This window comes from Rissa tridactyla, chromosome 1 (genome assembly GCF_028500815.1).
Source record: "Rissa tridactyla isolate bRisTri1 chromosome 1, bRisTri1.patW.cur.20221130, whole genome shotgun sequence".
NCBI classification, from domain to species: domain Eukaryota; kingdom Metazoa; phylum Chordata; class Aves; order Charadriiformes; family Laridae; genus Rissa; species Rissa tridactyla.
The window spans coordinates 52879449-53023627 of NC_071466.1; positions in this window are offsets into that span (position 1 = coordinate 52879449).

A 144179-nucleotide genomic window follows, 5' to 3' on the forward strand; every position below is an offset into this window, starting at 1 on the left:
CCTTGTGTAGCAGCACATCTAGAAGAAAGAAGAGCCAACATATGAATAATGCTGTTTAATACCTGAAAGGAGAGGTTAGAATTCTTTTTTTCTTCATCCTTTAATTTGCCTTAAGACTGGGGCAAAAAATATGAGGGATGACTTGTGGTTTTCTTTTTTCTCTCTCCTGGTCTGCCTTCAGTGACTTTGTGAAGAAGAACAAACTTTTACTAATTCTTTCCCCAAGCTGAGCTGTGGTTTCCACAGTCTGATATGTAAAAACATACCAGAATAACCAGAATGACTCTTTATTTTCCCTTTTTTTGCTTCCCTCCCCCTCTCCCCTTTTCAACGCCCTCCCCCAGTGTAGCTTGCCAGCAGTATTGCAATAAGGGAGAACTCTCATTACAACATGGGTACTCCTGGAAATCCGACAGTGCTATTGAAAAGCATTTGGAGAAGTCCAAGTCATCCCTGCCCCCCTCCCCCATTTCCAAACAGCTGAGTAGCATAAAACATTTTGATATTTTGCTTAAAGATTGCAAAGGAAACTTTATAATTCTCAATGAATATGCCCAAATTAGGCACATTTACTTTTCCTCATAGAACAGGATTGACTTCAAGGGGTGCAAGTGGAAGATGGACTACAGGTTGGGAACTTCACTGCCATATATATTTAAAAAGAAGCACAAATGCATCCTGCTTTTTCTGTTTGTTTGTTTCACCTTGTCTACTTCTTTTCACTTACCCATCACAGTATTTGCATATCCGCCTCTGGAGAATGTTCTTCTAGCAATAGCATCTAGGCCTCATGGTGAGTTCCACAGGCATTTGTACAGATTTTCTTCACTTGCCTCTAGCTCTGCTATCCACTGTCTAAGATTCTTTTTGTTTCCTGTCTTTAGTTCTTTTATTCCAAGTTTTAGGTTGAATACAGTGACAAGTGTACTTTCTAGCCAAATATATCATATAAATTGCTTTAGAACTGCTTTTCTGGTTTTGCTATTTTAGCTTGGGTTTGATAGCTTTTTGTTTGTTTTTTTTTCTTTTGTTTGTTTGCCAACCCCCCCCCCCCCCCGCCCCGCATTCCTTAATATCTGCAGCATTATGTCACTATATCACTTCCAAAAGGTACCAGAGTGCTGTATACTCATATCTTCTACCGGCCTGTCTGAATTAACATAACAATTAGCAGCATGGACTTCCTCCTACTGTTTCTTTTCTTCAGCATACAGAAGCCACTTTAAAAGGTGACTAGAAATACAGTAATACTAATTCAAACACGTATATGGTCCATGACTTTCTTGCTGGCAGTGAAACAAGAGTGACAGTTGGTGCTAATGTCTAGTAAACTTGAAAGCTGAGCAGCAAAAATTGACACCTGACATTTCCGATTAGGTAGAAAGACATCAGATGATACAATAATCATCACAAGAAAAATGTGCTCATTACTACTGACCTGGACTTTTCTCTTATTGATCATGTAGAAATGAAAAAGTGTGGGTTTTTTTTTTTGGTTACCTTTGATAAACAGCCCTGAAATGTTTCTTATGGTTCTCGATTAAACTATTGAGCTCTCATGATCCTGTTAAGCAACATAATAAAGGAATTTCTGAGCACATAACAGCATAACAAGTGAATTTGACTATTAAAGATAAATACACAGCCCAGGACAATTTTCCCCTGTATAATTATCATAAGATTATGTAGGAGTAGCAATTTGGTACTTTCGCCATAACATGTTTGTGTTTCTTTTTCCCTTGTTATTTTTTACTTTAAAAATGTAAAAAACATTAAAAGGAATACATCTTACCATAATCTGCTAGCTGAGCTTAAAAAACATCTTGCCTATCAATAAGTTATATTAACTGTACCATGCAGATTTTTACTGCACTAGTATTACAGTTGGATATGTGAAAGCGCATCTGGAAATTCTACCAAGCGTTCTAAAGTCAAGTTATGCTTCTGAACAGGGTCCATTTCTTATCCATTGGAAAGAAAGAGCCAAATAATGTTTAGGTATCAAAATTTAGCTGCTGCAATGTCTAATGGTTAGATACCCAGTCAAAATTCTGTAGAGTTCTGTAGACTGAAGGAGGCTGAAAGCCACTGTTGCAGAGGAACATATATGTTATAATTGTTAACATCATTTAGGAGAAATGGACCCAAAAGTAAAGGAAGAAACTGAAATATTTTTAGTCAATATGGAAATTATAAAACGTTTTTGGATTCAAACACAATTGCCATCAGTTAGGCTTCTTTATTATACCTTTTGTATATTAGAGGAACTAAGGACCAATTTCTGACTTTTCGTGCACCTGAAGTGATGATACTGCTTTTGCGTCAAAATTAACAACAGTTATTAATAACTTAATCAAGCAGTATAATCCAAGCATAACATATTACAGTTAATTTGCCCCTTTAAAACTTCTTAAAGCATCTTGATGACTAACATTAAATCTTTTTTACCAAATCTAATGATTTCCATTAACCTGCACTTAAAGTATTGAAATCACAAATAATATTGATACATATTTTTCTCCGTTAAAAGAAAAGCTCAGTCTTTCAAAAGCAAGACATCAGTGATTTTTACCACATACTTTAGCAAAACATAGTAACCAGATTGAGAATCCTGCATCCTATTAAAAATAATGAGAACTAGATACCTTAAATCCAGTGTGAATCTGGACTGTAAATCTTGAAACTTCACAGAAATGTATTATTTTAATGAGGTAAAAATCAACACAGAAATCACTTAATGGAAGTTAACCTAGAACAACAGAATATTTAGTGCTGCCTCCAAAGATCAATTCTTATCAAAGCTCAACCTGAATGGAAGCCTGTAGTAATATGTTCTCTAACAACTTCTTCTAAAGATCACTGAAGACAATTTTTCCAATCTGTTTCAGAACTGAGGTTTTCTTACGGAGTACACTCTAGTGTCAGCTTACTCACTTTTAAATTAAGGCTCTACTGAGCCACATGTGAGAAAATTTGCTGTGACTCAGAATGCATAGGAGGATATATTCTGAGTACCTTTGCCAGCCAAAGCTGTGAGACTCTCCCAGAAGAAAAAATGTAACTACTCTGGTAGCATCTGATGATCATGTTGAGGATTTAAAATATTCTCTGGAAAAGTAACCAAAAATGCACAGCCAATGAATAAATAAGAACTAAAATAGAAAGTTTCTCCACAAAATGAACAAAAATTACAAAGTATACATTTAAACTACATTCTGAAACCAACACAGATCTTGGAGTAATATTGACAAAGGCTATCATTGAGATGTAGCAGTTAATACACTATTCATTCTAAGCTGCAGTAAATTGTCTCAGAAATGGCTTCATGATGTCGGGAAGCAAAATGGCATACATTGGTATAACAAAGAAACGTATCAGAAGGAAACATTTAGAAATCTTTAGGAAGGCATGGTGTCATTTAAATGCATAAAAAGAATTGATTCTTCAGTCAGTAGACAGTAATCCTGTGAATTCCTTGACAAGAATTCCTTGCGGATGCAAAAATTACGTAGGCTTGAAAAGACCATCTTGAACCAATAAGTGGGGGGGACAAAATGTGCAAAACAAAATCCCGCTCAAGAAATGACAGGAAAATGGAAGAACATTGAGGTGGGAATATAAAATAAGTTTTTGCTGTTCTTACTTTTCCCCAAGGTTTTGTCTTTGGCTACTGCTGTGTGACCTGTAAACTGGTGACCTTTGGTTTGATTCTCTACCCTGTTCTTACAGCTCGTGTGACAATGTAATCAACCAGTAATAACAGAAAATCAAACACAGCCCCCTTGAAAAGATGCAATTTACAACTACTGCATTTATAACCTCCCTTAAAGAAGTCGCATTCATCATTTTTGCAAACATATCTGCATTGAATTGTAGACAGTAACACCTTGGCTGTACCCTACTGTCACAAAGCAGAATATCTTTGTAGCCTTAATATGTAGAGATTTCTTTTTGTAAATGGAAACATCTTTTACAGCAAAGATGACAAAGAGAAAGTATTTGCTCAAGTGCTGCATGTGTCTGTTATTCCAAAGTCATTTCTCACTTGTTCTGTGTGCTAGAAGTATGTAGTACTCTTAGTGCTTTTGGTGTAGCATTAAACAATCTGAGTAGCTACCAAAAATGAAAATAAATAATGTTAAAAGTCCTACTTATAAAAATCTGCTTTGTTACAGGTGAGAGGAAATAACTGAGAGAGGAAAAAAGCCTCTGCAGCTTTGATGTGGTTAGCATTGATACACTAGCTTGAATAAGGATTCCAGAGTCTCTTAAATAAACTTTATCAGAAATAAACTGTTAACACAGTGGAAAGATATTACTACTAATGATATTTTACTGTTAATGGTATTTCTCTATTAAGTGTGTTTTTCAAAACTATCTCCTTCATCATTGTGCCAGTATGGAAAGGGAGTTAAGTATTTGCATTTTATTTTTAACATGAATAAGAAGCAAAACATTTAATTAAAGATCTTGCAGAACTTGTGCATGTACTTTTAGGTTAAAACCAAAGTGATTTTGTCAAGCAGCAATCTAATCTCTGTAAGTATCTATGGCATAGGAAGAGGTCTAAACTAAGCATTTAATAGTGCTACCAGGACCACACAGTGCAAATATAAATAACGTACTACCAACAAGCAATGGATTTGACAAAAATGGTCATACTAGGGACAGATTCCTTACAAATGTTGAGATAAAAAGATAATAAAATAGCTAGAGCAAGGTTGTTCTAGTAAGAATATGCTAGTAAGAATCTAATATCTTCAGAAGAAGCCATGGAGACTGTAAAGCAATATTGTGGGTTGGTTTGTTGTGCAAAAAATAATTATAAAAGCACTAAAGATTATTGTTTAAGCCAAAAGAAACTTAGCAAATTTGAAGTGTCAAATGAATATATTTTGTTCTTAACTTTGCAAGAAATTAATGTCAGAGTGATTAAAGCTAGATATGGCTCCATTGTGTGTAGATTCCTACAAAAGCAAAGCTCAGCAGATACCATGATCTGCATTTTAATGTATAGTGTCTTTAAAGACACTTGTGATGCCATCACAGTAGTTAGAAGTTACAGATATTGTTGCCATTTTTATTGATAAATTTCCAGAGGGAATTTTTAATAAAGCCACTGGAAGGAGACAGAATGGAGATCAACCTCTCATTTATATTTTGTTTGGATAAATGCTCTGTTAAAGGACAACTTAATTATAGTGACTGTATGGAGAACCTAGAGGACCATTCTTACAGCTTAGGCAGATCAGTTGCGCAGAAACCAGGGAGAGCTGTTGTAATCACAAAGGTCTGGGGTAAAGCCAAGAGCTGTGCTGAGTCTCAGTTAAGACAGATGTGTTTGCCAGAACCTGAGAGTGGAACGCATAGCACAAAGCATGAGCGAAGTTAATTTGATGTTGCCAATATTGCCAAAATGCATTTCAAAAGTGAAAATATGTAGTTACAGATGGAGGCATGCATACACATGAACACACACACAGAGTTCACAGACTGGTGGAAGCAAAGATTTGTGTTTCATTCCCACTTCAGTACTGCTGGCCTGTTCCTGATGAGTTAATGTTTGTTGTCAATACGTCTTACAAGAAAAAATAAATAGCAAGCCCATGCACCATGAAGAAATAGTCTGTGACTTCAAAGTAAAAGAGGTCAGTCAATACATTTTACCAAGGTCTTTGTGTTATTTGCAAAGAATGTAATAGTTGTTTAGGATGTTTTGATTGATGTGTTTGACACACTGAGCATTTCAAAATCATATCATCAGTTTACAAGTCTCCAAAAGGATTTCTGCGCCTTTTCTTTTCATAAGCTTAGGCCTTAATGTCCTTCCTGAACGTAACAAAGGATTTCAGTATATCTATAGTGATAGCTGTCTTCTATCCACATTCCTTTGAGAATTTCATACTCAGCAGTATGACTGCCTTCTGCTCAAGTCCATGAGGGTTGTTATTTATTAGTTTCGTATTACCCATGGGTATGATTAGTACTTTGCAGAAACATGGACACTCTATTAAAGAAATGATGTATTAAATGAGTTCAAATGTAGTGCAAAAAAAAGGGGGAAAAATAAGTGTAAGAATAATCCCTCATGTAAATCTCAGCTACAGTGTTGTTTTTTTTTTCTCTTTTTTCTTCATATATACTTCATTTTTTTTTACCTATTTCTGCATACGTGCAGGAACCTGTACTCGCGTGGACATTCTTTTAAACTATTTCTTCCTGTCTTTTTTAAGTCTAAAATGTTCCTGCTTATCTAAACAATATTATTAGGATATTCTGAGTTTATCCATGTATGTGAATGTATATAAAAACATATACATATGCATATGTACATATACATTAATAGCTTAATCAAATGATGTACTATTTCAGGTATTTTACATTATCTTACCTCTCCAGAGGGTATGGCTTTCTCTTAAAGCCCGTGGCAGCAAAATGGCACACAACTCAACAGGCATCTTTCATATAATGGAACATCTAAAAAGGTACTGAGTGCTTATGGGTGATTTCTTCCTTTAATCTTTATTGAGCATAATGGGATCTCAAACAACTAGTTCACTTAAAGGTGTCCTCATTGTAGACACATAAAGTTAGGGCAAACTGAATCTCACTCACCCAGATGCCTAATCATAAATGTCTAATGTCATTTCACATGCTCAAAGTTTTTCCATCTTTGTCCAGTTGTCATTTCGGAAAGGGATGCATCTCCTTTGGGTCCTGTGTCATATCTGCCAATTCTAAAGAGATACCTTGGATGCTCAAAAATATCTCAAGCAGTATAGGATGGAGATAATTTTAAAAATTAATCCCATCCCTAAAGTCTTTCTTCATTTAGTAAAGATAATGTAAATCAAAAGTAAAAGGGCTGAGATGTACAGATAGTCTTGCTTTTTCTAAAGGTTCCTTGTTTCTTCTATGCTTTTAAAATTCCATGAACCTTCGGGCAGCAGAACAGCTGTGATTACATTTTAAAAAAATAAAAAATCCTATTCTTGATTTAATTTTACCAACTTAAACACCTAAGAATTAGATGTCTGAATCTTAGCTAGGCACTTCATGATTCCTTATAGGCAATGAAGAAAGCAGGCACCTCCTGGGAGTGTCACTCTTAATCTATCATAGGTAGATAAAATGAGATGAGCTGTGTTCTGAAGGTGTCTATATCTACTGACCACACAGAGAGCTTAAGATAACTAGCTCAGGCCTAAATAGCTAATTTTATACTTCTAAATTATGACAGAGCAATTTTTTTCTTTGCTTACTTTCTTCTTTTCCCAGAGAAAAGTTTCCACTGAAGGGATGCAGAACTATCAAGGCTACCTAAGCTGTCTTCACTGGTCAATAGGAGCTGTCAGCTCCAAAGGAGTAAAAGGTACTGAGTTATGGTTTAGAATATCCAGAATTTGCAAGATTTCTTTCTCATATTGTTTCTGCAGAGGAAAAATCAGGCTGAAATAAAATTTATAAAAAATTAAAAAGTTGTGATTTTAATAAATATACCAAGGTTGGAATGTTTTTCAGTTTTTCAATCACACTTATTCACTCCATAATATTGAAACATCAGGCTTGCTTGTGAAGCAACACTACAAATTTTCCTTTTGCTTATTTTACGTCCAGTCTTACTCTGTTTTTCACACAGTGGAAATTACATGCTTCTTGTACCCAGAAATTTGTAGAACTACAAAGTTAATTAAAAAAACCCCACCCTATTATAACTTTCATTGGTTTTCTTCATGAGTAACCACAGTGGTGATGTGTTCTTCTCTTCTGCTTGTTTGATATGTCGGATATATTACTGCGATAATAATAAAAAAGAGAGAAACTCTTCTGCTACAGGCAGAAGAAAATTATTGCCACAGAAGTCTTCCTTAAAATCCCATGAATGAAAATTTAGTAAAAGACAGGTGCTTGCTCATGTGCAAAGAAAATAAGGTAATGCTGGAGCAAATTTAGAATAATTTATGTAAATTAAGAAGTACTTCCAGTAGGACATGAAGGAATAAAAAATCCACAAAAAGATTGGAAAGAGGACAGTGATGGACACAAAAAGAATCATATGAGATAATTCTGAGGGTTTACCTGACTTCATACACAGACCAGCCATGAAGAGCAAAGAGAATGATTATTTTAGAACTCAATGAAAAATCATCCAAGGTCACTGTTACAAATGCATTTTTTTGGGCCCTCCCTCACCACAACTAGAAAATCAAATAAGTATCTAGTAGTTTTCTAAATATTTGTTTTTTCCTTTCTCTTTCCACCATCTGCAATGGACAGAAACTTTTCAAATATGAGCAATAGAAACAGATCACATACCAGTAAAACAGCATTCCCCCATTGTGGTTTACTTGCAAAGCTGTAGTTGGCTCAGAAAACTCCTTTATAGGATTTTTTTTTTTTAATGAAAATGTTGCCAGATAGGGTTCAGAATAAAACAAAAATCTTAGTCTTCAGGAGAGATAGAAAGAATGAACAGAACCATCTAACAACAAAAGGAATATTCTGTCTGTTAAATGGAATAGACCAAAAGAATTGCAATCTATTATTCCCTGTACCATTGAGGGCTCGACATCATAGCACAACAAATTATGTCTTTCAAATTAATAATGGTAGGAAAATGAAGATGGCAGGACATTTGTTGTGGGGAAACTACTACTTCATGTGCCTGAAGATATTACAATGACTTCATAAAAAGATTACAGGAATATCTATAAGTGCATTGGTTTGAAACAAAAGTATTAAAAAAAAATCCAAAGGCTAAACCAAAATATACTTTATATATATATACACACGTAAATACATATAAAATAAGCACAAAAACCAATCTCTTTTTTTTTCCTTATTACCAAGTTAATCTGCACATTTATTATTTTTTTTAACAAAAAAACCCCAAAAAACAATATTCTGCCATCTAATGTAAACAACCTGAAGGTAAAACTGATGCAATATAACACAAGATTAGTCTTTTATTTTCTGTACCTATGTGCTTTATTTGTGACTGAGTAGTGACAAATATCATATATTAGCTTAAAAATGAGTCAAGACTGTAAGAAAAGAGATATTTTCTTTTTGGTCAAAGGTAAGTATGAACAATGTTAATAGCTGAAATGAAAGCTGCATTCCACGTCATGTGTATAAATCTGCAAAGAAAGAGTTCTTCAGACTTATAAGTCTAAGAAAAAATCTATTTAATTCATAAGCAAATGTATTTGTAAGAAAATTACAATCTCTTTGTGTTGGGATAAAGCCAAAGTAAAATCATTTTCTCTGTCGAGACTCCATTTTGCTTAAATAAGAAAATCACATACAGAATTCTTTTTCTTTCTTAGCCTTCTCTTTTAATGAACAACTACCATAATTTTGAAACAAAGAGACGCAGATTTGATCAGGCCCTTGATTACTGTTGATGAATACTGTAAACAGTTGTGAGACAATGAGGACATGACTGGTACAGTAAATAAACAAGAGACAAGACACCACAGATTCAGAATTTAGCCAGGAAAGTAGCAGCTAAGCAAACAGAAGCCACTTTTACCTGAATTCATTCATAAGAAGGTATTTAAATATAGTCAATAGAACACAAATAACATTGCAATTTAGAAGCCCAAACTAACAACAAGAAAAATCTCAGCACAGACAAATGGGTACTGAACACTCTCCAAACTGCAGGAATTCTAAAGACTGGAGGCTTGTGGTTTAGGACTCTCACCAAATTGGCCTGAGGTTATGAACAAGCAGCTGCTTAAATCATATCTCTCCCATACCTCATATAACTGAAACAATACTGGATCTTGATTATCATTATTGCCTTATTATTTTTGATTTAATGCTTGAGATTGGTTATGGGTTTTATACTTTTACTAAAAATTTGGATCATGTAAGTTAGACATTGTCTTTCCTAAAAAAACCCCAACAAACGACCAAACCCAAACGATTCAAGTCAGTTAAATTTAGACAGCTAAAAAGGAAAAGCGTTTTTACAAGGACTGATTTCTCTGAGTTATTTTGGATACTGATTTTAGGATGGAAATATTTTTTCTTTGGAAATACTGATTTTATCTTTTGCTTAAAAGGATAACTAGCCTTGACTTAGCGTTTGAGCACGTGAGATGCATGACACTTTTTAAACTGCATACACCTGGGTTCCCTTGATAGTCCATTAAGTTAAACTAATCCAAAGTATAAGCCAAAAAGTCTGTGTGCTTAATGAAACACTGCCTAGAGCTAGACAAAAGAAATGTTCAATATTGACGAGTGTCCTTCAGTAGGCGCTGATCCGAACATGTGCATTTATCGAAGGTAGCCAGCGTTGGTATCCATCAGTTAAATAACAGAAAGCTGCTAGGGTCCTGTCCTCAGAAGTGTGAAACCTGGGTTCTGTTTTTCTCCAAAACCTGAGGAAAATTCAATTTCCTTCAACTCTGGGAAATGTCTTAACCGTTAGACTATAAGGCATTCTGGGAGAAGATGCTACCATATCCTCTATTTGAAGCTGGGTCACTATACAGTCAGGACTGTAGGAGTCACATAAAATGAATAGATTGCACCACTGACAAATGATTAGGTGACTTGCTTGGGAGCAGAGAGCTGTAACGTCAAGGTAACATCTCTCTCCATATATTTTGAATTAGTCATTCACTACCTAAAAAAAAAAACAAAACCAAAAACAAAACAAAACAAAACACCAAAACACCAGAAAAAGGGAGATTTGTTGTGTTATTTTTAATTGGTCCGCCCAACTAGAATATTTTACAAAATAAATTTTAGATGTTTTTTTAAGGGTGGAGGCCAAGTAGAAGGCATTAAAAAAGTAACAAGGGTTGGGAAGAGAGTATAAACAACCTTACATAATAAGCAGTGTATGAATCATAAAGTGAGTCATAACACTGGATAGTTCACATTAAGAACAAGTTGATGATTTTCATGTCTGTATTCTTAAAAGATACTATGGTGCATTTGCTCCCATTTGTATTTCTACATGCTTTAATTAGAATAATTATCCAGCAAGGGGAAATTATTCTTCTCCACATATATAGAAACCTTTAGAAGCCAAATAATATAAATGTAGATTCTTCTTTCTTGTAGGAATATTTCCTTTCTGCAATGTGCTGCTTCTTCTGGTGCAAGTTTATTTAGTAGTATCATTCATAAGGTGGAGGATTTCATGGCCTTTATTCATTCAGAAATTAACTCAGTTTTTTCAGTTCTTTGGTTGCATTTTAGCTGTGGATCATGTATACTTTACTGCAGTCCTGGTCCCTGATCCTCTGGATGGGGAGAGCTTTTGTACGCATCACAGTTCCCACCTGTGTGCACTTTTGACTTCTCTTCTAGTTTAATCTAAGGAGGTGTAAGATGATGCACACCTAGGAGGTCAGAAGCTAAAAATCAGTCTCACATCCCCCGGTTTAGCCTCTATGACTCATTTATTTTCCTTCTGCATCTCTAGAAGCAGAAGAAGGCTTGTCTGTGGGCTTGTTTGTGGGCATCCAGAATGCATTATGGAATACCTCCTTCACTGAGGAAATATGTCTATGGCAAGATACAGGGACACATTATGGGGAAGATATTTCTTTCCTTATCACATTTTTCCATTTCCTGAAGCAATTTGGGAGTTTCTGCAAAGGGAGTAAATGAAAAATATGTTGATATACTGCCCCATTCTATTTTCATTGTTGTCTTTCTGGGTCACAATAGACACATGCGTAGGACAAATATATAGTTATTTAGAATGGATTTTGGGGAGTGAAAGACGTTATACCATAGTAAGTAGCTGTCCATAGTCCAGTAGGCAGAGATAATACATGGCTAGTAAAAGTGAAAATACTTTAGCAGTCTCAAATATTTCATTTTTTCCCCCTTTATCATAGCAGTAATTTATTATGCTTTGCAGCTTGTTGTGTTTTGTCCCTTTTACTCAACATTACTATTCATTTTTTTTCCTGTGTCTTTCTGTCTGGGAGTACTTCTGACATACATCGCTGTCACAGACTGCATGATAATTAGCCCTACTAACCTTAATGATCTTCTCCATTTTATATTTTATTAAACCAAGAATCCAAAGATGGAAACTGCTTAAAATGTTAGAAAGTACTTAACTCTATTGATTGCTTGACCAGCTTTCCTGTTGTTTTGTTGGCTTTTTTTGTTTGTTTGTTTTTATTTTCTTGTTTTGTTTTGTTTTTAAATAAATCCTGCTCCAGTAATTCTGAATTCTAGCCATCAGTACCTTTTCTTCACATTATGCATCTTAAAGAGAAGTGAAATTCCACTGCATGGGAGCAACACTTTTTCTATAGGTTTTCAACAGAACCAGAATATGTATCTTCTGGAATAGCTGGACAGGATGATGACTAGTGCTGTATGAAGTGCTAATGAACAGTAAACATAAAAAGGAAATTGACAGTCAGTGGAAATGGCAAAAAGCCAATTTATGAAATGTAGCAGTGATGTTCTAAGTTTTTTTGGAATCTGACTAAATTCTACAGCTCTATCTACATTATTATTCTCATTTCTTTCGCTCCGTTCACATTTTGCCTCTAAACTGGGATGCAATGTGCCTACGCAGTCCTCACTTTCCACCTGTCACAGAAAAGAAATGGTGCCTGAATGAGATATATATAGAGAGATCACAGACAAATAGACTAGGCCATTGGGTTTTGTGTCCCAAAATATCCCAGCACGTTAGGACACCAGACAGACCCATCAAACCTGTCCCATGAGTTTCAGAATACATATTTGATAATAATTCTAGACAAACCTAAACTTCATTCTAAATAAATAGATAGGTAGATAGATAGATAGACTAGATAGATGGCTGATAAGGATATTTTACAGAGTAACTTAAGGGACAGACTGTGCGTGATACATAGCCACGCAAGAGAAAATCTAACAGAATATAGGATAAAACAAAGAACATATGGAAATGTGAATCTACCAGCAGTATAAGAAGTCAGTTGCAGCAGCAAGTATAAAATAGTCATGCATTCCACAAGATGTGGTGTAGAGCTCTGACTCGACACGTGAGCCAAGACAATTGAGTCAGAAAATAAAGCTAGTGAGATAAAACCAGGATTGATACAGCACTTCTACATTATTTTATTTTTATTTTATATTATTTGACATAATTTTATTATTTTTATTTTATTATTTGTTTTATTTTGTATTGTTCTTACCTTTTTTTTAGGAAAAATCAGGTCAATTTAAAGTAACTCCTCTATCTAAATCCAGTAACCTTACAGAAATTATTGGATTGGTCATAGAAGTACATGATTATGGAAATTGACCTTAATGAATGTATCTCCATCCAAGCAGAGTTATGCTGAAATGATAAAAAGCTAATGGTGAAAGTATAATGATAAGCAAAAAACATGGTCATTCGTTTAAAGCACAGCCTGGGAAAATAAAGAACCGATGGATTCCTAAGTTCTTACATAGCCCAGTATAACAGGATTTGCATTCAGTAATGAATCATAGAGTCTATAGGGATCCTCCCGTACACTGACAAACACAGTTGTCTGTCATCTTTTTAGGATGCACAGTAAAGCTAATAGTAAAAACAAACATGCAAACAAACCCTCTGTTAAAGGTATTCAAGGGATACACTGTGTATTCATTCATTGTCAGAGAACCAAAATCACAGTTATGCAGGAGGAAAAAAGATAACTTCTTGAAAAAATAAAACCACATTCAGTCACTAGAAAAGAACAGTGATTTTCCAATAATAATGAAACAAACTGAAAAGAGGCATCAATATAAGAATGTATTAGAGTAATATTGTAATTCACTATATGCAGCATACAATAAAATTACACGTATGGTCTTAAATTATTTTGTATAAAAAAAAATCAATGTTGTAGAAAGTTACTAGATCCTGCTACAGAAAACAAATCAAGGTAATTTTACAGTATCATCAATGTTTTCTGTATACCAATGAATTCACACATACCTATTTCTGTATACGAACAATCACAAAGTTCATGGTTTTGTAAGAGTGTTCAGTAGTCAAAATGAAGGCGTTCAATGTGGATAGCGGCTTAAATTGTTATTCTGAAAAAAATAACATTTTAAAAAGTATCAGGATTATTTTTGTTACTGAAATATTTCAACTTTATAAAAACTTTTTCAATAGCAGATAGAGGATCAAAATCAAGGTCTATTTCCTTCAGTTTTATTTATAACATAGAGGGAGAGAAGAACTAGAGGAAACTCTTTCTTTCTCTTAGCAGATTTCATGATTAAAAATACTTACATGGCCTTGCAAGGCAAATTGGCTTGTATCTTACAACAAGTCAAAGCTGTCTTTTAGCTCAAATGTAATGCTTTAAAAAATGGTACAGGTTCCATCTGTGGTTTTCATTTGCTCTCTTCTGAAAAAATCTGTTATCACTTCAATTTAGAATGTTGCCTTGTAATTTTATCATGAAATATTCACACAAAGCAGTCCTCTTTGTCAGTTAATTTATGCACATACATGCATGTGTGTGCACACATATAGAGGCACATATTTTATACACATTATCACATATACAAGATAGAAGCAAAAATTAATTTTGGCAATTATTTATCCTAAAATGTAGGATAAATAGGAAGCGTAGGACCAGAAGTTGGCACATATATGATTTTGCATGAGTTCTTGACTTGTGTCTTTTACAACCAATGCACTAACTTTCTATTCAATATTCAGCAATCACCAGGTTAGGGGAAGATTACAGATAATATTGTGAAAGGTGATTTTTTCTCTTGAGTCTTGAAGTTGAACTATTTTTATTGAAACTTCCGGTGCTGAGAAAATGAAAATCTCTCACACACATAACATGTATAAGTTTTCTCAGAACACATTTTCTAGAAAAGAACAAATACTGAATCTTTGATGTTAGAATGGTGTTTCAAATTAGAAATGTGAATGACTTTTCATTGACAATATGAGTCCTATGAATTTTTATATCAGATTTTATTTATTTTTCATTTTTTTCCCAGTAAAATATCTGTTTTCCATAACACCAGAATGAAGTCCTCCTGGACTTTGAAGTGTAAAATTAGTTCTTCTTATCCAATGCATTACAATAAGAAAACCAAAATGTTTTTTTGACTAAGTTATGTATACTGCTATATCTTTGCACATGTAATTTTGTTCATAATTCAGAGACAAATCAGTTGCAAAAGTGTATAGCAGGATTTACTTTGGTTTGAGAAACTTCTAACACTGGCTTTGATTTAAAAAATGTAAACCAAACATACACATAAAGATGTTTAACTTGAGTGTCGGATCCCTGGTTGAATTTGCAAGAATATCTGTTAGAAAAAGAGGTAAAAAACTAATTCTGCTTCAGTCAATGCACAGTTTGTCAAGCACATTACTATAACAAGGAATTTAATCCATTATCTGCTTTATGTTTGGGTATGGGAACAGAAGGAACCGGAACTGCCAGGTTATGGGAACTAATGGACGGAATACATGGTATGGCAACTTTTTCACCTTTATTTGCATAGATTCTAAATTTATGTAGCTTTATTACGTTTCTAGGCATGCTAAACTTGGGTTGCAAATCGGGCAGATGCTTGGTTGAACTGCCAGGCTGTGACAATGAAAATAGTCTACCTTTCCTGCACCCAGAGTTGAGATGTTTTGTGTATAGCCTGCTCATGTGGTTTTGAAGCAGGCCCTATGCATCCCTGTCCTGTAATTGGGTCTGCCTACCTTTTACAGTTTACATTAACCCAACGTAACCTCAGGATCTGTTGTAGGAGTATATCTAAAGGTAACTTGGGAGCTGGAGTACTGAAACCTCTTCCTTTTTTTGGTGCTTCTGGAATGTAGTTCGTATCCTTGATTAAGGCATCAAATTATACAGCTCACTCAGGAGCATTAACATCATATTATATATCCAGAACATGTTCTTTGTCATGGGGTTAAGTTCTCAAATCATAAACAGTAGTGCCACCTAAGTAGGTGGCATTCCAACCACATTATACAACGGATTTTTTTACAAAGCAATCATACAGGATGAGGAAGACCTGGGTGTCATGTCTACCTCGCTATAAAACGGATTAACAATCTCTTTTTAGGTCCAAGGGATACTTTCAGCAAGGTGACACAGTATCACCATAAGAAAATTAAATATCACCCCGTTATGCAGTGTCCTTTGCTGAAGGGAACCATTTTGGGCTGAAGGAGAGCATAAAATGCAGGTTATTTCTTTCATGTATAAGAGCTTATTATCTCTTATAGTACAAGATAGCATTATGCAAGATACTGTCTTGTAATGCAAGCTAAAATAGAAGAACTGGTAGATATCAAGTTAAAAAGATAAGTTAAAAACAATGCACTTCATAAAACACAGACAAGTCGTGGGAATGGGTGACAGATATTTGTGATACCAAATATTTATATTGCTTCAAATTGCAACTGTGGAAACTGAAGTAGTAATCTAAATCCGAGATAGTCACTTCAGTCTCTGTGGTTTCTTTAACTGTCCCACAAAGTTTCTGTTTCTCTCCATGGACTACTGAGGTTGAATAAGGACACTAGCTAAGATGTAGAACTGCATGTATAGATTGCAGACACCTAAAATCAGGCAATATATACTGTAGCAAGATACTGCTTCTTTACTAAGAAGTCCCAGTCACTAATCTCTGAAAGCAGTTGGTGGATAGTAAGGAAGTAAACATTTACTTATTTACTCTAGGCTTCTGTATTGGCTAGTTTCAGAGATGAGACAATGTTCTAGATGAATCTTCACTGCAACTGAGCAAGTCTTTTATTTTTGGAACAGGTGTTGACCTTCCTGGTCCTCAGTGAAAACTGATGTGGTTGTGAGGAGCAATAGATTTCAGGCATATTAGGAAATATGAAACTTGTGTATCTGTATACTTTAATTTGAGTGTCCAAAGATGTTAACATGCCCAGGATCTTTTTCAGGTATCCTATGTTTTCTGCCTGTGCCTCTATTTTAACATTGTAGGGCATATCTGAGTGTAATATACCATCTTGTCATACCTAGTTGTCTGCATTACCTGTGAGAGGACGGCTGAACCTTGAAAGCATCTCTGTGTAGATTCAAGGTATAGAGGCAGGAGACAATGTGCTTGGTGGGTAGATTCTGAAGACAGTATGAGGCCTTCATGTATGAAGACACTGTGCATGTACCTTTGGAAGATACATCAGTATGAATAGATGTACCCACTTCCATATTGTAGGTTAGTCAGGCTACAAAAATAAAATAATATATTCTCATAAGCACTAAAGCTCCCACACCATTATGGAAGTCCTTTTATGCACTATAACATATCCTAAACCAATAAAAAAATAAAATAATTACCTTAACTTCTTTAACATTAAATGTAACATTAAATGTAATACTCTATTTCTGTACTCTTCGTTTAGAGCATTGTTAATTCAATTTTCCAGTTTCTTTTCATATTTCACTGATTTTTTCCTTTGTACCTGTCCAAGGGATTTTTTTTTTTCTTTTACTCAGGTGTAATTTTGAAAGAGGGAGCCAGTGTGGCTTTGGTATCCTAACTATAAAACCTGTGGTTGGGATTTCTATGTCTAGTCTGTAGTATTCTACAGAGAAAGAATAGTTGTTCTGACTGGGCTGTGTAACAGCTGGAATCTTGAAAAAAATGTCTATCGTGTATGTGCAGTTTGATAGCATAGCACAGATTCAGAGTTCAATGTGTTGATGCATTGGTGATGCATTTAGTGTGCTATAAATTCCCAGTGAATTTGGTTTGCTCAGGCATAGTAACTCTGATGCCCTTTTGATGTATTGCATGACCTGCAGAATTGACTTGCAGTCGTCCAGAATGTTTTACAATTATAGCATATACTCTATTTCAGGCTCACAGTACAGGGAGTTGTACAACACATGCATGAATGACATGGACACGCATTTTTCATGGAATTTTCTAGACAGAAATATCAAAGCTTCATGTACACATTCATGTGACTCAAGTGCAATCACCTGTAACCCCTTCCCTCCTTGTGGTTTGTGGTTGTTTCTGCCCTTCTTTTCACCTTTTATCAGATTAGATTCCAGTTTAATCTCTTCAATTCATTCTTCATACACTAGATGTTCACTTCTTTTAATTACTATTATGGCAACACATCCATTCTTTTTCTTTTCAGGAGTAATTGGTCTCTATTACGTTATAATTTTTCACTGTCTAAATCCATCTGTTTTATTAGAATACAGTGAACCAATTTAATATCTTTTCAGCGGAACAGATTTAATACCAAGAAAAAATATCTTCAGTGCTGAAAGCCCAAATTTAAGATTTAGACATAAAAACACTATAGCTGGGCACCTCCCTCACCCACTAAAATGATAAAGCTGCAGTTAAAGTTAAGAAACTGTATACACGACAGATTGTTGCTATGGTAGTAATGCTGTTCTTTCTCATCAAATCTTTCCCTTGTGTGCTAGGTTGCATTTTGCTTGCTGTTTCTTCTATTCCTGTATTATTTCTTGGCATTATGCATGGTAAAAAAGAATTTAAAAAAAAAATTCCAACTGAATGAAATAGGAATGTATGGATATTATATTGTAATTGTATTAGCCATTCTATTGACAATGATAATTTCTACCTGCTTGTTCCTAGTCACATACAATTATTTTCCGTACAGAATAATTCCAACATATGTTAAGGCATTTCTCAATTCTCCCATTGTAATTTTTTTTCCCTGAAGACCAAGAAGAAAAAATAGTTTTTTCTAGTTCCTGAATCAGTCCCCAACTGGTAACACTGTGAAATCACAAAGCATGCCACAAATACAGATCGGGATAGCTACTGCACAAAAGTGTCATCACAGACATCATCTTCCCACCCCCTTCCCTTTTTCTTCTTTGTCATGGTTTTGGCCGGATTGGCCAATCAGAATGACAGATGGCCCTCCCCTCCCCCCCATCCAAAGAGAGGAGAGGAAGAGATAAGGAGATTTACGAGTTTAGAAAAAGAACTAAACTACTTCAATGAAAATAATAATAAATAAGGAAATAAGAAATAATAATAGAATAATAAAAATAAAAATAAAAGTACACAACATATACAAAACCGTATCCAGCTCCTGGGATGACGATCACTTCACCAGCAGACACAGGGAAAGTCCCAGACTGGAGTCAGCAATGGACAGGAGCTGAATTCCAGAACTAGAGTCAGGAGAGCTCAGATCTGGATCAAAGGCAGATGGACAGACCAGGCCCTCCTCAGACGTTGGCCATTGAAGAAAGAGAGCAAGCCCCTTGCCCCTTTGATCCCTTAGCTTTTATACTGAGCGTGATGCAGATGGGATGGAATACCCTGTTGGTTAGTTTTGGATCACCTGTCCTGTCTGCTCCTCCCTATAGCGGTGACCCCTCTACGCCTCTCCACTTCCGACCCTCTAACAGGGCAAATAGCACAGTTAGCTGACCTTGGTTGTTATAGCAATAAGTATAAGCAAGAGCCTCTGTGCATACCATTCCTTGGTATAATCAGGTCTTATCACTCTGAGAGTGAACAGTTTCTGAACAATATGCTGTTAATTTCAGAGTGTAGTCAGTTAGAAGAGGCCCAGCTAAAAAGTAAAACTACAAATCAGAAAATTGGTTCTGTTTTACTTCAAACCAGGACATTCTTCTATCCTTTGAGAGTACCGAAGCCCCTTCCTAAAGCATTGCCCACATACTGTTTGAGTGTTTTTAAATTTTATTGTTTAGGTGTCTACCATCACTGAGTGCTTTCCAGGTTGAATGTAAATCTTTATGATGGGTAAACACACAAGTGCAACAGACTTGCTTGCACAGGTGTGTGCAACAACTGCCTTGTACAGGTGTTTGCCTTTGAGGCACCATACCAGGACATGAATTCTTGTTTTCTAGGGAGAGCTACATACAAGAAGGGCTTAAAGGAGGGTCCAGGAAATTATAGACCCATCAGTCTTATTTCAGTCCTGGAGAAAGTTATAGCATGAATCCTCCTGGGGACTATCACAAGTCAAATGAAGCACGTGTTTTGGAAAAGCCAGCATGGATCCACCAAGGGCAAATTGTGCTTGACAAACCTAATTGACTTCTATGACAAAGTAACCTGCTCAGTTGATGAGGGGTGAGCAGTAGACATTGTCTACCTGCATTTCTCCAAGACTTTCAACATCGTCTCCACAGCCTTCTCCTAGAGAAAGTGACGTGTTACAGTCTAGACAGGTGGTCTATGTGGTAGGTGGGGAACTGTCTGACAGACCGCACCCAGAAGGTGGTGGTCAATAGCGCCTTTTCAAACCGGAAACCTGTCACAAGTGGGATCCCCCAGGGATATTAGGCCCAGTGCTGTTTATTATCTTCATAAATGATCTGGATGATGTGACTTAAAATATTTACATACATTTTCACCTAGATTAACAGATTTTTTTCTAGTGATGTTAGTTTTTTATAGCTTTCATGTGACCCCAACTTTTTTTTACTTGGGACATTTGTGGTAACTTTCCTGCAAGCAAGCAAACAAGCAACCGAGTGGTTGGTTGAGTGTAGTTGAATACAATAGTTCTTCCAATCTTTTCAGATACAAAATACATAGAAAAGTCTCCCTTCATTCATAAATCATACTTTTATTTTGTTTCCATTCATTTTTCATACCAAAGCATTTATTTTATTTAAAGCCATTTGATAAGACAGCTGTCTGCTACTTCTAACTTAGGACAAGGCAATGTCAAAAATTCTTTCAATTCATCATTCTATAACAATTGTAGCACATCATTTTATGAATTAGTTATTACCCTAAAGACACTTTAAGTGGGTACCACTTATATTGTTCTATTCTTCTTTACACAGTCTTCTTGCATGTTTGAGTCATACTATTTTTTTCAGTTGTCAGAAAAGGCACTTTTGACCATTTCTCCCTTCTAAATTATTGGTTTTCTATATAAGTATCTTTAAACACATGCAGAATGTTAGCCCTCTTGGAGGTATTCTAACTTTTTTTTGTATGGGAAATGAAGGATTTTTTTGTACCTCTATCATCACTATGAAACCATTAGTGCAACCAAGACAAAGGGTTGAATTATCGAACATCATCAATTATAAAACCAAGTTTACATTTGAACAGTGAAAAGATATTATATTTAAAATTTCATTACTTTCAGCTTACGTCATTTTAGACAAACTACTACATTTTTCCCTAGAATGAAAACATGAAACACTGAAATATCTTGCAAACTTTTTGTTGATTTCAGTAATTACATAAATTGGCAACAACAGTAACTTCCATGTGATTATTTTTTTTTTTGCTTTCTACTCCCTAGAACTTTGGAAAAAAACTTTTTTTAAAAAAAGGTCATTCCTCAAGTTTATTGTTTTTGTCATTTTTACTTTTATTCAAACTGTTTTTTTGAAAATGCTGAATGTTTCAACATCGTGACAGAATGCATACACATTTACAGAACTTTTATTAATTCCTCTGGGCAATGACTCACTCTGTCTTGTAGTTCCTCTGCAAGGATTTTTAAGAATATTATTGAAGACTTCTATTGCCTTTTGATGAGGCATTTAAATATATTTTAAAATAAAACAACTAATTTGGATTTTTTTGACTCATTTCTGCATAATAATTACAAGCTTCCTGTTAAAATATATGTGAAAGTACCTTCTAAATTTCTGATTTACATTTGCTTTTCACTAGACAGATTTTCCAAATCTCACATCAGGCATACTTATAAATCCTTTCCAGTGATCCATTCTTTTAATGGTCCTTGTGGCAAGTGCTCTGTTTCTTTACTTTCAGAATGTTTACCATTCATCCAGTTAAATATGAAATACAAAATAATTTTTATCAATATAGATGACTGTATTTTTTCACTACAGAATAAATGTATTCTTTGCACATGTCTATTGTATCTGAATTATTAATGCCTTTCTTATTCCTTTTTATCTAGTACTTGTACCAACATTACTACCTTACTTCCTCTGAACTTATATTAAGAAATTTATGATTATTGACCTTACTTCTGCTGCCTACAGATTTATTTTTTTTTTCCCATTGGTATTTTTTTGCTGTCCTTATCTATAATTCAAGTTAGACCACAGAAAGAAAAAAAGAATTATGAAATCACAGGAAAAAAAACAGTTTGCAAGGGACTACTGGAGGTAGTCGTGTTTGAACCTCCTCCTCAAGACCCACATAACCTTAAAGTCAGATCAGATTACTTGTTATCTAGTCATATGTTGAATATCTCCAAAGATGGAGATTCCATAGCATCTCTGGCCAAACTGTTCCAGTGCTTATCCATTCTTATTGTGGTTTTTTGGTATGTTGTCCCTCCCCCTCTTATATTTTATCAGAATTTCCCTTTGTGTGCCTTGTGACCACTGTTCCTTCTTCTTTTACTGTGCACCCCTGAAAAGAGTCTGACACTCTTTTTTCTGTACCCCTCCTTTAGGTAGTAAAGACTGCTATTATTATCTGTCTCTTCTCCAAGCTATTCAGCCACGCCTAACGTGTCATACTCTTAGTTGCTCTTCACTGTACTCTCTCCAGATTGTCAGTATATTTGAGGCCTGAAATGGGATACAAACCAGAAATGCACAGGCATGCAGTTCTTCCTTGCTTTGCTTTGTTTTCTATATATGTTTTGCAGTTCAGGTTCAGACTTCACACATTTAATTAATCTTCCCTTAAAAACAGCTTTGCATGTCTTTCAGTCTTTCTTGTTACCACTTCTGCAGAATAGCACTGTTATGAACATACAAGCTTGATCAAACAAATCATAGAATCATAGAATTGTAGAACAGTTTGAGTTGGAAGGGATCTTTAATGATTATCTAGTCCAATTCTACCTGCCATAGGCAGGGATATCTTTCACCAATTCAGGTTGCTCAAAGCCCCGTCCAGCCTAACCCTTGAACACTTCCAATGATGGGGCATCCACAAGTTCTCTGGGCAACCTATTCTGGTGTCTCATCACCCCCATTGTAAAAAATTTCTTCCTTATGTCCAATCTAAATCTAACAACTTTCAGTTTATAACCCCTTATTCTATCACTACAGACCTTGCCAAAAAGTCCCTCTCCGTCTCGCTTATAAGCCCCCTTTAAGTATTGAAAGGCCGCAAAAAGTTTTCCCTGGAGCCTTCTCTTCTCCAGGCTGAACAACCCCAACTGTCTCAGAATTTCTTCATAGGAAAGGTGTTTCAGCCCACTGAACATTTTCGTGACCCTTATCTAGACCTGCTCTAACAGGTCAATGTCTTCCTTGTACTTGGGACCCCAGAGGTGGATGCAGTACTCCAGGTGGAGTTTCATGAGAGCAGAGCAGAGGGGGAGAATGACCTCCCTCAACCTGCTGGCCACACTTCTTTTGATGCAGCCCAGGATACGGTTGGCTTTCTGGGCTGCAAGAACCTTTTGCCAGCTGAAGTCCAATTTTTCATCCACCCATCCTTTCTTAGGAAATTTTTTTTACATTGAAAGGGTTATCAAGAATTGTAACAGGCTGCCCAGGGAAGTGGTGGAATTGTCATCCCTGGAGGTATTTAAAAGACAGGTAGATGTAGCGTTTAGTGATACGGTTTAGTGGTGGTTTTTGTCAGAGTTAGGTTGATGGTTGGACTCAATGATCTGAAAGGTCCCTTCCAACCTGGACAATTCTATGATATTACGATACGATGAAATTCTACTTTCTTAGATCCTAAGCTTTAACAGCAGTGTCTTCCAAACTAGGAATTATGGCAATATGCGAAATAGAAGAGAGGGGGTTTAAAAGTCTTTTGCTGGAAAGTGTCTGGCGTTTTGGTTTTCCCTTTAGTTTAACTGGAACGTGATCTAATTTTTCAGCAGGAGAAATCAGGTAACAGATAATCAGCAGAACCATCACAGTCGTTCCAATTTTTTCCTTGACAGCTGCATTTCAGAAGGCAAATAACAAGTCCATGTAATTCTTGAAAGAACCCTTCACTTAATTTTGTAACGGGAGTCTGGACGTGGTTGTGCTGCCACCTTTGCTGAAATGCTCTGTGAGTAGTAACTGGGAAAGTCTCTGTCTGTTTTCTCCTGGTTTCTGGCTCTGCGGTTAGCTCAAGTGGAACAAGTTTGCTTGTATTTATACCTCAGCCTCAGCCACAGACCTCAGGAAATCTAATACACTATAAAATCCTATTCTAACAGGTATAAAGGAAACAGTGCCCTTTAACATCATTGTACCAATCATCATGCAAGGGTTTTATTGCACCTTTATCCTCATTGATTCTGCTACCTCTCCTGCTTCCAGACAGAAGTCATTACCAGCACAGACCCTTCTTCTCTGATGTCACAGGCCCCTATCATGGTGCTAGCCTCCCTCTGGGGTATGACTCTTCCCCACTCACCCCACCATCCCCTGGCTGCTGCTCAGGGCTCCGTGACACAAAGGGCTGTTGCTCCCCCTACGCCTGGGGTCTGTTGCACTGTTACTCCTGAGTAAGCACCACCTCCTTCCAGGTGGGTAACAGTCATGTGAGGGTTCTAACTTGCCAAGGCCACCCCAGCCCCCTGAGAGAGACCTACCCTGCCCCTGCCAGGGCTGTTCTGGTGCCAGGGACCACATGCATATTCATGCAGTATTTCAAGGTTGAAGAAGAAAGAATATAGGCCAATTTAATGCCGTAGTCACTTAATTGGGAGCCACACAAAGACTGAACAGCTGAGGCTGCGATCAGCATTAGGAATTGTCAGTTTAAGACTTTTAAGCACCTCTAGCAGAAAGACAGTAATACTGTTTTTTTTTAGAGAGCATTACATATAGTACATTGTAATCCCACTTTAGACCTGCCAAAAACTTGACACTTTATTAATAAATTTCAGGTACGACGTCTTCCTCGTGCACAGTTTCTAGGCATGGTATTGAGGCCACCACAGTGGGTTATATCCCTGTAGTTAAAGTGTACCATTCATTTCAGCATGTGGAGCAGTACAAAGCCTCATGGCTTTCTATCTGCTTAATTTTCTGAAGCAAAAGGAAGGAAAGCGTTTGAAGCCACGAAGAGGATAATGTTTTAATTTTTGAAATAATTAACCTGGGTTTCTCAAAATGGGGGGAGTGCATAGTCTGTCAGTTTCTGACCTTACTATCATAGAATAGTTTGGGTTGGGAGGGGCTTTTAAAGGCCATCTAGTCCAACCCCCTGCAATGAGCAGGGACATCTTTAACTAGATCAGGTTGCTCAGTTTCCAGTGATGGGGCATCTACCACCTCTCTGGGCAACTTGTTCCAGTGTTTCACCACCCTCATTGTAAAAAATATCTCTCCTATAACCAATCTAAATCTAACCTCTTTTAGATTAAAACCATTACCCCTTGGCCTATCGCAACATGCCCTGCTATAAAGTCTCTCTCCATATTTCTTATAAGCCCCCTTTAAGTATTGAAAGGCTGCAATCAGGTGTCCCTGGAGCCTTCTCTTCTCCAGGCTGAACAATCTCAACTGTCTCAGCTTTTCTTCACAGGAGAGGTGTTCCATCTCTCTGGTAATTTTTGTGGTCCTCCCCTGGACCCACTCCAAGAGATCCACGTTTTTCCTGTGCTGAGGGCTCCAGAGCTGGATGCAGTACTCCAAGCAGGGGTCTCACGAGAGGAGAGTAGAGGGGCAGAATCACCTCCCTTGACCTGCTGGCCATGCTTCTTTTGATGCAGCCCAGGATATGGTTGGCAAACAGTGGAGTGACTTTCCATTAGTTCTTCCTTCAAGAAATCACAGGCCTATAAGGTTGCATGCTGAAACAGAATTTTCAGAAAACAACAGTAATGGTAGCAAATGACATTGTTAGTCTGCATTCATCAGCATAATATTTGACAATGAAATAATTACTTTTATGTGGGGATTATAAGTAATGTTATTGACTTAATTATGACAGAACATCCTTGTGAACAGTATTTTATAAAATAAAGTAAATCAATTTTCCAAAAAGCCATGTTATAATGACATCAGAAAATGAGCTTTGAATGTAACATCTGAGGCTACAAAGCTGCAATTTGCATTAATGCTAATAGCTCTAGTGCAGGTAGAAAGCCACCAACAGAACATTAAATATTCAAAAGTGGTACTAAATTTTTGAGAGGAAGGAAACTTTAGTCCAGTGTTTCTTATATGCTTTCCTTGTGGATGTTAAACTAGTCAGTGTACTTGCTTATTTACTTTTTATTTTTGTTTCATTATATTTTCTTTGTATGAAAAAAAGAAACATTTCAATATTGACTTATTCGCAGCAGAGTTCTTGAAAGACCATTTCAGCATATACATTTTTATACTTGTGTGCTCTATCAAAGTGAAAGACTAAAATGTTTTGATTTATGATAAGTAAAAGGTAATAAAAACATTTTTGATTATTTGATTATTTTTAATTTCTATGGATCTTTTTGAACATTTTTACTCAAGGAAGATATTAGACTTAAGTGTCAGAGCCCCATAGTTGGTATCCAGAACCTGAAAATTTTCTGTTTTACTGACCTTTTTAGGTGTTTATGGTGGTATTTGGAGTACACTCTTAAAACACCAGTACAGAAAAAGGTAATCAGGGCAGTGCTTTACTGACATTGTGTTAATAGCAATCTACTAAAGAAAAATATTGAACTAAAAATAAGGTGGCTCAGTTTGTTCCTCATTTTACAAAACAAAGTCTCAAAAAATAGCCACATTATAGTTAGTTTTGGGGAAAAGGGGACCTCACTGGAAGTCCTACATGCTTTCTGCTGCAACTGAATTACTATACAGCAAAATCTATAGACTCATAAGTAATAGATAAAAGGCATAATCTAGTGGTTATCGTACTCCACTGCGGTGGGAGAGGGAAGACCTTGACTTCTCCATCAGATTTCCTAGGATTATTATTTTTTTTCTCTTTAATTTTTATTTTTAATCCAGTTACTGCTCGATGTAAAATGTATTAATAGTCTGAACAATATGATACTAACATCTGAAAAACAGGTTTTGTTGCTTATTATAGCATAGGGAACCCAACGCCTACACAGATCTCATAAGTATAGTCCAGAATGGTCCCTCAAATGTGATGGACATGTGGATGTGTTAAGCTCCAGTATCCTTCCAGCACTTAAAAGTTATGAAAGCTGATGCTCTGCTGTTTCCATACTGACAGAGAATATCTCAGTGAAGCAGAGAACAGAATTTTCAGGTAAATATTTTTTTAAACTAATGGATTGATAGTTCACCTAGCACTGGAATAACTATGCAGTTATTGACCAAATTAAAACCAAGGAAGCTCCCACCAGTTGGCAACACTGAGCAACTAATGTTGATGCTTCAAGGAATTTTAACAAGAAAATTCTCTTTTTGTTAGAAAAATAAAAAGATAAAAATGAAACAAAAACCAGAGCAGAATATCTTTCCTCTCCCCCCGTCGCCAAGTAATTCAACAGAGCAGTATGCTGACAGGCAAATGACTCTAAAAGATTAAATTGCACGTGGGTAAATTATGTGTGTACTGTCATCATTTAACCAGAATTTTATTAGTATTAGTTTTATATTCAAAGAAATATGATATAAGAAATGAAATGTTACTTAAATGAATTCCATAATTGGTCTAGAAATTCGACTTTGAGTTAACAAATATAAAGTAGCTGAAATCTAATCCAATGTGCACCATATTATATAAAACTAAAGACAGTAATTAATGAATATCCAATCCATGTATATAAAAGATCCCAGCTGTATGGTTCATCTAAAAAAGGAAAAAAACCCAACCAAACAAAACTGGCCAGAAATCAGTATTTCTGCTTCACAAAATAAAGATCAGGGTTTCAAAAGAAATAGAAAACCATCATAAAATAGAAAATAACACCTTCTAAAGTTTTTTCTAGGAAAAATGTAATAGAAAATGAAGAAGCACCATTTGAATTAATAGCATGGTGCATATTTGGAGTAAGAGGGTCCCTAGACAAATCACTGCTCCTCAATCATTTGTCAAATGGTTTGACAGGTCTGGGAGAAGTGTTAGAGCCTGCTGAAGTAGTATCTTAAGATGCAAAAGTGAAAAGTTGTTGTAAAGTTAATTTTTCTACTCTACAGCTTCATTTTGTATAAGTGGGAAGGTTTTAGTAGCAAGGGGCTGCAAAGGTGGCCTATGTGGGAAGAGGCTGGGGCTTCCCTGTGTCAGGGACAGCTGTTTCCAGCTGTCTCTGCAGTGGACCCACTGTAGGACACAGCTGAGCCCACAAGCGAAGCTGATGGTGCCTCTGTGAAACCATGTTTAAGAAAGGGCAGAAAAAGCTGGATGGGCAGAAAAGAAAGGGAAACAGTGAGAAACAGTGGAGGGAACATCAAGGTCAGAAGAAGAAGAGAAGAAGGAGGAAGAGGAGCAGGAGAGGAACCAGACTGGAACAGACGGATATTTCCTGAAGGAACTACAGCCTGCGGGAGAACACACTCCAGAGCAGATTTTTTTTTTTATTTTATTTTTTTTCGGAAGGACTGACTAAAGCCCACAGGAGGGCATGCACCAGGACAAGGGAAAAGTGTGAGAAGGGAGTGGCAGAGAGAAGACACCATACCTATTTCCCCCTATACCCTACCCTGCTGCTCAGGGGAGAAAAGTCTGGAGTGAAGGTGTGAAATTAAGCTTGGGAGACAGGGGAAGAAATGTGTTGTTTTAATGTTTGTCTTTCTTTCTCCCTACCCAAATCTATTTTAAATGACAATAACTTAAATTCATCTTCTCCAGTACTTGGTATACAATTTCTCCATCTATCTCGGCCCACAAGCTTTTTCATTCTATTTTCTGCCCCTGTCTCGCGAAGGGAGGGGAGTGAGCAAGTGTCTGGGTTGGTGTTTGGCTGTTAGCCAAGGCTAATCCACCAAAACAATAAAAATATTCTTCTGAAATAATCTTACTAGACAGGCTTAAACTTTTGCAGAATCAGATACCATAATAAACACTGTTCAAACAAAAGATGTAAGTATTTGGCTCAGAATTCCTAAGAATAATACAATGTTTTACTTTTTCCCTTGTGATGATTCTGCCTTTGATATATAAACCCAGTTCTGTGAACAGCTGAATACAAAATATTTGCAATGAATTATCATCAATGACTGGCTTATTTCCAAAGAATGCATTACTGCTCAAGTGAATTACCAATGCCTTTCACTACATATTACAACTGCCTATCATTCATTTTTGCATTTGCAGTTGAAGATAGTCATTGCTGTCTCCTTCATATAGGCACAAAGACACTCACAAACACATGCTATTGTAGCTTCCTTCTCTTTTTGCTTGACCTTACTCTTTGTTTTTTGTGTTATATGCAAATGTATTGATGGCATTCTCATCCGCAATTTAAATATTCATCAGAACAGCACTATGATGCATTTGCCTACAGAAGATCTGTTCTAACAACAGAGAAATAACTTATTTTTCAAGACAATATAAAGATATATAGACTTTCCACTTATGTACAAATAAGGAAAACTTGGAAGTCCTTACAGTGAATATTTTTGAAAACAGAATAAAAGCTCTACGTACTGACACTTGGGGAAGGATTCACTGAATCATAGGTGGCAAGTCCCATTTAAAATGTTCAGTGGCATCCAAGATTTCTGCACAGGGCTTAAAAATGTGGTAAAGAATTTAGGGTTCTGTCACCCAGCTCTTGATACCTCAAAGAGTCTGGAATGATAATTACAGTCTTTGCATAGGCAGTTGAAGTTATCAATGGTATTTCTTCTAGTTCAGAGAAAGTAAGTGTAACTTTGTTTTATGTTACTGGGTTACCAGGAACATTAAACTTTACCAGTAAGAGGGGTTTTTTTTAATATTTTTTCCCCTCCTGCGCTCTCTAAATGGCAGAAAGAAGGATTAGTTCTTGGAAAGTGTTGTCTTTTTGGTGAAGTCACAAAAAGTTGTGCTAAACACCTGTATCTCCACCTCACATCTAGCCGTCCTCATATTTCCAATAGAACTCCAAAAAGAGAGATATGCAAGAGAAAGCCAGGAGAGTCTAAGTAATTCTCAGGATGTTAAATTTTTAAAATCTCTGTATCTTGAACTGAGGAGCACTATTAGAAGCCAACTTCTCCTCTGGGTTTGGTGTTCAAGACCTTTTATTCCAATACTCTGCTAAATCCTTAGATTTCACTCTGCTATAGAGAGTAGTGGGAGCAGTGATTTGTTATAAATTCACACTTCAACATTCTTTCACAAAAGAAAGAGGAAAAGCTGCAGAATTTCAAGCTTTAGGACTGTGAGATTGACTTCAGTTCACTCTGTACACACACCAAAATGAACATTTTGATTTGTCAGTGGGTAAATATTGACTTTTACTACCATTATATTAATGACTTCAATTAATATGAAAGCAGTCGTAATTCAGAAACATTTTATACATATCAATTCTCCATTTCTATAGCATCAAACTAGATTAACTTCATTAAATTACATGTTAGCTCCTCCTGGAATAAAAAGGCTGCCAGACTGGGCCAAAAGGCAAATTACGCACCGAACTGCTTATGAATAAACCCTCATTTGTGATTAAATTCAAAAGTTTCTGGCATATTAGCTTGTACAATTTGAACAAGTTACAGAGTTGGTGAACGTTGCTATTCATTAACTCCTACTGACAGGCTCACAGTTATTCACATATCCAGGTGTACTGTTTTCAACATTGATAGCTCACACTAGCTTTCATAAATAGAATAATTTTTTTTTTAGGGTTTAAACACCACTGGACAAAACACAGATAGTCAACAACAGGCAACTGATAGAAAATATCTTCGGATTTACCTGAAAATGTTAAAGCATTTACATGCATGTCACAATGTTTTAAAAGTGATAAAATAACCTTTTTGAAGCTTAAATACAGACAGCTATATTCAAGAACAACTCCGTGAGAGGAGTAATGAGAAAAAGGCGTCTGAGGATAATAAAGAACTGCAGTTGAAGCTAAAACTGTCAAGTCTAAGTGCTTATAAATTCATATTTAGACATCAGATATGAAAAAAAACATGTCTTTATACTGTTCATCAACCAGAAGCTTCTGTGTAGATACTGAAAGGAAAAGGCCAGACTTTCAAAAATTACCATACAAAACATTTCTTCTTGAGATCTCATAGGAATTTGTAGCATAGAGACTGTTGATTTTTTTTTTTTTTTAAAGTATGTGTTCTTCTATTTTGACTTTCACCAAACACTTCAGAGTTTTCCAAATGAGATTATATTTCAGACACAATCATGTCTATTATCATGATTTAGGAGATGTGTGTCATCTTTGTGTGTCCAGAGAATTGTCTGAATCAATGTCATACAAAGCCCTGCTTTCTGTCTGGTACAAGGGATGCATATAAGCAGACCAGAACAGACTCAGTAAGAGAGGCAATGGACATGTCTGAAAAGTAAAATGTAGTTTCATATCTGAAATCTGTGAGCAACCTAGTGTGTCAATGAAGCACGATGCGTCATGCTGTAGTGTTACTGACCAGGATTCAAAACACAGGTAGCCCTGAGAGTGTGGCACTAAGGTGAGACTCATTATGCTTTTCCCTAACTAATAAGTTCAGGTACAATGTTACATTCATACAGATATATTTCAGATCTCTGTAATGTGAATCTGAACATAATTTGAATATAAAAATTTCATACTTGCAATATCAATTAGATTTAAATACTTGTTGGAAAGGAAAAAATAGCTCATTCGTGAATGTGGTTGTTTAACAAGTTTCACAAAGAACACACATATACACACACATATGTTGTCTGAACAGTCCTAATTTATCAAAAAATAAACTGGGTCCTTTCTGTCAATGTACCAGGTTACTCAAAGAGCAAGACAACACATCGCCTTCAAGAAAGCATTCTTCACTTATTCTGCGTATGCTCCAGAGGTCTACACTGTATGACTTTCATCCTCCGGATGGGAATTGAGAAATAAGCACATATAAATTATAGTATATCTGACCTTTCTTATCTGCCAATCTTAGATTGCCATCAAGGACTGTACAATGGAAATACCCATTTCACTTCTCTGACTCGTTCAGAATACAATGTCTAGTTCATGCTTAAAGAAAGAGGGATCTTGTGTTTTGTTTCTTGGATAAGTTCTACAAGTAGCTGAAACAAAACAACTTAGTTTTTATAGAGCATTATCAAAAAGATGATTTTAGGTATCCAACAACATCCACTTATGCCTTTGTCAGTCTCGCCATTACTGTGAAGAGGTAGGCTGCAGTCATGCAATACTTAGGGGCAGAATTGACTTCAGCTGTTAAAGAAGTAATAAGACACAAAAAAGAGTCCTATCTTAATCTCAGTGCTGGTTTTGGTCCCTAGATGAGAGCATCACTAAAAATGTATTTTTATTTATTTTCTCTTTTCGTAACACAACCAGATGTTTGCTAGCTCTATGGGACTCATAACCTAAATACATCAAAGGGCAGGAATTACATCTTTACTACTTAGCTGAGGTTTCTCACTGTGATTCTAACCAAGAGTTTGGTGGAAGAAAGGGATAAAAGAATTTACTTTTCCTTCACAGTGTCCAGCTACTTCAGCATGTAAATTCTATAATTAAATCCATGCAGGGGATAAGCTTAAACAGTGAGAAGGTTAAATGTAGAAAAATACTAATGTAACTGTTTCCCACATTATGAGGAACTTGTTTTCCTTGAATGAAAAACTATTTTTTACATGAAAATAAAATAGCTATGTTATGGGAAATTTGGACTGTTTATATGATCAAAAAGAACACCAAGCTGAGAGTGATGCAGTTGATTTGCTATCCAGAGGGACCTTGACAGGCTTGAGTAATGGGCCCATGCAACCCTCATGAAGTACAACAAGGCCAAATGCAAGGTCCTGCAAATGAGTCAGGGAAATCATCACTATCAATACAGACTGGGGGATGGATGGATTGAAAGCAGCCCTGTGGACAACAACTTGGGGATACTGGTGGACGAAAAATTGGACATGGGCCAGCAATGTGTGCTTTGAGCCCAGAAAGCCAATTGTATCCTGGGCTGCATAAAAAGTGTGGCCAGCAGGTTGAGGGAAGTGATTCTCCCCCTCTACTCCACTCTTGTGAGAGCCTCACCTGGATCTGGGGTCCCCAGTACAATAAAGACATGGACCTTTTAGAATGGACCCAGAGAAGGGCCATGGAAATGATAAGAGGGCTGGAACACCTCTCCTATGAAGAAAGGTTGAGAGAGCTTGGGTTATTCAGCCTGGAAAAGAGAAGGCTCTAGGGAGACCTGGTTGTAGCCTTTCAATACTTCAAGGGGAGTTACCAGAATGATGGAAAAAGACTTTTAAATAGGGCCTGTAGTGAGAAGACAAGGGACAATGGTGTTAAAATAAAAGAGGGTAGATTTAGATTGGATGTAAAGAAGAAATCTTTTACATTGAGGGTGGTGAGACACTGGAACAGGTTGCCCAGGGAAGTTGTGGCTGCCCCAGCCTTTCAAGTGTTCCAAGGTCAGGTTGGACAGGGTTTTGAGGGACCTGACCTAGTGAAAGCTATCCCCACGGCTGTGGGGCTGGACTAGATGATCCTTAAAAGTCCCTTCCAACCCAAACAATTCTATGATTTTATGATTGTAAGTTGTTCCCTAAAGTGATCTTCTGACACCAAGGATAAGTCTTCCTACTCCAGACTTTTTGCCCCTGGTCTTCGGGGCCTGGTATTCCTGAAGGCTAGTCTTGCTTACTAAGATGTACTTAGGCTGAGGCAAAGAAGGCCTTCAGTACCTCAGCCTTTCCCATGTTCTCCATAATATGTAATATTGAGTAAGGAAATTATATAGGGGAAGCAATAATTAAAAAGAACAGAAAGAAAAAATGAAAGAGGGAGGAAAGGAAAATATAATTGCTACTCCTGGGAATAAGGAGGATACAAGAGATTATAAAACAAAGGTGGTATCAGAAAAGTAATAAAAGGTAGAGGAAGGACTACTATAAAAGAAACTTTTGTGCTGAAAGAAAAAAGTTGATAAGACACATTCCAATTATTTTACTAGTCAAACTCACTGACAAACTGTGTTTGGAACCTGTTTAGCAATCTTTAACAGTTATACAGTTTTATTTGTCTATAAGTTTTTCTTTCCCCTGTTCACAATCATCTATGATGATTTTCAGGGCTGAGAAATGTTCAAGGATTTATTTAAACAGATTTTGAAAACAGAAGTTGTGCAGATCAGGTATGCATTAATATAATGCTACCAGGAATACATTCACATTTTCAGAATGTGGGAATGACTTATTACAGGTTTCTTTGGCACCTAGGTCACCAGGACCAGTGTTGTTTTTCTGTGGAAGCTGCAGATCTTCAACTGTTCTGAGATAATATTCAAACACACCATAGAAGTACATTCAGAGTGTGAAAAATAATAGGAAATGACTGCAGATTTGTTAAATCAAACATGATTTGCAAGATTAGAACAAAACACTTACAACTATAGTTGACACAGTTTGAGCTATGGGTATCTATTGATATTTGGAGTATATATTACATTTAGAAATCTTCAGAGAACCCGTAGAGTTTGAACATGCTTATTGTTAAAAGCCAAATGAAAAGACCACAGTAAGCTGAAAAAGAGAAGAATGAAGAGTGTTAAAAGTTACACTTTCTTTGTCTCAAATGACTATAACTATATTAACAGAGATGTTAACCTTTGCCTTGCATTTTCCCCATCTGCTCTCAAGTTTGATTAAGGCAGAGAAAAAAGAGTATCGCAGATTTATAATAAAAGGTTGGTTCAGTTTTATTTTGGTTTGGTATATATAAATAAATATACACAAATATATAATAAATAAATAAATAAATAAATATTTTTTAAAATCAGAAGAGAAATGAAAATGGAAAGAAGAGAAAGAAAAAAATAGTTGACTAAAAATAGGAAAAAAAGCAGGTTAAGAGCTTAATCCCTTGTTCCCTTTTACTTTCTTTTCTTTCTTTTACTTATTTTTTTGTATAATGAAGGAGAGAACCATTAGGAGTCATAAGGCATATGGGCACATCTGCTGACCATTTTCACACATTTAGTTCTCTCACTTCTCTGGAAACAGGTCTCCCATTCATCCAGATATGAACCCAAAATATTTCACCAAAAGACAGGAGAAAATGACAGCCATATATAAAAATTTAATGGATTCAGGCTATGGGGGATCAACTTAATTTCAAAGAGAAGACTGCTCATGGAGTTTGCAATGCAAATAATCCTCTTTTTTTCCATAAATTAATTGTACCCCGTACACCTGAGATAATACTGATTTTAATAGCATAGACTGAAGAGAGTGAATAGTTATGGAGAATTAAGTAAATCAGTAACATTCAGTGAACTTGTTTTTCAGTGCTTGGATACATCTCATCTGTTGAAAAAGAAATCATTTCCCTACTGAGCCTGAAAAGGGAACACACTGGGAAACTTTTCAGGAAAAAAGTAACAGTACTTAATATGATGGTGGTCAAACTCTGGAACATGTTGCCCAGAGAAGCTGTGGGATGTTCGTTTGTGGAATTACTCGAAACCTGACTGCACACTGCCCTGAGCAATCTGCTTTAACTAGACCTTCTCCGCACAGGAGGTGGAACTACATGACCTTTGGAGGTCACTTACAGACTGCATGATTCTGTGGTTCTGTGAACTATTTGTATACCTATAACATCTCCTTATGACAGGACTAAGATGACCTAAAGTTATCCAAGTGTTCCCTGAATAGTTCTGGTGTCAGATCTTGCTGGATTATAGAATTATGACTGCCAGCTCAGTCATAATTTTGGCCTATTTTAATGGTTTTGGTTTTGTTTTGCTTTGTTTTGTTGTTGTTGTCATGTCAAAGATTCTTATTCTGATTCATATAACAAGCTACTGAAAAATGAAGGCATACTGCCTAAAACATATGCTTTGAAAGACATACCCCTGTAGAGTTCAGCTATTAAAATTAGGCCACCTGAACAATTTACATCTCTGAAACATCTGGGGGTGTATGTGTTTGGTGCTTGTAAGTTCTTCTTAGCATCATGTGAATATGTGGCTTGTCTTGATTTGAATTGATTTTTTAAGTTGTCAGATCACACAGATAGGAGATGTAATATTCTGAGATATGTGTGACAATATATTTGCCACTTCTGCCAAAATCCACAAATTTTTTCTCCTTAATACCCTAATAGATAACTAGAATGAAATTGTACACTATTTCCAAATTATGATATGCCCTGGGTTCAGCTGCACAATATTTATAAAGTTAGCTTTCATGAAAAAGAAAAAAAAAAAGTTTTAATTGTCAAGTTTTATTAGTAACCAAGATAACTGAAATTTTTCTTCCTGCAGAAAAGGGTTGAGGAACTATTTTCAAAGCCAGCAGTGGCAGCTGAGGGCCTTTCTTTCAGTAAATGTTAATGGGAAATAGGCCACGAAGTGGTACAAGTTCACACTGGATAAAAAGCAAAAATAGTTCTGTGTATTAAAATATATGACACTGGCCATACTTTGTAAATTATTATCATTAAATAAAAGAGTATGAAGTGTGCATGCAATGTGAATTTTAAAATTTGAATTAAAAAAAGAAAGCATTTAATTAACCTTTTCAAAAGCTGTTTTTCTACATTTCTTTTTGAGTTCCAATTTACACTCCCAGCAAGCCTTGCACAAACAAATAAACAGCCTATTAGTTACTCCTGCTTTTTAATAAACAGTGTTTAGAAAGGCAAATATAATGATCATATATTTATTAAATTCCCTAGTTCTCAACAGGTACAAGGAGTATCTACAAATCTAGCAAATAGAAGCAGCAAACTTACTGTAAAAGCTTTGTTTAATTGAATGTCTTAATGATTACTAATTAATGAAACTCATTTTTCTTTTGTGTAGGAAAAGAATCTAAAACCAAGATTGCAATTGATTAAATCATAATTGAAACTGGTGATCTAAATCCATCTACTCTTCAATTGTATCCTTAAAAACCTCTTTCTCATAGATAATAAAGTGAGTGTTTATGGCTCCAAAAGTTCCTTGCTATTCCATGCCAGGTATTTCAGAGATTAAATTCTCTAAAGTATTTCTATACACAGTATAAGATTATTGATGAAAAGGATAGCCAAAGAAACAGGAGGATTTTTTCAATTGCCTGAACATAAACAAATGAAATGAGACTAAAGGGTGGGATTCAGCTCATAAGTAACTATATTTATCTGTCTATACCTGGATCTCTTTATGTCAGCCAGGTGTCCGAGTTTAGACTATAGTCAATGGAAATCTAATCAGCACTGTTAGTGTTGCCTCGAGAACAATTCATCTCCCCCTAAGTTAGATACCAGAGCTCTGATTCTGTTGCCTACACGTAGGCATCTAACACTGTTTGAGATGCTGCAGAGTATTCTGCCCGCCAGCAGCCAGCGCAAGTCTTCCGTAGGTCCTGGGTGATCTCATACCACCTTGGGGGTCTCAGACACCCCACAGGCTCTCAACTGGTATTAGATGAACATGGTTCAATGCAGTTTTCTGCATTTAGACTTTTCTATCAAATTGTTTAGTTTATCGAATTAGGTTTGTTTTTATAGCAAGCTGAAATGTAGCAATATTTTGAAGATATTGATGTATGCAAATCAATAATAAATTTATACGGTGATGATGATCCCCCTAGAAAATATGAGAAGACAATCCTTTATTCTAAAAAATCCTATTGCTCTTGTAAAATACTTTAAAAACCTGGAAAATTTTTGACTTAATTTCTTGGTTTAAAAAAATTTCTTTGTAATTTTTGCATACATTACATCATGGATTTTTTTTCAGACATTATTGCACTTTCTCAGAAATCGCCTTGATGAACATATAATAGAAAGCACATACTGCTTTCAGGAATCATTTTGGACAGTTCATTACAGCAGCTTGATTCCGATTTCCTGATGGGAAAATGTACTTGCCATTGTGGGATGATTAGCTGTTTTTCGTTATGGATCTGTACGTACTTTAGGATCAAAGTGTAGAGATAATGTTTTGCTTATAATATTTTTATTTTTAGATTTACTTTAAGTAACAAGAAGAAATATATATCAATTAATTTAGAGCAGATCTAAATAATCTATATCTATTTCTGTCTACCTAACAGCACAAGTCAGGAAGAACTCTGGAAACAATGTTAAGCATTTACCAGTTTGTAAAGCTAAGGAGAAGCTAGTAGAATATTATCTTTACACACCTTGATCTACTAAGACTTCCATATGAAAATGGGGTAAGGCGTTTCTGATGAGAAAATGAGTCCCGGTTGTTTTTTACATGTTCATGACACTGTCTGGTATGCACAAAAGATTATAATAAATGCTGTCTCAGTGCTTTCCAAAAGTCAAAAATAAATTTTTGGATCTCCAATAAAAATTGAACTGAAGGATTTTATGTGTGGTTGGAGACATACTAATGCAGTTTTTGGAGCTCAAGAGCGGATTAAGCTGACTTTGTAGGTAGAGCCTCTATGGTTCTGACTGAGCATGCTACTTAATGCTTGCTCTACCTGCAAAGAGTTTCAATGACATCATATTTAAGAAAAAGACTTTCATAAATTTGTATCTTAATTGTCATAGAGACCTTAATTCAAATTCCTAGAGGTAGGTATACAATAAATCACACAGCTGACCCATGCCTTTCTGGTGCAGCTTTTCTGCAGGTGAAATTTGATCGATGACCTTAGAATGGTACAATAGTTTGGGTTAAAAGGGACCTTTAAATGTCAGCTAGTCCAACCCACCTCTGAAATAAGCAGGGACATCTTCAGCTAGATCCGGTTGCTCAGACCCCCATCCAACCTGACCTTAAATCTTTCCAGGGATGGGGCATCTACCACCTCTCTGGGCAACCTGTTCCAGTGTTTCACCACCCTCATTGTAAAAAATATCTCTCCTATAACCAATCTAAATCTAACCTCTTTTAGATTAAAACCATTACCCCTTGGCCTATCGCAACATGCCCTGCTATAAAGTCTCTCTCCATATTTCTTATAAGCCCCCTTTAAGTATTGAAAGGCTGCAATCAGGTGTCCCTGGAGCCTTCTCTTCTCCAGGCTGAACAATCTCAACTGTCTCAGCTTTTCTTCACAGGAGAGGTGTTCCATCTCTCTGGTAATTTTTGTGGTCCTCCCCTGGACCCACTCCAAGAGATCCACGTTTTTCCTGTGCTGAGGGCTCCAGAGCTGGATGCAGTACTCCAAGCAGGGGTCTCACGAGAGGAGAGTAGAGGGGCAGAATCACCTCCCTTGACCTGCTGGCCATGCTTCTTTTGATGCAGCCCAGGATATGGTTGGCTTTATGGGCTGTGAGAGCACATTTCCATCTCATGTCCAGCTTTTCATCGACCAGTACCCCCAAGTCCTTCTCCACAGGACTGTTCTCAATCCCTTCATCCCCCAGTCTGTATTGACACTGAGTGTTGCCCTAACCAAGGTGTAGGACCTTGCACTTGACCTTGTTGAACCTCATGAAGTTCACACAGGGTCCACTTCTTGAGCTTTTCCAGCTCCCTCTGGATGGCATCACATCCCTCATGTGTCTCTACTGCACCACTCAGCTTGGTGTCATCTGCAAATTTGCTGAGGGTGCACCCAATCCCACTGTCTACATCATTGATGAAGATATTGCCAATGGTTTTAAACTAGAACAGCTTAGGTTTAGATTAGGAATTAGGATGAAGTCTTTACAATGAGGGTGGTGAAACATTGGAACAAGTTGCCCAGAGAGATGGTGGAGGCCCCATCCTTGGAGACATTCAAGGCCAGGCTTGATGAAGCTCTGAGCTGCCTGATCTAGTTGAAGATGTCCCTGCTTACTGCAGGGTAGTTGGACTAGATGATCTTTAAAGGTCCCTTCCAACCCAACAGATGCTAAGATTCTGTGACTCTATGATTCTATGATATTGAACAGTACTGGTCCCAGTACGGACCCCTGAGGGACACCACTTGTGACCAGTCTCTGGACATTGAGCTGTTGACCACTACGCTCTGGATGTGACCATCCAACCAATTCCTCATCCAGCAAACAGTTCATCCATCAAATCTGTACCTCTCCAATTTAGAGAGAAGAATGTTGTGGGGAAACGTGTCAAAGGCCTTACAGAATCCAGACAGGTGGCATCTGTAGCTCTTCCCTTGTTCACTTATGTAGTTACTCCATCATAGAAGGCCACTAGGTTGGTCAGGCAGGACTTGCCACTGGTTAAGCCATGCTGGCTGTCTTGAAACGCCTCCCTGTCCTCCATATGCCTTAGCATAGCTTCTAGGAGGATCTGTTCCATGATCTTCGCAGGCACAGAGGTGATGCTGACAGGTTGGTAGTTCCCAGGGTCCTCCTTTCTACCCTTTTTAAAAACAAGTGCAATTTACCTTTTTTTCCCCTTACAGCACTGCAAATGGCATTTTGTTGATGTATGTGTAGGCAGCTGCATCAGGTATTACACACATGATTCAGCTAAATGAAAGATATATCGAGAGGCTTTTTTGAGTTTTGCTCAGCTTTGATTGCCTAAACATACTATCGCCTTTTAAGCATCTTAATGTATTCCAACCTAGCTTCCAGGTGGTCATTCAAGAAAAAGACATTGTCAAGAATAGGTGAATCACCATCAAAGGTATTAATAGAAGTGGTTTTAATATGCTGTCGTAAAAGTGCAACTTAAGAAAGTTCGAAGGCAAGCTTCATTCTATTACTGAATGGCACAATCATTTGAACACGGACTTAAAAGTACTGGGGCACAAATCAAAATGACCAAGTCAAAATCAAAGTTACAAAGACAAAATCAAAGTTACCAAGGCACAAGTCAAAGTTACCATACTACAAGGTTATGCGTGATATCAGTCGCTAACCTAAGATCTACCGTTGGTAAAAGGTCTCTTCCTGCCTCAAGGAGCAACCTTGAGAGGTGTCCCAGCTCAAGGGGAGATTATCACCTTGCAGACATGCTGTGTAGCAGGGAGAGCTCAAAGAAAGCTCACTTAGGCTGTCGTATGTATGGACTAAAGTTGTCGTCTTGTAGTCAAATTACATGAGATGGGAAAGGTATGCATGAGACTCCTTGCACCCACACCTTTCATTGTTACTTGATAAATGAGTCTTGAAAACCTGCTATTCACATGTTAATCACAAGATCAGTGATCCAAGCTCATATGCATCAATGCTCACTGTGTCACTCTGATCCTTTTTGAGTTTTCAGAGAACAGATTGGAACTAGAAGAGTTCTTGGCCCAGCTACGGCTCAGGCCTTCACCTCATTTGGATTCTGTACCAAACTAGTGTTAGCTTGCTTCAGCAGTTGAGTGCATGCTTCTCAGACACGCAAGACATTTGAGGCATCCACATTGAACTGGAAGTTATATTAAAGGTTATCACTAAAATGAAACTAGATGCCTGTGTTAAGGTATCTGAATCACACTTCTTGAGATGCCTGTCTTACACAAGTAGCATTTACATTTTACTATCTAAGGCCTCTGCTCTTATACTTGAGATTTTATTTTTACCATCTACATTTTCACTAGCTTAGATTCATGTCAGAACCATAACTACATGAAGTGAGCACCCAGCCTAACCCCAAGGACGTCTAGAACTGAGCCTTCAATAGCAATGGTATGAGCTGAAAGAACAGAATGAAGAGCCAATATGAATTTTGTGTGAATCTTGAAAAATGGTCACAGAAAACAGATAGCTAGGAACTTCTAGATATTTATACATTTTAGGAAAAAAATAATCAGATTCTGGACATGGATATACTCTCCCAATAATGTAACAGTCTATTACACTGTGTGTTGTTCAACCAGTTATTTTCTCAAGTGTTTTTACATGATGTTTCATTATTATTAGCTGTGGGTTTAGGCTATTTTTTTTTTTTTTATTATTTTTTTTTTTTTCCTAAACTGTGTCCCTGGAATTGTCTTAACATTCTTACTATTCTCAACATTTTATGTTTACACTGTCATAGACCAGATAACTTTTATTATCTTCTTAGCACACTCCTTACTTTTCTCCCTAATAAATCTGCATTTATTTCCAGGTCAAGTCACTTCTTCTGGGCAGCCTTAGTCTCTCTCCCATTCCACTTCCTTGTATGAAGCCATAGTCTTCTTCAGGTAATCTGAGAGACTCTGCTAGTAACAACGCTTTCCTCTCACTCAGGCCTATAGTTTGAGTGGGATTCATTTTATCAGATGAAGACAGCTGAACACTAGATTAATTCTTTTAGCCACAGCATTACTGTGCAAGTTCATGCTGACCTAGAGGCAAGCTGAACACCTTTTCTTAAAGAATTCCTAAAAAGGGAATTCTTTCCATACAGTAGAGGTAGCACAACCTGTTATTCCTAGGCCTTCAGCTGACTCCATAGCAAATCCCTTGGTTGACTTTATTCAGGTTCATAATTGTAGCTATGTGACCAGATAATCAAAATTATACAGACCTATAGTCAATATATATTTCCAATCTATTTATGTCTTGCAATACATGCAACATATTTATTGTCCATGCAGTACATAGATATAACAATAGCTTCTTTTATTGCAGGAATCACTCAGTAATCCTTAAAAAAAAAAAAAAAAAAGACTTATTTTAAACTTTGCTTTGCTAATCCTTTTTTTCCCCCTCCATTACTCATTGTAAAAGCTGAGCACGCATAGTGACTGGATGGAATTACTAGGTATTCTACAATTTCAGGCATAACATAGTCATTATAGCCATTTGTTCCTGTACCAATATTACCCTTTACTTTACATAGTCTGTGGCCTTTGCTGAATTTATAGATAGCAACCTTATCCCTTTTATGCCTTTATGTCACCAGGCTAACCAAGCCCAGTGCTTCTAATCTCTTCTCAAATAATAGCTTGAAAGCTTCCCTATCACTTTCCACTAAGACATTACTTATAAAGTTCCCAGTAAGACACATTAAAATAAATATCTAAAAAAAATAAAAATAAATCTACATATTCCCTTGAAGCCTGGAAAACTTTTGGTGTTTCAAGATGATTCTTTCAAAAGGTACAGTGGTAACTATTTCATAGACCATTATTAAGGCAATATAGGGTCCTTAAATAAATCAGTTCTTGGATAAAAAAGGGAAAATATGCTATTTTTAGAAACATTTCCCTTTGTTCTAAGACTGATATTAGAACAGACATTTTGAAAAGCATTGACAAGCTTTGAGTGAAGGGCTATGGCAGGTTCTGGAAGAAGTAGCTTGACAGGGAAAGGTTGAAGGATTTTGATGAGAACTAAGGGAGATTCTCCGTCTAAAGTTGATGAATAGGTAAGAGCTGTGCATCAAGTATGTCAGGGTTGTTTCTAATAAGTAAAATATCTATGCTTTTGTTTATGCTTACATCTGTTCAAAACACACAGAACGTACACATAAGCACATGCATACAGTTACTGAAGCAGAATCTTTTGAAAATTGGACTTTATATTCCCCCTTATTTCTTAGTATAAATCAAGCAACTAAAGACTGTGGGTCACTGAGCAAGGGTGAAGAATATCATATTTCTCTCCCTAGAAGATGTCCCAGGGAATTGTAGTTTCAATTCCAACGAACTGAACACAAACTAACAACAAAGAAGTTTAATTCAACTTTAGCAGAAAACAATATGCTTTTAAATAACTTCTATATACTGTATTTTGTAAAGAACCCCTAGTATAGATGGTTGAATCTGAATGAGACGAATCTACTTGTTTACAAGATTATACAGGTTTTCAGCAGGAAGGCTGGTGAGAGATAAGGGAAAGGTTTTGGGTTTTTTGTTTGTTACTTATCATGGCTGATTATTTTTCTAATAAAGAATGGCTTAAAGATTCTTTCTTTGATTTTATTATTTTTATTTTTTTTTTATATTTTGAACTTAGTTTTCACTGACTGTTTTATTTATTTATTAGGAATGTCATATAGTACCTTTATAAGTAAGGTTTTCTATATAGTCAGAAAAGTTAAAGACACATTACGTTGCTTAATATTTTGCACTCAACATTTTACACTTCTTCAGTGTTAGCAGAAAACTGTGCTATAAGGTCCTGCTTGCAACACAGAAGACACTAAGACTAAATATAGTATGCTAGAGCAATAGCTTATTAAAAATTGCAGAGTTTGAGGAAATTGCATTTGCAAGAACAAGAATGCCACACCACTTTGATTATTTATGGAAACCATTCATAAAACCCTGTGCATATAAAATTTGACTTTTTTTGAAATATTTCAAGAATGTGTTAGTTTCAATTTCAGTGAAATGAGCATAAGCGATAGTCAAAAAGTTTGGCTAGACTTCAATTCCTGAGAAAGGAAAAAAAAAAAAGTAAGTATTTTCTACTAGTTTGTTAAGTTTGCTGTATCACATAGTATACAGTGAGTATCCAGAATAACGAGATGATCTGAGGTGCAACGACAGAATGTTTTACATTCTGGCAAGATCTGTGAAAGACTCAACCTGTTACATATAATGATAATAGGAAAATTGTAACAAATATAAAAAGATTCAGATTTATACATAAGAGAATCCTTTGCTGCTTTGTCAGAATATGTAAACAGACTAAAGAGATGAAAACATTGTTTAAACGAACTCTTTATCTTTTCTTTGTGAATAAAACTCAAATATAGAAATGTTTTTACAAATATATATATTATAGCTACTTTTATAATAATTTCTACAGATGGATTTTATCCTCTCAGTTACTTTATAACAAAGTAATGTTAGTCCAGGGACATGATGTTAGAAGAGGTATGATACATAATGACAACAAAATTTGCAAAAATAAATGTGCTGGTTTTAATGCTTTGGCGAGTCTTATGAGTAGTAATGCATAAATTGCATTTCTGATGCTTTTGACTAACCTTAAATTCTTACATAAATCATATAACATGAAAATATTCTGTTGGAAATATAACTGCATTGGTGTACAGAGGCCAGCACAGCTGTTATCTGTGCCCATGAATTACAGGTACTTAATTCTGAAAAACAGGCACTTAATATGTTCCCTTAAGAAGCAATTTTAATCGCATTCTATCCTATTCAGTCTAGAAATTGCTTTCTAGTTGTTTATGATATAAAAAATACGCAGATTTGTTCATTTTTCACTTCTTGATAAGTAATTGGAAATGTCCTTTGTCTCTGGTCCTATACCTTACTATCTGCTATTTTACGTTACATAAAACCCATCATGTTAAAGTAATGAAATAATTTGGTTTTATATAACATGTTTAAAGGCTTTCTGTTCTGCCTTAAATGGCAGAAAATAAATTTGCATGAATAAAAAGAGGAAAAAAGCATTATTTGCCACGAACTGGGTTCCACTTTGTTCAGTGGTGTTCCAGCCTTCACGTACTACTCCTCTCATAAACTTACTACCCTCCACTCTGTAAACCTTGCTTCTTCTAATATTAGTCACATTCTACTAATTTTCATAATCTTTTCAGTTGTTCACCAGCTCTGCTGACATGGAAACACTGAAGAGAGCTTAAGAAGAGTAACTGGGATCTATTTAAACAAGGATTTATGGAAAATTGTGAGAACAAGAAAGACAAGAACAAGATATGGATAAGTCAGAATTAATTTTTGCCAGTGTCTTAACTGAAGTCTATCTGTCTTAGTGTCATTGTCTAATAAATCTAACCTGAACCATTAGAGGGTATTCTTCTGAAAAAAACAGATACTTCAACATTAAGCCATAGTACTATGGTAGCTGTCCTCCGGTAGTTAAAGCTAAGACATCTAATGAAGACTGAGAAGACATGCACTCTATAATGAGGACTTCAGAAACATGCTTTCACCCACTCACAAATTTCAAAACATAGGATTGCAGAATACCTAGTAGTAAAGAAAAATGACAATTGTTCAACCATATCAAGTCTGAATTGTACTTCTTTAGAATTGTCCTAACTATTCCTTTAGACTACATCACAGTATGAATATAACAAAAGATATAAACACCATTTATGTCTGAATTGCAGAGTATGCTTGTTGAATGTGACTTAAGCATTTTAAAGAGCTTCAAAATTACATTTTGAATTGTCTGTATTGTTCCATTGTTTAAGCCATTGATTCACAAAAGTTAAAAAAAAAACCCACCAAAAAATTGTTTGGCACAGTTATGTAATTTGTGAGCATTCTATTTTAAAGTAACTGTATGATTTGTTGCACTTGTAAATATCTAAAAAAACAATAACTCACATTCAGTAGGTAAATGTTCAGAGTTCCAACTCTAAAGGGGATGCACTAGCTTTTTTTCATATATGTAGCATAATTAAGATTGAATTAACCTTTTCTACAGTGTCCATTTCTTTTGTAGTAAAGCCCTGCATTCTTCAGTTGCTTTTGTCATCAGTCCAAAAACAGAATCCTGTGAGAATTTATCTCCTTTAGCCTTGTCAAATTTCCCAAAATGACAAGGGGAAAAAAAAAAAAGCAGTATAAGCCAGTAGGACAGATACTCTTCAAAGGGACTTAGTTCATTATCCACTATTGCACTCTCAGAAACAGTATGTAGAATATACACTTTTAATCTGATTCACTTTTTTCTTTGGAGATTGGAACAATTAAGTTTGTCTGAACAGCTTTTTCCCCACACACCATAGCACCTAGGAGCTGAGGAGCCTCTAGGAGGTCACTCTACAGACCCCAGGCTTTACTGAACTCATCAGAGAAACTTTTTCTTACCAGAGAAACCAGAGAACTCAGAACTCTGGTATGTCCACACTGAAATATGGCCTCATGCTGTTAGCTGAGCTAACTGAGAACAAGCACTGTCAGAAGGATAAATAGTCTGTCACTCTGCCATATAGGTATTGTTGTGTGGCATTGAACTTTATAAACACCAAGGTTGTTTGTAGCTTACTCTGGTGTTCTTAACATAGTATTATTTCATCCTGTGACAACAACTCTGAATCATTCAGGTTTGCAGTCCTTTACCCTCCATACTACCCACCAATGTATCAGAAAGAAAAAGAAACGTTAAGACTCTATTTTAAAAACTATAATTCTATCCGGTTTTGTTACTGTATGTAAGTACTATACTGACATGAGAAAGAACATGTAATCTGACCCAAGGACCATGAAGTTCTCTCTGGGCTCATAACAAAGGGAACATCTACATAGCCTTGTAAACCTGCTATACAGATAACAGAATCTTCATTTATATCTGTGCTTGAAGAGAAGCACAATTGACTGCTAGGAGAAATTTTTAGATAGTGGTAAATGTATCAGAAATATTAAAGAACTGATGAAGCTATGAATAAATGCAGTCCTGTAAAATGGAAGAAAGTTAAATCTGATTACTATATATTGTTACTTGGTCTCAAAAGACTATCTTCATTGCTTGCAAAATTATATGTCGTATAGTTAGTTACATGCCACAAATGTATGATAATCAAATGAATTCATCAAAAGTATTGATTACATGCTAGGATATTTGATGATATATTTTTTTTAAAATTTATGTAACAAATTGTCTTGATCTGAAAGATGAAAATAAAGCAAAAAAGTCTAATAGAAAGTAGCCTAGCTTTAAACTGAGTGTCTGTTCTTTACATTCATTAACAAAGGTTATTCATGTTAAATTAAATTTAAATATGAGTTATAGGAACTCTCAAATTAGAAAGCCCTGTTTTTCAGATTTGAAACCTACCTTGAGAAATCCATAGAATGGCACTTCCCCATTCATTCTTACTTTGTGGACGTATAATCTTGAAAATGTTTCCTTTCTGCCCACCAAGTGTCAAAAACTAAACAAGTTGATCCAGAACTCTCGCAGCTAACATTAAGTTCATTCAGAAACCATGGAAGATTGATATATTTGAGAAAGTTATGTCAAGACAAGAGTTTGAGTAATGCTTTGTTTCCTTTTGTTTCCAAGTTGTCATTTGCACAAATCTTAAGCATAGTTTGAACAACTGTTTTGTGAACTATGGGAAAAAAGTATCTTTCTACAGTTAATGGATACAGTCCATAAAAACAACTTCAGAAATAAATAGTGCAAGGTGCAGCTTTCAGATATGACCATAACGAAGCAATTCTTCATCCAGTCTTGCTTTCTGTTTCTGTCAACCCCAGTTCAAAACGTTCCATGGGGTATCTAAATTTACTTATGAATCATCAGAAGTTATCCATGAGCTCTGAATTTCCAATATATGATAAATATTTATATGGTTGAACCTCCCTTCCTACGCCCAAATTAGGTTCCTAATACCAAATCTAAAATCCTGACTCCTATTCAATCTCAATTTCTCTGAAATTTATTTCCATTCCCAAAGTTCCGCAGATGCTTGCCATTTAGGTTTTGCTTCAGTTCAGAAGCAGTTCAGCCTTGACAGAAAAGAGCTGTTAGATCCTTATATATATGGAGAATCAGAGATATCATTGGTCCGTAGCTTGATGAGGTTGTTCACCTCACAAATAAGGATGCAGGCAAAGCAGAGATGTTTAATGCCTCCTTCTCTGCCTTCAACACTGATGATAGGCCCCGGGATGGGGCCTGTGTTGGAAGACTATGAGTGGGGGGGATGATAAATTCCCATCTGACCCTGAACTTGTTCAAGACATGCTGTTTCATCTGGATGTGCATAAATCTATGGGACCCAATGGGATTCATGCCAGGCTACAGAAAGAGGTGGCTGAAGTCATCATGGGACCTCTGTCCATTATTTTTCAATGGTCTTGGGAGCCTGAAGAGGTCCCAGACCTCCCTGAAGAGGTCCCAGATCCTATTCTATGATTCTATATAACAGGTAAGCATGCAGCATGTCCAGAATCTAGATACACTTCTGCCTGAGGAGTTCATTCCACTTGGTGCACAATTCGTGATTCAGCTCTGTACAAAAAAGTTGAAGTTGACACTGCTTTCTTTTAAAAAATACCTACAGGAGGAGGTAATAGTGATGGCAGCGCTCACTCTCTCTTATACTTTTTCCAAATAATTATTTTGTCATTAAGACACTCTGCTAACTTGCAGGAAACTTAGATTTTCCTCATCATGAAAGAAATAAAGCCTATTATTGGCCTGATCACAACACCAACAACCTATTGTGGGACGGGAAGATTATGGATCTTGTGAAGTTGTTCCAGAAAGAATAAGTGACATTTTCTGTCCTTCCATCCTGTAAGTGCTTGCCATATATTTCAAAAAGATGATAATTTATGCTACTTTCTTAAGATTTTTTTTTTCTTTTAAGAGGAAGAATAAGGAAAGAAAATTGTATTTGAGAATGTCTGTTGTATTTTGAGAAAGATTTTTCTGATTTAGCAACTCAAAGTATCTAAGACAAAACTATACAGGAAGAAAAAGGCTGACATAGTGGTTGCATAAAAATCATGTAACGGTATACTTGTATATCATACATAAAAAACGTTACTTGATTCTATCCAGAACAACAAACTTGGAGAGAAAACAAAATTTTAAAAAACACATTGTCAGTTTTGAGTTCCTAAATTAAATTAGGACCATTATTTGATATGGGGTAATATATTTTCATGTGCAGAAACTGAACTAGAGAAGTGAAAATGAATTGATTCCCGAGCTCTATAGCAGTCCAAAGTAATGTCTGGGTTTATGCTCACAAGTTCACCCAATTAAAAGACTTCTCTGAATGTGAAAAAATGTGATTTGGGATTTCACCACAGAAATAATTTGCAAAAGCTGTTTATGCCATCTAACAACTGTAAATAGAGTCTGACTTCAATTACTATCAGTAGGACTGGACTAGGTGTCTATGCTTTTTGCATTTGGGATTTTCTTTTAATTTGTACTAGGGTTCTGTTCAGAATTTTTTTTTCTTAAGAAGGCTATCTTAGATTTCAAAACAACTTGTTTCATTCAAAGCAATGGTCCACATGCAAGGGGATGCATGTGTACATGTGTGCATGTATGTGTGTATACTATCCAGCTCTCCAAAGCAGAAGGATAGCTGCAAACTAAGTCTAAACTAATAAAGTTCTTCCAGGTGTATGGGTTTCAACCTGAGCATGCCACTGCGGGACGGGAAACTGTGAGATAACAGTGTGGGGAGTGACAGTCGTGTGGCATTGAAGCAACCATCCTGGGAATGGCAAGAAGAAGGGTTCAGATGCAATGAAAAAAGGTCAGATCACTGTTTTAGTGCTTCCCTTGGCTTCTCTCAAACCTGCAGTTGAGACTATGTGGATTTCAGTTGAATATTCCTTTCACTCCTGACAAAGTATTTTAACTGTGTTACTTTGCTTATGTTTACATAAGCAAAAGAATCTTCCAAATCTCTCTTACGAAGCCTGCCTAAACACTCCTCTTACAGTGTTTGCTCTTGTGCTTCTGCAAGGTGTCATCTTACCTTTCTCATGCAAGTAAAGGAAAATCTTGAAAAAAATGGAATTACTTTTCGTTTGGATAAAGTAAATTATCAAATCAATTTGTGGCCACATGAGAGGAAGGTGCCTCACAGGTGGAGGTGGATGGTAGACAGGACTGACCTCAACAGCAGACAGTAAGCCAAAATAGAACTGCTTATTGATGAAGTATTTTTGGGAAATGAAAATTAATTTCACCAGACTGCTAAAGAGCTAGATTAGAAAAGGCAAAGGAAAGAGAATTTGAGGATATGCTGTTCCTCTAGTTTTCTCTTTTTAAATGAAATCAGTCTAAAATATCAGTCATTTAACAGGTGAATAAATCTAGTTATTGAAGAAAAAAAATGAAGCTTATTTAAAATTTTCAGGTGCTCCTAAACACAGTTGCTTAAAAAAATCAGGTCATATTTCTTATGTGGATATTCAAAATTGTCACTTACTTTTGAAAATCTTGCTTGAATGCTATAAATTCATACTTTGCATGTTGTGTGAGACTCTGAGGAATGGGAGATTTTCTGGGCAAGTTAGTCTCCTTATAATTATTAATGTTCTCCTGTATTCAACAATTCCATATAAGCACAGTTTCTCTGTTTTCAGTAGAGCATTGGCACCTGCCCTCTGAATGCACAAATAGAGGCATTTGATCTAAATCAGAAATTACTGATTTCTGACAGAAAATGATGCATTAATGACAGAAAGTGACTAAAATACATAAAGTATTCTCTACTTTGTCATGTTTTCCTCAGGACAGTCACTAGGAGGTGGCGGGGGAGGGGAGGGAAAGAAACAGATAGAAGGAACCATTTCTTTTTAGCTAAACACAGTGAAGTATTTTTTCCTTCTTACCTCCTTACAACTCATATCTGTAAATGTAAGTTGGAGAAGAATTTCTGCCGTAAAAATAGGTTTGTCTTAAAGAAAAGGGAAAACAACTTAAATGTAGTCTTTCCAGAAATTGTTAGTATGAAAATTATTTCTACTGAAAATAGATTTTTTGTGTGTGCATGTGTTTATGTGTATCTTAATGTGCGCACATACTTATGCATGCATCCACCCAATAGCGATCTATTTGCTTACACCATCATCTTCTACACCTAACTTCTATCTTGTGCTGTTATTCCCAGTTGTTTGGCAAAGTCATGGTCTTGAATAATGTGGACAAAGGTTCTCAATTAGGTATATAAAGCTGATACATCTTTGAAAATCAGTTGTAAATAAACACCTGTGTGTTCTGTTTCAAAGAAAGCATGGTGAAAATGTGCTTGAAATAGTAGTAGAAATTTAGAATTAGGAAGCTGTATTATAAAAAAAGAATTAAAAGCACCGGTAAACATTGCTCCCTAGAAAAATGGATCTGCAATGGAGCAAGGTCTCAGTAAACCCTGGAAGAGCAGAGGATGAGCTTTAGGAGGCTTTTGTGGTTAATAGTTTTGGGTAGGAGTGTTTTTAGTAATGAATGAAGGCGACTTCAATTAATTGATTTGTTCTTTCTCCCATTTCCCTTTTCAGGGTAATACTCAGATACATTACATCTTGATAGGAGAGCAAAAGCATTTTCTGATGAATGACTAAATAAGGGCCAATTCTATGCAAATCTGGCTTGCATCTCCTTGAATTGAAGTCTCTGGAAACAGTTCTCTTTACATCTATATGGTCTTTCTGATTCTGAAGGTGTAAAGTATTTGACAAAGCATACAAGTGACTGATTAAGTACTTGTTTAAGTCCCAATTGTTTCAAAGAGTAAATGAAAGGAAACTAAAATTCTAAATGGCAAAAAACCATATTTCTGCATAATAAAAGCACATTACTCGTATGGCTAGAATATAAATCACAAGAATAGTCTATCACTGCCTCCCAGAAAGGATGGAACAGAGGCAGTCTCTGTAACTTAAGTACTTAAACTTAGTTTTGCAAATATGTCTCTGGAGAACACAAAGATAACCACATCACTTCATTTGTGTATGAAGAAAACAGTATTTGACTTTAAAAATAACCAACAAAAAAAAAACCCAAACCATCCATTTAAACTTCTGAAGTTTAGACACAAGTTAATTGTCTAATAAATTTCATCCTTGTATCCAAAATCATATAGGATTTTTTTTTCTCCAAGATAAATATACTCATATTTTAACACTTCTATTTGACATAGTGATACTGAATTTCTGAATAGAGCTAACTGGTTAATGATGTAAAAAATAATATAACATTTGGAATTAAAAAAACCCAAAACAAACCACCCCCCCACACCACCTCCACCCCCTCCGAATTTACTCCATAATTATTTGAGGGATAATATAAGGAATTTTACATTCATAACTAACTATATTTATGCCTGAAATTTCTATAATTTTCTTTGAAATCTATAGTTTTATTTGAAGAGGTTCAGTCAGTTTGACGATCAGGCCATTTACTCAGTAAATGTGATCTACCATGGGTTTAACAGCTTACAGGTATGTCCAGTCCACAGTGTGGTGTCTTGTGCAGAAATGTCTTAGCTAGTTACGAAGGAGCTAGTTATGAAATTGGAAATGTATCAGCTCCGGGCTAAACAGTGTCCTGCTGACCTGACGATACTGTTTATATGCCATGAGTTAGTATCCTTAAATAGTTCTCTACTAACTTGTACAAACCTACCAACCTCTAGTCAGTGCTCCATTTTGTGGTAGAAAAATACCCCAAACTTAAGCATCTGTAAAACCAGGCTTTATAAAAACTTTTGCACTAAGTAGTTTCAATTTTTCTTCCGATTAAATTGAATACTTTTATTGTTAGATGTGCTACAGGTATGCCCTCACTGGTTTAAGCATCAGAGAGGTGAAAAACAGGAACAGAATTTTATGTCCTGGATTGTTTTTGGACTAAATACCAAATTAAAGGCATCCAACAGAAATTACTAAATTAGAAATATCCAGGGTCTCATCTATAGCCAGTGGAGAGAGTAGCCACTTCCATGAAATTCAATAGGCTGTACAGTGGTCCTACTGCCAATATATAGGACATCTACATCATGTAAGTACTCATATATGGGTAATGTCGATTCATTAATCAGTGTTAAAATATTAATAAGGAATAAGGCAAGTAAGACTGAGCTGTATAATGAGATAAAAAACCTCTTTTTTTTTCCAGAGAAACGATACACCCTAACTAGCTATATTTTGTCTTACTTTCCAAGGAGTTTCATACTTTTTGAATTAATCATTTTCAACTCAAAATGCTATTTATATATATCTGTCTGTTAAAATGCATTTCTTCTACCACAAAGGAGGTACTGCTTAAGATGATGAGTCTTGATGCACCTGCATGTACAAACAAACCACCTGCAAATTATTTCTCAGTTATGAAACATGGGGAGTAATTGATCCCCTGGGAAAAATTTCAAAGATTCATTTTTCTAATTGCAGAAAACAATTGGCATTTTTTTCATAAATACAAAATAACAATAAATATTTTTCTGTATTATATGAAAATATTAATTCGATGATACAGTTGCTGTACACTGTTAGGATTTTACACTATCTCTGTTTTTTCCAGACTTTTTTATTTTTATTTTTTCCCTTTATTCTAGTGTTGCTTGAATGACAGGAATAAATTTTGCCTCAGGTTATCGTAGAGGAACTTAGTGCATTTGGTAATTATAGGAGTAGAACAGAATGTAAAATCTGTCTCATAAAATTTTTCATCTGAATCAAGAATTTGCTGACACTTTTAGTTGAACAACATCTTGAACAAGAGCTAGGACTTATTAATATGTGCCACTATTAACAGAAAAACATAGCAGACAATTTTTATCCTGAGTTGGCTTAAGAATTTTGCTCGTTCACAAAATATATAAAAATAGGTTATCAAATATTCTTTGATATTGGAGACAATCCACAACCTGGCATATATAACCACTATTAGGAATGATCTAATATTCTGTGTCTTGGTTTTCGGTACTTTTGAGAAGAGGTAAATAAAATGAACAAAGTACAAAAGAGCTCTTTTAAATTATTTTATTTCATAGGTGTGTTAGAAATACAACAGTCTGAACTAAGTGTCACAAAGCATCGTTGGAAGTTTTACTAATGCTTTGTTCTAACAAGCATAGATCTTAGTTTCCATTTTGTTTTTTCTTTTCTACAGTGTATTAAAAATCTCCAGAGCCAGATGTTTCAAAAGAGATTGTTAGAAACAAACAAGAAAGAAACAAAAGAGTAACTGATGGTTTTGTATGCAAAAAAGAATTTGCTTAAAAACACATTTTACCCATTAACATTTTTTAAAAGCATGCTAGGTAATTATTACTTTGCATATGGCTCAATTCTGAAGTAATTCCTGAATTGTTCATTTTCTTTTCTCTGTTATAACTAGTATGTTGATCTCTAGGATAAATGCTACCTTTTCAGAGACTGTACAAAAGCTGTCTAATAGCTGTCCTTTGAAAGGCAAGGCATCAAGTCCTAAGGCCTTAGTATTTAAGCTCTCTGAATAGCTAATGGAGAGAGATATTCTTCCAAAATGCATTCTTCCTCTAAGTAAAATAGGTCTTTAATGAAAAAAGAATAATCTCAATTTTCCTCATCTTTCCTTTTCCTGAATAAAAGGTTTTCTAGATGTCTAGCTTTACTAGATGCTTTCCATCTTCAATTTAAGAAAAAATTAATTCATTCTGTGGAAGTTCCTATCGGTCTTTGACTAGGAAGAGTCTAACTTTTTATTTATGTGAAGGAATTCTCTTCATGAACATTCAGAGTCATTACATAATTCAAGTATCAGCTCCATTTAAGATTTTGTTTTAGACACTACTGGTTGCTGGCTTTAGGATGCTGATGTTCTTTATTTTTTCTTCCTTGACCTTTCCTTGAAATGTAAATGAAAATTCTATTGATAATAATGTGTTTGGTGGGATTTTTGAGTTTGGGGATTTGGGGTTTTTTTGGGGGTAGGGGGCAGGAACAAATTTAGTTGTAATAAGCACATGGTGAAACTGCTTACAGACTTACTTTGGAGATCCTGGAGGTACATGGCTCAGTGTTTCTGCACAGAAACCTCTTAACCTCAGATGAAATGAAGAATCATCAACTTCTACATATTAGAACACTATTCCTAAAACTCAAATTTGTGTAAAATAAATTAATATCCCTTAATCTATAATATTTTAATTTACCACATATACCGATATGCTAACAGTTGGTCAATATTTGCCTTACTAAGCTTACTAGACTTACGAGACTAAGCTCATTACACTGTTAGCTAGACTTGTCTTACTAGATGAATGTTAGAACAAACAAAAAATCTGTGCTCTTTGTTTAAAGACTTCCAGGTGAAGCTGTGAACCATCTAGATACACACTTTAAAAGTATATTATTATCAAGACCCTTGCAAGAACTGGCACATGACTTGACCTAGAGGTTTTTTTGGTCTGCATTCTGCTCATGATTATAAATAACCTGTGGATAAATGGAAATATTTGCTTTCTCAAATGCTAAAGATTGATGACCTAGGTGAATACTATCTGTGCCAAACAGAATCTAATAATACGGTCCCAGTCATGGCTAGTGCTGCTGTAAGTATATAATATATTCTGTGGACCCCCCAGAAACAGAATGGAATTGCATCTCCTGTGACATAAGACATATAGCCTAGTGTTTTGTTACTTTAATTTATTTCACTTAAATTATGAATTGGTCACCATAAAACTGAAACAGATACAGAAATATTGTTCTTAATTTTTTTCAGGTCTGACATAGACGAAGGTTCCATTTCTTCTTTGGAGTAATAGAAGAAATTGGGAAATGTACACTTTTATTTCTGGGACACCTCCCCTAGGATAATTAAGCAGGCCAAAGAGATCACTTTAAGTTGTCACAGGATTTGGTAAGAAGAGTCATGAAACGCAGCCAGGCAAGGGTTGTGGAAAAAAACCAAACTAATTAAAGTGCTGGGGAGAAATATCTAATAGCAATTTTTTGTCTATGATATGTGGTCATGGCTTGTGGAATGTTACTTGTATTTTGCCTCACTCTGCTACAGTTTATGGCCGTAGTTCATTCAGAGATATTATATAAAATTGGGATTGAAAATATTATTGAATTCTGACACATTTTTCACAATGGTTTTCAAATCTATGAAGCAAAGGAATGTGATGGCCTGTCAGTACAGAAGTGGACACTGGCATAGTTTAGATGTGTGCAGATTCCATAGTAGTTTAGTATGAGATTCAGTCTACAATTAAGACACAATAGAGAACTGAAACTGTGAGCTAAGTATCTTAATTCATACTATTGTCAATAGAGATGAGGGGCTTGGTTCACCAAACGTGGGCTTCTAAGGTCTTTTGAGATGCCTTCTGGTACATGAGAAATATGCATGAAGCTAGAAGTTATGACAGAAAATGCATGGTAGTCCTATATCCTCTCTGAGAAGCATCTGGAAGTAAGGATGGATGGCTTTATGCATCTTAAATGTCTCCTGATGCTGAGGCTACTGAATTGCATCTCTAGGAGTTTCATAGACTATATTCTTTAAATCACTCTTCATTTAAAAAAAAAACAAACAAACATAAGAAATGTTTAATCACCTAGTTTACGTGTAGTCACCTAACTTCTAATATTTTCTCTTGAATTGAATCTCAGCCCCACAACTTAGTTCAGTTGCCTGAACACAAAGAACTAGAACTACTTGAGATGCCCTAAGGAGATGTCTCAGATTAGGGCAGGTAAGGCAAGAGACACTTTAACATAGATTCACATTGGCAAAGATCTTTATGTTTCCTTGCAAGGATTCTGGTAGAAGGTCAGTTCTAATCCTAACATATATAAGCTTTCACATAGCAAGTACCTGATACGGCTTTATTTCACAGGAAGTGCCCCAGAGGCCAGGAACCAAGCTGATTGTTTCAGACATTGTCTCTGCAACTTGCTGTGGCATTGGTGATGGTGTTCTCTATTTCTGTTTGACCCAGAGGGTTGTTTTTAATGTCTCTGAATTGCTTTTAGTGTACCACTGCATCTTTATCATCATTAATCGGGAAGCCTAAAGTGACTTGGTCAGACTAGTCATCTGCACTATAAATACCTGCATCTAGTTGACATTTTTTTATCCTTCATTTCCCTTTGTAGTCTTTACTATCTTCAAGGAATTGTTTGCTTCATCCTAAAATAGATACCTAATATAGGTCACATGAATTGTTCAAGAGAATTCTGTTTGTCTTTGTTAATGATAAAGAGCATCCAGACAAATAGTTCAAATGTAGATTATTTATACAACATAGGATTCTAAAGCTGGCTGAGATGAACACTCTCATTGTTTTTATCTTTAATATTATCAATCTGTCTTGATAAAAGAAATGTTTAGAGTTTCAAATTTTGAGCTTCTATTTTGATATCACTATATAGACAGATTTGCATGGTGCAGAAAGTTACATAAAAGGAAAGGACTTGAAGATTCTGAACAAACAGGGACGTTTGATCTACTCAGTAAAATTTAAAAAATTGAAGATTTTTCTTGTGTGTTTCAAAAGTTGTTTTGAATCCCTTTTAAAACAGGGATTATTAAATGCTTAAGGCTGGTGAAAGAGTCATTTGTAGATTTCATCTGGCAGCCAATGATGACAGTAAAAGCGCTATTCACAATATCAAAAAAGAAATAGTTTTTGTGTAGTTAGATATTTTCTACACATAGGATAAGATTTGTCTCTGAGCAGTTAATAATTTACAATACAGTTTAAATGGTTTACCCTAAAGATGACACATTTCCAGGGGAAGATCTGTGAATGCTTTTATATGTAAATGCAAAAAGACAAGGATGAGTAGTTATTTATAGCCAAGATTTTTAAATTTTACACAAAGTAAGGCTCCTAAATCCATTTAAAAACGTATTTTTAGGAGTCCTGAACCTCCAACTCCTGTTACATCCAAGGAGATCTTTAATGTCTTGCCTAGATTCAAATTATATTTAAAAGCTTAAATACACCTGGGTACCAGTATGTAGATAGTATAAATTGTCATGGCTTTGTGGATATCAAAGCCAATTTATACAGATATAAAAATAAAAATCTTTTTTTGAGGGAAAAGCAAATATTAAATAAATTTCATTTCATTAAGAAAAGTATTTAAAGAAGGAATTAATAGTAGGGTAGTTGGTGGATGATGAACACACTACAGAAAAGTGGAGGAATGGAGGGCAGAGTGGAAACATCTAGGGAGAACATGGTAGAGGAAGCTCTCACACTTCCCCATAGCAAGTGGCATAGCTGGGGTCCATCTTAAGTACCAGTACATGAGTGCATGCAACCTGAGAAACATGACAGGAGTTCTGGATCGATACCGGCTACCGGCTTTTGGGAAGAACTGGCAAGGAAAACAAAAGTGGGAAGATGGTGCTGTATGCAAAGGAGCAGTACAAAGGCACTGAGCTTTGCTAATCAATGGGTGATGGCTGTTTAAGAACTTACGGGCCAGGATCAGAGGGGAGACCAGCAAGGAAAACATGGCAGGCATCTGCTATGAAGAACCAAATTGAGAAGAATAAGTGGACAAAACCTTTCTTAAATAATAAGGAGAAGAATCACAGTCATAAGCTCTGGGTTACTTTAATCACCCTGTTATCTATTAGAAGGGCAGTTGTTAGTCACAGCCAGAACAAGCTAATGTCTATGCAGGACAAAGTGTGTCCAAACAAGATATAAGGCCTATGGTCCACTACTAGCAATGTAATTGGATATTTTAACTACTCTACTCATGGAAAAGGAAGAGATGGTTATAGATGTGAAAGCTGACAGCAAACTTCACTGAAGCAACCGTGCGATGGTAGAATTCACAATCCTGAAAGAAGGAAGAAAAACAAGTAATAGAACAACAGCTCTGGATTCAGGAAAGCAGACTTGGTCTTGTTCAGGGAACTAGAAAGAGAGGCTACTCTGAAGGGCAGAGATGCCAAGGCATGCTTGTTGAACTTAAGGGACCTGTTAATCTTCTCAAAGCTCAAAATTGTCCATTTTGGTGTACAGAAGCTTGAGCAAGCATTGCCAGAAAAGTTGAAAAGGACCTTCTGACTAAACAAAAATGCAAAAAGGTGGAAGCTATCCAGGAAGGTATCTAGCTGTCCTGGAAGAATATGGAAACACTGCCAAAGCATGCAGGGAATTAGGAAAGCTGAAACTCAGCTGGAGCTGAAATTACTGAGGAATCTGAAGGGCAACAAGAAGGACTCCGAGGGGTATACCAATAGCAAAAGAAATACTAAGGAAAATGTGCGGCTGCTTTTGAATGGGGTAAGTAATCTAATGACAAAGGACACAGAAAAGGTAAGATACTTGATGCCTTCTCATTGCTTTTAGGGTCTGTGCATGGATAGCCAATCCTGACTTGCAGCTATGCTAACGAGATAACCTGAGAAATTATAAAGTGTTACAAAAAGCAAGCTAGAATTTACCACCTGTGTCACAAATAACAGATAAGGATATGAAGTCAGCAAAATCAGGTCTCATTGTGAAAGGGCAAACAGCCAGCTGTGTATTTGAGTCAAGGTGGTATGGTAAAAGACAAGAACTGTTTGGGATGGGAGGGAGGAGGACGTTAATTTAAAGGGAAACAAATCATGGGATTGTGGCTGTTCTGGAGTACCTGTTGAACAGCCCTGCATCTTATAAACATGGAGAAGCAAAAAATTACAGGTTTTTTTTTTTGGGGAGTGGCCTCCAGAGATTTCTATCCAATCCCCTGCTCAAAGCAGATCTAATCATATCAGGCTGCTCAGGGTAGTGTCCAGTTGAGTCTTGAACAACTCCAAGGATGCCCTTCACAACATCTATGGGCAACTTGCTCCAGTGTTTGACTACCCTCACAGTAGAGACAATAAATCCTTTGTTCTAACCATATGTCTGACTTACTTCCACAACCTGGGAAGACCTGTGGTGGTTTCTGTAGCACCAATAAGGGAACACACAAAAGGGAAAAAATGGCCTTCCTATCAGTCTTTAATGTCTAACACTGCTGTGTGGTCTTCCTGGTGCCATGTACTTAGTAGTATGGGGAAGTGAAGTACTACTCATGGTAGATTAGGGTAGATTTCAGGACCACCTAAGTAAACTGGACATATAGAACTTCATAGGACAAGATAGTCTTCATCTGAGAGCACTAAGGGAGCTGATGCACTGAGTTTGGCTAGGATAGAGTTAATTTTCTTCATAGTGGCTTGTATGGGGCTATGTTTGGGATTTGTGACCAAACAGTGTTGATAACACACCCATGTTTTACTTATTGCTGAGCAGTGCTTACACAGCATCAAGGCCTTTTCTGCTTCTCAAAACACCCCGCCAGTAAGTAGGCTGGGGATGCACAAGATGCTAAGGACACATCTGGGACAGCTGAATCCAGCTGTCCAAAGGGATATTCCATACCCATATATCATGATCAGCAATAAAACCTGGAGGAAGAAGGATGAAGGAAGAATAGTTGGAGTTACGGTATTTGTCTTCCCAAGTAATTGTTATGTGTGATGGAGCCCTGCTTTCCTGGAAATAGCTAAACACCTGCCTGCTCATAGGCAGTAGTGAATGAATTCCTTGTTTTGCTTCGCTCACGTGTGCAGCTTTTGCTTTTGCTATTAAACTGTCTTTATTTCAACCTATGAGTTTTCTCACTTTTACCCTTCTGATTCTTTCCCCCATCCTGCTGCAGGGGAAAGAATGAGCAGCTGTATGGGGCTAAGCTGCCTACCGGGGCTAACCCACAACAGCTGACAACATTGTGAGTCTTCTCTCAAAACGGAAAAATTGAAATTTCACATCTATTTTCAAGGAAAAAGGGAAGGAAGATCTGGGGAATGAAATGATAATCAGCTTCGCCTCATTACCCTGGAAGATTCTGAAGCAAATCCTGCTGTAAGTCATTTACACCTACATAAAGAAGGAGATTTTGAACAGCCAGCATGTATTTATGAAAACTGCTTTAGCAGCCTGGTGGTCTTCACTGGTGAGATGTCTGGCTGTGTGGGTGGGGGGAGAGCCATGTATGTAAATTACTTTGATTTTAGCAGTATTCTCACAGCCAGCCATAATATCTTTGCAGCCAAATATCCTGAAGTTCAACAACATTTGAAAAGGTTTATATTTAGGATGGAAAAATCCCATGCTCCAGTACAGGCTCAGCATTGCCAATTGGCTAGAGAGCAGGTTTCCAAATAATAACCTGGGAATCCTGGTGGGCAAGAAGTTAAACAGAAGCCAGCAGAGTAATCCCCATGGCTAAGAAGGCCAACAATAAACTGAGCTGCATTAGCAAGCACATAGGCAGCGGGTCAAAAAATGCTATTCCTTTCTACTGGGTATTGTGAAATTGCACCTGGAGTACTGTATGCATTTTTGGACTTCCCTTTACAAGGAAGATACTCACAAACTGCTAAAATGATTTGGGGACAGGAGCACAATGTACAAGCAGCAGTTTTGCTGAGAACTTCTCCTTGGAGGTGCACAGTGAAAGCTCAAGAGGGAATGTACCCACTTTGCATTAAGAAAAAAATCTAATTAGATATAAGGAAAACAATCTTCATAGTATGCATAGCCAAGCATTAGCACAAGCTGCTTGGAGAGACTGTGTAATCTGCATCCTTGGAGATATTCAGAACTCGATGGGACAAGCCTTGAGAGAATAGATCTAACTCTTAAGCTAATTGCATTTTTGAACTTTTCCCAGGTTTGAGCAGGTGTTTGCCTCCTATTCCCTCCAGATATCCTACATAAATTTATTTGATTTTATGATTTTGAGATATCTTAGTCTTATGAATGAATTAGAAGCGAACATGAATGTGCGGGTTAGTATATTGCAGGTTTTCCCATAACAATAAAATTTTATTATAATTTGAAACCATTTGAAGTGATCTCAAGAGCACATAAAACAGAAAAAAATGAGTCAAGGACCCAAAGCAAAGAATGACAGACATCGACAAGAAAATGAAGAGAATGCTTCAACAGTTTCAGAATTCATTTCTGTGTCCGTTAGCCCTATAGTAAAAAGAAGAGCAATGGCCTAGATTTGCTAATCAGTGTAATAGTATGTCATGGCAAGGATTTACAGAAATAGGAACTGTAAGACAGACTGCAATGGCAGTGTGACACGTGGTGGCTATTGTGGTTTTAAGGTTAAATGAGACAGAAAGAGGAAACTCTTAAACATACTATTTCTGAATAATTAATTCAAATTTTTCTCATCAATTCTCAAAAGGAAGAAACATTAAGAAAGTAATTTTTTTCTTATGTGTCCTAAAAGTTTATTAAGGAATATTGGATAGTTGCACCTATTATCAATGCTTTGGGAAAGTCTAAGCAAATGCATCTTAAGGCAATGTAACCATGAAAACCATGAAAAATACTAATGACAGGAATGAATTGAAGATAAAATTCAGAAATAATAAGTGATTGCATACAGTGTATTTTTTTATTATTATTTTTTTAATATTTCATATTAATGTTACAATCACAACTATAATCTTTCATTAACATTTGCATTCCCTCAGGATCCCAAACTTTGTCTATCTAATATAGGCAAAAAATAATAATAAAAAAAATGCTTTCCTGTCCATCATAGTTGATGTTTATATGTAACTGAAAAAGAAAGATTAATGAGCCAATGTGCTTTTATCCAAGGAGCATAATTAGTCTGCTTTGCTGCCATGAATAATTAAGAGGGACATTTTAAAAGAAAACAATATGTTAAAGGCTAATTAAAGTTTTGGAACTTATGTGACAAGCCATATTATATGTCTTACTGTAAAACAATTTCAGAGCCAGGGTCACAGTTTTCTGAAGGCCTTGTTCTTTCTAATTGATACAATCTACAATACCTTTTTTTTAGCAGTATTTCTAACCAGAATTTTGAATGCTCTGTGTTTCTAAGTAAAAATGCAAATTCATTTCTACTTGTGTTTTAACATTTTTATGCTACATTTGTGAAATATAGATAATTTCTTGAGCGATATAAAAATCTGGAACAAAATTGTATTTTAAGAAGGAATGAATGAGAAGACCTAATTTGCAAAGAATATTGCCAATAGCATTTGTATAGCGACAATTATGTGAATCTTTTTCATATTGCAGAGTCTGTGGATAACAAAAATTAAAACAATTTATTCGCATGGAAATTATTCAGGTCCATTTGGTACAATTTTTGTCATTTATACATGAATAATGATGTACACAAAATCTGTGCAAATATTACCTTTCTTCTTCTGTTTCATTTACAACAAACAAGTAGATCTATTTCCTGAGCTATTTATAGTAGAAATACCATTATATTTTCCTCCTGGGTCAGTTTTAACCTGGTTAACTGTGGGAACGTATCAATATTTATGTAATTGCAGGAGAGGTGTCAGTGTCTTAGCAAGAACAAGTGACAATAGACTATGAGAACTCTAGGCCACTTTTTTTTGTCAGTGAGAGTTTACACAGGTACATAATAGGATGGCAATAAATACTTGAAAAAAACTGTCATTTGGAGATGCCTATTTCTGTCTACTGACTATAAAGTCTAGCTGACATAGATGAAATGCCTAATTTTTAGGCAAGTAAATTTAGTTGAGATGAATCCCATCTTTTGTGTCAATGATACCTATTTTTCAGGAAAATTAAAAATATGAACTGCTAAAAATGAAGCATGACAATTACCATATCCTGGGGTGCATTAAGCACAGTAGAGCTAACTGGTCAAAAGAAGTGATTGTCCCACTGTATTCAACATTGGTGTGGCCTCACCTTGAGTTCTGTGTGCTTTTTTGGGCTCCACAATATAAGAAACATATAAAAATATTAGAATGTGTCCAAAGTAGGGCAGCAAACATGGTGAGAGGACTAGAGGGTATGACATATGAGAAGCAGCTGAGGATACCAGGTTTGTTCAGCATAGAAAAGAGGAGACTGAGGGGAGACATTGCTGTCTACAACTTCCTCATGAGGGGGAGTGGAGAAGGAAGTGCTGATCTCTTCTCTCTGGTGTCTCGTCATAACACGCAAGGGAATGGCTTAGAGCTATGTCAGGGAAAGTTCAGATTGGATATTAGTAAAAAGTTCTTCACTTGTGTGAAAAGAGTGGCCAAGCACTGGAACAAGCTCCCCAGCGAAGTGGTCATGTTTGCAAGCTTCTTGGTGTTCAGGAAGTGTTTGGACAGTGCTCTTAGATATATGGTTTAACTTTTAGGTTGCCCTGTGTGGAGTCAGGAGTTGGACTCAATGATCATCGATTCTATGAATTATGTGACGTGTTTATAGAAAGCATTAATAGTGCCTAATAGGAACCTATTATGACATTAAATACTGTCAAATTATACAATCAAAAGAAACCATTTTGTCTTTCTAGAAAAAAAAAAAAAACAATGTAAAAATTTGCTGATAATTTGAAAAAATCTGTTTCATGGGAAATGATCAGAAAAATAAGTCTTTATTTGATTTGGAACAAGAACAAATTTTGAAATGCCAGTCTTCAGTTAAATAAGAAGTAACATCTTGCACAGCTCCAGTGATATCTGTGTGTGAGATAAAGGCTAAGTGTAGACATTTAAAAATTTGATTTTTGGCAGTAAAGCAAATAGCATTTGAAACTATTCCAGTCTTTAAAGGCTTATTCATGATTATTGGCTACTAGAACATTTCTTAAGGTGTTTCAGGACACAGTTGCTTACATAAAACGGAGTTTTTAGTTTGAATTAAATTCTTAGTACCCACACAAACAATCACGGTAGTAAATACAGAGGATATATCCAATTAATATACATAGGGAGAAGGTTGATCTTACTGTCATTAATGAAAAAGGGAATCCAGAAAAATGGCAGGAACAAGTGAAGGAAACACTGGTGTGAGACAACTGAGCTATTCTGAGGATATTCTGAATTCTCAATTTGAATGCTTTAGAAACCGACAGCTTTCACAGCTGTGGGAGATAAAGGTGAAGTAAAACCATATTTGCCTCCCAGATGAGCTATCTGCATTTTAGGCCTTATGGAGACATAGTGAATTTTTCTAAGATGCTGACACACAAAAGTCCAACAGTGCTACAGTGGTGAATGTGTTTTGTACTGATTGAAAAACTAAACCACGTGAAAATTCCTATGAGACTAGATGTTTTATTTCAAGGTAGAGTAATTCATAGAAAAATATCTCAAAGATGTGCTGCTGAAGAACTAAAAAACAACCACTGGCGGATTTCGTCAATCTCCACTAAACCTTAAAATTAAAACCCAAAACAAACTAAACAAAAAAAACCCTCCTATGATGAAGTCCTAGTAGCTGTTCTGATAAATTTCCGTTTAGATCATTTTATGTACAGCTTAACTTAACTTGGTTAGTGTCTTGGACTGTTGTCCTTTTATACCTCTTTCATTAAACAGAGCTCTGCTTTCACGTTTTCATCTCTCCTTCATATTATCATATAAGTGCATAGTTACACAAAGAAATTTGGTAAAATAAATCAGATTTATTACTATGTCCTTCAGTTACTTTTCCACTGGTACACAATGCTCTCTTCGTAGCGTTACTGTGCTGTCATTTCACTCCATAACTGACTGGAGCGGAGAACTCTATCATTGTAGCAAACTAGTAAAGACTAGGAGTCCCACAGGAAGTCTGATTTTTGTTTCACTGCTGAATTACATTATATTTAAAGAATATCTTTCATAAAGGGACAGAAAAAATCCCATCCTTTGCATTTCAAGGTGACATAAAGTTTCTGAAAGGGATTACCACACAACTTCTCTCACCCCCTCCCACCAAGTGTTGTTTGACACCTCTGGCTGAAATCCATTTTCAAAAGGATTTACCAGGTTTTCCATTATACAAAGACAGCTTCCAGAGATGCCCAAGTTCCTCATCCCTTAACCAGTCTTGCATTATAAAGGCAGAAGGACAGCACAGAGATGTGTTTTGACTATATATCATAGAATCATAGAATCATAGAATTGTCAGTGTTGGAAGGGACCTTAAAGATCATCTAGTTCCAAACGCCCTGCCACGGCAAGGGTCATCTCCCACTAGATCAGGCTGCTCAGAGCCCCATCCAGCCTGGCCTTAAAAACTTCCAGGGATGGGGCTTCCACCACCTCTCTGGGCAACCTGTTCCAGCGTCTCACTACACCCTCATGGTGAAGAACTTCTTCCTAACATCCAGTCTGAATCGTCCCATCTCTAGTTTTAATCCATTCCCTCTAGTCCTACCATTACCCGACACCCTAAAAAGTCCCTCACCAGCTTTCTTGTAGGCCCCCTTAAGATACTGGTAGGCCACAATAAGGTCTCCTCGGGGCCTTCTTTTCTCCAGACTGAACAACCCCAACTCCCTCAGTCTGTCCTCATAGAAGAAGTGCTCCAGCCCTCTGATCATCCTCGTGGCCCTTCTCTGGACACATTCCACCACATCCATATCTTTCTTGTAGTAGAGGCTCCAGAATTGAACGCAGTACTCCAGGTGGGGTCTCACGAGAGTGGAGTAGAGGGGGAGAATCACCTCCCTCCACCTGCTGGCCATGCTTCTCCCGATACAGCCCAGGATACAATTGGTTTTCTGGGCTGCAAGTGCACACTGACGGCTCATGTTGAGCCTCTCGTCCACCAGCACCCCCAGGTCCTTTTCTTCAGGGCCGCTCTCAAGCCAGTCACTGCCCAGCCTATATCGGTGCTTGGGATTGCCCCGATCCAGATGGAGGACCTTGTACTTGGTCTTGTTGAACTTCATGAGGTTGGCATGGGCCCAGCTCTCCAGCCTGTCAAGGTCCCTCTGGATGGCATCCCTTCCCTGCGGCGTGTCAGCCACCCCACACAGCTTGGTGTCGTTGGCAAACTTGCTGAGGGTGCACTCCATATGCCACTGTCCATGTCGCTGACGAAGATGTTAATCAAGACCGGTCCCAGTACTGATCCTTGAGGGACTCCGCTTGTCACTGGCCTCCACTTGGATATGGACCCATTGACAGCCACTCTTTGGGTGCAGCCATCAAGACAGTTCTTTATCCACTGAATTGTCAGTCCATCAAAGCCATATTTTATCAGCTTGGAGACCAGGATGTCATGTGGGACAGTGTCAAAGGCTTTGCTCAGGTCCAGGTAAATGATGTCACTTGCTCTCCCCTTGTCTATTGATATTGTGACCTTCTCACAGAAGGCCACCAGGTTTGTCAGGCACGATTTGCCCTTGGTGAAGCCGCGTTGATTGTACCCAATCACCTCTTCATTATTCTTCTGCCTTGCCCTCTGTTTCCATAAATTTTTCTAAAACGAGGTCTTACAAAGCATTTCTTTTCCCCTATTTTCCTCTTGTTGTTTTCTGTCCTTTACCTACTCATCCTCTTGATTATTTTCTTTCTTTTTCATCCTTTTGTGTTCTCCTTGCACTGTTTACTAGAAACAGGGACTATGTAATGATCTGAATTTCAAGTATGCAGTCTTCTACTAAACAGCAACGTTTAAGGCTCAGGATTTTGTGAAAATTTATGTTCCAGAATGAGTAACAAATCAAGCCTAGACTATATTGTGTCCATATTTGAAATGTGTGTATTCAAATTGAGCTCTCATTTGCAATTCACTATTAAGGCTACTCTGAGTCTTTTACATTACTTAGTAAGTCTCCTGGCAAAAAAATGGGGCAATAATAATTTAAGACTCTTGAGGACCTAAACACAATTGTAGGCTTCTTCAACTCTTTCTAAAAAACTTTATTTATTTTTTTAATTAGGCTTCCTGTTTTTCTGTGATTTGGCCACTTTCAAACTCTGTTGAAAGATATAATTCTTCTATTACCTTTTTTGGGCTTCCTTTCTCCCTTTTGCCAAATTGTTTTGTTTGGTTTTTCTCTGTGCTTTATTTTTCTTCCTTCTATTTTCTACTGAGCAACCTATAAACTAGCCACTGAAATACTCTTAACAAAAGGCATAACTTTTAAGTCAAAAGAAAAAAAATGATTCACAAATATTACAAAGAAATGGACAAAGATATATATATGATTTATAGGTGCACGTTAAAAACTTGTAAGCCTGTCTGATCCTAAAATGAACAATGTACCTGAAAATAAGATCAATTCACTTGTGAGAGATCAATGCAAGGACTTCAAGAACCTGATCATTGAAAGCATGCCTCAAGGAAGTAATTCTTGAGTTGTTACAAAATAGAAAACAATGAATACCAATTCTCTTTGACAGAAAACTTCTAAAAGCAGAGAATTAAAACTCACTTGAAGAAAATGGAATTTGTATTGTCATAGTAAAAATTCAGATTAGATTATTTACAATATAGAACAGATACATAGTAGAAGGAAAATTTAAGACACTTATAACTGTTTTCCTATTCTTTAGGCAACTGGAAGATGAGATCAACTGATAAGTGTCTATGACAATCAGAAAAGCTGAGTTCATCTAAAGTGTAAAATGGACTGTGTGTTGAGGAACAATGTACGATGTATACCACCAGATGAAGGCTGGTCATAATTCAGCTTAACAGCAAGGTAAGACCACTGCTTATTTCATCTGTGCTTTTTCCCTTATGTTCCCACATGCATACAGATCGTGTATAGGCATCTTAAAAACTATAGCTGCAATTTTTTTTCTCTCTCATTTTTGTACACACAGGACATTTCCACTGTAAACTGCCTAAAATTCTCTCTCTAGTCACTCTCGGGTTTTCGTTTCTTTTTCCATGTATCTTGTATTGATCTGGGTCTGAGCATTTGTCATGTATTATTAACTTCCTCAAAATCTGATAAAATTCCTTCTTGGTCCTTAATTTGAGCATTAGTCATTCTTTCATTTCCTTTGCCCTTTCCTTCCTTAAACATTTAGTTGATACTGCCTTGCCATTTTATCAGATTCTTTCTTTTCCAGTCACTCCTGTATGAATTTCCCTTGTGTTTGTCACAATGACTGGTATTGCTTGTGCAGTAGACCATCACTTCACTCAGAACAAGACGTTTGATCTGAACGAAAAGCACAAGGGAAAAAGGAAGTTTGGATAGTCATATGTATGTGAATTGTGAACTCTAACACATTCAGAATTGCTTAAAAGATGTCTGCACTTTATTAGGAAGTTCATATTCCTTGGCATGCTCTCCTGCACCATTTGTTGCCTTAGCAGTGTCTTGGCTCAGAGCCTTTTGCATTACCTGCTGATGCTGCAGGCTCTTTTTACTCAGAACAGTGGTCTGAACTCCTTAGTACACATCAGATATGAGAAGTTACGAGCATCTCTGAATAAAGATAAAATAATTTTTGCAAATGTATTTGAAATATTAATTAGATAAAGGTGTCCCCAAGGCATGAAAAAAATAATTAAAAATGGCAGTCATAACCAAAAACATACCAGAAGTTATCTTCATCTTGAATCCATTCAAATTAAAAAAAAAAGAACACCCAAAGTAGTTTATTTTACTATGAAGATTCCACTGACCTGGCTAGCAGGTTAAACTGTCATTTCAACTTTGGGCTGAATTAAGTGTCTTTGAATTGACTGAAGCCTCTTTGTCCCCTTAAAACTCCAGCAGCTTCAGGATAGATTCTGGCAAGTTTGCCAGGCTCTAAACTTTCTATCAAAGCACATCTGGCTTGGCTGGTAAAATAAATTCTTGATTGCAATGTATTTGAAGTACTTGGCTTGAAGTAGTTCCCCAGACTTTAAATATCAGTCTGCCTGAAACACTACCAAGATGATCTTAACTACAGCCTTTTCCCTTAGCAATATGTTCTTTCTCAGCAATATGTTTCTAATTTATTCTTGTCACCTTCAAAATCATTGCTACATTGCCTGATACTAATTTACATTGAGTCTTCCCTTCTGGTTTTGAAGTCATCTCTACCACTCACCTCAGTTCTCCACTTGGAGTAGTAGTTCAGTTTGTTTTGTAGATAACTGCTTTTGCATTCTCTTACTGGAATTTAATGGTAATATACTTCACCAGTCATCTTCAACATTTTTTTTTTCTTTTAACAGGCACCACTTTGAGAAAATAAAAGATTTTAGTCTCCTGAGATAACTCAAATGTCTTATCCACTCTCCCTCAGTTCCATTGCCCGATTCTGCCTACAGGACAGAAAACTGAGAACAGTTGTTGCTTCCCAGCCCTACCAGACTCATCCTTTTCATGCCCATCTGGGAAAAAAAAGCAAAAACTATCTGTCTACACCACTAGTAATCCTGAGAATTTCCTTAATGGCTGTGCACACAAAGAACTACTGAAGATGAAAGACCACGAAGTATATAAACAGGATCTTTCCTGATAAGGCCTAAAACCATGTTGGTTTGTTGTTTGTTTTTTTTTTTTTTTTCCCCCCACAGTAGAAGTTAAAGGAACAATGGAATCAAAGGCTTAATTTTAAAATTAAATTCTCTAGATAGCTTCAAATGGAGCTACCAGTGGTAATAGATGATGAAGTCCTTACTAATGATTCAACTCAAGAGCACATGAAGAGGAAACTCTAACAGAAGCTAGCATTTGAACTTAAACCACATCATTTTAGTTAGTCTGGGAACATCCTTATCCAGCAGTTAATCTAAAGTGTCTCACCTCTCAAAAGAAGAGTTGAACAGAGTAATAGGAGAGAGTGCATTACCTCATATTGTCTAAATATAGCGTGCAAAAAGATTATATGGATGATCTTTGCTGTGGAGAAGTTGATGTAGGTGATATTTCAATTTAACTCGCATCACCATGAGAGAACAGATAAAAAATATGGGACTGATTACTACTCTGAAAGAGAGTCAGGCTTCTGAACATGTGAATCATGAAAAGGACACCAGATAGTGAAGGAGAACAGAAGAAATACAAACTATATATTTAACACTATATATAGACATACAGCTATTGAAAATTAATAATAAAAAAAGAAAATTTGGACCTCTGAGATGGTAAAATATTAATATGATAACAAAGACATAGAAGACCATAAGATTACAGTCCTCAAATGGAAGGATCCAAATACTAAAAGCTAACATGGGAATCATGCTTCACCTGATGAGTTAGAAGAAGAAGGAATGCACCTCCACATATGCCCAGGCATGAAGATAGGGACAGAATCAGTGAACCTGGGTGTATGTGCTCTATCCTGAAAGAGGATGAAGCAGTAGCTGCTCTAGCCAAGACCAGAACCACAGCTTGTACCTGGAATCACAACCGAGCACTAAAGGAAGCAGTCATAGAAAGGGATAGTGCACATAAAATGCAGGATCTTATCTAACCCTCATGTATTGTAAACATCACAATGTTATTCCAATAAAAATTAGCCTATCATCCCCTAGATTTCAGTCACTGAGACTTCAGTGATAGTAGGAGGATACTCTCTAAAGGTAAACATCTGGTTTATGCTATTCTGCTCTTTAGTTCCATCTGGAAAGATTCAAAGTAAATGAACAAAGGCCTTATATCTAAAAATTAACATTTATCCCTTTCAGGTTTTGGAGTTTGGCTCTCATTTTATCATTTCTGCTTATCATTACATAAAGCAGACTGAGAGTGTAACACGCTGAAAGGCTCAAATTTTGCTTCAGTCTAAAATTCTTTGAGATAATATACATTTTTTGCAGCTGTTAACACTTGAAAAATGTTTTTTACTTACTTCCTCCTTTTTTCTCTGCTTTTAATAACAAGCTAGAGACAGACCAATTTCTACACAATGCATAACCCAGAACACATTGTGACTACCAATGTGCTTTTCTCCAAAGAATATATTTTTTCACCCTGAATGGAACATAAAATGCACAATTTATTCATCAGTAGAATTTCTTACAAAATTGATTTTTTGCTGTTTAAGTAACCTTAAAAGCACCAGAACTTCATCTTTTGTCCTTTAAAGAAAAGGACACCCCCACCCCTGATGGCTTATATTATGAAATACTGTCTCACACAGCATTCGACATTTGAGGGAGAGAATATCTGTTTTTCTTGCAATTAGTATTTTGGTACTTTTAGACTACAACTATTGTAGGGGAAAAAAAAACCCACAATAAAACTATTATTATATTACCAATCTTCTAAGTAACGCAGGCCAATGAAGTTCATCATATTAGTCCTATACTAAATTGAACTATTCATGCTTGATTGATGTATTACGTATATATGGATCCACTGGTCACATTTACAATGGCTGTAAATTTACCAACTCATCACTGAAGTACATATCATCCGGTGCTAAGTATCGTTGTCAAGAAGTAGGGTTGTTTTGTTGTTGTTGTGGTGGTTATTTACTAATAGTTACGTGCAGCTGTCAAAGTATAGTTTTGTAAAAGCAGATCCTGTATCCATAAAAGTGTTCTTCAGGCACAAAATTACAACTTAGTTTGGCATATTTACAACAGGTATATTAGTTGCACATGCCTAAAACTCATGCAAGAGAACTAAATAACAATTACCTAAAAACTAATATGATAAAATGAGTGATTTCCAAGATATTCTCTATCTAAACAAAAGTCTTGTAACATCTTAAATTAAGAATTTCTGTGAAAGAGAATACGAGACAGGATTTTCAGCTCTATGTTCTTTCTTGCAGTTTACTTATTGAGCTGGATCTTAGAGTGTCTATTTTTTTTTCTAAAAAGTAATTGAAAAAATTATGACTGAAGGTTTTTCTACTGGAGTTTTAGAGACAGCAAAGGTTAAGTAGTCGTTGAAGTGGTGCAATTTACTCTCATTTCCAAAAGGGCAAGGATCATTGAGCTTTGAAGTTCCCTAGGTTTCAGGCAGCTGTTCAAGCAGTTTTATACTGTGGTCCATTCTGTTTCATAATATATTTTTTTTTTTGTTTTTAAACTCCTAAATAGGTATACAAATACTTTTTAATCCTTTTGGCACTATTATACTAAATGCCCTACTGTACATTCATATAGGGCTACCATATAATTTCAGATTGTCTAGCATACACATTTTAGAAAATGCAGTTTCTTACACAACAGAAATCTGATCCTTGTTCAATTGTGATGTATCCTATGTACTTAAATAATCTTAAAAAAATATTTCAGGGAACACTATGTTAATTTTTTAAAACTCTTATCCTGCCAAGTGTTTCAGAACAATCTGTGACAAACTGGAGTATCATAGAATAATTTAGGTTGGAAGGAGTTCCTGGAGGTCATCTGGTCCAAACTCATGCTCAGAGCAGGCTAGCTTCAAAGTTAGAGTGAGTTGTTCACAGTCTTATCTGTATTGGTTTTGAACATATCCAGGGTGGCAATTTCACAGCCTTCCCGGGCAACGTTTTCCAATGCTTTTACCATGCCTTTAACTGGCATGTGATAATGATGTTTAGAGCAGGGGTTTGGTGCTATCCTCCTCCTTGCACAAAAGTACCATTAGGTATTCTCTTCATAGCTTTTCATCCTCTTAACTTGCTTTTCTAACTCAAATTATTTGTCTTTAACTTTCATAGCAGTCATAGTGTACCCTCATATTATATGCCTCCCTTAAACCATATTGCCACCTTAATGGCCTTTATGACCCTAAATACATTTTTCTTCAAGTACCTTTAGAGCTTTTTCTGACACACAACTTTTTGCATTCAGAAATATCTCTCCAGAAATCTCTCATGTAGCTATTTTATCGTTCTTGTTACTGTGTCTTTTTGATGTTCTCTTTCTGAAGCAGTAACATCTGTGGCACAATTAATAATGCTGAGCCCTTTGTTCATTTTACTGAACAAAACCACTTCATGTATTCATATGCCAAAGGTGATCTACCATATTTCTTTACTATTTCTTTACTTGAATTATCACATATAAGAATAGTTAGTTCTAAAGAGCAAGGTGAAGTGTGTACATAAACAAAAGTTAGGTCTTTGAACCCTTGAAAATAAAAGTAACAAAAAGAAAATACAATAGTTACTATTTTATTGTATTATTCTGACAGACAGTACCACGAAATTAATAACTGGGGAAAAGTAGCTGTTACCTTACACGGTGTTTGAATCTCTTATTTGTAAAGAAGTAAATTAAGGATCATTTCTTACTAGGCTAACAGTTTTAGTAGAAATTGCAGATGATCGTTCCTGCTTCCAGCAGGAGAGCAGCTGGACATGGGCAATCATATAGGAATAGCTGAATAACTGAATTTTTATTGATGACTTGACTGGAAAATTATTAGCATTGAACTAACTTTTTGGGGTTTTTTACCAAACTCTTTCCAAAATGAAAACCCCTCAGATTTCATTTGTTTGATGTGAAACACTCCCCTTCACGCAAAGTAGAACAGTAACTTTGGAAGACTCAGAAAGAAAGTGATGTTAATGCATAAAAAATGTGTGTTATTATAGAATATTTTTGGTGTCTTCTTATATAAAAACATTCAATATTTGACTTCTATTTTGCTCTTACCAGGCTATTAGGTGGAACCATACACATATATCATGTGCACTAAATTGAAGATGCACAAGTAACAATTAGCCACTGTAAGAAAGATGTGCATATAAATGCTCTTCTATGCCTAAAGTAGTGTAAGAACTGTCACTTTGGCTTTGTTGTATTTTTAAATTTAGTGCCATCCATAATAGGAAGAGGATTTAAGGCTACAAATCCCCAAATTCATCTTTTTAAAAAGTGAATGCTTGTATGTCTACTAACTTCACTTTTATGACTAATTTTGTGTTATAATGGATAAGAAAACAAAAGTGCTTAGTTCCTTTCCGAGTTGAGAAATAACAGATTTGTTTTGAGTAAACACCCTCATTTGTAAATTCATTAAATTATTTTTAAGATATCCTACCTTGATGCATGCACTTTGCCAGTTAGAAAATGGAGATACAAGGTTTTGGTGTCACTTGTAATGTATCTTCCAATGACTGGAATTCTCACACTTGGTTTGCCTATCATTCTGACTTTTGTTCACCCAATAGCCACAATGTGATACTGTGTTTCACATATGTGATGACAAACTATAGACTCGTCATTTTCTGAAAAGGCAAGTTCTTAGTATTTTCCTTTTCATGAAGAAAAATTTTGTCAGAAGTAATGTTACTTGCAAAACAAAGTATGAATATAAAGTACATTGCACTGTATATACAATTGTTGGCAAGTCAAATACACAAGCACAAGTTTTGCGTACACGTTATTGTACTAAAGTGAATAGGTTTCTACTGAAATGTGATATGTTGCCTAACCTACTAATCTACCTTTCACTGATGGTGAAAAAGTACTGCCATAAGTCATTCTGAAGTACATGCAATGCTTATGTACCACAATATCACACAGTTGAAATGACCTGTGAAAGTAAAACAATTAAAATAAATTTTTGCAAGACAATGGAAAATGTATTTATTTAAGCAAATCCAGTTTTAAATTCTAAGGATACAGAGGCCTTCTACATTTGATATTAATTTTCTGTTTCATATAAATTGAAACATCATAAGTATTTATCTTAAATTCATAAATATATATGCTCACTAGTTCTTTCTTAAATTATTTGATGGGAAAGGAAAAATTTTTGTATTTCTAAAATTATATGCCAAAAGTACTTAGGATTAGTAAGGCTTAAAATTTATACTCAGCACAAGATGAGAGCTTGATAATAAAAAAGGAATTTAAAAAATTGCATACTGCTAAGGAGAATTAGATCTAACAGGATAGTTCTAACACTGAAAGAGTTGAAACTGTAAGAAAAACATAAAATGTGTCAAAACAAATGTTTTACCATTTTGGCCATTTTATAAGCCATTTACTACGCCTGTTTTTTGAAATCTTTAAAAATAGGACCTGACATTGTTTATTAATTTATTGTTTTTCCCTGGTTAAGAAGTACAGGTTAAAAGGAGGTTTTCAGTTTAAGAGAAGGTGCCTGTGTTAGGAGACTTTAAAATGCTTCTTGTTCTCTATGAATATTCTACTTTTTTTTTTTTTTTTTCCCCTACGAGGGTAAGTGAAGATAACATCTGGAAGAGTAAGGACAGCGCCTGAAAAAGAGGAAACTGGAAAGAGAAACACAGTTTATAATATTTCCACAAAATTTCAAAGTGCATACAACTTCATAAACATACCTAAAAGGATGAATCCATAAAACAAATCTATGTTCCTAGAGGCATATAGACATAATGATCAAAATATCCAAAGATGAAAAGTCCCTTACAGAGCCTAAACTGGAAACTGTCCTAGTTTCAACTGGAATAGGATTGTTTTCACAAGAAGTTGGGAGGGGACACAGTCAGAGACACCTGACCCAAGTTGGACAAGTGGATACTCAATACCATGTGACATCTTGCTCAGTATATAGCTGGGGGAGCCGGCTGGGGGGCAGGAATCACTGCTTGGGAGCGGGCTGGGAATTTTGGGTTCTGGTCACTGATGGTGGAATTGTGCACTAACTGTTTTTGTATATTCTTTTAGCAGTATTGTTTTTGTTGTTTTTCACTTCCTTTACTATTTTGTTCAGCTGTCTTTATCCCAGTCCATGTGTTTTGACTTTTTCTTCTGTTCTCCTCCCCATCCCACCAGGGAGTGGGGCAGGCATGAGTGAGTGGCTGTGTGGTTCTTTGTTGCTGGCTGGGGCTAATCCATGACAAATCACTTTAAAATGTTTTGAATGCTCAGAAGCTGTTGATTATCTGCTTCTGGAGAAGATCCTTTGAGTCAAATCAACCCAAGAATGCAAAGAACTGAATTTTTCTATTCCTTTATGTGAAATATTACTTAAACTGTGAAGTACAACCACGCTTTAGCTTAATGTATCTTAGAGATTGTAATTCATAATGTTTTCAAGTAAGGCAAGAGGCATTATTTTATTTATCTTTCCTCTGAAAAAGACATCTAATGTAAAAAGAAACCCCAAAATAGAAAATGATTCATCACATGTTTCACAGGGCATTTATACAAAACAAATTTCCGTTTTGATGACTCTTTTTGCTGTGAAGCTCTTACAGTAGTTACCATACCAGGTTTCCTGATCTGAACAAAGGTCTTTTATTCATCATCCCAGATTGGCTCTCCCTCCCACCCATCTAAATGATGCAGAATTGTCACTTACAGCAATGAAAAGGCAAGCAAAATGTTGTATGATTTGTTGATTCTGGCTTCTGTTGTCTTCTTGCAGCTGCTATGATCTGAAGCATTAGATTCTTGATTCAGCTGGGTTTCAGATTAATATTTACTTGCTTGTAATTTAATAAAAAAATAAAAATAAAAAAGTTTGACAATGATGTCCACCTTCAGGAGTGAATGCACTGGGATAATTAACAAAAAAAGCAAGACAGATTTTCAAGAATTAGTCACAAGAATCAGAAAAAAATCATGTTTCAATACATAGTATAAAATACTAACTGGGATACTAAAATTGTGCATAGACCAGACAAAACAAAAATTAATTAAAAACGATCAGATTTTTCTTGCTTTTAGACTAGTAAGCAATTTAAAGAGGGTCTATAGCATTACTTGAGAAGGAAAGGCCTAAGTTTTCAGAAATTTTCAGTATTGACTCTATCTTCTTCAGTTAGGAACAGCTGACTATTTAGCATCATTAAAGGGAGAGAAGAATTAAATCGAGAGCTTTTGGAAAGTTTCATCTGTCAAGACTATTTCTCCTGTTAGGAAGTACTGAGGCAGTTTCTGATTCAGTCATTGGTACATCACATTACGACAATAAACTTGAAAGTTTTAAGCCTACATCTCCAAGACTAATCAGTAGCTTTCTGTCAGTTGTTTTTTGTTTAAATCTAGACAGAATAAGACTGTGATTACATTTTACCTTCCCTCATATTGTAACTCCTAACATTATAGAACTTGAATAATGATGATCCTGCACTGCTATTTTACATTATCACTTAAGAATTCTAACACATTAAATATGAAATATTGTATCAGAATTTGCCCAGAGTGTCTCTATGGTCCCTCTGCTGTCTACAAAGCTTTCCAAAAAAGGCATGTCTTAGATCGTGTGTGAACGTGACACATTTAATGGACGACTGCACATTACAGGCAGGCAGGAGGTATTCTCCAGCTCCTTAGATTGTGTAAACAGGATCTGGTCTCTTAGGACATTGTTCTATTTTATTGACTACTGGTACCACATAGATACAATAGTGAAACAAAAAAAATAATAAGTTCTATTTAGTAAAACTTTTAGTGCAGTATCTATCTCACATAAATTCTCATATAAACAGTATAGATGTCTCAAATTGCCCTAGTTGCTATTTAAGCTCCAGACAAACAGACATTTCCAGAGAACAATTCCTCTGACCTAACTTAGATTGTTAATTTTTTTCCTTTTGTTTCACTATTGATTATAAAGTGATGTCAGAAATATCAGCTCATATATAAACTGCATAGTAAATATCTAAAGGTGGAGTAAATGAATCCCACTGTTAGTTACAAATTTAAGCAACAAAGAATTCATGTGAAGCAAATCCACATAATAATTTCACTTAAAAATTCACTACTGGATACTTCTGTCTTTGCTCTACATAATTTCCCTGAATAATTTTTGACAGTCTTAGATCTGGAGACTTGGGGTTCAAAGCAACTTCCAACGTCAACCATTCTGCAGTTCTATGATTTTGTGGTTCTTGGCCTGTGTGAGGAAAAAGAACATGACTCTTGTACAGTCAGACTCTGTTGGTGTATACAGAACTTAGTTTTTACCAGGCATGGGTCATGAAAAATTAGAGGTTGAAGGGATGGAGAAGGAAAGGGAAAACATGGAACTGAAGTAATAAAGAATTATCTGCAAGGTAAATACTAAGATGGGAAGGACTCAAAAAGAGGAAGCAATTATTACTCGCTGTTTCCATTTACTTTATTCATCATAGCTATAGGATTTTCATGGAGTTTTTAATGATTATGTTCCAAAGACACATTGTTGAAAGTTGATGAATAGCTATAATATAATTCAAAGGACTAAGTAACTAATCAGAACATAGCTTTGAAGTGTCAATCATATCCTAAAGTGGATTATGCCAGCACAATTACGATTCATTACTTTTGTATTAAAAAATGTATATGTGAATAGTTTTATAGGTTTTGTGCATACCTCCTTCTGCCATGGAAGACAGGACCAAATAAAAAGACAAGGGAAAAGTTGAAAATCTAATTTCTCCCCTATTTTGAATAAAATACTCTTTTTCCTAATTCTTATTTTTGTGCCTTTTTTGTTCAATCCTCTCACATTTTGTGATTTCATATGAACTTATGTGTTCAATGAGAGTTGAAGGAGCCCAGCAGATCACAGAATGCTCTACATATTGCATAACTGAGTTCTTTTTAACTTCCTTGTGACTCTGTCTTCTTTCTTTCTTTCTTTCTTTCCATCTGTGAACCTTAATGTTCTCGTGAAGAATGGATTGGTTTGGGATTAAGTATTAATTTTTCCTACTTTGTTTAATTTTCAATCAAAAAAAAAGTGAACAGTACCTCTTTCAAAAAGTGAATTTAATGTCTAAAAAAAATCCATAAAGTGTTCCAGAAATGACAACTTCATTCTTTATTGGGAAAAATTACTTTGGTGATTTACCTTTCACTCCTTTTGCCCATTGCTATTCTACTCCTAAATGCCAACCTGTCTCTTTATAGTTCCTCATCCTCTTAAAAAAGAAAAGCAAAAAAGGCCTTTTCTTATGTTGATGTGGACGCAATCCACCAGCAGCTGATTTGAAACTGTCCTAGATAATCTCGCATACCTCAGAAAGAGAGCTGTCTGTAAAGGCTAGTGTTCTTCCAACAAGTAGGAGACAGTATAACCAAAACCCAAAACCTTGTCTTGTCAGGAGAGGAAAGGCAAAATATGAGGGAAAGGCAGATTTTCTGCAATCATCATGTAAACAGTTTAGGAATTTTTATTTATTCACCTATTTCTTCTGCAAGCAATTTTAGACTTATTAACTATTTTGGAGGTTATGAAAATAGGCTTGGGTTTATCTTTTAGTTTTACCTGAATCTGGTTTGACTTGCATGTGATTTCAGGTACTTGGATGACTCCAAAGCATTCTTGATTCAGGATGTTTAACCACACTGTCACAAACTGGGGCTCTGGGAAACTTAGCAAGTGTCTTAGCTCTCCCAACAGACCCTCAACTCTATCCAAAATGCTACCGAGTGGCTTGCTGTTGAGCCACACAGCCTAGCAGGTGAACTAGGACTACAGGGGTTTGAGACGCAGAGATGTCTGGTGACATTGAAGACTCTGTCATGCTGTTCAGATACATGAAGCCTGAGGGGCAGGTAACAAGGAGTATATTACCTCTATTCTCCTTTACACAGTTTATTTGTTGATGAAGGTCTCTTTTCCTTTCTGACCCATTCATTATTCCCTAAATAGCCATCTCATGAAAACTATTCTGAGAAGATCTGATTCAAAGTCTAAAGAAATCAACTAAAAACATGCAACTGCTCTCTGGAATTGACTTAAGAACAAATATGAGGAAAACGGTAACATGAATGGCCTGTAAGAAGGCATGTCTAGGTTCTCAATATCAGAGGCAGGTATATGGAGACCATCTTTCAAAAACAGGGTCAAACACTGAAGCTGCGTTCTAAGATCAGAAAATAACAGAAAGAAATTTGATGCTATTTATGCAATAGGATATCAGTTCCTTAGGAAATTCTTAACACAAATTACTTCACATTCTCCTATTTCTTTCACTCTTTCACTTCAATACTATTGAGAAATGGCCATCTTCATAAATGTAATGCAAAGGTAACATTAACAATTAACATTAAAATATAGTAAAATATTCTCAAGCAATTGATTTAGCCTACAATGATGGTTATTCATGACTACTGTGTATAAACTATGTTTTTATATCTCACATGGAGACTTGTTTGAAATAGGTAGTCTGGATAAAACATTTTTGCTTTATAAATAAGTTAACTCACAGAGGTTATGACAAATATTGTTCTAATAAGAGCCTTATTTTGAGAAGTGGGGTTTTTTGTTTTTGTTTTTGTTTTTGGTTTGGTTTGGTTTGGTTTTGTGTTTGGTTTTTGTTTTTTCTTTCAAATAGGCAGCACTTGAGCTGGATATTGTAACTCTTTTAATAAAATCTCTTTTAAATATATATTTGAATTTATTTTCCATTAGATGTTGCCTTGGATGTAGGAATCTGAGTTATTTTACAGTATAAAGAAAAATATCATTGTGCTGTTTGCATTATAATACAAAAACTGCAGTTATATTTTTCTTTATACTGTAAAATTATGTATCTTTCCTGGTTGAATGGCATGTCTTTGTACATTACATGTTTATTCTGGCAAGCAAAACCCAAATACAGAGTTTATTTGTGACTTTTAGTAAATAATTTAATAATCTAATCAGTTCTGTAACAGCAAGACAATATTGATTCACTTTACATGATAATGTTCATCTTAGAAAGATCTTCTAATGACTATCCAGCATGTTTAAATGAAAATAAATTGATTGGCCTACTGCTGGCAAAAAAGAAAAAAAAAAAAAAAACAGAAAGGAAAAAGGAAGGAAACAACAAACTAAGTTCTCAGCTGTAGTCTGTGTAAATTTTTACTTTAAAATCATATGAAATTGATAGATGAATGAATATTTAAACACATGAAAAGGAAGAATGGGTAACCAATGATCCAAAGGTCAATAGCTTAGGAAACTGTGCATAATGTGAGATCATAAAACTAAATAACACTCCCAGTCATAGAACTTGAAGCATATGCTCTTGCTTGCATTTGTTCTTCAGTTACATACAAGAACGGCCACAATTTCTGCCCTGAGTATGAGACTTAAATCACAGCAGAGGGCTGGAATGGAAGCTATCTGTTGTTTTAAATGAGTGCGTTATGATAATCTTGATAAAAGAAATAGTAATATGATATCCTGCCATGCAAAGCCATAACTTTGTCCATAAGCTGTAACAGGTACTAATTTTAAGAGCTATGTAGTTGAAGACACAGGGTCACAATAAAATTATGAGAGCAATGATGCTGATATGTGACATCAAATACTTTTCAAAATCAGCCACATGTAAAAAACCTCCTGTTGGCTGATGATCGTTAATGCAAACGGGGTTTAAAAGTAGAGAAATATTGCCTTGGAAACCAAACAATACAGGCAAAACTGAAGTAGGAAGCCAAAAAAACCCTTTTACCAAAGCAGAAACCTTCAGAGTGTGTTGTCTGAACAATACTTAAGCATTCCTTTTTTATTTCAAATTATTGTTGAGTGGTAAATAACATCCTAGAGAGCATGAATATTGACTGCAAAGCACTTTCTGAATGTCATAGTTAGAAATGCAGCAGGTTAAGAATAGTAAGCTAGTTCATATAACTCTTGCTATAGGGGCTCTGATATATGGCCCTCTGCCTGTTGTTTATGTCTTATGTAATACAGCATGCAGTATTACAGCTACATGAAAAATTACATTGAAGTGCTCAGCAGAAGAAGAAAACTTACAGCCAACAGAGAAAAGTGGAATCCAATGGATACACCAGTGAATAAAAATGCAGCTGAACCAGCTGCCCTTAAATTTCCTGGATTTCTCCAAGGCTTTTGACACAGTTCCCCACAGCTTCCTGCTAGAGAAACTGATGCATTACGCTCTAGACAAGTGGTCTGTGCGATGGGTGGGGAACGGGCTGAGGGTGGTGGTAAATAGTGCCTTTTCAAACTAGCGCCCTGACACATGTGGGGTCCCCCAGGGACTGATATTGGGACCAGCACTGTTTAATATCTTCATAAGTAAACTGGATGATGGGATCAGGTGTACCATGACAAAATTTGCTGGTGATACCAAACTGAGTGGGGAACCAGACACTTTGGAAGGGAGAGGCACTGTGCAGGAAGACCTGGATAGGCTGGAAGATTGGGCTAATAAGAACCTCATGAAGTTCAACAGGGACAAGGGTAAGGTCTTGCACCTCGGAAAACATAATCCTGGAGTGCAGCACAGACTGGGATCTACCCAGCTGGGGAGGAGCTCTGTGGAAAGGGACCTGGGGGTCCTGGTGGACAACAAGCTCAATATGACTGAACAGTGTGCTGCAGTGACAAAGCAAGCCACCAGGATCCTGTGTGGCATCAACAGAGATAATGAAGTCATTATCCCACTCTACTTGGTGTTTGTCAGGCCACACTTGGAATACTGTGTTCAGTTTTGGTCCCTGCTACACAAAAAAGATGTGGAGAGGCTGGAGAGGGTCCAGAGAAGGGCCACCAAGATGATCAGAGGACTGGGAAGCCTGCCATATGAGGAAAGGCTGAGACCATTGGTTTTGTTCAGCCTTGAGAAAAGAAGGCTTAGAGAAGACCTTATCACCACATTCCAGTATTTAAAGGGTGGCTACATAGAAGATGGAGACTCCCTTTTTACATGGAGTCACATGGAAAAGACAAGGGGTAATGGGTACAAATTACTCCTGGGAAGATTCCAAATGGACACAGAAGGAAAATTTTTCACAATGAGAAAAATCGGCCATTGGAATAATCTCCCTGAGGAAATGCCCCAACATTGGCCACTTTTAAGATTTGGCTGGTCAGCGTGCTGGGCCACCTTGTTTAGACCATGCTTTTGCCAAGAAAGTTTGGACCAGATGATCCCTGAGGTCCTGTCCAACCTGGTATCCTAGAATTCTATGAAATTAAGATCCTCTGAAGAGAACACATTTGTGCCAGTTAAAGTTCCAGACAAAGCTCTGTAGAAAAGATCAGGTAGTAATAAAGTATAAAACTTTTCATAGCTGGCAAAGTGTAGACAGAATAAAAGTACTTTATACCAAAATGAAACAAGAAATTTTACACTGTTTTTCTATAGCGTAATCAATGATACATACTGAAAAAGCTATACCACTTATATAAATATAACACCTATACAAACAATGTAATTCCTCTTTAAAAACTCCTGTAATGACAGTGGTCAAGATTTGTTTAACCCCTGGCATTATAGAATATATAGTTTGCTATGGCTAAGTAGTGCTACTCAAAGTTGGTGAGTCCCCTGTGCAGCCAGAAAAAAATATATTGTTAGACACTCCATTCTATCTTTACCTTTATTATCAATATCAAAGTATTATATATCCAAACGGTAATGACAATAGCAGGCAAGTGTGTATCAGTTTGTTAGGGATATCACCTAGTACTAGCAAATCAGTTACTCTTTCTAGAAGTATCATACAGATTTCAAGTGCCAAATGAAAACTAAGATGCAGCAAGCTGACACTCCCAGTACCAGAACTGCTACCAAGCTCAGTGTATCGATGACTAGTGCCGGCCGGTACTTATGCTGCTTGTCAGTACAGAATAATTAACACAAGGTAGGTGGTGGTATCACTAAAAACTTTGTTCAAACTAGTGTTCTACACCAGTTTAAGAGGCAGGCAGCAAGACAAAGAAGCTGTATTTCTCAATAACATTAAACTGGAGAGGGAGTTTAATAGGGGATTACCTCCATTATTACTTTCTAGGAAAGCTGCTATGATACATTAGGACAGGACCATTTGAATGTCAGCCATCAGCATGGCGCAGCAAGTCTCAAGTCTTCCATGAACCACAGTAAAAACCTGACTTCCCAAGATTGTATCTGAAATGAACTGCATGCTTTGTAAGTATGGGTCACTAAAGTGGGAGGTACTAAGGACTGCTTTCATGAAGTAGTGAAAAGGAAGTCACAGGAAGCTAACACTCCTACAAAAACTACTAGCATCCTTTGTGATAGCAGATCTGTAGAGAACAGATTTCAGTAATCCAGCAGATGTCACAGGGAAAAGATTTGCCTTGCTTGCTTTACAAGAGACATAAGTGTTTTTTCCCTTGTTACTGCCTTTTATTTGGCTTGAAGAATTTCCCATGTTACTTGGAATAATTTGAATGTATTTAATGCATAGTACTGTGTTTCTGTTAAAAAATGATGCATTAAATGGAATTCATCAAAACCAACTGTGAATTTCTACTATCTGAGAAATATAATTCTGAGCTAATCCCTTTAAAGTTCATTCATAGGCAATGAGAAAGCGCTACTAATGTCTGAAAATAGATTCTCACACTGTCGTTTATTCTCTATTGATTTTTGTTTTAAGAAGTTAAATCAAATATTAGTATGATCTGCATTTTGGTTTAGGAAATGTGGCTTCCTGAAATAGTTCGTATTAATAAATAAAAATCTAATTTTGTTTAGTCATATTTGTTGAGTTGATTCTTACAAGAAAAACCTTGAAATCTGAGCATTTGTAAAATCTAAAATTATTTCCCTTTTTCTGACAGATTCACCCCTTTTCTGATATTATGTATTCTTGAGGTTCCAGGATACTTTTGAAGATTCTTTTTCTATCACTTGCTTTGGGATAACTAGAGAGTTCAAATGCCAAAATAAAATCACAAGAAAAAAAATCTCTTGAGGATTACTGCAGGTAATCATGCCCACAGCCCAGTTCCAAATATACAAGCAGAATACTTGTGCTCTGCCTTCAATATTTAATGGGCAACCCAAGGGTAGACTCTTGTTCTGTTAATATGTATTGACTTTATCTGATTGCAAGACATGCTGCTTCCTTCCTTGGTGAAACTTTTAAGAAAGCCTTTTGTTTGTTTATTTCCATTTCTCTCTTTGAGTGATCCCCAAACACACCTTTTCTGCAAGGAGATATAAGCCTAGCTAGGAAGGAGTCTGTTTGCTGAAATTCATGTTTATTTCAGTAACATATACTGCCTGTTTCAGACGGAAGTGCTTGAGCATATTTATGTAGATACCTACTTTCTCTGAAAGCTTTCTGCTGCTTACTTAAACACTGACAAGTAACTGAGTGCTCTACTTGGGAACTTTACTTGCACATTCTAATTTCATATACAATAATACATAAATAGTTTTATAAAAGAGCTAGGGCTTTAACATTTAATAGTTATAAAAGTAAACAAATTATTGTGTTGCTTTTAGCAGAGCAATTAACCCCTTGATTAAACTTTGTTCATTATAATTAATTATTTCTGAAAGTGTCACTATGCAATGGGGAAAATAGCTTAAAGGCAGCAACTTGGAAAATTGGGACATAAAAGCGTGGGGTTTGACAACATAATCAGTGGATAATAAGGAAGTGGAATTAGTAAGATGACAGCAAAAGACATTAAATTCTAAAGACACTGAACTGTAAGACCAAAAGTTTATGTACCAAAAAAAGGATGAGAACTAGTGTAGTGACTGAAAAAACAGATAATGTAAACAGGATAATGGATACACGAAATGGTTGCAATAGCTGCGTACTTTTTTTTCTATTGTTCATAGTGAAAGTTATGAAAATTCCAAGGTCAAGTGAATGATTAGAGCAATCAAAAGGGAAGATAAGATATAGTAGTCCGAATAACACTAGGTATAGAAAAGTATTTCTGGAATGAATTTGGAAAAAAGTTGTGGAGTGTGCGTGAATATAATGTCTTCATTACTAATTCTAACAATCTAGGTTTAAAAAATTTTGCAGTCAAATCTAATTTGACTAACGAAAATGGCCAAAGTCTTTCTCAGGACCAAAAATACCTGCTAGGCGTCATCATATTGTTGTTTGTACAGGTTGTTTCAGTGTGCTAATTTATACTATTCACGTATACTAGCAAATAGTTCCTGTAATGCCCTCATCCAACATATTTGTGCATGAAAGGCTAACATAGATAATGAGATTCATTTCGTCTCAGCTTAAGTATCTAAAAATTAGACATCTTTGCTATTCATCTAAATTTCCTCCACAGACCGTAAAAGAAAAGTCTCTTCAGAGATATATTTATCATGCTTCTAATAGATACCTATTTAAAGATGCATTAATCACTTTCTGGAGGTCTCACTTCTTCTCTTTTCCCATTGATTATATGGAAAGTATAGACACCTAACTTGCACTGCATGCCCAGTTTTTAAATGACTCAAGTGAAATGAAATGAATCTCGTTTACAGGCACTTGTCCCATACCGAACTGAATTTCTCCAAGAATGGTTCCAATTTACATTATACTATTTAAGCTTTTACTGTTTTATCCATATTCATGGCTATGGAAAGAAACTGTTTTGAAAATTCCATGTGGAAACTTTATTGCTTTTACCATGAAATGTTCTTTATTATTTCTTTAATTAGACATTGTTGTTAGCAGGGAAATATTCTTTCTTCTAAACATAAAACCAGCCAAAGTAGCATAGATTGGGAAGAAGCAGCAAATAAACACATCAGATAATTCTTGGAGAGTTTTACTTTATCCTAAGTTCCTGAGACACTTGAGTTCAGAAGTATTGGTAAATCCTTGTGACTGGTACATATTGTGTATATGTAATTAATACCACAAGCAAAATAATAAAACTACTTTAAATCTCATAGACTCAAACATACATATAGATATACATACACACACTTCCTTCTACTTCTCACTTTATGGTTTTCATTCAAAATTATAGTAGCAAAATAAACACTTTAGATGTCAGAAGTGCAGATTTCAACTCCTGTAAGAGTTTTTGCTCAGGAAACTGTAAAGACTCCCATGGGAGTCTGGGAGGGCAAAGGAACTCAGAAGTGCTCAGAAATTTTCAGAGCTGTCCATCCCCGCAAATGGAAAAAAAAAAAAAAAAAGAAAAAAAAGAGAGAGAAGGCCCAGAAAAAAAAGAGCCTTGTTAAGCAGATAGCATTCAAAGAGCTCAAATAAGAAAAAGAAAGATGTGACAGATGGGAAAGGGGACAGACACCTAAAGAGGAATACCAAAGATATGGCTTGAATACAAAAGAGGAATACAAAAAAAATTGCTTGAGCTTGCAGAGATGCAGTTAGGAAGACAAAAGCTCAGCTGGAGCTCAAGCTAGCAAGAGAGGCTTCTATAGCTGTGTTAGCATCGAGTGCGTGTGTTAGCAAGACTGCTGCTGAATGGAGATGGCAAGTTAGTTGGAAATGACACAGAAAAGTAGTACTCCATATTGTTTTCACCTCAATCATGAAGGGTGATGTCAGCTCCCAAGTCTCTATTCCAAGATGAAATGACAAAATAAATAGTGAGAGTGACAGTAGAGGAGGGTTGAGCTAGGGACCATCTGGATAGGTACCAACTGGATAGGTAGAGGTTTGTGGGTCCTGGTGGGCTAAATCTGAGAACAGTTGTAAGACATTATTGCAAAGCCACTCTGTCATTTTTAGAAGATTATGGAGGTCAGTGAAGATCATAGATGATTAAAAAAAGTCAAATATGTCCATCTATGAAAAAAAAAGTAATAAAAATCTAGAAAACAACAGACCGGGTAGCCTCACCTCAGTTCCTGGGAAAATTATAGAACTGGTATGGATGGAAGCTTTTTCCACACACATGAAGGACAAGAAGGAGACTGGGAAAAAGCAACACAGATTTACCAAGATTAAATTGTACTGAGCCAGTCTAACTGCCTTTATGATGAAATGACTTTCTCAGTTAATAGAGGAGAGCAGTGGATAAAAACGTACCTTGACTTTTGCAAGATGTTTGACGTGATCTCCCACATCCTTGCTGAAGCGGATAAGATGGCCCGGACAAATCAATCACAAGATGGATGGAAAACTGTCTAAGATGCTGGACTCAAAAGGTAGTTAATATCTCAAACTGGCAGCTGGTCATGAGTGGAATTCCTCAGGATCTTTAAAAAAAAATCTGGGTGATGGGATTGAATATACTATCACCAAGTTTGCAAGTGACACCACACTGGGAGAAGAGGTAGATAACACTGGACAAAAGAGGTAAAATGGAGATTCCTCGACAGTCCAGAAAATCAGACCAAAATGAATTGCATGAGATTTAACAAAGACAAATGTGAAGTCCTGCAGCAGTGGTGGGATAATCCTAATCAGTAATACAGGTTGGGAACTAACTGGCTGGGGAGGAGCTCTGCGAGAAAGGACCTTGGTATGCTGGTAGACAACGATCTGAATGTGTTAGCAGTATGCATTTGCAGCAATGAAGATGAACCACGTCTGGGACTGCAGCAGCAAGTGACACAAGACATATGATTATTGCATTCTACTCAGCTCTTGTTAGGCCACACCTGGTGTATTGTGCCCAATTTTGGTACCCCCAGTAAAAGACAGACTGAACAGAGGGGGATCAGAGGAGGGCTCTCAAGATGATTAGCATGATAGAATTTGATGTGTGAAGAAAAGTTGAAGGAATTGAGGTCTTTTAGTTGAGGGAAGAGAAAGCTCTGGAGGGATCTAATCAGAGTTTTCCATCACCTGAATGGCAGTTATAGAGGAGATGGAGGTATTCTTTTCAAAAGGCTACAAAGTGAATAGACAAGAGACAACAGGCATGAGTCACTTCAGGGGAAATTCCTTTTGGATATAAGAAAAAAAAAAAAGTCTTTAGGACAGTCAAACATTGGATAGGCTGCTCAGACCGGTGGTGGAATCTCCCTTGCTGGAAACATTCAGCATGGCTTTACAGGGCCATGGCCAGCCTGGTCTAAGTCCCCAATTTTCACAAAGGGTTGAATCAGAGGGTATCCAGTAGTCCCTCTCAGCCTAGACTTTCTATAATTCTATAATTGTATCTTTCACCCTCCAAAATTTATTTGATTCGTGGAGGACCATCAGTCAAATTAATATGAATTTATTAGAGAAGTAAATTTAAAGTGGACTAGTTTTGCTATGTCAGCTTCCTCTGTGGATACTCTCATTCACCATTTGAAGGGTCATAATTTGATTTACTGTAATTCACTTTCCTTACAGTCAATTCAAAGGCAAATATTTTCTCAAAAGCAGAGACATACTCCATTTTTTAATGTTTATATTTAAATTTCTAATATGTGCTCAGAATGTTGGTCGATCACATTTAAATAAATAAATGCATGTCTGGAAAATTGCAGCTCTCTCCAGTCAGAACATTAAGATACCTCTAATATTCACACTATCTATTACCAGTGGATAATAAAGGGTTATATTTGTATTGCACCAGTCTGGTCACTTGATGAAAACATCTCAGTTGGTACATCCTCATTCAGACATTTATGTTGTACTGGTACAGATGCCAGGTTATTTGACTAATAGTCCATCTGCAACAAACACATTATGATTTGGAAACACTGGTGAATTTGGAACCACATAGACTTTAATCATTACAGAAAAATGCACTTTGTCACCTTCGACTGAATAGCACCATAAGGTTAAAAGTGTCTAGTATCACCCATTAATCACGTCTCGGTCTGTTTAAACTCAGACGCAGGATGGATATTCATAAGACTTCTTTGTCAGAATATTGTAAAACATGGGCATTTAAGAAGGAGACCTGGGGATGCAGCATGAATACTGATTTCCACTGATACATAACCATAAGGAGGGGTGCAGTGGACAACCCATAAATCTGTCCTCTCTGCAGTAATTTTTAATCTCATAGACATATCATGTGGTGGCCCACTTAATCTACGCAGCAGAATACTTGTCCTGCAAAGGCACAAACTGTATCATGGCAGCTTCTTTCATCTTAATTACTCCCTTTTTTGCTGCATGAAAATGAACACTTGAAAATGCATAATGACCTCCTGAACGAATCTGCAGGCCTATATGGAATATGCACCTCACTGGATGTTGTGTGATAGGACGAAATGACCCTGAAAAGGAATGCAAAGCAGATTGTGTCAATGGTATAAAGAAAAGAATGCCTAGGATAAAGGCAGCAGGTTTTGTCCAGTTTAATTCAATTTCTTGGAATTTTGTTTTGGATTTCAATCCTTCTTTAAAAAATGTTTGAACCCTGAAGAAAAAAGGTGTGCTTTCAAAGTAGAGTAATAATGACACATAAATTGCCTGCTTTGAAGCTTTGTTAAAAACTCTTTGAAGCTTGGGGCTAATCTGGATATAGGCACTGCAGAGACAGGCAGAGTTGATAGGACAAAATAAAAAAATAAAAAAGCTTTCAAGTTCTGCTCATTCCTATGCATCACTGCACCTAATTCACATTTCTTAAGCAGTCTGTAACCTGTGTCAGTCTCCAAGAACAATGATGCTTCTGTAAGAGCTGATTCAGCAGAATGAGAACTAGCAAGAACAGCCCTGCAATATTTAAATTGCAAAAAAAAAAATAAACCATGAATACAAAAAGCAAGCGAGAGCTTGAACTAAACTCCCTGCTCTGAACTGCTCCATTGCAGAAATAGCTTTGTTTTGCGTATACTCTTAAAAATGAGCTGTATATAAATGGTGTCAAATTTAAAACATTCTAAATATTACAAACTTCTTCAGCACTTCATTTTTATGGATAGCTGCTGTGAGAGTGCACCTCAAAAGAAAATGAAATCTCGATCTCTAAAAGTACATGCTAATGAAAGGAGGAGAGTCCCTCTTCATTATCCTTAAAAAGAAATTGATTTCTACTTTATATTGTGAAAGGCTGGTGAAGTGACCTCATTTACACTAGGGACTTGTCATTAACAGATCATCTCTTAACAGATGCAGATTTGCTTTTGATTAGACCACTGGCTCATTTAGCACAACACACTTTCTGCATCTGGAGCTTGTATTTCTAATGTTGCAGCAACAAGAAGTCTCATTCTAGGGGGAAATCACATCAGTTAGTTAGATGTTCTACAGAAAACTTTCTATTACAATATACTACATATAATAATTTTTTCTGTAGTGCATAATGGCCTAACCCTAAAGCTTCTGCTGTGAATTATGAAGAACTGTGAAAAACCAAAAGAATTAAATTAAATGGGGCCAGAGAGATTAAATATGCAGCAGTTTGTGTTTAGGTACCAAAAGTGACGGTACTGAGAGTATAAATGCACAACTGGAGTGTCCTGGCTCAAATTCAAGTTCTTTTTTGTGCTTTGTCACTTCCCTGCAGCTATGAACTGATGTCTGATGGAAAAATATAAAATCCACATGATACATAATTACACACTGCCATATCCACATGGGAGAGTTCTTTTTACCTCCACAAAACTAGTGGCATGCTTGTGTCCTAAATATGGGATTGTCTTTTGCACTTTTCTTCTGACAAACATATCTACTAATGTTCTTGTAAGTATAATAAATTTGAAAGGAAAAGAATAAGAGTAAGAATATACACAGTCCTTAAAATCCTTTTAGCACATTAGAGATGTAGTCAAAGCTGTGAGCAAAAACGTGTTACGGTGATTGTGTGCATGATTCATATGACCAAGAGTAGATATTTACAATACAGGCATTTAATGCAAGCTGGTCATCTTTGGGGCAAAAAAACCTAGTCTTCAGTAGGATATGACTGATCTCATTCTAAAGTATCTCAAACAGGTCAGATAAGCCAAAACCAAAAAGTTGTTTTATTTTTTTTGTTGTTTCTCCCCCCACCCTGCCCTGCTGTATTGATTACCATGGGTGTTCAAGGTGACCAGCTCGGTCACTGCCATTTTCCCCACAGGCATTTTAGCTTGGGTTAGATGAATCTTTCTTTAGAAGTCTATTCAGAGATTCACTGACAGTAAAATAAATAATTATGGAAAATTAAGCATTAATTATGTTTCTGTTATATTTTCTTGATATATCTTTTAAACATTTACTTTTAGAACTTTGTTTCATTCTAATTATTGAACAATATTTTCTACAATAATTAAGCCAAACATAGTTTTTTAAGTGCTGTTTTCTCTCCCTCCCATACTATATATACCCATATATTCAGATTCTTTTACCGAAGTTAAGATGATTTTCTTATGTATGTATTTCTTCAGTAGTCTTACTGTCCTTGTCTGCATTTAAACTGGCAATACATTTTTATAAATACCGTATTTAAAAAGGTAAATTCACAAGAAAAATCACCCTATGAAAAACAAGAAATTATACTTTCGGGTTAAATAATCATATGCTCAAATTTTATTGTTTTGCATTGAGGGAGACATTGCTATACTTAAAGAGATGTTATGAGAAGGACAATGCTTATGTTCATAAGACAGTAAGACCTGAATCACTCATCTTCAAGTTATCTTGATGGTTAGTTCATAAAGCTATACTCATGGCACTCCCAGGTAGCATTGGCTATATTTAAATTTCCGGGAGGATTGGAAGAAATTTACTTATTATAAAAAATAAGAACAGAATGTACCTGTAAGTTCATCCAGTCTACCTCCAGCCAATGCACTGTACTTAAATTCACAGACTGGTGAAACTGTATCCTTTACTAATTTTCTCATATGGAAGATGGGAGTGGCAGGGAAACTGTACAGCCATGAAAAGACAGCATATGATGGGGAGATACTGGGGGGGTACCTTCCACATGATCTCATGGAGACATGAGGTGTCCCCACCTGCTGCATGCTGCAGCTTCTCTTCTGTTATGCTAATCCAGTCACCATTAAATGTGGGGCAACATGCCAATGAGCTGTGTCTAACATGGAAAGGAGAGAAAGCAGGGAAACAAGAGTTATTTGAGCAGCGACAATAAGCTAACCCCCCTTTACTTCTATCGTAAATCCTCAGCACTGTGTGTGGGAGTTTTCCTGGAGAAATTATCATGATTTCTTCATTCTTAAAATGTTTTTACCTCAGATTTTGTGATTCAGAGACCTGTTTTGCCAAAAGGGGAGAACGAATCGGTTATCACTGTTATCTTATTCTGTAAGCAAGAGAGCATGTAGCTATGTGAGACAAGAAGGAAATATAGAACAAACAGGTGAGACCGGCAAGTTAGAGTCCTTTAATCCCATGTCAGAACAGAGATGCAAAATCATCAAAGACAATAAGAAAACCCCACACTGTCTTGATAAGACATAAAACCCTCACAAAGGACGAGAAGTGGAAGCTGTCAGCTCTTCAAGGTTGCTGATCAGGCCATTCCTGGGAAGAGCAAGGTCATGGCTTCAGCATCTGCAGTATAGTCTTTGTTAATGGTACCAGGGGCAGGGACCATAAAAGTGGTTTAGTCCAGAGTACACCTCTCCCAGAACATGCCTCTCCCAGAACGTTAACATGCATGCCAGTAAAAAAATAGTTCTTTACTTAAGAGCTGTTCATACAATCATGCTTTACGTCTCTGGGATTAGTAAAAACCATGCAAATCAAGTGATCCCAAGACTGGAGGACTACAGACCTTCATCAGGTCTTTTTTAAAAAAAAATATTTAATTTATTTTTTAATTAATTTTTTAAATTTAATTTTTTAATTTTTTTTTAAAATAATCTTGGGGTTTTTTTAATTAATTTTGCTGACCTTACTCAGTTTTATAAACTGTTAGACACAAATAAGTAGGTAGCGTTTGAGTTATATTGTCAGAACCTAAAACCTCAGTTGACCTCATTTAGTGGTTAAGAAAAATAAAATTGAAATTATTTTTTTATTAAGAACACTATTTATGTGGCTTACTAGGACCATTCTTGATTCTTGACTAAAAAGAAGCTAAGTCAAAGTTGCTACTAGTAATAGGTTAATACATATATCTAGGGCATAAACAAAATAATTTAATAAGCATTTATGCTCATTTGATTTCTGGGAAATATAACAAAAAAGAATTATACCTTTTTATATTAGCTACCTTCTTTACAAAATATATATGCAAAGTTTGAAAAGTATAAAAGGTGGGGTTTGGGAGCTTTTCCCAAGGTAATGTTATCTTAGAACCAGGCTACTTTATTTCAGTTAGTAGTCTATTTGAGTTAGGCCATGTTAACAAAACAAGATAAATATTTATTTTTAATTTAACAAAAGAAACAAATAACTCCATCTCTTCCCCACTGTCTAAATCAACTGCTTTTTGTATGAAATTTAATGTTTAGAAACTCATCTAGGAAATTGAGATTTTCTGGCCAAACCCTTCCCTCACCTTATATATCACCTCCATTCATGGCTGTTTAATATGCATTTATGAAAATTTTACCAGAAAAAATGTTATTATTAGCACCTAAGCAATATTTTTCCAAATTGTGAGTGACACCAGTATTAAATATTAATAGAGAGGTTGGCGCAAGTGAAAACTGGTGGCAGGCCAAAATGGGTGCTCTACACTCCCAGCCTGCGTAGCTACAATGAACTGTCCTCCATATTCCCGTGTCAGAAAGTCTTGCTACAAGATACTACTAGACATTACTAGATAAGGAAACCAAGAAGGAAGACTACATGATTTTCAAGAAGATACTTATTTACCCTGACTTTATGATGATTCAAAAGGGGATCTGAGTAGTCAAGTTGAAATTGTGCCATATCAGAAGTTCTTAAGACAATCTCAGCTTTGTCATTTTGGTCATAAATCACTTTCAAGTACCTCTTTTTAGTATATTCCAAACTAGCGGACTACTATACTGCCAGCTCCTCATCCTAAAATCAATACTGAAACACAGTACCTTGAAAGAACAAACAACCAATAACAAAAAAGTTAAGGAAAAAAAAGATATTTTTATTCATGACATACCTGTCATGAGCAGCAAGAACACTGTGAACATTCCAATGAGACCAACTCATTGCTTTATGGAATGTTAAATAGCAAAGCAAAGTTAAAATGGTGTAGATTTGTGAAATATGTTAGGAGTACAAATAAAGTATGCTACGTAAAACTAATTCTGATCAATTCACAAGACACAGATATTTGGAAAGATTTTTCAGAATTTATTTTAATTGTACTCCATGCATTTTTAGACTTTTTATCCTTTGATTAACTTTTCTTAGCTTTGATACAAAAATTTCAATGGAATTTGATGTAAATGTAGTAAACATGGGAACCTGTTGTAAATGTAGTAAACATGGGAACCTGTTGTAAATAAATCTTGCCTCATTTTAGGTGTCTAGTAAGTTAAATTTTATATTAATTTATGTAATTATTGTTATGAATGTGTATAATTTTATTGCATTCATCAATTTTTGATGCTCTAGGGTATTAAGATGGAACTGGCAGATATTATGTTGGACTTAAAAGACACCTCATCCTTCTGGAGCAGGTGAGGGAGAGCATTGGTTGTCTAAACAGGGCTAAATGCCACAGGCTCCTAAATGCTTTTGGGTATCCATTATATAGACATCTTTATCAGAACTAGTTGAGTTAGGCTATCTTTATAGAAAACGGAGAAAAAGATTGGTTTCTTTTTTAGGATATGACTAATATGACCTATATCAGATACATACTTCAAGATTAAATTAACCTTCTATCTAAAGGACCTTATAAAGATGGGCCTAGACAAATAAGGCAGATGGAATGATCTACATTGGGTCATACAGGTTTTCAGCCTTCTTTCTACAGCCCCATATCACATATATAAGGTGGTCTGGTCCTGAGATTGCTGGGATAGCGCTGACCAAACCAGCTAAGGAGTTGTTAAACCTTATCCAAATGGTTCTGCCTCTGAGTTAACTATCCCTGGATTATTTTTTTTTGCTTTGGACAACTCAAACAGTTGTTGTGATCAAAGGGTTAATATTTTTATGTAGGGCACATACAAGTGGAGTGTTTGATTCAGTGCATTAGGTTAGGCTTCCAAGTTAGAATTTAGACATCTTGCATGATTGGTATTTTCTATCAGTTGGATTGCACATACCTGCCGTGGTTTCAGGTGGGATGGAGTTGACTTTCTTGCTGGAAGGTGGTGTGGTGCTGTGTTTTGGATTGGAGATGGGAGTGGTGCTGGTGTCTTATTGAAGTTTTTGGTTGTTGCTAAGCAGTCAAAGCCTGCTCTGCTCCTTATACCTCCCCGCCAGTGAGTAGGCCAGGAGTGCACAGAAACCCGGGAGGAGACACAGCTGGGACAGCTGACCCCAACTGACCAAAGGAATATTCCGTGCCATGTGACATCATGCTCAGTATATAAAGCTGGGGGAAGAAGAAAGAAGGGGGTGACATTTGGATTTATGGCATTTTGTCTTCCTAAGTAACCGTTATGCATGATGGAGCCCTGCTTTCCTGGAGATGGCTGAACACCTACCTGCCAATGGGAAGCAGTGCATGAATACCTTGGTTTTGTTTGCTTGTATGCATGGCTTTTGCTTTAGTTATTAAACTGCCTTTATCTCAACCCATGAGTTTGCTTTATTTTTTCTGATTCTTCTCCCCATCACACTGGGGTGGAGGATGAAGCGAGTGAGCAGCTGACCAGTCGTAGTTGCCAGCTGGGGTTAAACTATGACAATGCTGTTTTTCACTATTGTGACTGTTACAGATTTCATTTTTAGATGTTCAATTTTCTCCCAGTGGGTTGGGAAATTATATATCTTAGATATATAATTTAGTATTTAATAGTTAATTACACTTACAACCTGTAATGTATATGCAGTACATACTGTATATCTAAGCTATACAATATTTGTTCCCTATTTGGAATCCTGCATTTCTCCCTACACGTAGTACCAATTGCTTTTTGAAAGTGATATTTTGTGAAATGGTAAGTCTGATAGTTTTTATGTTTATGGAATAAAGATAAAATTTTCCATGTTAAAGATTTACGCAGTATATTTTCATACACATGGAAATAAAAGATGCCTTTCTATTAATTTGATTTTATGACTTCCGTTGGCCAAATGAGATAATCTTTTTCCTTTGGAAACTTTTCCTTGCATAGTCTTTACATTTCAACAACTGTTGATATAAATAACTACCGATTTCATAGTCAGAGACATTAACCTCCAAAAAGATGAAAATTGCCATAATCTTAATTTTTTAAGGAATGGAAAATTACAAGGCAGACATGAGATAAATTGAGATAATCTCATGTTTAAACTGAGACAAAAGTCTCACCAAGTTTGAGTCCCAGCCAGTCTTACTAGGGAATTAATAAAACTCATAAACATTTCAATTACTACCTAACACAAATGGTATGCTAGACCTTCCTGATTCAAACAGACTAATTATCATTTCAAGGTATTTATAAATTCTGCCAGTATCTGTACTAGAATCTTCATAAGAATCATTACTTTCAGAGTATAAGCACTGTAGTTGACTCATGACAATTTATAATTAAGATAATTTAATTTTCCAGTTCTAGTCCTAAATATTAAGTGAAACATAAATAATCTCTAAACTATAAACTAAAGTAGATTTGAATTGAGCTGAAATACCTACTTTACAACTATTTCTTATAGATAAAACACTTGATTAAAAGAAGAAATCTCAAACTACATGGAAATTAAGATCAGTTTCAGGATATAGGTTTCTAGATTCTTTTCCTAGTTTGTGCATGAACACTGACTTGCACAGTCAAAAGAATTTCATTTAGGATCAGTTCTATGCCTGAAAAAGGAGGGCTCTTGTGTTTGATTCTCTTCTTGATTTAATTTTCCTTCTTCTGTCTCTTTAGGCCAGCAAACTGATAACATTAGGTATGAGATGAGCTTCATTAATTGTGCAGAAATTGCAAGTAGTTTTTCAATTGAGATAATTTCTTAGCATTTCTAGGGTTGGGGACTTAAATGATTAAGCCTTTGGAGATAATTGCTGCTTTCTGTGTTTGGGGGCTGCCAAGTGCAATGGAACTTTGGTTTTGATCAACATTTAAAGACAATATTTAATACAGATCAAAATTATTTTGTTGATGGGTATAGCAATCAGCATTCACTGGCTAGGAAATTTTTACCTTTTAAAGCCTAATATTATCACAAATTGGATAGACACTAGTCATCTTTACCTAGATTCTAAGATTATTATTTGCTTACGTTTGGATTTGTTGAGTATGATTTTATTATCTTTGTTCAGTGAAGACTTAAATACATTTATGCAGCCTTAGCCGCATAAATCTGTAAAATCTCAAAAATCTGTAAATATTACGGACTTCAATATTGTGGTCTATTTAAGAGACGATAAAAATGTAGTCACTGAAGATAATGTAATTCCACAAAAGCCATATTCATTTGCATTAGTGGTAACAATCGAAATCAGGGAATTACATACCTGAACAACTTTTGGAGACATAGTTTCCCAACAGGCAGACCAAACTAGAGAATAACATGGCCTTTGTAAAACGAAGACTTTTTCTTAGCTTCACAGTGGGAGAAAAGTATCAGTGAACCTGTATCTGAATCAGTGAATCTGCATATTCATAATTTCTTTAAAAGGGGGTTAATCCTTCAGCATCAAAATTTACCGATATTAATTGGTACAGTGAAACTTATGCAGATCACATAGATGTGTAGATGATCCAGCAACATGGGATGATAAAATGAGTTATTCACATGCTAAGTAATGTATATGTGAAGGACTGGAAGAAATTATACTATAAAGAAACTACAGTACTGTCCTGAATTAGTTATTAATACTCAGGGAAAAAAGCAAACATTGAAGCCTTTAAGCATCAATACCAATCCTTGCTTAAAAGATGTAAAGACAATATTGGCAATTGTTAGGAAAAACAGTGGAAAACAAACCAGAAAGTATCATAATGTGTTTTTGTCAATTAGTATGGACGCAACTCTTGACTGTGGAATAGTTTTATTATCATGTCATTATAAAGATAATACAAACAAAATGTGTAAATCAAGAGAAAATGGACTCAGGGACATGGAAAAGCTTCCATGACCAGGAGAAGCAGAGTATTTCGAAGTCCTTCAGTTTGGAATATACTCTGAGGATGAGCTTAAACAGAGGATATTAAATCATTAATTGCATTGAGAAACAACAAAGCAAATAATTTTTTCCTATTTTTGATGTACTGAATTCAGGAAACCCTAACTCACCCAATGGTGAAATTGCTAGGCAAAAACAACATGGTCAAGGAACTACTTTTAACATATATAAAAAAAAAAAATATAGTGGAAACTAATTTTGCCAAAGGATAAAAAGATAAATGTTCAAAAATGCATTAAACAAATTCATGAAATATGCCTTATTCACAGAATCATAGAATCATAGGATTGCCTAGGTTGGAAGATCATCTAGTCCAACCATCAACCTAACTCTGACAAAAACCATCACTAAACCATATTGCTAAGCACTATGTCTACCCATCTTTTAAATACCTCTAGGGATGGTGCCTCAACCACTTCCCTCGGCAGCCTGTTCCAGTGCTTGATAACCTTTTCAGTGTAAGGATTTTTCCTAATATCCAATCTAAACCTCCCCTGGTGCAACTTGAGGCCATTTCCTCTTAACGTTTTGCTTGGTACTTGGGAGAAGATTCCGACCCCCACCTCTCTACAACCTCCTTTCAGGCAGTTGTAGAGAGTGATAAGATCTCCCTTCAGCCTCCTTTTTTCCAGGTTAAACAACCCCAGCTTCCTCAGCTGCTCCTTGTAAGACTTGTTCTCCAGACCCCTCACCAGCTTCATTGCCCTTCTCTGGACACGCTCCAGCATCTCAATGTTTTTCTTGTAGTGAGGGGCCCAAAACTGAACTCAGTACTCGAGGTGGGGCCTTACCAGTGCTGACTACAGTGGGATAATAACTTCCCTAATCCTGCTTGCCACACTATTTCTTATGCAGGCCATGTTGCTGTTGGCCTCCTTGGCCACCTGGGCACACTGCTGACTCATATTCAGCCAGCAGTCGACAAACACCCCCAGGTCCTTTTCTGCCAGGCAGCTCTCCAGCCACTCTTCCCCAAGCCTGTAATGCTGTATGGGATTGTTGTGACCCAAGTGCAGGGCCTGGCACTTGGCCTTGTTGAACCTCAAACCATTGGCCTCGGCCCATCGATCCAGCCGGTCCAGATCCCTCTGCAATGCCTTTGTACCATCAAGCAGGCTGACACTCCCACCTAGTTTGGTGTCGTCTGCAAACTTACTGAGGGTGCACTCGATCCCTTCATCCAGATCATTGATAAAGATATTAAACAGAACTGGCCCCAATACTAAGCCCTGGGGAACTCCACAAGTGACTGACTGCCAACTGGATATAACCCCATTTACCAGCGCTCTCTGGGGCTGGCCCTCCAGCCAGTTTTCAACCCAGAAGAGAGTACTCCCGTCCAAGCCATGGACAGCCAGTTTCTCCAGGAGGATGCTGTGGGAAACCATATTAAAGGCCTTACTAAAGTCCAGGTAAACAACATCCACATCCTTTCCCTCATCCACCAAGTGGGTCACTTTGTCATAGAAGGAGATCAGGTTTGTCAAGCAGGACCTGCCTTTCATGAACCCATGCTGACTGTGCCTGATCGCCTGGTTGTCCTTCATGTGCCACATAATGGCACTCAGGAAGATCTGTTCCATAACCTTCCCAGGCACCAAGGTCAGACTGACAGGCCTGTAGTTCCCCAGATCATCCTTCCAGCCCTTCTTGTGGATGGGTGTTACATTTGCAAGACACCAGTCAACTGGGACCTCCATGGTTTGTCAGGACTGCTAGTAAATGATGGAAAGTGGCTTGGTGAGCACTTCCGCCAGCTCCCTCAGTACCCTTGGGTGGATCCCATCCAGCCCCATAAACTTGTGTATGTCCAGGTGCTGGAGCAGGTCCCTCACCATCTCCTTTGTATTACAGGGGCTTCAGTCTGCTCCCTACCCATATCTACTAGCTCAGGGGTCTGGGTACTCAGGGAACAACTGACTCTACTACTACTAAAGACTGAGGCAAAGAAGACATTAAGTACCCCAGCCTCCTCCTCATCCTTTGTCACCATGTTGCCGGCTTCATCTAGTAAAGGATGGAGATTCTCCTTAGTCCTCCTTTTATTACTAATATATTTATAGAAACTCTTTTTATTGTTCTTAACATCCAAAGCCAGGTTAAGTTCTAGTTGGGCTTTGGCCCTTGAATTTTCTCCCTGCATAGCCTTACAACATCTTTGTAGCCTTCCTGAATGGCCTGTCCCTTTTTCCAAAGGCCGTAAACTCTTTTTTTCCCTAGGACAGTGAAAAAAAATCAGGCATAACTTCTTCTCCTGGAACTCTTTACATAGTGATGAAAAAGCCAGTAATGGTGATATGAGAGAGCACGCAAGACTTTCTGGCTTTTGACCTTTCTTTTGAAGAACAACTATATTTTGTTAAAGAAAAATAATTCATTATACCTTGATTTATTTTATTTTTTTTCCTAATCACTTTAACAAATTCCTAAAGTAATGTTTAGTAAAATATTTTACAAATAACACAATATAACACAATTTGAAGAGGTGGCTGGTTTCTTGTATTTTTTTTTTTCTTTAACACTTTAACAGGACCATTTCATTCTGGAGATCTGAGCCTAGGAATTTTTCATCATTGATACCTTGTATTTTGTCAACTTTCTAGACCAAAAGAAAGAAAACCCAAATCCTGGTTGAGCAGCACACCTCATTTTTTCTGGTATTGGATGTTCTTATAGGACATTAATGAGCTTGTCACCTGTCCAACCAACTTCATTTTTATCTCCATTTCACCCCTCAGATTCCACAAACTCTATCAATAGCAGAGTATCCAGAATCCAAAAATCAATAAATGCTTAAAAACAGCTGTTGAGAAAGAAGATTATCTCTAAAGGAAGTAGTGAAGTCATTCACAGCAATGAAGATGGGGAAAGACACCTTGCACTATTTCCCCAAGAGCTACTAAGTGTAAAAGGGGAAGGCTGCACTGCCATCTGTGTATAATAATTTCCTGCCTTTTATTATACAGCACCATTCTTGGCAGTGAAAAATCCAATCTTCCTATTAACTATACTCCAAACTAGGCTGTCATAAAAATCATAGGGTGGAAAAAGCCCTACAACCCTCAAATAGAAACAACTGTTTTTACCTTAAATAAAAATACATTATTTTAAATTGTTTTAACTTTTCTACATTAGAATACCTATCCAGTATCTAAAAATATCTTTAGTAAGTTTTTTTTTTAATTATTTTTCCTCCCCCAAAAAATGAGTTTTCAGGAAATAAGAAACATAGCTTGTGCTACGTTTCTAGCATTAAAATTCTCCTCATTTATAATGACTAATTCATTTTAAGACTTTAAAAATCTTCTTTATATAAAACACTATTCAACAAACAAGGTGACTTCTGTGTGTTGGTGAATACTCATCTTCAAACTTGCCTTCTATAGATGATCACACATGCTGAAAGTCGTACCTTCAAAAATCACTGTGATGATAGTGTCTGCTCTGGAAGGAAAAGAAAATTTTTCTCTCTTGAGGTAGAAGAAACTTTAATTGGGCAGTGCTGTTTCTTTTTTCTGGCTTGGGGAAATTTAAATATCTGAACTGAATCTAAAAATGTTTGTTGTTGGCTTAACCTGGAACGACTATGGCATTTCCTTGTAGTCATTATAAAGCTGGATCTTGGAATCAGAGCAGCTTTCCACGCTTGGAAAGATTTCCCTCTAGGGTCTTTTGGAGGGTATTGCTGCAGGAATAGTCAATGGGAAAAGCAGAAGGAAATATTTGAAGCTAAAACTGTATTTTAGAAGTTCAACCAGTCACTAACTTAAATAACTACTCCCCTCTAAGGTCTTAATCTAGTTTCTTGTTCTTAAGTTGTTCTGTAATACAACAAGAACTACTTCAACATCAATATTGTTCAAAACGATATCTCACTCAAAGAAGAAAATTACTAAGTAAAAATATCACTTTCCTTGAGTCTACTTTACATATCTTAATACTAACACATAGTTATGGAAATGACTTACTACATTTAATCATTCCATAAAGGAATTTTAAAGCAGCAAGTCTACAAGCACATTCCTGAGAAAATAAATGAATCAGATCGTGTTAGAAATTGCTATCAATTACAGAAAATCATCTCTGAGATAAAAACAATTATTTTAATAGCACTGACAACTTTAAACACCAATTTTATGTAACCGTGAGAGCATTGTAATCATGTATATGCATAAAGTTATAACACTGAGAAAACTCACCTTTCTTTTTTTTGACCTCTGAGCATATATCATTACTACAGAAGTCAGTCAGAATAACAACACTACTTTTATTTTCTCCATAAGACTGTTTTTCCATTATCCATACTTGAGTTTCATTCATAAAAAAAAATTGCTTTTTTTTCTTTTTCTTAGGCTTTTTCATAATTCAGAGATAACTTTTAGAAGAAGCATAAAATAAAGCTCCAAAGGGACTGTATGAACCACTATGAACCTTGTCTTTCCAGAACAACGTAAGTCACAGCTGAAGCCTACAGTTCAAGCTCAAGTAGCCTATATTATGTTTGGAGAACTAAAGAAGAAAGCGTTTCAGCACATTTTTTATTCTTTTTGGACTATAACAAAGAACCTGAGGAGAAAGGAAAGGAAAGAAAGGGAAGGCAAGCGAGGGAAAAGAGAAGTATTCCTTGCCAAAAGCAAGCCTTGTTCATACTTTATATGTTTTAAAAAAAAATATCAGGTCATCTTTAAATACTCTGTTTCTGAAATGAAAAAATGAACACAGTCTTACTGGTCAGTGAAGGGAGAAGGGATCTCTCACCTTCTGTTTCCTATGGGTTTGCTCCCAGTGAGCCCTGGTATATTCTAAGCAAGCAAAGTTATAGAAGAAGTCATGTTTACTCATGGTAAGATCATTCAAACAAGCTTGAAATACATTTTTATCTTGAAGTCTGACATTATTTCCCAGACAACAGCTTTCCTTAAACATATAAAAGAAGAATAAAAGAGTCATTAACATTGCTTATGAACTAAAAGTCCAGAGCCAAACTTGAATTAGCTTCTGCATTTAAAGATATTCAAACAACTTCTGTTATTACCTGCTAAAATGGAATAATTTGTTACAGAATTACACAGTTAGTGTACAAAAATTAATTTATGTAAACAAAAGTCACAAACCAATTGCGGGGTCACTGATGATTTTCTAGATGAATGGTTCTCAGCCATTCCAAGGTGGCGATCTATTAGTTGAAGACAACCACCGCTAAATTACATTTACTATGAAAGCAAAAGTAAATTGTTAATAAGCTCAGTTAATTTTTCATATATTTCAAGAAGCTGGCAAAGACTAGTTGAACTAGAAGAATAAAATGCGATGAAAATGTAGGAGTTGGGGTTTTCTTTACTTTCTTTTCATTTTAGTTCGCTAAGTATCTTTGAAACCCAGTTATCTTTTGCGATCCACTGCTGTTGTGTTCTTGATACAAGAGCTGAGAAACACTGCTCTGGAAGTAAATTTTCATTACTAGTTTAGGGTATTCCCTTCTGAATCTGCAGATAGGAGGAAATCTTTGCCCATGAGAAATGTAAAGATCCATTTCTGCAGTATAAAAAAATCTCAATTTCAGTAAAATAAAGACCATGTCCTCAGACAAGGAAGAACACTGCAACATGTATATAAAATTGTATCAGAGATAAGAGAGAGAAAAATAATCAAAAGGCAGATGTAGATATAAGAAATACAAATTTTAGGTGGTTGTTTCTCCCCAATCTCAAAGTTTATTTTACTCCAGTGAAAAACACCAAACTGAGACATCCACCTTTACAGACACATGCAGAGACACAGACTCACATCCTTTTCAGAGAGGAATTTAATTAAAATCATTGGCGTACACCTCCCTCTCCCCTAATAAACAAAAGCCCAGAACCCCACAGTGCAGAATATAGCAGTTCCTGCCTTTCTCACTATCTACTGGCTGATTTCAGGTAAAAGTTTAAGGCGTTAAAACCTTGAATGGTTTCAAGTGTTTGTTTAGGCAATCCGCATAGCATTATTCTATGTTTACCTTTCTGAGTGGACATTTTCCATGACTCCTTCACAGTTCCTTGTTGAATTGATGAATTCAACATATTTTATGAGGGTTTTTTTGTTTGTTTTGGTGTTTCTTCTCTCCTGACACATGCTTCTTCTTTCCCATGGTAATGAAATCATCTACAACACTTGAGCTAATGGCTCATTAGATTAAATGAAGGGGAATTTTTACATAACCCAGCCTTTTTGAGGCATAATCAGCTCTGGAAATTGGTTTGATTAAAGTCTGATTGTCTTCAGACCATGAAGTAATAATATGACTTTGAAAAAAATCTAGTATATCTGAAAACGTGTCAATATTTCCCATGTAAATTGATCTAAGAAAATATATTGTTTTCCCATTACAGACCTGATCTTATTCAGAACATCCCTGTATATAAATATGAATGTCAGCATTGTATTTAGATTTTGTATGAAAATGCTGCAGTCTCATGGAAGATAGACCACGGAGCTGAGTGGCTGAATGAGTGATTTGGTACAACTTGGAGAGCTTGATTTTGTGTGGAATTTCTGTGGGATAATGTGCACAGATTACTTTTAATACAATATGATCTGTATCATAAACACTCTCATGGCTGTACAAGATTCTCAAGCATATTTCAGTCCTGCTCTCGATAGAAGTACCTCATCAAATGAGACAGAGTAAATGTCATGTAACTTCAGACTTTCACCTGGCAGTTTAGTTTCTCTTCAGAACTGGTGGAGAAAGCCAGGCCGTTTCAACAGAGATACAGAGCATATAATGTAGGATATTTGCTCTGAATTAATATAAGGTAAGGAATTGCATATCTCAGGCTGTTAAGCTTGAGGAAGGTGGTAGCTTTTTATACAGAATCTCTAAAATCTTTAAGAGAAAGTATCACTCTGCATACTGATATATGGCTAGTTCAGGTGAAATTTTTGATGGAACTCGCAAATAGTATTGCAGCACCAGGAGAGATACTATTGTCAGTAGATTAATCAGTAAATGCTCTGGAAAGCTACTAATCTCTTTCAAACACCAATTTTTAAAGCAGATTTAAATTATTTAAAAAACAAGGTAAGGAGGCCAGCAGACAAATAGTACAAAGAATGATAATATGACCCTTTTTCTATACGTCGTTAAAAATCTTTTTAGAGTGTTGTTTCTACTTAGCAATATGCTGTTTATCTACATTGATTTATTCAGTATTTCAGTTCTGAATTGCACGTAATTGGTTGTAACTTCAGGTCTGCAGTTATGACTACTGCCTACTGTGATTTAATTGTGTTTTCAGCAAATTAGTTTCATCCTCAAATCAAAACACTTGCATCAACTGTGCTGTTGCAGACACCACAATACATGCAGCAAAACTACTGAATGTTCTATACTGCTAATAAGAAGGGACATTCAAGTCACTTGTTTTTAAGCTTTATGAGTCTACAGTGTTGTGAATATGTAATATGTGTAAAAACTGGTTCACGTCTTGTAATACAGAAGTTATACAGCCTCAACCAAATGGGACTTGCATCAAACCTTTTTAAAAGTGTAAAAATATTGAGGGAAGAAGAGATGAGAATGAGGGGAAGTCTGAGAAAACTACTGTTTCCTGGTATAATGTGCATTATCCAGTGGCAGCTGCACGTAGGCTTAGAAACCCAAGAAAATGGAATTGGAATCTTGCTGACTGCATACTGCCATCAAACAGGAAGTAATAAAAGATAATAAGAAAAAATAAATATAATATACACAAATCACAGAAAAAGAAAAGAAAAAGAAAAATAGATCCATTGCAATAAGAATAATGTGGGGAAAAATAGGGAAAAAATGAAGAGAACAAATAAAATATTCCTAAAGGAATACAGCACAACAGGTTGCCAATAAGATGGAGAAAAGATAATGCAGTGGATAGTCTTGAAAAGCAATGTCAGACAAGAGATACTATGGTAGACAAAGTAGAACAAAATACCTACTGAAAAGGTGAATAAAATACATCTAACTATGACTAGAACATGAACTGCAAAAGATAGAATTGGAAGATGTACTGTGTCCATCCAGAAGTAAAGTCAATGCACTTTCCTCTTTGCTATTTCAGATATGAAAAGATAATGCCATTATGCACCTTTGAAAAGGAAGTTTTAGAGCAGATCTACACTTTGAGGTCATGGTACTCATTATATATGTTAATTAACATTATGCGGACTCTAAAATTTCCATTTCTTTCCCCTGCACATCTGTGCAGCTCCAGCTCTCTGAACACATCTGTTTCATTCTTTCCAGGTGCTCTGCTTTTCACTCCGAGTTAACTGTGAGCAAAAAGGAAAAGCAGTGGTATGTTAATATTGGGAAGCAAGATACGAAGTAGCATGCAGTGGATATAAAAAAAGGAACTTTGACAAGATAAAAAGAATGGCATTGTTATAAATTGCATCTAATTTTCAGAAACATGAGTAAACAGAGCCTTGGGCTTGATCTACAGAATGAACTGGAATAATTCATATTGACTTAATTTAACAGGACTGTGGGGACTTTATTATATAATGCAGAGACACTCTCAAATCTTTAGGATCCACAATTCCTATTGAAGCGTGATGAAAACTTGCAGCGAAAGTGCTAAAAATAGTCAAAGGGGACCCTGAAAATGTACACATTTGCTATTAAATATCCAGAGTTCAGATTTCTTATTTAAACAGTCTCCAAGTAAGAGGAAACACTGTTATTTGTAGATGGTGGAATTCTCTATGATTCTAAAAGATGTCTGATTATTGTTTTTTCAGTGGGCTGCCTCGGTCCACTCTGTAAAGATAGATATGGTCTTCTGAAATACCTGTAAGATTCACATTTAGAAATTATTTTTAGGCAGGGACCTAATTTGTCTGAATGTTCATAAGGATCAAGACACAGACAGGATTGTATAAAGTATAATTAATAATGATGCATCTCATTACAGGGCCCAAAAAACTTGAGCTTGTGTTGCTTGCAGAGAAGGATATGCCCTTCAGAAAGGGATACTTGGATTTCATCATAACAGAAGTGAAATGACAGAAGGGTCATGGCAGTGAATAATCATATACAGAGAGGCAATAGAAAAACAGAGGAGAAAGCTCTAAACTGGTGTAACTATAGCAGTTTACACCAGACAAGAATTAAACTGACAGCCTTAAGGCACGTATTCCACTCCTGAAAATGAAAACAGTTTAGCAGAGGTGCATTTGAGTCAAAGGGAAAATAAAAATGATGACCACGCTGCACCTGATCTTTAGAGACAGAAAGATGGGGAGCAGAAAGAATAATCAGTGGAGGAGATGCAGTTGTGCACGTATCAGTTTACATCAGTTTCCATCTGATTTCTAGGACAAATTACTGCCTGAAGCTGATGTACACAGGGCTGCTAAATAGTTTCTTTAATTGGTTGCTTTACATGGAATCAGATAATATTATAAAGCAACAGAATGTTATAATGAACTGAGAATTGCACTTGAAAAATAAGCTATGCTATTTTTTCAGGCTGGTGAAACACAGATTGCTTTCAGTTATTTTTCTTGGCAGGACTGTTGTTTCTGTCCATATCCTGTCAAGCTAGTATAGTACCCAGATGGTTATAAGGCTCTAGGGCACCTGTATAATTCACATTAGAGTTTAACAGAAATGTAGTGAGTAATATTTATATATTTACATTTCAGATCCTCCTCCATTCAAAGGAAAACACAGCTGTTACATTTTCACCCTGACCATTACCCTGTGATATCCCACTCAGCCAATATCTCCACTCATTGCCACTCATTATAGCCCAAATAAGAAGTCTATTAAGAGATAGTTTTGCTATGAAATAGTGTAGCATAATAATTTTTTAAGCTATTCTTTTTTACATCACTCAGACTTACCAATGAGGTTTTATTTCTCTTATCTTCAAACCTGCTTTCTGCCTGCCTTCCTGTTTGCCATGTGTATCATCTGCACCATCTGGGGTGACCTTTCTACAACGACTGAGAGCACAGCACTAAAATGTCTGAATTCCCTTATTGAAAATTGATGTTCCAGAGTTGTTAAATGGTTTTCTTTTTATTATTTTGTAAATAGTAGAGACTTAACATATCAAAATTACGTTATAAACCTAGTGTGTACATAAGGAAAACATAAATATTTTAGATTTTGGGGGATATACTTGCAAAGAAGACTTTTTTTTATAACTCCTTAGATAAAGAATGACTTTTCAGTATTTTGACTGTGAAATAGTCTCCTCAAAAGGCTGTGTTTCATCTATCTTTATCCTCAATTAAATGTGACAGAATCTATATTTAAATTTGATAATAATTTTAGGAGCCTAGAGTTTATTATTTTCACTGACATTATTCATATTAGTCACAGAATTTAAAGACAGAAAAATGTGCCTGAGTATTTATACAAGTAATCATGAATCTTTGAGGGAAAAAAAAATAAAAAAGATTGCTTCAAGACTGTAAAGGAAGCATGCATTTCACTCTAGGTGATAGGTCATCAGAGAAATGTTCTATGCTTACACGTAAAATGTCTGGTATTCTTTAGAAACATACTGAAAAGCAGTCTGAAAACATGAGTTATGAACTGGACAAACCCACAAAATTAAGACAAGAAGACATGGAAATAATTAGTTAATTTCAGGTAAATTACATTTAGTAAGACTATTTCTCATTGCTTAGTTAGATTTTAGAGGTGATGTTTGAATACAAAACGTAACAAAAGTGTGTTACTGTTAGGAGTTCTTGTTGCTTGAGGGGTTTTGTTATGAAATGCTACACTACCTTGTATTTGTCTGATAAATTATGTTCTTTGTTAAGATCAGATCTCTCTGCTTGGGAGGGTGCTGTGGTAGGTAGAAAATGCAGAAACCGGATGGAGCATTTCTGCATGTAACCACATTTCTTTTACTATGTTAGAACATATGCATTAATCATATGCGTATGCATTCTTGTCCCTGTATGTTGTATTGAACAGACTTACAACTTGAATGAGTCTGAGAGCTGTACTGTGCATCTATCTGCCAGTTGCTATTTAATAAGCAAATTACCTGAGGCAGTTTTACTTAGGACTTTTATTAATTGCTTTGCTAGAATGACAATAACTTTTCTAGTAAGTATTTCATATATAGTTGTTTGTTTGTTTGTTTGTTTGTTTTTCCCATTCAAATGTTACACAAGACATGAACAGGAAAGCATTAGGAATTAATCCAGAAAGTACAGAATTAAAAGAAGACTGAAGACAAGGATCTTAAGTTTAAGGCTATTGAACACCAGTCTATTTTATTTGGAGTATCACAGGTATGGAGCACAATGACCCACAGCACAACACCATTTCATAAATCTCCTAGGTCTCTGACCACTTCTCATTGTTAATGAATGAAAATGCAGAGGAAAATCAAGACACATTTGTAATTTTAGGGTACACCTTAGACCCCTCTGTTGTAAGAGTCAGTGACACAGATTATTTTAAATCAACCATAATTATAAAATTGGAAGCAGTTCTAAGCTTCAGGGAACAATCAAAGCCCTGTGTTGTCATGCAGGTGTGTACACACAAACACACAAGCAAAAATCACTAGTGTTGAGTGACCTGACATCAAGTTGAGAAAATAACTTTCATCAAGCATTACATTTAGATTATTATGTCTAAAAATATTAGCCACTATTAATTAGTTTTCCAGTCATCATTTAAAAAATAAAGTTTATAGCAGTAGAACTCTTGTAGGATGGATTTACTGTACAAGAGAACAATTGTTTATTATTTCAAAGAAGAAATATCATTGTCTGAGAGACTGTGCACATAAAATAATATAGTTAAAATAATTCTTATACATACACATATATTTTATAGTGTGTGTATATAAGTACATGTAAAATTAGGTTACTGAAATCAGTCCCAACTTTACGATAGACTTAGTTTAAATTGTAGCTCTACAGGACATGTGTTTGCATATTTTTTACTTGTTTCTTAAATATTTGATGTTAGCAAGAGCTAAATGTTATTCTTCTGTTAAATTGATCAAATTGCTAAACAAGAAATACTTTTTACTTCAGAAATTCCTCAGCTTCCTCTGAGCATAGAAATTCTGGAAAAAGATTTTTTTCTTGCATAAATAGGAAGAAATTCTAATTTTATTAGATGGATATAGGTGGGAAAAATAGATCAGCTGCCAACACAAAAGTTCCTCTCCAGATCTGAAACAGAAGCAGCAAATCAAGCTGATTATGGATTGGAAGCCAGTGTTTCAAGTTCAAATCATGTTGTAAATTCAACCGTTTAAAGAAAAAGTGCATTTAGTTTAGAACAAAAAGGATGTATACCAAAGGCAGTAGCGTTAAGTGATTATCCTCTGGGCTCGTGACAAAAATAGAAAGTGGAATAGCAAGATGTTAAGAGGAACTGCAGATAAAAAACAATAAAATCATAGAATCATAGAATCTTCATGATTGGAAAGGACCTTTGAGACCTTCGAGTCCAACGATACACACAAAAAAACCCAAACCCCTACAATCTCTGCCACTAGAGCATGCCCTGAAGTGCCACATCTAGACATTTCTTAAATACATCTAGGGTTGGTGATTCAACTACTTCCCTGGGCAGGCTGTTCCAGTGCCTGACCACTCTTTCACTAAAGTAATTCTTCCTAATATCTAATCTAAACATCCCCTGACGCAAGTTCACACCATTTCCTCTGGTCCTGTCATTATTCACCTGGGAGAAGAGGCCAACACCCACCTCTCTCCAACCTCCTTTCAGGTAGTTGTAGAGGGCAATGAGGTCTCCCCTCAGTCTCCCCTTCTCCAAGCTAAACATGCCCAGCTCCCTCAGCCTCTCCTCGTATGACTTGGTCTCCAGACCCCTTACCAGCCTGGTAGCTCTCCTCTGGACACGCTCCAGCACTTCCATGTCCCTCTTGTACAGAGGGGCCCAGAACTGAACACAGTACTCGAGGTGAGGCCTCACCAGTGCCGAGTACAGAGGCATGATCACTTCCCTACTCCTGCTGGCCACGCTATTCCTGATACAAGCCAGGATGCCATTGGCCCTCTTGGCCACCTGGGCACACTGCTGGCTCATGTTAAGCTGGCCGTCCACCAGCACCCCCAGGTCCTTTTCTGCTGGGCAGCTTTCGAGCCACTCTTCCCCAAGCCTGTAGCGTTGCTTGGGGTTGTTGTGACCGAAATGCAGGACCCGGCACTTGGCCTTATTAAACCTCATACAGTTGGCCTTGGCCCATCGATCCAGCCTGTCCAGGTCCCTCTGTAGAGCCTTCCTACCCTCAAGCAGATGAACTGTCCCACCTAGTTTGGTGTCATCTGCAAACTTACTGAGGGTGCACTCAATCCCCTCATCCAGATCATTGATAAAGATATTAAACAAAACCAGCCCCAAAACTGAGCCCTGAGGGACACCACTGATGACCGGCCGCCAAGAGGATTTCACCCCATTAATCACAACTCTCTGGGCACAGCCATCCAGCCAGTTTTTAACCCAATGAAGAGTACACTTGTCTATGCCATGATTCGCCAGCTTCTCCAGTAGAATGCTGTGTGGGGGAACAGTGTCAAAGGCCTTACCAAAGTCCAGATAGACAACGTCCACAGCCTTCCCTGCATCCAGAAGGCGTGTCACATGGTCATAGAAAGAGATCAGGTTGGTTAAGCAGGACCTCCCTTTCCTAAACCCATGCTGGCTGGCCCTGATCCCTTGGTTGACCTGCGTTTGCCGTGAGAGCTCACTCAAGAGCTCTCAATACAGCAATGTCTGTATTGATAGTACAGCTCCACACAAAGTTCTCTGGGAGTAGCACTGATTTCAGGGACCAAAGCCTTTCATTTTCTATTGGCTGCTTGCTCTTTCTCTTCTAATGCATCTTTCACCTTTCCAGCAAAATTTTTGGCGCAAGCACATACTGAAATAGATCAGGAATTTTTCAGTTATCAAAATCTGATGGTTTGCTGGTTGTTTTTTTTTTTCAGTCGTTTTTTTTTTTGTTTTTTTTTCCCCCTCTCCTTTGGTTGGTTCAGTTCCCCAATCCAGTTCAGACATGTGGACAGAAACAGTTTGGCCGGCTGATGTAGGCGCAGTATCTTGCAGTCAGATGAGGCGACAGAAGAAGATACTAAAACTAAACCCAAAAGTGGAAAAAATCACTGGAGGCTCCATCCTTAAAGACAATCTTTCTTAATAGCACATGACAATTTTTCCCACAAGCTATCTCCTTTCATTTAAAGTGTAGCTGTAGCTTTGCTCATGGTTTTTCATCTCCAGTAGAGCTGAAAATTTTATTTTAGTAGAAATAAAATAATTTAATATGAATTATAAGAGTCTTAATTTTTTGCAAGAAAAATGACTAGTACTTCATTAATTCACTTAATAAAACAATTTTGTATTAATAGAGGAAAACATAGCTAAGTTGAGAAAAAAGGTCATGGAAGCACAAAGGAGGAGTATGCAAGTAAATAGAAAGATCTACTTGCTCACTGCCAAGGAGAAAATGACTCATAAACTGTTGGATTTTGCAGAGTTTTAGTTTTGTCTTCAGTCTTACATAGAAAATAAATTGAATGTAACAGTATCTTTTGACCAGAGTCCAGTACTTGTAACTGAAAAGCCAAATGGGGGTCATAATGAACTTAAAAGTCCAAAGAAATCTACAGTGATGAACAAAAGGACTTATTATCCCATGAAGACAATGTTTCTTTTGTTTTACTTCTGCATACCAAGATTTTGACAAACTTCTTCAATACTTTCAGTGGCAGCAAACTGTAATATTTTTAAATTAAGATAGACAATAATCTACTTATGGCAATAAAAGTGTTTTCTGACAAAATAAGACTCCTGAGTGATTTTTGCCCAACTGCATAAATGAAATACAACTACTGGATTCTTTGAAAAGTTACAAAGTTATTTAAATTAGAGTCCTACTTGTTACAAAATATTGTGTTCCTCTGACAATATAATAAAATCTATTATTCTTTAAACTTTTAAACACAAAAAGGCCTTGAAATTGCATGTAATTATCTAGGCTGAACTTTAAAACTTTTTATTTAACTAGTTAATGCAACATAGTGTAAGACAACTCACTGCATTATTTAGAACATGTCTTCAGGGGAAATTTTTATTAGCTTTGGACTAACGGCTGTAATCAAATTGATTTTTTTCTCTTTAGCTAGGGTATGACAAAAAGACTCTGGCATCTAAAATTGTCTTTCTCGCATCTAAGACACCTTTGGTGAGGTTACATAAATCACAGTAAACAAATTCTATTTCATTTAAGTGACTAAAATCCCACAGCAATCCACTGCAATAGAGAAAGTCTGCAAATACAGAACTAACAAAGAAGACAAGATGGGAAAGGCAGTGTTCATGCTTACACATCATTCTTAAGCTACTAATAAAAAAAAAAAATCTGACAAAGTGAAAGCAGTGTAAAAGGAAACATCTTTTCCCATCTTCTTTATTCTCTGTTTTTGCCTTTCTCTCATAGCTCTTTTTTCCACCTAACATGTAGCTGTGCAAATTGAGTTTCCTAAAGAATGAGCTGATGGACTCTAAACTGAGGTCTGTGAACATTATGGCTAACAAAGGAAAAGTTGCATAATTCTAGACTAAATGTGGATATGCTATTTTCCTCATCAAAGTTATTTTTACAACCATTAAATTATTTGACTGTTATTAATTAAAAATAGTAGTCTTCATCAGAATGTTCTGCTGTTGGGTAAAATTTCCTCATTTCACTTGAATTCTTGGAGTTCAAAGCTGTAGGATATCAGCTTTTCGTCTTGTGAAGGTACAACTGTTCCTTTCTTGCTTTGTTTCTTCTGAAATGCCTCAGTAAAAATGCTTCTTGTAAGCAGACACACGTGTCAGTGTCCTTGTTCCACTAATGTCTCTCAGTCACTATGAGGAATGATGAAGAAACATCATTCATGCTGCAACAGCAGCAGAAAAAGCCACTTTGCTTTTCTTTGATAGTGAAACAGCATGTTTTTTTTTATTTTTTGTCTCTTTTGAAAGAATTGTTGGAGAAAGGAAAGCATACTGCTTGGAACCAGATGGAATTAAATAGTTACTATCTATCTCATGCAGCAGCCAGGTCAGAACCATAGAGTAGAATCATAGAATTGTAGAATTGTAGAATTGTTAGGGTTGGAAAGGACCTTAAAGATCATCTAATTCCAACTCCCCTGCCATAAGCAGGGACATCTCCCACTTGGTCAGGCTGCTCAGAGCCCCATCCAGCCTGGCCTTAAAAACTTCCAGGGACGGGGCTTCCACCACCTCTCTGGGCAACCTGTTCCAGCGTCTCACTACACCCTCATGGTGAAGAACTTCTTCCTAACATCCAGTCTGAATCGTCCCATCTCTAGTTTTAATCCATTCCCTCTAGACCTACTATTACCTGACATCCTAAAAAGTCCCTCACCAGCTTTCTTGTAGGCCCCCTTAAGGTACTGGTAGGCCACAATAAGGTCTCCTCGGGGCCTTCTTTTCTCCAGACTGAACAACCCCAGCTCCCTCAGTCTGTCCTCATAGAAGAAGTGCTCCAGCCCTCTGATCATCCTCGTTGCCATTCTCTAGACACGTTCCAGCAAGTCCATATCTTTCTTGTAGTAGAGGCTCCAGAACTGGACGCAGTACTCCAGGTGGGGTCTTCACGAGAGTGGAGTAGAGGGGGAGAATCACCTCCCTCCACCTGCTGGCCACGCTTGTCCTGATGCAGCCCAGGATACAATTGGCTTTCTGGGCTGCAAGTGCACACTGACGGCTCATGTTGAGCCTCTCGTCCACCAGCACCCCCAAGTCCTTTTCTTCAGGGCTGCTCTCAAGCCAGTCACTGCCCAGCCTATATCGGTGCTTGGGATTGCCCCGACCCAGATGGAGGACCTTGCACTTGGTCTTGTTGAACTTCATGAGGTTGGCATGGGCCCAGCTCTCCAGCCTGTCAAGGTCCCTCTGGATGGCATCCCTTCCCTCCGGCGTGTCAGCCACCCCACACAGCTTGGTGTCGTTGACAAACTTGCTGAGGGTGCACTCTATGCCACTGTCCATGTCGCTGACGAAGATGTTAAACAAGACCGGTCCCAGTACTGATCCTTGAGGGACTCCACTTGTCACTGGCCTCCACTTGGACATGGACCCATTGACAGCCACTCTTTGGGTGCAGCCATCAAGACAGTTCTTTATCCACTGAATTGTCAGTCCATCAAAGCCATATTTTATCAGCTTGGAGACCAGGATGTCATGCGGGACAGTGTCAAAGGCTTTGCTCAGGTCCAGGTAAATGACATCAGTTGCTCTCCCCTTCTGTATTGATATTGTGACCTTCTCATAGAAGGCCACCAGGTTTGTCAGGCACAATTTGCCCTTGGTGAAGCTGTGTTGATTGTACCTAATCCCCTCTTCGTTATTTTTCTGCCGCTGTACATGATAACAGTAAACTACTTTCCAAAAACTATTGCTTATGATTTTTTTCATTGAAAATGTCATTTGTTCTTCAGCTTAACAAATAAAATAGGCAGTTTTCAAACTGCTGTATGTTTCTGACTAATGAATTCTCACCATTGATAACATGTGACAAACCACAAAGAAATTGATATTTTTCCAGTACCGACTCTAAATGAAATTGAAAAATAAACCAAACTATGTTAGAAATGAAATAACAGTGAATAGAAATCCTAAACCTGTGTCAAAGTGATAAAGTCAAATGAAATAATCCTAGCAATGTTTCCAAACCAAGAACTTTATTTATTTGTTTATTTATTGATTGAATGAGTTTTTAATTAACAGTTTCCAAAGCGTTGCCTAGTTGTAATCAGAAAGTAACTGTGGAGCTTGTATTGCAACTAATATTTACTCAGTTTTGAAGTCTGTTAAGAAAACAATGAGATAGTAATGTATTTTTTTTTTTATTTCCCATTTTCTTTTTTTTCTTTCTGTAGCTTATGTATAAACCCTGCTTCATTATGAATGACATGTATGTGGATAGTAAGCAAATCATTGGGGAAAGCATCTAATCCCTTTAAGAGTAGGAGACAACACTGGTGAACATGAAAGCCAACAAATACCTTACACAAAATTCTGCTTTGGTCTTTTAAAACATTCAAATATTAGTTGTTAACCAACGTGCAGTTCATCCAGGCACTAATGTGAAAGGACTAACCTATATTTAAGTTTTACAATAATACAGACAAAATTCCATCCCCAAATTGAAAAAATTACCTCTAGAAAAACTGAGACAATGAGTGTTTTAAAATGTCTGCATTAACAATACATCTACTTCTCTTATGCTTGACTTCACAACTGTCACACATAGTATTCATTGGGCTCAGGTGCCCCGGTGTTGGAAGCAGGGAGGCTTTAGGAGTAGCATCTGTGAGGAGAGGGTGGGGCTGCCCTGTGCTGGACATTGGTGCTTCCAGACGACTCCAACCAACCCACCGCAAGGTATGGCTGAGCCCTGCAGCCAAGATGGGAGCACCTCTGAAAAAGCATATTTAAGAAAGGGTGAACACACTCCACACAGGCAATGCACCCATCCATCTGCTCTCTCAGTTCTCCTTCTCAAAAAGATGACAGGCAAAATAAGATGAAACAGCTCATGGGTCAAGATAAAGGCAATGAGATCACTTACCGATTACTATTATGGGCAGCATAGCCTAGACTTGAGGAAAATTAATTTAATGTATTGACAATTAAAATAGACTTGGATAGTGAAAAACAAAGAGAAACAGCACCTCCTCCCCCCACTTCCTTTTTCCTAGGCTCAGCTTCACTCCTTCCTTCCTGATTCCCCTGTCTCCCTCCTCCCCAAGCAGCACTGGGAGACTGGATATGGGGAGTTACTCAGTTCATAAAAGTTCCTCTCTACTGCTCCTTCCTCTTTCACATTTTTAACCTGCTACAGTGTGAGTCCTTTCTATCTGTGGTCTGCCAGAAAGTATCTGTTCCAGCACCTGGAGCACTTCCTCCCACTCCTTCTTTGATGCAGGATTTTTTCTCACACTTTTTTCCTGACTCCTTACACTTTTTGGGCAGTGTTTTGAACTTTCTTAGATATATTTTCTCAGAGGCACCACCAGCATTGTTGATGGGCTCAGCTTTGGCTGCAGTGGGTCTGTTGAAGAGATGGCTGGAACTGGCTGTGTCTAGCACAGAGAAGGCCCTGGCCTTTTCTCACAGAGACAACGCCTGCAGCACCCCTCACTGACAAACCTGGCAACCTACATCCAATAGAATAAGCAAAGTCTCTGTGTTTATCTCAATGCAGGAGCTTTCTCGTTCCTCTTTTTTCCTATAATCTTCCCAATCCCACTGAAGTAGCAGGAGTGACTGAGCATCTGGGTGTGAGTTTGGCTGTTAGCCAAGACTAACCTACCACATAGTGGAAAGCATTTTACTAAGTAAATCTGGTATAATCTAAAAAAACAAAACCAAAAAAAAACTCAAACCCAAACCAAAAAACTCCAAAAAAACCACCACAAAAACAAACAAACAAACAAACAAAAACAATCAAGGAAGCAAAGAATAGGAAAGCATTTTAAAAGTACCTTCAGAAATATCTGACCCAGTTAAAATTCACTTGTGATGTGACCGTAAATAGAAGACTGTAAAAAACTTCTGTAAAACAAATCTACATATTGACTATAGACCATTTTGTTTTCCAGTCAGACATTCATGCAAGGCAAATTTTTGTCATATCACTTTTATTTCAGATTCACCAGATAAATTACTCAAGACATAGGAGAAGCTTAGCCAAGAAATGAAGAAAACACATCTATGTCAGCTGAAGTTTAAATTTATTTTCTTCACAGAAACTAAGCAATATTTCAGTAGAGCTTAAAAAGAATCATCAATAAAAAAAAAAGGCAATCACACCCATACCACAAATTATCTGTCCTTTTCATTGTCAGGATCCAGATATTCCTCAAAAGGAACAAAAGAATCCTTCGGTCTTGAAATCGCATGAATTAAAAAATTCAGCAGGAAACCACCTTATGAAAGACATGCTAAGGACTGAAGACAATTTCTCTACCTCCTACCCCCACCCGCCAAGAGAAAACTATGTCAAATGCTGAAATGCTTTGCTCAAACTCTGCAGTATTCATTTAGTGCGGAAACATCACTGACCAGTATCTGGAGACTATTGACAATTTTAGAGAGATTCCTGATCATGAATGTCGAGGTTAAAGTTCAAAGTTTCATCATGAGTAAGAGGTGGCATCTCATTCCACTGTCTCATCAAGTAAGAAAGAGATACCCAGAGAGAAAGAGATGGGAATTCACTGGGCATTTAATTAGTATGCCCAGATTGCATTTTTGTGCCAATGTTTTCCTCGCCAGCATTTGGAATAGCTTTCTTCCCAAAAGATGGTGATTCAGTGGAGATTTGCTCGTGAAGCAAGTTCGTGTTTCTGCTTCTGGCATGCCTTTTCATATGGTGGTACAACGGGTGAGTGAGAGGTTTTATATACGCTGAAATTTCCCCACACGTGGAGTTCTCAATCTGCCAGGTGTAAACAAGCAGATACAACACAAAACCAAAGCTGGTTATTTGGAAACGTCCCTTATACATGAAAGTTAGCATGATTCATTTTATTTTAAACCAATTTAAGAACTATTATCCTGTGTTTCAAGTGATGAATGTAATTTGAAGCATAATTCTATTTAAAATTAAAATATTGATGGCATTCTATTATATCAGTGTCAGTCAATTATTCCTTCATATTACTTCAAGATTAATGCATAATAGAATTTTTTCTTAAGGTCTGAATATTTAAAGAGTATTATTCATTTTATAACAGGAAAACTACACTGTGATTATTGAATATGAGCAATGTGATTGATCCTATATGAAATAGAATGCTTTATACCTGAAAAAAAATAATCAATTAGCATTTCACTCAGATAATGATTCTTCTCAACATACAGCAAGTGACTTATTAAAGGCCTGAACCAGAATTTGTTGTAGTCAGAGGAATAAATACAGCTGGTACAGGAAAGACCTCTGATTTTATCTCAAAGATATGTTTCATAAAGTCTCTCTCTTCTGATACTGTAAGGAATAAGTGTACTATGTGCACTGTTTCATTAGTTTCATTTATTTCTTGCTAGAAGAAAGTGATACAGTGGACACTCTCATAAAATTAAACATCAAGATATTTTGAACTGTGGTTTTTTTGTTTGTTTTAACTCTTTTTCCCTTGTAGTCATAGCTGCTGCATTCATATGCTTGTAGACATAATTTTCAGCTTACAGTATTTGTCTCTATAAAGTAATCTAGCATTCCTAGCTGCTTCTCCAAAGTACTTTCAGTTCACAGAAGGCTCACAATCTAGAAGACAAAGAGGTTGTTTGTTTGTTTGTGTGTTTGTTATTACAAGTCATTGCAATTAGGGTTTTGTTTTGTTTTTTTTTTCTTCGTTTTGATCTTAAGATTTTGGATGTCAAATATAAATTCTCTCTTTCCACATTATATTTACTCCACCACAAGAGATTCTGAAAACAGTGCTCACTGAAGTGTTTCTAATGTCATCTGTCTAGGAATCAAATGTTCCTGTGTGCATAAATAAATAAAAAAACCATAGAAATTTGAAGAAAGAGTAATGTTTATTCAAACCAGAGAGGGGAAGGGAATCCTTAGATTTTATAGCAAATGAAGGACACCTTTGTGCCTGCTGCTCTTGATTTAAAAACATTTACATTCACGGCAAAAAGTACTTTCATGCAATACTTCAGAGTTCTCCAGAATTTTACTCACATTGTGGAATTCGTGTAGAATTCATCTTACCTAAACTTCAGTCATTAAGAAGTAGGGATATAATCTAAGCTATTTGTCTAGGTTACCTTGTACTAAATGGGAAAGATGGGCATGATTCGCTCCTTCAAGGCAATTCATTCCATCCTGAAATAAGTGGGATGAATTGTCATCTCAAAGTGACTTTTTATTTCTACCAACTACAATAGGTACATAAACACACTGTGTGGGTAGAATGAATGTCATTTATTTTAAGCCTCAAAAATGTCCCTGATTATTTTTCCAGTTCCAAGTTAGTACATTTCCACCACAACTAGTTTTTTTTTGGGGGGAGGTTGTTTGGTGGATTGGTTTGGTTTTTAATATTTTTTTTGTTTCTGGTTCTGTTTGCCGTGTCTTTTAGAGCTGTAAGTTGCTTCAGCCACACACTGACTGGCAATTATAAGGAAGTCTCTACTGTCAGAGTTGTTGCCAATATGGAAATTACTTGTTGGGATAACTGCCAGCTGACAATTTTTGTTGCTGCTGGAGTGGATGTTGTGGTTTGGTCTGGGCTGGCCCAAATTACTGAAAAGAAAATTGGTTCTGTTCTACCTCAAACCAAGACATTGGACTATTTTCAAAAGATAGTGTTTACTTAAAGAAAAGCAAAAAAATATTTGATCAATTGTCTTCTCAGTTTCAGGTGATGAACGAAGTAACCCAGTAGAGAAAGTGGCATCTTAAATGACTTCAAAACAACCTTTTTTTAAGGTATGTTCTTTTTATCTCTTAAAGCTACTTAAAGCATACCTTATGTAAAACATAAAACATTGTGTTTCTATTTAATTAGGACTGAAGTGATTTAACTGTGTCTGGGTTTCTGAGAAATCTCGAATTATCAGTTAAAGAAAAGAGGTACTTGAAAGTATGAAAGGACAGGGAATCAGCAAAAGAGTCTTGAAAGACAGAATTAACACTTCAGTAGAAACATTCATTTGACACCTGAGAGCACTTCCAGACCAAAAGGGAAAGCAGGGAACAGAAGGCCAATGTTATAATAAAATACCTTATTTTCAAAGGAACATTGTATCTCTAACTCAAATACCATCTGCTGTTGATTTCATATTAGCTGGAAAAAACATGCCTGAGATATAGAAGGAAAATGTAGAAACAGTTTCTTGCAAGGACTGTTTAGGTCAACAGTTCATAAGAAAAAGTCTTATTGAGACAGTGTCATTAATTCTTCATATTAAGATGAACCATTACTACTGAGTGAAACATATTACTGTAAACTTTGATAATTTAAAAATTGTATTGGAAGAACAGAAGGCAAATTATTTTTATTCCAAAAAGAGGATCAACACATTTTGAAGGATTATTATTAATTTCACACTATTCTAGGTGTTTATTTACCTACAAAAGTTCAATAACAATAATAATAATAATAATAAAATATCTTCTTTGGACAAAATTACTCTACTGAAAATTACTCTGCTGAAATCTTAAAGCATAAAACCATTCAAGCACATGGATTTTGAAATAAGACTTAAAGGTGGTTTAATGTGGAAGAATGCAGTATTATGCATTTGAAAAAAAAAATAAAAACAACACTAAGCATCTCAAGTTTTATTTGGGAGCTCTAAATTGACATTCAATAAAAATGTTTTTTCCTCATAAAGGACAAATGTTGATATTATATGTCATAGTAGAACTCTGTTGACACAAACACTACAAACACACTGTGGAATAAATAATAATGACAAATTAAAACCAAAAACATTTTCGGTATAAGCAAAAGAAACTAGAAGCAGAAGAAGGAAAAATGAGATTAATAGTATGGTCATAAAATAGGAAAAGAGCATTGTAGGTATATGTGCGATGATGTAAAATATCTGAGATCATTGGTATGATATACATGTAATGATGTAATACTAAGATTTTGCAGTCTTTGAGGCAGAACAACAGACAAGGAAGTTGCAGCATTAAATCTAACAGGAATTTCAGAAAGTGAAGCAGTAAGTAAAGGACATGATATTCAAAGAGGATGATAGCCATCTTGTAACATGTTAAAAAAGCTCCATACTTCAAATAGATTTAGTGATGGATACAAGTATGTATTTCTGGATGGTTTTGTTTTCTGTACCTGTCCCTGTGGTTTATTTACTACCACAAATGAACTTTGTTTTTCATACTTTTTCATACTGCATTTTGATCTTGTACTTGAACACTTTGAAGAAGACTGTAATCTGAAGTATTACCTGCATGGGAATAAATTTAAAGTATCTATCTCTTTTATTATTGTTTAGGCTGTGAAATAAGCAGTTTCATCATCAGTACCAGTCCTTACAACCACATAATTACAAATTTCTTAACTGTAGACCCACATTTTCACCATTTTTCAAAAACCTCAGATGCTACTGAAAGAGGAAACAGGTTTTGGGGGAGGGACTGCCATATGGAAAGCAAGTGCAAGAAAAGAGCAAACATAGAATAAAGCATATGGAAAAATGTCTGTATGGAATAAATCAAGTTAGCCTTATGGAAGTTATCTTTGGCCTCTCTTGACTTTTATTTATGTCTCTAGCTACAACAGCCTACATCTTATCCTTTACCGATGCTGAGGAGAGAGAAAAAATGGAATTAAAATGAAGTTACAGGAAAATAAAAAAAAATGTGCCTGAGTGAGAATTTTCAATTTCCTGATGAGATAACCTTCAGATAAAGCAGCACAAGAACTTTGGTTCCGGTTATGAATATACTGCCCTTTAAAATTAGTGAACTTCTTGAGAATTCTTTAAAGTGTGTTACCTGCTATGGAAGTATATTCTTTCCACCAGTAGCTAGTTAATTTTGCATTATGTTTTAGTACTTCAAATACAAAATGCTAAAAAACAGGGAAAATAGTTTAATGAAAATGTTTTCAATGCAGCACCTTGTTTTTGGTGTTGTTTCATAAAATGACAGAAGACACAAAAAAATCTAGCATAATTTCTAGAAACAATTTGGAATATTCTTTTGTAGGTAATCAATCAATACATTATATTTTAGATAGTGTAGGATCTGAAAAATCTGGATGATTATGCAGCTATTACTATTTGATGTTGAGAGGATGTTCTACTGCACAAACCAGAAGAAAGATAAGAAAAATAAACACCATTTATAGGCTACACAGGGATAAATTAGAACTGAAATTTTATGGCAAATTAAATTTTATGTGTTACAGATATGGGAAAACTGACTTCAGTTTTTTCTATTCTTCTATTTTCAAAGAAGGAATAGAAGAAAAATTTAGTATGAAATCACAATTATATTGTTAACTATATTTCAAACAGTTTTCTGTGTGGGGATGAACAGAAGAAGTTTCAAAATGCACCAGGAGAGACTACATGTCTATCAAGTCAGGTGGGTTAAAAATCACATTGAATTGTAGGTGTTTAAATATAAGGTCTTTGCACAAGTAGGTGTTTAGGCTTTTATAGCAGGGCAAATATGTGTAGAGTTCAGATGAGCAGTTTACCACTGAGCACAGGTGGTAGAGCAGAGAATGTTATTCCGTTTATTCTAAGGTAGAAATTTATGTGTGATTGTTATTTAACATAGTTTTCCAGCTTCATTTGAGATATCCAGAATAAATGCTGAGCTTCCATCTCCATTCTAGAAATGCACAAAACTGCCCTGGATCACTGTCCTATTTCCCAGCCTTGTATGGTATTCTTGGATATCTTAAGATATTTCAGACTGCACTAGATGTCTACATCTAGGAAATTCAATCAAACATCTAGTTGGATGATGGCACATGTATTTAGAAATCTCCATTCAAATACCTTAATATATGAGCTGATTTCTACCCGAAAGGACCTAGGATGACATTATTAACTTGGAAATAGGTTGTAATAGGCTGAAATAGATTCTTGGAATATAAATAGAATTGGCTGATTGCAGACCAAAGGCTGGCTCTGCCATAGCACAGAGAAATTTTGTAATCACCACATTATTCCAGATTGGCAAAAGCCAATAAATTTCATACTAGCCAAAGGCAGAATGCACTTTCTCCTGATGATTGTCTAAATAGCCTACTGCTATAACATTGCAACTACCACTTATAATGGCAATCTTTGACACCTACTTACCTCAGGATGAACATGCAAGTTGTTGCAATGCTAGCTGACAGTTATCTGCCTAAGTTACATTATAAACAGAAGTCAACAGCTAAGAGTAAAGAGCACAAATAGTTAAACCTATAGAGATGAGTTTCTTAAGTAGGTATACCTTTTCCAATAAATACTCGCAGAAATATGGATTGAAAACAATTTACCCCCAATGGAAAATCAGAAATGTTAACTGTCTTGCAGAACAGTACAATAGGTAGATATTTAAATGTCAGTTTGTTTAATTCAGTATCGTAGGCATTATTCTGTATACGAAGACACATGGGTTGAGTAAAATCACCTTTGAGATCAGAAGCCAAAGGAAAGCAAGGCTCACAAAAAGACAAAAAGTGTTTTCAACTGGTACATAATAAATTTAATAATTAATGCTAATATTTTAAAGGTAAAATACATAATAATGAATCAGATGTGTAAGTCTCCTAAGTGAACAGGCAAACAGAAAAATAGGAAACATTGAAATTGAGGCATACATCTGGATTTCTGGCTGTCATGAAGACTTTGGTAGCCCAGTACAGCCTGAACAAAGCATCTTTGAGTGGTTAGAAATCTACAGGCTTCCTACATTTACGTGACTAAGTTGTATCTATAGCAACAGATAACTAACCCAACCTTTTCTTTCAAAAAAGGCAGCAGAAAGTAGTCTTTGTGTAGTGCAAAAGGTTCAACACTCTGTCTAGATGATAAGAAACCTTAAATCTAGGCATTTCTTGATTGGAAGTTTTTAAAATCCAAACCTAAGAACTAGGTAACATGGTGAAGGCCCTTTCTTTTCTTCTTTCTCCTTCATCTCCAGCGAGACGGTCATTCTCATCTACCTTCAACAGGAAAATCAGATTTTCATCTTCCTCCTCCTGACTGTGTTCTTCAGGCAACAGAAGCTCACTGCTGCTGACAGATCACATGAAGCCCACTTCCCCATATGTGTCCAGTCTACCCCTATTTTTTGAATCCGAAATGCCACTGAGCAAGAGAGTCATGATCGTATGTTTCGTAGCATGTGCAATAGCCTTATGTGAAAAAACCTTGGTGTTTTTTCTAATGAACATTGCATACCTGTATTTTACAAGAAATATTTCGACTGTTCTGTTAATTCTGTATCAAAATTCTGCTTAAATTATGTATAAGTATTTTATATCTTAATTGAATTTAATTTATTCAGTGTTTATCCAAATGTAGAAATATGAAATTCTTATATAATACAGAGCAGCTTTTTAGGTGGAATGAAGTTATACAATAGGGCAGGTTTTGTTGCTGAATACCAAATCCATGCAATAGAAACTATTCTTTGGAACTAAAGTTATGTTTATATTACATAGGTTGGATTCTGAGGGACTGGTTTTGAATAATTCTTCTATTGGTATGGGGATATGTACTTGATAAAAAATATACACAAAATCGGCATGCTAAGAAAGAAAATCTGTTTATTGTTCTGTTAGGCATTTCAGGAATTTCTTTACAGAGAAAGAAATATATATGTAAGGTATCAAAGGAGATTTTCCAATGCATGCCACTGTCCATTACATACTGGCATGTATACTTAAATCTATTATCATAAAAGACAGTGGGGTATCGGTCATACAAATCAGCTATTTATGCCCTTAACCTTATAACTATTCTGAATGTCTCTAAAAGTATGTTAGTTTATAGATTAGCAAGACAAAAAAGCACCACTGTGATCACCTTCTTCAATCAGACACAGAAAATGACCATAGTATTATAACAAATTAATTCCTATTTAACTGGATTTTTCTATTTGTTAGCAAATCCTGCCCTACTTCCAGGAAAACAAACAAACAAACAAACAAAAAACTGAAAAAACCAACAAATAAACAAACAAACAAGGAATACAATCTAAAATGTTATCCTAATGATCTCACATAATAAGTTGTTTGATGGGAACTGATGTCACTGTTAAGAATATCGAGCATTATGTACAACGCCTAACTTAGACTCCCAAGTTTTTGCCTATAATTACGTACCTAGCGACTTTTATATCACATATTCAATGGTGAGAGAGTTGGGTGACTTTAAAGAGGTCCAAAGGGTTATCCTGTCTACTCTATCTGAATATCTAAACTTAGCTGGCTAGAATCCCTTTATCAAGGAATTTAATAGAACTATTATTTTTCCACTAACTAGTTATGGAATATGAACACTTGATATTTTTGACAAAGTTCCTACAATTTTAGGGAGATACAGGTATGTCAGATAGGCTGAGAGTATCTTCTACCACAGGTTTATTTCTTATTGTCTTTATTTCAGTATCAATTAAATATTCAAAACTTCTGTCATCTCTTTCAGAATAGCACAACTTTAGCTACATAGCAGCATAAATTCCTTAATGCTAGCATTTTGTCTGTTTGCTTTTAAGTGTCTAATGCAATGGTTTATCTCTTGTGTTGTTGATATTGATCCTGACTATATATGTCACTGATTTACAATTAATTACACATTGTTCATAAATCTATAAACTGCTTTGATCTTTACTAGGTTTAAACCACTTGAGTTGACCAGCTTTTACCTGCAACTATATCAAGATTAGCTTAGCAATCATTACCCCCGTGAAAAACTGTTGAGTACATCCTTGTGCTTCTCAGCCTACAGTTCAGCACAGAACCAGCATATTCAATTACTTCTAAGGCAACTAAAGCTTCCTTAGACTGTTTCTCTGACTGAGAAAATCTATTAGTTCTGTGACATAATTTCTTGGGTTTTAAAGATATTATAGCTTGTTTACTGGTCAGTTTTTCTGTTTCAGATACCCAACCCGTTCAGTTCATCTTAACGTAGTAATACCTGAACTAGATATGTCTCATCTCTTTTTTAATCATGTATGTCTAAGTTGTGACAAGGTAATAACTCATTCCAAAGTAAATTGAGCCCAAAGAGTCTCTTTCTACAATTTCTACAATATGTACAATTTCTACAAACAGTTAATTTTCCTGTCTCTTCCCTGAGCCCTCTCCCATGTATCAAGAGATGAACTTGAAGTATGGTAGAGTGTTTCTGAGATGCTTCTACACCTGAATATAACTCACTGTGTTGATTATGTCAATACAGACAAAGTGAAATCTGAAATACCCATTACAGAGTTTCTAAGAAGTTCTGTGAAATCTGGGAGTGACTGTGATTTCTGATAATTTGATTATATCTGAGACACTTCCCAAAGTGAAAAAAAGTTTTCCAAAAGGGAATTTTCATTTATATTTATTTCCTTTTGAGATAGCATTGAAATGCTATGTATTTGCTAATGATCTTTAGAAGTAACAAGTGGGATTCATGAGACTGAGAAGCGAGTCCTGCAAATACTTCATAAAAATACAAGTTCCACAGATTTTTTAAAATTTGGTTTGTTATGGTTCAGCCTCTTTTCTGTTTATGAATCGCGTTTTGGACCATTTTTGGACTTGATTTTAATTGTTCTAACATAAAGGTACAGTGCTGGGAACCTAGTGATGTCAGTGTAATCAGCACTTGAGTTCTCTCATGACTCTAGAAATTAAGAACTTGAATTCAGAATCCTAAATTGAGTAGCATTGTTTTTTCAAAAGTTTTGAACACATACTGTTTCCATAATACAAAATAGGAACTGTAAATCCTCAATGTTGCTGTTTAGAAAGAAACTTCTCTAACCTTTGCTATAACCATTTTTACTTCCTACTGTTCAACCCTGTCCTTATTCATGTTAATATTGTTTCTTCCAGTTTCCTCTGTAGCAGATGAAATTAGAAACAGTTTAGATTCACAATATATTAAGTCATATCTTGATGCGTTTTGCTTAGTTTTCTGTTAATGTACATCTACAGTCAGCTGTTGGTTTTGGGACAGCTAGATGTATAGAATTCAAACAACGGAAAGACAGCAGAATTCTAATTATATTTTTTTGTTCCAAATTTTTGTCATTGTGTTATTCTGTACATTTGAGATAAATCAGAGAATAGATAGAGGATTTCATGGGGAATCTGAAGACTGATCACATAGCCAGCCCTGAAGAGACTCCATTCAATATCCAGAAAGAGCTTTAATGACGGTGCAAAAAAAGTCTGTTTTATTCTACCATTTGAAATCTGCTGTAAAGCCAGAACCCAACACTGTTAAACATCAGAAAGTCAGATTAAATAACCTATATGTGCTCTGCCAATACGTTCTATAGTAGCAGCAGAGGAATGAAAAGAAAATATTAACTGAAATCTAAAGCCAAGGATAGCTGCTGAGAAACAAATTAAGCAGTGTGTTAATTGATTTTAGCAATCAGTTTCCTGATTACTTAAGCCAGTTGATTATTTGATCAAACTGGTACTTGAAGGCAGGTGAGGCTGCAGAATGCTTTTTATGACCTCATAATTATGAATTCTTTGCTGTACCTCTAAAGGAATATATGATTTATTTATGAGGGGAAGCAGCCTTAACCCCACACAAAACAACAAAAAAAAAACACCACTGAAACAACCCACAAAAAACTGAGAGGAAGCTGTGGCTCTGGTTAGGTATAAGAGTTTACTTCATTCTTTATGATACTTTGATACTTTCATCGTCCACAGGTTGTTTAGCTTCTACAGCAGAGAAATTAAAGTTTGTATAACAGACATCTCGTGAAGTTACTGTACTTACTGGCTCCACTATCATTCACTTTAGATGATGGCAACAGAAAAATATTCAGTATTTTTTGGCATGTGTTTCCATCGTCTAGATACTAACTTTCAAGTAATGTTGGGTTTGGTCCCCTTTTTCCTTCTCGCCATGGCTTGATGGAAAGATTGTGTCTCTGCTCTGCCGCTATTAAGCTGCATCACTCTGATGATGTATTCTAGTCTGATGTGGCCATTATCTCACAGGTGATGTGAAGTCACCTATAGATTCTATAGATCATAGAATCTTCATGGTTGGAAAGGACCTTTAAATTCATCGAGTCCAACCATACACACACAAGAAAACCCCCAACCAAACAAAAAAACCACACAACCCCTACAATCTCTGCCGCTAGAGCATGCCCTGAAGTGCTACATCTAGACATTTCTTAAATACATCTAGGGATGGTGACCCAACCACGTCCCTGGGCAGGCCATTCCAGTGCCTCACCACTCTTTCAGTAAAGCCATTCTTCCTAATATCTAATCTAAACCTCCTCTGCTGCAACTTCAGACCATTTCCTCTGGTCCTGCCATTATTCGCCTGGGAGAAGAGGCCAACACCCACCTCTCTCCAACCTCCTTTCAGGTAGTTGTAGAGGGCAATGAGGTCTCCCCTCGGCCTCCCCTTCTCCAAGCTAAACATGCCCAACTCCCTCAGTCTCTCCTCGTATGACCTGGTCTCCAGACCCCTTACCAGCCTGGTAGCTCTCGTCTGGACATGCTCCAGCACTTCCATGTCCCTCTTGTACAGCGGGGCCCAGAGCTGAACACAGTCCTGGAGGTGAGGCCTCACCAGAGCCGAGTACAGAGGCATGATCACTTCCCTGCTCCTGCTGGCCACGCTATTCCTGATACAAGCCAGAATGCTGCTGGTTTTCTTGGCCACCTGGGCACACTGCTGGCTCATGTTAAGCTGGCCATCCACCAGCACCCCCAGGTCCTTTTCTGCTGGGCAGCTTTCGAGCCACTCTTCCCCAAGCCTGGAGCATTGCTTGGGGTTGTTGTGACCAAAATGCAGGACCCAGCACTTGGCCTTATTAAACCTCATACAGTTGGCCTTGGCCTATCGATCCAGCCTGTCCAGGTCCCTCTGTAGAGCCTTCCTCCCCTCAAGCAGATCAACACTCCCGCCTAGTTTGGTGTCATCTGCAAACTTACTGAGGGTGCACTCAATCCCCTCATCCAGACCATTGACAAAGATATTAAACAAAACCAGCCCCAAAACTGAGCCCCAAGGGACACCACTGGTGACCGGCTGCCAAGAGGATTTCACTCCATTAATCACAACTCTCTGGGCATGGCCATCCAGCCAGTTTTTTACCCAGTGAAGAGTACACTTGTCTATGCCATGATTCGCCAGCTTCTCCAGGAGAATGCTATGGGGGATGGTGTCAAAGGCCTTACCAAAGTCCAGATAGACAATGTCCACAGCCTTCCCTGCATCCAGAATGCGGGTCACATGGTCATAGAAAGAGATCAGGTTGGTTAAGCAGGACCTCCCTTTCCTAAACCCATGCTGGCTGGCCCTGATCCCTTGGCTGCCCTGCACTTCCTGTGAGAGCTCACTCAAGATGATCCTCTCCATGATCTTTCCTGGTATCGAGGTCAGGCTGACAGGCCTGTAGTTCCCCAGATTCTCCTTCCAACCCTTCTTGAAGGGATCAAGTACACCCTCAGTAAGTTTGCAAATGACATCAAGTTGGGCGGGAGTGTTGATCTGCTTGAGGTCAGAAAGGTTCTACAGAGGGATCTGGATAGGCTGGATTGATGGGTTGAGGTCAATGGTATGAGATTCAATAAGGCTAATTGCCAGGCCCTGCATTTCGGTCATAACAACCCCAAGCAATGCTACAAACTTGGGGAAGAATGGCTGGAAAGTTGCCCAGTGGAAAAGGACCTGGGGGTGTTGGTCAACTGCTGGCTGAATATGAGACACCAGTGTGCCCAGGTGGCCAAGGCGGCCAACAGCATCCTGGCCTGTATCAGAAACAGTGTGGTGAGGTAGGACTAGGGAAGTGATCATCTCACTGTACTTGGCACTGCTGAGGCCCCACCTGGAGTACTGTGTCCATTTTTGGGCCCCTTACCACAAAAAAGACATTGAAGTGCTGGAGCGTGTGTGGAGAAGGGCAACAAAGCTGCTGAGGGGTCTGGAGAACAAGTCTTACAAGAAGCAGCTGAGGGAACTGGGGTTGTTTAGCCTGGAGAAAAGGAGGCTGAGGGGAGACTTTGTTGCTCTTTCCAACTACCTGAAGGGATGTTGTAGCGAGGTAGGAGTTCAGTCTCTTCTTCCAAGTATCAAGCAAAAGGATAAGAGGAAATGGCCTCAAGTTGAACCAGGGGAGGTTTAGAGTGGATATTAAGAAAAATTTCTTCATTGAAAGGGTTATCAAGCATTGGAATAGCCTGCCCATGGAAGTGGTTGAGTCACCATTCCTAGAGGTATTTAAAATATATGTAGATGTAGTGCTTAGGGACATGGTTTATTGGTGGACTTGGCAGTGTGTTAGGTTAATGGTTAGGTCTTTTCCAACATAAATGATTCTATCATTCTATAATTTATTCTCAGAAAATACGCAGGCTTTGCCATAACTTTTTTTACCTTTGAAACCTGGAAAACCCTACCCTACTCGTTACATAAGCCACACTTTTTTGAATTACTAGAAACACTCTAGAAAAAGGTGTTTTTCATTGGAAACATTCTGAGCACTTCATAGCACTTGTCTTTATGAGACATACCACTCAAAAAGTCTAGGTGCAGCTGGATCCAGTCGTAGTCCCAGACTTGATCAATGGTTTATGTCTAGAGGATTATATATGTGCATTCAATACTTTATAACACTTAGCTAAGATTTAAGGTTTAGCAAGTTATTAGTCACTTACCGAGGATCTCTTGCGGCAAGGAATCTCTGAATCTCGAGAAGTAACCTTGAGTGGGCATCCCTGCTCAATGGGAGATCCTGGTGTGCAGCCTGTTGCCATGCAGAAGAGCTCAAAAGTCTCTTGTGCTCTTCACTATTTATGGTGGTAAGACCTATAGTCACATTTGCATGTTGACCACAGTACCAGCATTGCTCAATTTAGCCCTCGGCTATTGTGCTGTTATCTGTCTCGCCAAAACCATGTTGACCCAGGTGCCGGTGTCATGGCTAGATGCACACATTACGACCACCACAGCTGGTAATCACTTGGGCAGGGTTACGGGAGATAAAGGTCAGGTTGGCACCTGGGGGGTGGTGAGCACACCATCACAGGAAAAAATCCTGTAAGCTTTGCTTGTTATCTGGTATGTTTTCCAATTTGCAGCTACCTAAATTATTTCAAACTATTCAGCATATTTCCAAGATAAATTTTCCCCTTTCAGAACGCACAACAGAGAACAAAAAGCTGCCTCAGTGGTTCATGGTGTGGTCTGGTGCTTTTGAAACAGTTAAATGCTGTTATTTTTTTGTAATTTTCAGCTGCACAATACAAAATCAACAGTGTTAGAGTTTTGTATGACAAGACTAATTGCCACTATTATGGTAAAGTAGATGTGAATTAAAGAAAGCTGGAAGCATTTTGTACCTTTTTTCTATGCTATCAATGAACAGCTATGACTGAGATACTAATAACAAGAGTCATTTCTTCTTGGCTGTATTCAGAGAAAGCTAATAAAGGTATTATTGCCAAACTTTGCGTCATTCCACATTTAATATTAAATAATTAAGCAGAATTTGTTGTTTTATCATAATTCACTAGTCCTTATATGCCACTCAGTAATTTCAAGTGGGCAGCAAACAATACTTGCCATTTTAGGAGATTAAGATTTTTACCTCACAGCCTCTCAAAATCCACCAATTAATTTTTACAAATCAGTTTAATTCTATTATGTATTAAACCAGTAAAAATATCAAGTGTCTTGATGGAGATGTCACCTCAATGTCGTAATTTTCTAACAATGTTTTCAAACTGATGAATGATATGTGAGATCTTTATTCATATTTATGCACATCAAACATTAGAAATTAGTCATTAGGGATTAAAAAAACCCTACAAACTGGAGTTCTGTCAACAACTCAGGTATTTGCTTTGTGTTTGGGTTTGCTTTGGTAGTATCTCTTTTGGATGGATCATACTACAAAAGAAGATCCACCATTTTCTTTAACATTCAGGGTTTCCTCTTTTTCCTCATCTTGCCTGCAATAGGAAGTCTGACTAACTGTTACATAGATGGTAGATGATCTTTTAGGAGTTTGATGCTTTTGTTCATTAGATGAAAATAACTATAGACTTTAGAAAGCTTAAATGTGCATGATGTGCCATTTTTAATACTGCTCCTCATATTTTACAGGCTTCCCATGACATAGATTTCTAAGTTTCTTCTTAAGTCCTCAAGGATACTTTCAGTGGCAAAAATCTGCAAATCAGAAGAAACTCTCCAAAGATTTATGTCAGCAACTTCCAGTAATAGCATCATTCTGATTATTTCCTGCAATGTTTAACTGTGAAAATCAGAATCTATTTTAGTATATATGACCAGGATTGAACTGTATGAAATTAGAAAAGAATAACTAGATCCAAAGTTTATTTAAAAATTCAGTATAAGACATGATAGCAAAAAAGAGAGAAAATATGGAGAAAAAAACCCAGACAATACTGATCTGCACAATGGCATATGAAGATAGCTTAACCATCAGCATAGTCATCATGACAATGATGAAGTGGCCTGAACACTGATGAGGGCCTCTGGTAGCTTGTTGTTGGTGGTGAAAATATACTTGTGAGCCTTCACTGAGCCCTGAAGTCAGAAAAGTACAGCACAAAAACCCTAAACACTGCCATTTGCCTGTTTTGAAGATGAAGGTGATAGAAACTAGTGCAATGGAACAAATGGACCTACCTATCAACTTTTTGAAGTGAGCAAGAGATCATACCAGCTTCTGAAGTAGTTTATATTTAATGTGATGGAAAAGGAAGGACTGGCAAAATGACAGTGGGATGCAGGGTAATGATATATATTTTGAGGGTTATAAAACTTCAGTTATGCTTACTACAGACCTTAAATGCTAGTCAGAACTCTGGATTTCACTACAAATTTACTCTACATTCAGACTCAAAAAAACTCATCCACAGGTTATTTTACTAAGTTAACCCATATCCTGAAATCCTAGAAGTAGACCCAAGAAATACAGCTTCCTGAAGTAGTCTGACTGACATGCATGATCCAATATAATCTAAGGAAATCTTATTCTTCTCCTAAAGTTTTTAATTTCTGATGTCTTCTCAAGAGTAGTTCTCTCATATCCTTTTCCATTGCCTACTGCTTCAGCTTGCCATCAACAGGAGCAGAACAAAATCCATAGGTCGCACACATATATGTTCTTATTTCGTACTTAATTCCACGTGGCAAATGCTTTAATGTAATCTCTGATGTTGAAATCAAGCATATCAAACAGTAGAGAGGAATTTAAAATAATTACAGCTAGGAGATCTCACCCTCTACCCTCCAAATCCTGATTCAAAGGTGATGTACATAGTATTCTCAAAAGGCAAGCCTGTGAACTAAATTATAGTTCTACTTGGTACTAAAAATTGCAGACTCAGTAGAGACACCAGTTTGATAGCTTACTGATTTTGCCTAGCCTTCATCCTCCTCTTCACTACACCAAAAGTAATAATTAACTGTCTCTCTCTTTCCTGTAGGAGCTAGGAATCTCACCCACACCTCCCTCAGCTCCACCAGTGCTAGATGCCTTTTCTTCAAATTGTCTAAATGATTAACATAAAGAAGTTTAAACCAGAGCAATTGCTCTTACCTAATATTTAGCTTGAAGGCTTCTGTTTCTATTTTAAACCTGAAGAAGGGCTTGCATGCTCAAAAGCTTGTAGTTTGTTTTTTTTTTTTTCCCAGCTATACTTAGTCTAATACAAAAAGATTACACATCTCTCAAAATCCTTTCTCATTAGCTAATAGGAACACTTTCATTTCTATTTTAGAGTAAACCACAGTTTAGAAAAAAAAAAAAAAAGCAAAATCCCAAAATGAATAGCTGACCCCACCTGTTGTTTTTTTGCTTAAATACACACCATCAACTATCAAATGCACAGTGGATATAAAAAAAAAAATTGTCTTCAGTACCATATTTTCTATTTGAGAGTTCTCTGTAGCTCTAGAGTAGGGTTAGACCCAATGATGATATTTCACTTCATTGTTACAGTTGAGAGTTAGTTCTGTATTTCTTTTCAGGAGTTCAGACTTTGTTCTGTCAACTTAAAATTACATGCGTTCTTAAGCCAGAAGTGCCTCTAGAGGGTATGAGTTCAAGGTTAGATCATCCAATTAATACTGTAAAAAAAGTGCATGGCCTACAGGAAACGCAAATTTCATTTACGACTTCATTGCCTAATACAGTAATAAATATTTCACAGTAACTATGATGAATACAGAATAAGACAAAAGAAGAAAGAGACCAGCGTGATATTTTACATGTGTGTTTGTGCATGCTTAATAGCTATATGAATTTAAGAATATATTCACTATGTATTAATTTGAAATAGAAAAATATGAAACAATTTTCTGTAATTTATAAAGTTACAGCTAGGGTAAGAGAATATTTGGAAACAAATACTAATATGTCGGATCTTGAAAATAACCCAAATAAGCAAGTTAATTAAACTTAAGAGAGGAAGGCTATATTTTTTTCTATGGTAGAAGTGGGAATCTGTTTGAAATTAAACCACTTAAAATTCAGCTGTCAGCATGTTGTATAAATTCAGTTGCATAAGTGGCAAATGTAGAGCCATTTGCAATGTCCCAGGGCCTTCTACTTCACCTTCCACCCCAAAAAGGCAGAGGTCTTTTAATAGCCTCAAGTCACTTCTGTTGGTCTGTGTAGGTGTCAGCAGATAGGGCACAGGGTCAAAAGAAGACTTGTGTCCTCTTTAGCAGCATCTGCAGGACACATAGTGTACCCTAGGGCAGCTTCAACTACTCTGGTGACCTATTCGTTAGCTACTAAATTGAGCCTGCTGTACCTAGAGGTGAGTTTAACATCTAACATAGTGGTCATTTTTCTGGTCAGCTTAGTGTGGGGAACCTAATGAGACTCGGGTGACAATCTCCTCTGCATGGCCAAGAGCTGGATCTCTCACCAGCCTCTACCAGCTGAACAGACAAGATCTTCAGTAATTAAACTGGGAAACTGAAAGCCTGCTAAGTTGTAGTAACCTATACTTAGACATATAAATGAAGGGATCACAGCTTGAAAGCAAATCTTTCTCACCAGACACATTCTCCTGAGGACTGCTCAATAACTTTTAATGTCATTTCTCCCTCTGCTAGAAATTTTAAGTCAAGCTTTGCAAATATTTCAATTTTAGGCAGTTTATGAAAACGTGTTTGTTTTCTATGGGTGATATCAGATTCCACAGCATGTGTCAATCCAGTGACTCTTATTGTGAGGATATATTGCATTTACTGTGCTAGATAGAAGAAAACAGCATACTCTGTGGTTTGTATGGATCTAATTCTTATTTATATCAGATAAAAATTGTAACAGTCCTTCTATCTCTAAACCTGGACTTTGCTAGGACAGAATCTTGCCAAATGATGATGTGCAAAACAGCACCAGATGAAACAGCCATGACTCCAACATCTTGTCTGGCTAAAGAGATTTGAGAACAGGTTTCATGAAAATATCTCTTTTTAGAAAACAATTTGCAATCATCATAAACACAAGCACTTTGCTGAGATTTAGAGCCATCATGATGGTGAAGTTCACTTTACATTTATGCATTAATAGTACCCTGGGGCATATTTATTTAACATAAAGTAGGTTATGTTCAAACTTGCATGATCTCTAGCTGATATTAAAAATGGTATAGAGATACACTGTTCCAGAAATAACATCTAAATCCATTTTACTTTTAGGAAAACTGTTCCATGAGAGCTTCCTACTCTGTTTTTTGAGACATTTGGTATCAAAGCAGCTCATTCTATCTTATTGTTTTATTCGTCACCAAGTCACCAAAGGGTGTTATATTTAAAAAAAACCAACCAACCAAACAAAAAAACCCCACCAGCACTTGGGTACTACTTATTTAATATATATTTATTTATATACATGTACTTTTGTATGTATAATAATATACATATTATAATGAGGTTAATATCTGAAAAGGGGGAAATAAATTGCATTTTGGAACATTCCTATTTTTATATGTAGCTAGAAGGGGGTAGCACATTTAATTCATAGTATTAGTAGGATTTAGCCATGCATGTAAAGGAGAAAATCCTAATTAGATATCCATTTATGTACATTATTCTTAGTTTTTCACTGACTTGAGTAGCCCTGTGAGAAGAACATCTGCTTTTTTACGAGGTTTTTAATTTGAGTTGTTTCTTACCCAGTGAACACAAAACTCACAATATTAGAGGACAGCTCTCTCTATATAGTTACAGAGAAGCCACTCCATACGTGGTTTAAGCAGCTTTTCAGTTTAAGTGAACCAGGAAGCAGCCATTATTAGCTTTAACTAGGACATAACAAAACCTACAGGCTGAAACTTTTATACTATATATATAATCAGATTAGGCTGTTTTAATTTAAGCATACAGTGTGTTCTGTGTATTCATTCATTCTAGTCTATAAGACAACAAAAGAATAAATTTTTAACTCCACAATGAAGCCACACAATACCTCCTACAAGACATATCGAAACCTTTTTTCAGGCTAAGAACTGAACAACTAATTGACTCAATGTAATGCAGCACCATTATACATAGACAATGCAACTGCCACCCGGACTCACTCAGACACATCCTCCAATGTAAGATATATATTTTTGGGGGAATAGCTGTAAGCGGTGTATAATTTGGAAAGAAGCATGTGGAATCATAGAATAACAGAATAATTCCGGTTGGAAGGGGCATCTGGAAGTTATCGACTCTAACACCCTCCTTAAATCTGTTCAAATTAGACTAAGGTGTTCATGGCCTTGTCCAAGGTGAAGCTTTGAATATCTATAGTCATAGAATTTCCACAACATGTCTGAGTAGCCTGTTCCTGGGCTTGATCACCCATGTGACAAAGTGTTTTCTTATATGTAGTCAGACTTTTAAGTGTTCCAACTTGTGTCTTATCACTGAATCTTTGAGAGGAGTCCCACTTTGTTTTCTTTACACCCTCATATTAAGTAGCTGTAGACAGCAATGAGACCTCCCATTAACTTTTTCTTTTCTAACCTGCACAAACCTAGTTACCTTAGCATCTCCTTATATGGCCCCTGACCATCTCAGTAATCTCTGCTGGACTCACTCCGGTGTGTCCGTGTCTTTTGTGTACTAGGAAACCCAGTAGTGAACACAGTACTGCATATGTGGACTCAGACCTGAACAGAGAGGAAGATTCTTTTTTCTTGGCCTGCTGGGTATACTCTTGTTAATGCAACCCAGGATGCTTCTGACCTTTGCTGCAAGGGCGCATTGTGAGCAGCAAGAGCTAATAGTCTGAGGCCTGGAAAAACCTTAGCAATCTCTCAGCAGCGTCCCACATCTGAGCACCCACCAAACAGCAAAACTCCTAAGACATCAAGTCAGGTTAGCAGATGGTTACTCCCATCCCCTGCAGGACATAGTCTCCAGATGCTATCATCTGCCACCATGTTTGGTGCAGACACTAGTTTCAGTCTCAGCTGACATGGGTGTTTCCATTCTGAGAGCTGTTCCTCCTCACCTGTTCCTAGGGTAATATATCTGTTCTGAAGCTGCAGATATGCAGGTAGAGAATAAGTCCTTTCTGCTGCCATAAAGTACATAATTCCTGCCTTCCTTGTCATCGTCCCTACTGCTACTTTCAGAGTGGTATCTACCTGTGGCTTATTCCTTGCAGAATGGGGCTCAGGCTTTTGCCTCTGCAGGGTCTCTGCACAGACGTTGTTGACTTATGTGTGTTGTGATTTAACTCTGGTAGCTAAGCCTCACACAGCCACTCAATCACTCCCCCAAAAGAGGGACTAAGAAGGTAATAGGAAAGGCAAAAGCAAGAGAAACTCATGGGTTGAGATAAAGATAGTTTAATAAGTAAAGCAAAAGCTGCGCGTGCAAGCAAAGCAAAATAAGGAATTAATTCACTACTTCCTATCAGCAGGCAGGTGTTCATCCATCTCCAGGAAAGCAGGGCTCCATCACACATAACAGTTACTTGGGAAGACAAGCACCATTACCCCGAACATCCCTCCTTTCTTCTTCATCTGGCTTTTATTGCTGAGCGCAACGTCATACGGTATGGGATAGACCTTTGGTCAGTTGGGGTCAGCTGTCCTGGCTGTATCCCCTCCCAGCTTCTTGTGTACCCCCAGCCTACTCACTGGTGGGGTGGTGTGAGAAGCAGAAAAGTCCTTGACTCTATGCAAATACTGTTCAGCAATACCTAAAACATTGGTGTATTATCAGCTCTGTTTTGGTCACAGATCCCAAACATTACACTGTACAAGCTACTCTGAATAAAATTAACTCTATCCCAGCCAAAAAGCAGTACAAAGTGTTCTGTGGGGTCTGTCACGACCTCTTCCCCCTTCACTGATGTTACAAGGGACAACACCAAATGAAAGAGTTTACTTATCTGTTGGATGTGAAGCTGTTGCCATTGTCATCGTTATCCCTGCAATAAAAAGAGAGGAAAACGAAGACAATGCACATTCTAGAAATCTAAACAGTTATGTCCCTAGAGCAAATGGAGGTGACTAGTTAACCCTTAGAAAAATAGATGGGGAATCATTTAAGGCATTACAAAGGCAGTAGAAATGGCAGACAGTCAAGAATGGTCTAGCTGGCCATAAATTAGAAGAGTACCAATCCCAGAGGGAACAAAAGAAGAGGACAGAAAAATCATAACTTGAAGAGCTCTCCCTATTTCAATAACATTAAGAGCAGAGCTTCTCTAACGAATACAATTCATCAGAGAATGTATAGTAGTAGTAGTACTTAAGGAATGTATAGTAGTACTTAAGACATATTAGGTATTTGCATTTCCTTATGACTATTCCTCTGAGATATTTTGAAGGACTTATGGTCTCTTGTGGCAGGGCAGAAAGAATGCTTTCTTTTTTTTTTTTTTTTTTCTTTATGAATGTGGCTGAAGTAGAGAAATCTTCATATGTAGATGCTTTATCAGTTGTAAGAGAAACAAAGTTTAAAATTTGCAAAGCCGATCTGTCTTTGGAAGACAGATTATTACAGAAGGACATAGAAATTTGTAGCAGGGTTAAATTCTGCATTATTGAGGGAACACAAACAAAATCTGGTGTGTCCATTATGTATCTGCCAGCATATAATGCATTTTTGTCCTGTACTGCTCTGCAGTTCTTGCAGATACACAGCGGTTAACTTCTATTCTAACAATATCATTACATAAATCAGAAACTCAGGCCTTTTCAAAGACCTTCTAGCATGAAAGCAAGCTATTATCATATTGCACTGCCCACTGCCACTGAACTACTTACAAAAAACTACCTTTTCTCTCTGTTGTGTGTAAGTGTAAGACTCCTACAGTGAATAATTCCTAATGAGACAGGAGGGTATTCTACCACCATAGTCTGCTTAACCTGTCTAGATTTTAGGTGAGTATCACCACTTCTACTTCAGTGTCAACACACTGCCTTACCAAATCCACACTCAGGAGTGATGAGTGGATTGCAGGCTATGCACGCTGAGGAAAAGTGACCCTGCTCTGTATCAGAACAGACAATTTTGTTAGTGCATTCATATGCACCTGCACAAATGCTAATGCAGTAAAAAAAAGACCACTGCCTCTCCCTCATCTCTAAAATCAGAGAATTTTATCAGCTGGAAATAAAGCTATAGGGGCCTTTCTTTTGACAGTATCCAGTCTTATTGAAAGGGAGAGAGAATTCACCAAAATTCTAGGCACTAGATAAATCATCTGATAGTTAGAAAACCCTTCTCCTTATTCCCTGTCTAAATACCTACCCTTCTTTTTTTCCAGCAATGTGTATCATTAGGTCCTGCCTTTTAGACATGGATTATAAAACCTTACCCAGATTATAGTAAAGGAATGGTCATGGTACCACCCGAAGAAGGGGTTAGAGTGTGAGCAGAAAGATTTTTCAAAGGAATCTAAAGGAAGTAAGAACCACTGAGACTTTTTAAATCAAATATACATACAAACACCTTGTTGGAACAAACTTGTTAGTTTAATACTCTATATTCAATAAATCTATACAAGTCTCTGCTGAGAAATTTAACTCACAACAGTGTTTTAAGAGACAAGATTCATCCTGGAATGTCTGAATATAGATGTGTGGAAATACAAGGTTCTGCAATTATGGCATCGGAAAGACACGTGAATAACTGCAAAAAACAACAACTGCCAACAGATGACACCTAGCTCATGCAAATAAAATTATCAAATGAAATGTCTGTTTTGTTTTGTTTTATCTTAATTTAATGGGGATATCATTTTATTTATTTATTTTTTTTATCATATTATTTATTAAAGTGATCAGTTTAAATGACTATCAAGAAAGCTGCCACACGGCTTTGTGTGACAGGGTCCTTTGGAGATATTAAATATACAGCCCTGAGGAATTTGCAGGGGATATATTGTTGCTCTCTTTCTATGATAGTATGTTGAAAAACAATGTTGAGCTGCTGAATAGTCATAATTTCTTATTCCATGAAATCACTACATCTGAAAATTTAGCTTTTAAAAGAATTTTCTTGGATTTATAGTCTGAATAGAAAAGAAAAAAAATGTTTTTTCTTTGTTCCTTGAATATTTTCCAGGCATAACTTTTGTGCTGAGGTCAAGCTGTCTAGAAAGACTCCATATTATTGTTGAAATTGCAACTGTGATGCTTTAAAGGAGGAAGATCGCAATTTTTGCCATGTTTATCATACACGTCAGTTCAGTTCACTAGACCCCCTTCCAAAATACTTTTCAATCTTGCTTGCAGGGCGTCCCAACAATACTGTGAGAAGGTGATCTAACCTCAGAGAGCTGCCATAAGGAAGTTTGGCTGCCAGTCAAGCAAGAATTTTAAAAGAAATATGACTGCACAGGCCCAAAAACATTTAAAAAAAGTGATTGCAAATTAAGATCTCTCCAGCAGATGGAAAAGTGGGACCACCTGGCAATAGGCCAGAAATAATTTTTGTTTTACATTTAAGTTTTTTTGGATGCATGCCACCAAACCAGATCCAGCATCTGCTTCTGCAGCTGCTGCAGAGGGCAACAATAATTCCTCAGGCTAAAAGTTGCACAACAACAAATATCAGAGTAACTCAATTGGCAAGAGATCAGTAAGGGACAGGGGACTTCCTAATTCTCACTCTTATGATCTTCAAATTCACTCTTAGGAGGCAGTGAATTTAAAGAGATCTGGTTTAAAGCAAATCCCATTATCAATAGAAGATAGTTTTCCATTCTCAAATAATATTTCCCCATTTTAATTCAGATATACACAAATGTATATGTGCAAACTATGTACTTAGCATATGAATGGAAAAGAAAAAACATCTTTCATAAGCCGTTCCACCTCCCATAGAATTCCTTTTAACTCTGGGTTTAACATACAGCTCAGCACCCTAGAAATCAATCTCTGTGAGATGATTTTTTTGATTTTCTCTACTGTTTTGATAAGGTTGATAAGCTGTTGCTTTCTGTAAATCGATCCAAGAAACCTTAAAGAAGATCAGCATGAAGGATGAAGTAGATAGTACAACTTAATGATAAATGGGATAATAAGGAATTAATAGCTCCTGCATCTCTATTAGTAAATTCTCCTTCCTTCCTTGTTACGCTCAAAATCTTGTTAAGAGTAAAAAGGAACACGCCTTATATGTGGAACCAATAATTTTTTATTAGTCTAATTAAGGCCTTAGGAGTCTAATCAAAATGCAGCAAGGAGTTATTATTCTGGTTCCACTGAAGCTAACACTTACAGTCAGTAATACAATTGAAATACATGCATATTATATCCACTGGTGTATTTTTCTCTAGTGTTATGTTTATACTTCCAAGGGTCCTCTGAGT